We start from the raw sequence: 121,896 nt of genomic DNA, 5'->3' as shown, positions 1-121,896 counted from the left end.
ATTGTATTTTGTATGTTATATTACATGTAAAATCCATGTAAAATCCAATCTTCGTTGGGAGCTAATTTTTCAATTATCTCATCCGTTCTTGTCGTCATATGCCTATGAATATTCAAAAGATCCAAACCTTTAATCTAATTTCAGAAGTTGTACTTCTTGGTATGTTTTTGAGCCGAACCGTATTTTAATTTTTTAAATATACCCGGGCCGGGCCCGAAATTTTTTAAAAAAAAACACCCGGGCAGGTCCTGAAAATTTTTTTATCCGGGCCAGGTTGTATATTTTTAAACAGCCTATATTTTAAATCGTTATTTAGCTATAAAAATCAAAAAAAAAAATCCGGACCGGGCTTGAAAATTTTATTTTAAAAAATCCAGGGCGGGTCTGAAAATTTAAAAAAAAACCGAACCGGGGTGTGAAAAATTAAAAAAAAAATACGTGCGTGCCCTGCAAATGGTACTTCTGCAGGACTTTGTTATTCTTCTTAAAAAAGAAAATGTTCTCTCATTAGTTTACTAATGGGAAGAGTTGCTAATATATATAAACCCTTTTAATATTGGGAATATAATTTAAAATGTGTTTGAAATGCAAAGCTTCCGTAGAATTTTTGGGACTATATCAACCATAGTTAATTTTATAAACATAGTTATTCAGCTAATAAGGCATCATAAGATATTTTAACATTTTCATGATAAAAATCTAACAAATATTTACTTTCTATCACCTGAAAAAGGTTGGTAAGACTTTTGTGGAAGTAATATCTGCAGGTTGGTAAGTGCTGCATGATGAATTAAAAACTATTCATTTATTTGGGTTATAAATATATCTTAGAGAGGGGACATTTGTTTTATAATACTCTTCTACAGAACCTATATTGTTTTAACGATGAGCTTGCCTAGCTATAAGTCGAGGGAGATAAACACGTATAGCTCTGCTTTTGACTCAATAATAACATATAAAATATGAAATTCTTAATCAATATTAGCCTAATTTCTATGCTTTCCGCTATTCTCATCTTATTAATCTAGTTAATGTCATGTTTTTGAAAAGTATTACATATAGTTGTACAATTAAATATTACATTCTAATGAGGAAAAAAATTTGGAATAAGCATTGAATCCAATAATTTTCTTGCTTCTGAGGAAATATTTCTTTCAGGTCATTGTGATATTTTAGTAATAGCATATAATCGACTCTTCTAACTCCATAAATGTTACTGCTTGATGGCCAAGACTATCTCTTTTGACAAGCTTGCAATTTCTCTCCCTATTGGACAAGGAGTTTCAGAAATAATTATTATTTGACATGAAATTTGAAAATGGTAGATAAATATTACGCCACTAAAAATTTGAAAATAATAAGTAAATATCATGCCGGAAAACTTGAAATCGAAATTAGTCGATAAAATAACTTAGTAGATGAATGTGATAAATAAATGTAATTAAATATTTAATATGAGATAGGAATAAATATTAATAAATATAAATTAATATAAACAATAATATTTTAGAAAAATAAATCCGGCATCTGCATTTATTGGCATTGGGGGGGGATTGTCCCTTGTCCTCTCCCGCTGCTTACGCGCCTGCCAAGGTACAGATGTATAACCATTTAAGTCCAATATCAGATTAATAATTAGCGGAACCCTGGATGTTTGGTATTTGGGCCCTCATAGAACGGCTAATAAATTAATTAATCGTTGCATGCCTGCCTCGCACGCCAGCCTCGCACACCAGCCTCGCACGCCAGCCTCGCACGCCTGCCTCGCACGCCTGCCTTGCACGCCTGCCTCGCACGCCTGCCTCGCACGCCTGCCTCGCACGCCTGCCTCGCACGCCTGCCTCGCACGCCTGCCTCGCACGCCTGCCTCGCACGCCTGCCTCGCACGCCTGCCTCGCACGCCTGCCTCGCACGCCTGCCTCGCACGCCTGCCTCGCACGCCTGCCTCGCACGCCTGCCTCGCACGCCTGCCTCGCACGCCAGCCTCGCACACCAGCCTCGCACGCCAGCCTCGCACGCCTGCCTCGCACGCCTGCCTCGCACGCCTGCCTCGCACGCCTGCCTCGCACGCCTGCCTCGCACGCCTGCCTCGCACGCCTGCCTCGCACGCCTGCCTCGCACGCCTGCCTCGCACGCCTGCCTCGCACGCCTGCCTCGCACGCCTGCCTCGCACGCCTGCCTCGCACGCCTGCCTCGCACGCCTGCCTCGCACGCCTGCCTCGCACGCCTGCCTTACACGCCTGCCTTGTATGCCTGCCTCACATGCCTGCCTTTGCATGCCTGCCTTTGCATGCCTGCCTTTGCATGCCTGCCTTAACAATATATTCATTTGAGACTATATCTTCCTTTGAAATCACATATTTAGTATTTTATAATATTAATAATAAACAAATAAAAGCAATCAGCTAATTTCAAATGGACTTATTTATATTGAGTATCATTTTTATAATATAATTTTTTAATCCTATTAATAAATTCTATAATTTTGCATATCAATTGCTGACATGAGATCAAGAAATTTGCTCTGAACTTGCCAATCCTTCCATTTTGATGGTATAGAAAATTAATTGATCAGCTGTCATTGTCTGTAATGCTATATTAAGATCAAGTATGTGGAAGACACAATCTAAGGTAATACAAAAACGATTTTATTATTTTTATTTTAAACGCTAAGGATATTCGAAAATCAGATCGTAAACATATTCCAACCATTTTTGATACTAATGATGAAGATATATCTGACAAAGATTTGGAGGCTGAATTGGAAGCTCTGATTAATCCAACTATCAATATGAACAGGAAACAAAATATAAGTATTAAATATTATACATATTTAGTTCTTATATATAGGTATTGTTGATTCAAAACACATTATCAATGAAATTATGAATTTTAATTATGAACAGTATCAAGTTGAAGAGTCAAAATTATCAGATAATAGTGACATTGAAAAAGATTTAGAATTACTGGTATTTTTTTGTGAATAATTATAAATTTATTGTTGATTTATAATTTAAATAAATGTGGATATATAATTAGGAAATCAATTTTTTAAAAAAAATTATACTTGTTTAGAATGAATTAGATGAAATTATGGGTTCAAAAATTACCAAAGATCATATAGTAGCTGATGGTGTACAAATCAATGAGCCTTGTTCATCTCCATTAAAACGCCTTCATCAATCTGAATTAATGAAAATACATGATGAGTTGTTTGATAGTGACAAAGATTTAAATTCCAAAGCAGATAATAACATAAATATAACTGAAATTATGCAAATAGTTGAAGATAGAATTAAAAATTATTATGAAGTTTTGCAAACAGCAAATTACAACAAGGATTTGTCAAAATCTCGTAGAATTAAAAGGGGGTTATGCACATTAGACAAGATGAAAAATGATATTTTAAGAGTTCAAGCATCCCCTACAATTAGTTTGAGTTTTACCATTAGTACCATACCACCATTAATTTCTAAGTGTAAAAGTGCCAAAATTATTGAATCTGAAAATGATTTTAATTTTAAAGATCAATATTCTGTAATCAAAGAAGAGACCATTCAAAATGCCAATATTCCAAATTTTATCAATACACATCAGAATCAAACAAAACAAAATTATGAAAAAAATGATTTAATCCATAATTTACCTCTTTTTCAGTTAGAAAATAACAATCTTTTGAAAGATTCAAATGATAATGAAAATATTGGAAATAGATGTTTAAAACCCATGGATGGTAATACTTGTAAACAAAATGAAAGCTCTTCTCTTTCAAACCTACCTTCAAATAAAGCTAATGAAAAAAGTCTTGAAATAGGTAAATTGTTAAATGGTTGGTTATATATACAAATAATATGCTTATGAGATTAACACTTAAAGAGAGTTAAGTTGTAGTCATTAAATGGAATAGTATTGTAATTTATAATGATTATTATGGCAATTATATACCTTATTTAGTCACCTACCAAAGTTTATAATAATTTTTTGAGCTTATCCTATATATAAACAATATTTAATATTACAATTTTTTTAATCTAATTCTTTTTAAACTATTTGTTTTTAGAAAAATTCATAAGTTTATTAACATATCGTCAATCAGAATTCAAGGAACAAGCCATAATTGCCAAAGGAAATCAAGATTTAATAACAGCAAAAATATTTTTGGAAATTTATAAAGTAAATTTCTATCTAAATATAGAAAAAAACTAGAGATTCACTTATACAACTTTTTTAAGTTAGTGCCTAAACTGTTGTCACCAATTAGTGATCTGCATGAGTGAAGTGTTTTATTAAATAAGTAAAATAGGTAAAGTAAGTCAAAGTATATTTAATACAAAATATCACGTATATATATATCAGAGACCTGCAGAGGTACCATTTGCACGGCCCGGCCTGGCCCGGTTTTAAAATTTTTAAGCCCGGTCCGGCCCGGATATTTTTTAAAAAAATTTTTTACGGCCCGGCCCGGCCCAGATTAAAAAATTTAAGGCCCGGCCCTGCCCTGATATTTTTTTAAAAAATTTTTTACGGCCCGGCCCGGATTTTAAAATTTAAGGCCCGGATATAAGTATATTTCATATTTTATTCAGATATTTAATTACAAATTGATACTATAAAAAATTTGTGCAAATAATATTTTTGAATATAAAAGATTCTATTTGTGATTTTTAATTTTTATTTAAAAAATACATGTAAAAAGCTAATATTTTGAGAATATTATATTAAATTTATAAAAATTATAAAACTGTTATTTATAAAAATGGATATTTTGAGCATATACTATATTTTATATTGCATTTAAAATAAAACTAATATTCATAAAAATGGTAATAATATTTTGAGCATATACTATATTTTATATTGCATTTAAAAATAATAAAACTAATATATAATTTATAAAAATGGAAAATATTTTGACAATATAATATATTGTATTTAATTTACTATTTAATTTATAAAGTAAAAATAAATCGCTATTTAAAAAAATGCATGTATAATAAATAGTATTTTGAAAATATAATCAAATTGCACAAATTAATATAATTTATTTAATAATATAAATTTTTAACAAAAGAAGATAATTGTATTATATAATATATTGTAAAAAAAATAATAAAAAACTTTCATGACTCAAGGTAAAATATAATAAATGCAATAAATATTTGACAGTTTGCAAAGTAAAAAACCAGCATGATTGACGAAACCCTATACTCAAGAAAGATATTAAAAATTCACAAATTATCATGAAGAAAGAGAAGCATATCTACCTTTTCAGGTTGAAGATTACTTCTTCTTTCTTCAAGAATTCTTCCAGTAGTGGAAAAATTCCGCTCAGAGCTTGCACTTGAAGCAGGAATAGCCAATACCCGTTTTGCCAATTTTGCTACTTTTTAAATGTGATGTACCATGGTTATAATTATAAGATAATAAATTTGAACAATTTATGCATTGCACATAGCCAATATTTTTTTTATTATTATTATCTATTATTATTTTAAATTTAGACCAAATTTCAGATTTTAAAGTATTATTAGTATTTTTAAAAGAATAAATATTATTTTTAATTTTGTCAATTATATCTTTAGTGTTTTGTGCCATGATATTCCTTTTATTGATTGTTTTGGAAATATTCTAAAAATTTAGATATGAATTATAAGATTTATATTTAATATTAATTTTTACTTTAGCTTCTTGAATGCTTAAAATTGATTGATTGAGTATCACTAATTCTAATGATAATAAATATTAATTAATTATTTATATCTTACATTGATTATAAATATCTAATATCAATATTTATTAAATAATGTAGATTGAAATTATTATATTTATTTATTATAATAAATTTAAACTGAATATTATAGTTATAAGAAAAAGTATGTTATTAAAATTTTATATTATTTACAAAAAGATTCAATCTAATTTGAAATAGATTTTATAAACTAATATATGAAGCTAAAAAATATCAATGTACATTTTTATTTAAAGAGAATAATTCAAAAGAATTTTTTATTACTTAAATCTGTTTATGGGATATATCCACTTCTAAACTATTCTTCTAACACAACTGTTCTAAGTCTAACTTTTCTAACAAAATTTGATAATGATTAGTGGAGCATTGCAATTCTAGATAATAACATATATTAAGTAATTTAAAATATATTTATAATAATTATACATACTGTTCTAAGTCTAACTTCTAAGTTTTCTAACACAATTTGGGAGCACTGAAATTTTAGATATTAAAATATATTAAGTAATTTAAAATGGAGTTTTCCGGTATCTTTCAGGAAATTAATAATTAGATCGATCTGTGGGTGTTAGGTAGTGTTAACCATCACCCAATATTATATTAATCATAACTATAATATAATATAATCTTATAACCAATAACTCATAATGTAAAATTTTTTATAAAAAATATTAAGGCCCGGCCCGGCCCGGGTTTAAAAATCTTAGGCACGGCCCGGCCCGGCCCGGATATATTTAAAAAAATTTTTAGACCCGGCCCGGATAAAATTTTTTAGGTCCGGCCCGGCCCGGGTATATTTAAAAAATTTAAAATACGGCCGGGCCGGGCTTAGGGCCGGGCTTGCAGGTCTCTGATATATATAATGAATTCAATCCTTCAGGTTATGTAATTTACAAACGAAAAGTTAATATTATATTCAATTTAAATTAAATTTACAATTACATTTATATTACAGTTCTCCCCACTATAAATTGAATTCATTGTGATAACGTAGTGGGGGTTTCGAAACTCTTTTTTCAAGAGTTGTATTCTCATGTTCTGCCTTTTCCACTTCTTCGGTCAAGGTAACGGGCGACGATTTTTAGAGAAGATTTATTTGATTTATTAAATTTAAAGTAAAAGACTCAATGGAAGTAGTTCCTATTAAAATTAAAGACTCAATGGAAGTAGTTCCTATTAAATTCCATATTCCAGAATTCGTCAAAGAAAAAGTAAATATTCAGGACTACATATTTAACTTGGAGTTAATTTATAAAGTAAGAAATATTATAGATTTAAATACAAAAAAAGACCTGCTTTTAGCCTATATCGGAACAGACAATCTTATCAAAATTAAGAACTTTCACTTTCCAATAAATTTAGAGATGATAAATTATGATACTTTAATAAAAAGCTTAAATTTGGTGTTCAAGGATAGTTCGAGCATTTTCGTAAATAGGAAAATTTTTTTTACGTTAAAAAGATGCAGTGAGACGATTATTGACTTTTCAATTAGGGTTAAAACTGTCTGTTCTCTTTGTAATTTTAAACCGCCTTTTGATGAACTTTTAAGAGATATATTTATCCTAGGAGTAGGCTTACCTGAGTTGGACAAAAAACTTCAGTCAAAGTATATCGAAGGCAATATTACCTTTGAAGAGACCGTGCGTTTACGATCTCGCGCTCTCTTTGTTGGAAAATGAAACCCAGACTGAAGTTAATAAAATAATTAAAAATAAGCCAACAGGGTTCGAAAAATAATTATTTTAGAAATAATAATTATACAAACGTCAATAGATTCAAAAATAATAAACACTTTAGTAATAATTATATTCCAATATTAATTATAGACCTAGTATCAAACCTAATTCTATTCAAAAGAAAGTGATATGCTTTCGTTGCCGTAAGGCAAACCACATAGCGAAAGATTGTAGAACCCATGCCATACAAATGATTCTTCCACGGACACCTCGCCTGTCATTTTCAAATAAAGCAACCATCAATGCGAAGATAAATGGGTTTGGGAATTCGCTTTGATGAGAAGCCCACCACTCTAACAAATTATCCACCTTAAATATTTCATCTGTTTTTTTGTTTATATAATTATAATATTCATCATCGGGTATTGAGATATTACCAGAATTACCATCGCCCCATTTGTCATAAAACGACTCAGTTTGTTTAACAACAGTCGTAATTTGACTGGTCGATGGTATTTCATTTACTTCCTGAGCCTCTTGTGATTTAATATAATCTTTTATATAGTTTTCCGCCATCTTGCGATCTGTCCCTGACAACATACGTAATTGTTTGAATTTGGGACAGAGAAAAAGAGAAATAAAATGATACTTGTGTAAAACAAATTTTTCAATTAAAAAATGCTTTATATTAAGTAATATCAATTTTATTTCTCTTTTTTCGCTTTGAAAGGTATTACAAACTTCAAGAAGTTCATAATACCATATTACCACTTTAAAAAGAGTACAAGAGTCCGACTGTAACTCAACAATAGCTCTGTTAAAATTCTCAAGAATGTTGACTAGATCCTGAAGGATCGGAAAGTCTATAATATAATACTTTTCCGATCCCCCATGTTCTAGAAGAACTTTTTTAATTTCTTCATTTTGAGAATAAACAGAATTGAGCATATTGTACTTAGAGTTCCAGCGGACTTCTATATCTTGATAAAGGGCTTTTAAATGCTGGCATTTATTACTTTGTTTTAAATGCCCCACTAATATTTTAGTATTATCTATTGTTGATTTTATTAATGGGGCATTACTTTCCAAATATTTGGAGTTAAATGAATTTCTTAAAATTGTATTTAATAAATGACAAGAACAATTTAATCGTTCATTTAACTCCAATGCTTTTATAATATTTTTACCTTGGTCTGTAACAAAAATTATATTAATAAAATCGTTATTGTTAAAACTAAAATTATGAAAATTTTTTAATAGTTCATCCTTAACTACTTGGCTAGTCTTAGACACTTCTTTAAATTTAGCGGTAAATAGGTTTCTCTTCACTAACTTCCAGTCATCTGATATATAGTGCATGTTAACTGTTATAAACGAGTTCTTTTTATGGTCATCGCACCATATATCAGTGGAAGCAGCCATAAATCGATTCTTGATTACTGGGGCAATAGTATCAACCAAAATGCTTCTTATTTTATTACATTTTTCTTTAAGGTGGCGTGATAGAGTGGTGGGATGTGAAATTAATGAGTTGATATCTATTTTACCATATGTTGCCCCAACATCGACTAGAGCCTGGCTGAATTCAAGAAACCCATTCCCAGCTATCATTTCGAAAGGTCTAATATCTTTTGCGCAAAGTGTTAAGGAATGATCTATAAATTTTTGTTTTAAATATTTCATATTACATTTATAAGTGGGTTTTTCAGGTGTAAAAAAAATTGTTAATTTTCATAGATTTACCATCACATTTAGCAGCTAGCTATGGAGTTTGATACCGGCGCCGCGTGTAGTGTGATTGATGAGGTCACCTGGAATCATATTGGCAGACCACAACTATCACCGGCTTATAAATTAGTGGGATATAATCATATCCAAATCGAAGTACTAGGTAAATGTACTGTAGAAGTCAAAGTAAAAAATATTTCAAAATTTTTACTTATTTGGGTAGTTAAAGGGGAGAATTCCCTTATTTTTGGGATGCCTTTCATTAGAGAATTTGATATAAAACTACCGGAAGAAGTTCGTATTAATAAAATAAATATGAATGTTCCCTCTTTAAATACTATTGCTTCAAAATTCCCTCAAGTTTTTAAAAAAAAATTAGGTAAAATCAAACTGCAAAAGGCAGTCATCAGAATAGAACCGAACACGTTACCGATTGCATTACCAGCAAGAAGAGTTCCTTTTCCGTTGCATCGAACCATTGAAGCTGAGTTGGACAGACTTTTAGACAAAGGCGTTATCGAGAAGGTGGATCCAACAATAACTCCAATCACTTGGGCTACGCCAACGGTTAATATCTTAAAGAAATGAGGTGCCTTACGGATATGCGGAGATTTTCGTTTAACAATCAACAAATATCTAGCCATCGATAACGATTTACTACCAACTTTCGTCGACCTAACAAGTAAAATCGCGGGTGGTAAAATATTTTCAACAATAGATTTAAGAGATGCATTTTTACAATTCGGAGTTAGTCCAGAATGTAGGGACCTTTTAGTAATTTCGACACATGTCGGTTATTACCGATATCAAAGAATTCCATTTGGTTTGACTAGCGCTCCGATAATATTCCAACGCTTTATGAAAAACCTATTAAAGGGAATTCCTATGGTTAGTGTATTTTTAGACGACATAATTATTGCAGGTGAGAATAATTCCGATCACATAGTTAATTTGGAAGAAGTATTAAGAAGATTTGAGAAGGCTGGACTGACCACAACGACCGATAAAATTAAAATGGGAGAAAAGTCAGTCACTTATTTAGGTCATGTTATTGACAGTTTCGGAATTCACCCTACAGAAGATAAGATTAGCGCTATAAAAAATTTTAAAACACCTTCCAATGTTAAAGAACTACGTTCATTTATTGGAATAGTGAATTATCATGAGGCATTTATTAAAAATTTGCATTCTATTTGTGCGCCTTTACACCAACTAACGAGTAAAAATGTTGGTTGGTCTTGGTCAGCTAAAGAAAATGAAATATTTACTAAAGTTAAAAATATATTGTCAAAAGAAGATACAATAATTCCTTATTCAGCCGATATCCCTGTCGTGATTTCTTGTGACGCTTCCGAAGATGGTCTAGGAGCTGTTATTGCACACCAATTTCTTACTGGCCAGGAAAAACCGATTGCTTACGCATCGAGGACACTTTTGGCGGCTGAAAAGAATTATGCCACAATTGATCTGGAGGTTTCGGCGATCATGTTCGCTATTGAGAAGTTTCATCAATATATTTTTGGAAGACATTTTATCTTGGTTACTGATCATAAACCATTACAATATATTTTAGGTGATAAAAGAGATCTTAACAAAATAACAAATAACCGTTTAATACGGTGGGCCACGAAACTATTAAATTATGATTATGAGATAATATATAGACCAGGTAATCATAACAAATGTGCCGATGCTCTGTCCCGTTTGGGGGTAGAGAAAGCAAAAACCAATGATGTTACAAAAAAATTCGAAAAAGAAATCAGAGGATTAAAAATTAATTTAATAGAAGCTCTATCTTTCACTCGCAGTAAAGTCGTAAGTGAAACGAGCAATGATATAAACCTAAAAGAGATTATTAAATTAATAAAAAATCATTGGTATATTGATAATATAAATAATTATTCGGAGATTGTAAAAAAATATATTTTGATTAAAGATAATATTTCGTTCGAAGAAGGATTATTATTTTATAATGATAGAATTATTATTCCAGATATTTTAAAAAAGGAGGTTTTATATGTGATTCATCGAGGACATCCTGGGATAGTGGGGATGAAATCATTGTGTAGATATTACGTTTTTTGGACAAATCTCGATACTGATGTTGAAGACTTTGTTAAATGTTGTAAGAGTTGTCAAGAAGGAAGGCCGGGAGCTAAAGAAGTGCCATTATACAATTGGAACATTCCTACCCGACCTTGGGAACGATTACACATTGATTTGACAGGCCCCGTATCTGGAAAGTATTGGTTAATTTGCGTAGACGCTTTTACCAAATGGGTTGAAGTTGCAATTTTAACACGTATTAATTCGGCGAGTGTAATTATTTCGCTAGATTTGGGTTACCTCGCTACATTGTCTCAGATAACGGTACTCAGTTTACTGGATCTGAATTCAAAACGTTTCTGTTTAAAAACAATATAAAACATTTTAGATCGGCCCCTTATAGCCCCAAATCGAATGGTTTGGCTGAACGATATATACGGACGATAAAGACGCGTTTCTATGCTGGAAAGAGATGTGGGACTCTGGACCAGTTAAATTTAGCGAATGTTTTAATTACTCACCGTAATACTCCCAATGCAACTACTGGTAAATCCCCTGCCGAGGTGATGTTTGGAAGGTCGCTTAGGACGACATTAGATCAGTGGAAATTATCAACGAGAGAAAGGACGGAAAACGCTCTATGGAAACAAAAGTACTACAAAGATAGAAGTGTTGAACCTCGGGAGTTTGAAGAGCAGCAAAAAGTTTGGATAGCAAACGAAAGGACAGCAGGGTGGCATGAAGGAAAAGTGTTACAACGAAAAAGCGCAATATTGTACGATGTGGAATCAGAGGGGATCGTTAAAAACAAGCATGCAGATCAATTGAGGGATGCACATACACAAGAGAAGGAAATACCCGTTACGTTGACCGAAGAAGTGGAAAAGGCAGAACATGAGAATACAACTCTTGAAAAAAGAGTTTTGAAACTCCCACTACGTTATCACGATGAATTCAATTTATAGTGGGGAGAACTGTAATATAAATGTAATTGTAAATTGAATTTAAATTGAATATAATATTAACTTTTCGTTTGTAAATTACATAACCTGAAGGATTGAATTCATTATATATATATACGTGATATGCATCCCTCAATTGATCTGCATGCTTGTTTTTAACGATCCCCTCTGATTCCACATCATACAATATTGCGCTTTTTCGATGTAACACTTTTCCTTCATGCCACCCTGCTGTCCTTTCGTTTGCTATCCAAACGTTTTGCTGCCCTTCAAACTCCCGAGGTTCAACACTTCTATCTTTGTAGTACTTTTGTTTCCATAGAGCGTTTTCCGTCCTTTCTCTTGTTGATAATTTCCACTGATCTAATGTCGTCCTTAGCGACCTTCCAAACATCATCTCGACAGGGGATTTACCAGTAGTTCCATTGGGAGTATTACGGTGAGTAATTAAAACATTTGCTAAATTTAACTGGTCCGGAGTCCCACATCTCCTTCCAGCATAGAAACGCGTCTTTATCGTCCGTATATATCGTTCAGCCAAACCATTCGATTTGGGGCTATAAGGGGCCGATCTAAAATGTTTTATATAGTTTTTAAAAAGAAACGTTTTGAATTCAGATCCAGTAAACTGAGTACCGTTATCTGAGACAATGTAGTGAGGTAACCCAAATCTAGCGAAATAATTACGCAGATTATTTATTACACTCGCCGAATTAATATGTGTTAAAATTGCAACTTCAACCCATTTGGTAAAAGCGTCTACGCAAATTAACCAATATTTTCCAGATACGGGGTCTGTTAAATCAATGTGTAATCGTTCCCAAGGTCGGGTAGGAATGTTCCAATTGTATAATGGCAATTCTTTAGCTCCCGGCCTTCCTTCTTGACAACTCTTACAACATTTAACAAAGTCTTCATCCGTATCGAGATTTGTCCAAAACACGTAATATCTACACAATGATTTCATCCCCACTATCCCAGGATGTCCTCGATGAATCACATATAAAACCTCCTTTTTTAAATTATCTGGAATAATAATTCTATCATTATAAAATAATAATCCTTCTTCGAACGAAATATTATCTTTAATCGAAATATATTTTTTTACAATCTCCGAATAATTATTTATATTATCAATATACCAATGATTTTTTATTAATTTAATAATCTCTTTTAGGTTTATATCATTGCTCGTTTCACTTACGACTTTACTGCGTGTGAAAGATAAATCCTCTATTAAATTAATTTTTAATCCTCTGATTTCTTCTTCGAATTTTTTTGTAACTTCATTGGTTTTTGCTTTCTCTACCCCCAAACGGGACAGAGCATCGGCACATTTATTTTGATTATCTGGTCTATATATTATCTCATAATCATAATTTAATAGTTTCGTCGCCCACCGTATTAAACGGTTATTTGTTATTTTGTTAAGATCTCTTTTATCACCTAAAATATATTGTAATGGTTTATGATCAGTAACCAAGATAAAATGTCTTCCAAAAATATATTGATGAAACTTCTCGATAGCGAACATGATCGCCGAAGCCTCCCGATCAATTGTGGCATAATTCTTTTCAGCCGCCAAAAGTGTCCTCGATGCGTAAGCAATCGGTTTCTCCTGGCCAGTAAGAAATCGGTGTGCAATAACAGCTCCTAGACTATCTTCGGAAGCGTCACAAGAAATCACGACAGGGATATCGGCTGAATAAGGAATTATTGTATCTTCTTTTGACAATATATTTTTAACTTTAGTAAATATTTCATTTTCTTTAGCTGACCAAAACCAACCAACATTTTTACTCGTTAGTCGGTGTAAAGGCGCACAAATAGATAGCAAATTTTTAATAAATGCCTCATGATAATTCACTATTCCAAGAAATGAACGTAGTTCTTTAACATTGGAAGGTGTTTTAAAATTTTTTATAGCGCTAATCTTATCTTCTGTAGGGTGAATTCCGAAACTGTCAATAACATGACCTAAATAAGTGACTGACTTTTCTCCGATTTTAATTTTATCGGTCGTCGTGGTCAGTCCAGCCTTCTCAAATCTTCTTAATACTTCTTCCAAATTAACTATGTGATCGGAATTATTCTCACCTGCAATAATTATGTCGTCTAAAAATACACTAACCATAGGAATTCCCTTTAATAGGTTTTTCATAAAGCGTTGGAATATTATCGGAGCGCTAGCCAAACCAAATGGAATTCTTTGGTATCGGTAATAACCGACATGTGTCGAAATTACTAAAAGGTCCCTACATTCTGGACTAACTACGAATTGTAAAAATGCATCTCTTAAATCTATTGTTGAAAATATTTTACCACCCGCGATCTTATTTGTTAGGTCGACGAAAGTTGGTAGTAAATCGTTATCGATCGCTAGATATTTGTTGATTGTTAAACGAAAATCTCCGCATATCCGTACGGTACCGGATTTCTTTAAGATATTAACCGTTGGCGTAGCCCAAGTGATTGGAGTTATTGTTGGATCCACCTTCTCGATAACGCCTTCGTCTAAAAGCCTGTCCAACTCAGCTTCAATGGTTCGACGCAACGGAAAAGGAACTCTTCTTGCTGGTAATTCACGGTAACGTGTTCGGTTCTATTCTGATGACTGCCTTTTGCAGTTTGATTTCACCTAATTTTTTTTTAAAAACTTGAGGGAATTTTGAAGCAATCGTATTTAAAGAGGGAACATTCATATTTATTTTATTAATACGAACTTCTTCCGGTAGTTTTATATCAAATTCTCTAATGAAAGGCATCCCAAAAATAAGGGAATTCTCCCCTTTAACTACCCAAATAAGTAAAAATTTCGAAATATTTTTTACTTTGACTTCTACGGTGCATTTACCTAGTACTTCGATTTGGATATGATTATATCACACTAATTTATAAGCCGGTGATAGTTGTGGTCTGCCAATACGATTCCAGATGACCTCATCAATCACACTACACGCGGCGCCGGTATCAAACTCCATAGCTAGCTGCAACCCATTTATCTTCGCATCGATGGTTGCTTTATTTGAAAATGACAGGCAAGGTGTCCGTGGCAGAATCATTTGTATGGCATGGGTTCTACAATCTTTCGCTATGTGGTTTGCCTTACCGCAACAAAAGCATATCACTTTCTTTTGAATAGAGTTAGGTTTGATACTAGGTCTATAAATATTATTAGGAATATAATTGTTACTAAAGTGTTTATTATTATTGAATCTATTGACGTTTGTATAATTATTATTTCTAAAATAATTATTTTTCGAACCCTGTGTTGGCTTATTTTTAATTATTTTATTAACTTCAGTCTGGGTTTCATTTTCCAACGAAGACAGCGCGATCGCTAAACGCACGGTCTCTTCAAAAGTAATATTGCCTTCGATATACTTTGACCGAAGTTCTTTGTCCAACTCAGGTAAGCCTACTCCTAGATATATCTCTTAAAAGTTCATCAAAAGGCTGTTTAAAATTACAAAGAGAACAGACAGTTTTAACCCTAATTGAAAAGTCAATAATCGTCTCACTGCATCTTTTTAACGTAAAATTTTTTTTCCTATTTACGAAAATGCTCGAACTATCCTTGAACACCAAATTTAAGCTTTTTATTAAAGTATCATAATTTATCATCTCTAAATTTATTGGAAAGTGAAAGTTCTTAATTTTGATAAGATTGTCTGTTCCGATATAGGCTAAAAGCAGGTCTTTTTTTGTATTTAAATCTATAATATTTCTTACTTTATAAATTAACTCCAAGTTAAATAAGTAGTCCTGAATATTTACTTTTTCTTTGACGAATTCTGGAATATGGAATTTAATAGGAACTACTTCCATTGAGTCTTTAACTTTAATAGGAACTACTTCCATTGAATCTTCAACTTTAATAGGAGCTACTTCCATTGAGTCTTTTACTTTAAATTTAATAAATCAAATAAATCTTCTCTAAAAATATCGTCGTCAATGAAGTGTTTTATTAAATAAGTAAAATCTATGTAAAGTAAGTCAAAATATATTTAATACAAAATATCACGTATATATATATAATGAATTCAATCCTTCAGGTTATGTAATTTACAAACGAAAAGTTAATATTATATTCAATTTACAATTACATTTATATTACAATGAGCCTAATTTTTAAGCCTGGCCTGTTTTTTAATTTGTTTGTGGCCCAGCATGATTTCAAATGATTTTTTAAATCAACTAAATAATACTATGTTCAACCTGATTCTATCAGATTTTTCTAAATTTTTACTAGAGTTTGTATAAATATTTATTTATTATTTGGATGTTTTATTAATTTAATAAATGATAAGAAATAAGGTAATTAAATATAACATCAAAAATATGTATAAAATAACATGAAAATAAAATTTAAAAACCATTATTTTTTTAAAACATTTTTATATAAAAAATAATTAACATATATATTTAAAAAAAAAGAAATTAAATAGTCATCCTCATCTGCTAACGACCATGAATCCTCATATAATTTCAAATTGTAGCATAAAATTTTAAAGCTTATTTGTTTGTTTGATCAAAGGGGCCCTCAAGATTGTTATTTTAGGACTCTTTTGGTTGATTAGTTTGATTTGGATTTAGCATCCTTCCCAAATGAGCAGTTTTTTGATACCACAATGGATATATATATTGTCTGCTAGATGTGAATATTTTTTGGGATTCCCCTTTTTCCGCTTATATATATATATAACAAATCATAATTATTATAAGATGGGGTGAAAATGTATATACATGTTATGTACCAATACATGTGCCCCCATATTCCACGTATTATTAATAACAGAAGTATCTCCTGGTTCATGATGTAAATGATCATCAGCTTTGAATAATGAATTTTGGGCTATTTTATTAGTTCTTTCTTGCCTAACATATTTATATCTATTTATGAGACAATGGAGTGAAGGCCTAGCTTTAGAATCATCCATTACTGCACATCTTTAAAGTTGTAAAGCCTGAAAGCCAAAGCATAATTAAATCCCTTATTTGTCAAAAGATATATATATTTATTTAACATGCTTGGATAATATTCTAACCATTCGTGGCCTGATTTTCCAATGAAATGAATGAAGGTTAGTACACTGCTATTTGCCATTGCTCGAAAGTAGATAATCAATGGAGCTAAAATAACAGCATCATCCAATTCGTTTTTACACTAGAGAGTGGATGCGCCAAAGGATGTGTTAGCAAACAAACTTGAAAAGAATTATTTAACATGATGTTTGATTTAAAAACATAATTTTTATTTGTTTAAAAGAGAAAATAAAAGAAACTGATGAACGAGGTAATGGTGATCATAAGCCAAGTTGTCCGGAACAGGGATGCGAACCCTTTGACAAAAAAAGGGGTCCTGGTTTGGGTACAGTAATAAAATTTATAAAGGGTTCGGGCTCAGGGAACGTAAAAAATGACTTAAAATAAGACTTTTTTTTCATACTTTTAACAATATTTACACATTCATATTACAAATAAAAAATTTAAAAATGAAATAATTTATATGTTAAATGCTTTATTCAATCGCACAATCATAATATCTTTATCATCCTTGAGATTTCCACGTAAATTAGACATTATATATTTCAAAGATGAAAATCCACGTTCTACGCTTACCTAAAATAGATAGTTATCTTTATAATACATAAATTATTATACTTGTGTCGCCGGTACAGTCATGACGATTCTAGACAAGATATATAATTCTGGATATATTAAAGAATTTTCTTCCCAGAATTTTAAAATATTTGTCTTATATATTTTAACTTTTATTTTTTGATCCTCCTTTCTATCTGATGATAATTTTATTATTTTTTTCTATCTAAAAGTAAAATTTCAATTTTATCAATGTTGCTATCATTATCACTAAAACCAGTTATTGTCTTAGCCTCCAATAATTGTAAATAATGGAGTTTTGTGTATGCCATAAATCCTTAAGATGGTCTTTAGCCATTTGATTTTTTCAATACTCAATAAAACTTGATATCGAGAGTCTAAATAGAGGCGTATACAACACTATTTTGCAAATATTGTTGCTCTCGAATTTTCATGTTTTCTAATATTTATAAAAATCTGATAAACATAATTATTCTGATTGTAATCTTAATTTGTTATTTTTAAAGTAACTAATAAGCTAGTAAAGTCCTTTATTTGGCACCAAGCATCTTCCGACAAAATGACTTCACACGCTCCTATAATAAAATAATTATAGAAATATTTCAAACTTAATAACCGTTCTAGCATCATACAAATTGAGGACCAACGTATTGTGCATTCTAATATTGCCATTGACCTTTTCATTGATTTTAATATTCTTACAATTGTGGGAATTCTTAAAAATTTGCAACATCCCCTGCTTTATCAATGATAGTTTTAGTGATAGTCAATCATTAATAGCAAATCATAGAGATAATTGTCATAATCGTTATTTTTGAATTTTTTTGACGCAAATGGGTTAAAATATAGATTGTAATCCATTTTTACCATATGTTTATAAAATTCAAAATCTTAACATTAAATTAGATGTTGATTGTATCATATTACTAAATAATATTCATATGGTTTTTAAGTTCTTTTCATAAAAATCCTACCTTTACAGACTCAGCACTATTTTGCCACGAATATACAAAAATATTTGCTAACTGTGAATGCAGGGTCCACATTTTAATAGATGTCGAATTAAAGTTTATTAATTAAAGGAGTTGTGAATCCATATTTAAAGTTTAGAATTTAACATGAGTTACAACTATCTTTAATAATCACTTTACATATTTTTATCAAATTTTAAGCAGGATAAAAGGGGTAACGATTATGAGCATGAAAATTTCCATTTGTTTTTTTGTTTCGACAAATAGTACTAACACATTTTTCATAAAAATATAAGAAGCGAAAGATAGAAGATTTTTACAATTGGCACTTTTCTGAATTATTTCAATATAATTTTTTTTTTAATGATATCAAAAAAATATTGAAAAACTTTAAAGATAAAGATTATGACAATTGTCACTTTTCTATGGTAAATATTCATAAATTTTTTTTAACATGTTTACAATCTATAGTTTTACCCATTTGTATCAAAAAATTTACAAAAACTAAAAACAACGATTATGACAATTATCATTTATCTATGGTAAATCTTCACTGAAATTTTATTTTAACATGTTAGCATTTATATTTTTGCTCATTTGCGTAATTTAATTCTAACATGTTAACAATTTATATTTTAGCCCATTTGCATAAAAAAAAATTTAAAAAACTTTAAAATAACGTTTATGACAATTTCACTTTTTTATGGTACATCTTCATGAAATTTTAATTTAATATGTTTACAATCTATATTTTTACCCATTTGCATCAAAAAATTTCCAAAAACTTTAAAAACAACGATTATGACAATTGTCACTTATCTATTGTTTATCTTCATGAAATTTTAATTTAACATGTTTACAATCTATATTTTTACCCATTTACATCAAAAAATTTCAAAAAACTTTAAGAACAAACAATTATGACAATTGTTACTTATCTATTGGCACAACATCTTCATTCAAATTTTATTTTAACATGTTGGCAATTCATATTTTTACCCATTTACGTCAAAATAATTTTTAAAAATTATAATTATGACAATTGTCACATATTTAGGGTACATCTTCACAGAAGTTTTATTTAAACATTCAAACAATACTTATTTTTAACCATTTTGGTCAAAGAAATTCAGAAAACTTTAAAAGTAACGATTATGACAATTGTCACTTTTCTATGGTACATATTCATGAAATTTTAATTTAACATGTTTATAATCTATATTTTTACCTATTTGCAGCAAAAAAATACAAAAAACTGTAAAAATAACGATTATGACAATTGACTTATCTAGGATACATATTCACTGAAGTTTTATTTAAACATGTATTTTTATAAAAATAATAGTTAATATTGTGATAACATAAACATATAAGATATTATAATTATTATTTTAATAAAAGATATAAAAAACATTTACGCATTATTAATAAAATTATAGAAATTCCAAGAACAAGTATCATATCATATTAATCAGTTAGAATATCATATAATAGAACATTTAAGATATTAGTAATTTATGTAATACTAAATATAAAAATAAAATCATAAATTCAATATTAATTAATGAATAAAATTTAGATATAAATTGTAAGTAATTAGGGGGTATCAGTCATTGAGAATATGAAGCTGAGGTAATTGGATTTTATTATATTGAGGGCTAATCTTTGGCGTAGGTAGTAACCCTCGTTGGGATCTTCGGTCCTAGTAGAGATCCGTTTCCCCAGCTCTTTAAAGAAGGCAAGGGCTTGAGAGCCGAACGATGTTAGAGTCGTGGCGATTAGTGGTAGGAATGTGTAATTGGCCGGAAGCGATGGCGAATATTTAGCGAGTTTATTCGTCTCGGCGTCTACTAGAGCATCTCTATATTGGAAGGGGCAAGGGGATCGATGCATGAGAAATCCCAGGTTAGAAATTCCCCCCTCTTCCAAGGGATCATGGTAGAGCCATCGGGACGCTTACCATCAGAATTGTAGAGTCCAGTGGGTTCTAGGGTTGATGGGATACCGGCATATTTTAGGGCCCTGGCAATAGTATCATTGCATTTTGAATGTCTAATGAATCTGCCTCTACAGCGCTTGCAGTGTAAAGAGTCACGGTATTTGGAGTTGACCGGCGTTTGACAAAGGATGCAGTGATAGGGTATTACCATATCACAATTAAGTCTTAGACCGATGGCGTGACGTAGCTCATCATTGCTTAGGAGCTGGTCAAGGTTTCGCGATGGAAAAGCTTCGAGAAATTCATACCCGATGTCTGCGGAAATGGAGAAGAGTAGAGAATGGTCCTCGGGTTGGCTCCTCGATTTAAGGTATGCAACGGAGTTGCCAACTAGAGGCTTATCCCAGTCCTTCTGCAGTGTCGATGAGGGAGGATCGACTAATGAAAGAGATTTCCATAGATCAATTGCCTGGGGAAGTAAAGGGTCAGGATGTTTTGTGAGTGCGTGTATGATGGGCTCGCAGGACAGGCGAGAGGATATGAACGCACTAACAGAGAGTAGGGAAGGCGATCGTATGCCAATGCCGCCGGATTTGGTTGGCAAGGTAGCTTGTAGCCAAGATAGGTCTCCGAATTTGAGATTGAGTATATCCTCTGTAAGGTGTTTAATCTCTAGCTCGTGTGCAGCGAGGTTGACGTCGTATTGGAAGATACCTGACGATCGGAGTGTATATAGAATTTTTAAGATTAGGAGGTAGTTCTTTAATAGAAAGAACGCTTGGTGGGCTGGGAGGCGAGATAGTGTACCGCGCATAAGGGATATCTCTAGTAGAGTGTCGGCGAAGAACTTGACGAAGGACTCGTCTTTACCCACTGGAGATCCGAGATGTGTTAAGAAGTTCAATGGTGTATGATTGAACATAGGATCATAGTTAAGGTCGATGATTCCAAGAGGACAATATTCGCTCTTGTCTTGATTGATTCGCAGTCCCAAACTGCTCTCGCTGGATTTTATTATTTCGACCGCCTTCATAACTTCGCTGGGTGAGCCGCCTAGTATACCATCGTCGATATACCAGTTATGAAGGTTTAGTTTACATTGGTCATTTATGCTTTGTATTAGGCTATTAATGCCCAGACTGAATAAGAAGGAGCCTAGAGGGTCACCTTGTTGTATTCCACTACTAGAAGGAATCAATCTATCTCCAAATTGAAGATGCGATGGACTAGCATAACAATCGAAGATGAATTGCGAGTATTCTGGGTAAAGGGTAAGGATGGGATTAAGAAACGCTGTACGTTTTAGATTAAAAGCGTTTGAAAAATCTATCTTAATTAGGATATCGTCACTGGGGTCTGTTTGTAGATACATTCTGGTCATGTGTAAGGATACCTCGCATCCCCCTTTTACGTTGACTCCTAATTGATTAGGGCACAGGTGATTAGATACTGTGAACAATATTCTGCTCACTACTAGCTTTGCGGTTAATCGGCGCCAAGTGGTTCCAATAGCGATAGGGCGAATATCTTTATTAGGTTTGTGGAGGGCGATGAGTTTAGCTCCATAAAGGAGTGGAATAATGGCGGGTGGTAAGCCTCCAGCAAGCATACGGTTGATGAGTTGAGTAATTTTTTCCAAAACGTCGCATTGTTGTGTGATGTAAGGTGCGGTTAGATCCTGTAGGAATATTGGGCGAAACCCATCAACCCCCGGTGAAGAATCGCGTTTGAAGGAGAGAATAGCCTTTCTAACCTCGCTTGAGGTAAAAGTGGTTGCAATTAGAGGAGCTTCGGGGTAAGACGGTATTTCGTCCTTAAGATCGTGTGGGTGGTGTTTTAGGAGAAGAGCTTGATAAGTTGTTTGATCGTAGGGAGCTAACTTATTGTCAGATGTTGCCAGTCGTATGGCGGATTTAACATTCAGGTTATCCAGCTTTTTAGATATAAGCTTGGCCTTGGTGAGTAGGTCATTTTTGTGATTTTTATTTTTATCAGTGTCATCACCTTTAAAAGATGTGGAAAAGTGATTGATGGGTAAGGGGTAGATAGTAGCATCCTTGATTTGCTGTGTCAGAGATTTTTTACTGGCAGGATCAGGAACTTGCAAGGTAGTAAAGGCAAATGACAGGGTGTCTAGCCAGTGTTTTATGTAAGAATAATTATTTATCAAGGAAGTCAAGTTCTTTGAGAGGTGTTTGGCAACTTGAAGTCTTGCTCCCTTAGGTATACGTGAAATCACAAATGGTTTTGGTGTGACTATAAATATTTCTACATCTGTGGAGTCGGTTGGATTGAAAGTGAGAGCATTTTCGGCGGTTGAGGTGGGGGCTATTGGGCTAGTAGGCACATCAGTCAACGTGGGAATGGTAACTATAGGTTGTGCGAGGGCAAGGGCAGAAAAGGCATTTAGGGTTCGAGGGATAGCTGGTGATAAGATGGGAAACCCAGATTGAGGACATTTTATCTTCTGGTTTCGATGAGATGGCAATAGCCCCAATTTGGTTACTTTAACAAGTTTATTACATAAAGGGCAGTTAGATTTGGTAGAAGCTGGGCCCATTTATGTCAAAAAATTAAAAAAAACGATTATGACAATTGTCACTTTATATGGTACATCTTCATGAAATTCTAATTTAACATGTTTACAATCTTACCCTTTGCGTCAAAAAAATTCAAAAAACTTTAAAAATAAGGATTATGACAAGTGTCACTTATCGAGGGTACATCTTCACTGAGGTTTTATTTAAACATGTTCACAATACTTATTTTAGCCCATTTACTTCAAAAAAATGTCAAAAACTTTAAAAATAACTTATATGACAATTGTCGCTTTTATATGGTACATCATTAATTGAAATTCTAATTTAACATTTTAAAAATACATATTTTTGCCCATTAGCGTCAAAAAAATTTAATATGTTTAAAAATTATGATAATTGCCATTTTTCCAAGGAACATCTTCATTGAATATATAATTTAACATCTTTATAATATAAATGATATTTTTACTCTTTTGAGTCAAAAAATTTCAAAAATCTTAATAAATAACAAATATGACAATTGTCACATTAAAATATTATCCTTAAAAAGATCATATAAAATAACATATAAATATTTAAAAAAAATTATTTATAAAACCCACCTCTTTTAATATACTTATAAAATAGATAATTACAAAAATGATAAAAAAGCTATAAAAGATTTCACCTAAAAATTGTATATTTATAATAAATTTCACAAAAGAATTCCTCAAAAGAGAGATATTTATAAAGAAGATTTATTATTTTTATGAAAATATGTTCAAAAATCTTTTTGAACTTCAAGAAATATTTTTTACTTAAAACCTTGGGCTTGAAAATCACTAATAAATTGTAACAAAAATAATATTACAATAGTAGCATATCATTTTTTATTAAAAATCATCAAATAATAAATAATATGTTGTTTTCCTTTAAATAAATGCATTCACAATATATTTATTGTTTTGTGGTAATGCGCTCGCGATAATGACTTCGCGCAAACATACTCGCGGTAAAAAATTCGCTGTAAAGTGTTCGCGTAAAATGTTTCGCTAAAATGTATTCGCTCTAATAAATTCATGGTTAAGGTTTCGCGGAAATAAATTCGCGACAATGGCTTCGCGAAATTGTCTTCGCTATAAATGTTTTCGGAAAAAAATTCGCAGAATTGGTTTCGCGATTTTACCTTCCGAAAAAATGTTTCGCGATAAAAGTTTCGCTGAATTGACCTGATACGAAGTACCTCTGCAGGTCTATTTTAGACATAAAATATTTAAAAGCTTTTGGCTTTAATTTTTACAATTGAATAATAATTAAAATGCCATATCTCCTAAACATGTGCTCGGCCCAACTTGAAATTTTTATTAATTCTACAGTTATACATAAATTTGAGAGAGAGAAAAAATGTCGATTTGATCTTATGATCACTTCCGGTTTCATTTAAAATTTTTTGAACAATAATTCAACACTATGAAATTTTAAAGACCTACCATTAAACTGGTGTTTCTAGCTCAATTTTATCCCAAGATATGTAAAATTAAAGAAAGTGCATTTAACCCCAAAATGCCCCATTTTTCGACCTTTAGAAAGCTCATATCTCAGCCGCTGTTTGGAGTTGGAAGCTAAAAAAAATTTTTCTTAGTTATTATAATTAAATATATGTAAAAATTTTAGAAAAATCTGAGGAGGCCGGGTTGATTTTTCATGGAATTCATCATATTTAATAAAAATAACAAAATTCAAATTATCATTTTTAATTAATATATATAATTTTAGAATTTTTTTTAAAATACATGGCTAATAATGTAGGATATAAATTATTTTTTAAAATTTATATAAGGTTAATTATTATTTTTTAATATCGGCCACTGGTATCTGTTAAAATTTGCAGATACTGATTGATACTGTAAGTACTGGTATTTGTTAGTACTGTTAAACGGCTCGTTTTGAGCCGATTTTTTAAAATGACAAACACAATATTTTAGCCAGAAAAATATTGCCTAAGCCTAGAGATCTCTATAATATATGTCCTAGATCTTTTCTCCTTCTATGAACAAAATCTTTTAGCTTGCGTAATATTTTTATGGATGAAATATTGAGTTAGCCATTTTTAAAAATCGACTCAAAACGAGCCGTTTAACACACTAGTATTAGTATATCTGAAGAAAACTTTTTGTTCTATATTCAAGTCTATGAATCATTTAATTATTTTATAAAGAAAATTATAGTATTATCCATTATTTTTATTAATAAAGCATTTAATTAAAGTGCAGAGGTAAAAATTTTAGGCCTCCAATTTATTCCAATTTGAAACTAGCCCTTTTTAAAATTTTATAATTTAAAATAATTATGTTAGTATTTTGTAAATTGTTTCAAAGAGAAATTGAAAATATTAGAAGCAAATAATTTTTTAACGATCTATTATATAATTTTGCAACTTGTTAATAGTTTAATGTATTTTAAAAAATAAAGCCCCCAATCCAGGTCTTATAAGAAAAATTAGGCCAGGCTTTTCCGGAGTTTTTATTTTTTTAAAGGCAACCCCGATTTATACAGGGTGGCCAAATTGAAGTGATGACGCTCTTTTTCACTTAATCATATAACTTCTTCAGTTTTTAAGATTTTCGAAATTTTACAGCCTGATAAAATAACTCATTCTTAACAATTCTGTAAAGTTTTATAAATGTTTCTTAATAGGTTTAGAAAATATGCAACTTTATTTATAAATAAAAAAAACAAAATTTTTTGATATCAAACGATAAAAAAATATGGTTTTCCTAAAGATGATTTAATTTTAATTAAAATTTTCGACAAGAACGACATTATTATGCCAAATGATTATTTCAAAAATTCCTAAATAATAATTGGTATCTTTCACGACTCAATCGGCTCATTCGCCAAATTGACACAACAGGATCAGCAGACAAAAGGTATGGTAGTGGGAGACCACGAAATGCTCGAATTCGGACACTTATTAAACTTATTGGTCTCCCACTACTAAAACTTTTCTCTGCTGATCTCGTTGTATCTTGGAAATTCCTGAATTATCACTTGGCCATTATGTCGTTCTGTAAAATTTCAATTAAACTATATCATCTTTAGTAAAAACCATATTTTTTTTCATTTGGTAACGACAAAAATCGTTTGGTGTTTATTTTTGAATAAAGTTGCAGATTTTCTACAGAATTGTTAATGAGTTATTTTATCACTGTCAAATTTCGTAAAAAAAATCAAAACGGACGAGGTTATGATTAAGTGAAAGATGATGACACTTCAATCTAACCACCTTGTATAAACCATTTCATTTTTTGGTTTCTATGCTAATAGGCCTCTCATATAAATATTGAGTTGAGTGATTGAATTAGTACATTTTTAATTACTATTAATATTATTCATAATATTAAAAAAAATATAGAAATAACTGTTATTCATCATAAATTTCTAATAAGTCCTTCGACCATATTTTTTTATTATAAAATATATATATTAGAATTACCAAATTTTGATTGCCAAGTTTTTACAATTAATCCCACCGAACGTAGAAACTAAAAATATCACTGATTTAATCAAAGAATCAAAAAAAATTCCGACGCTAACAGAATACATTTCATCTCCACAATCTTATAAATCTCTTGGTGATTCTAAAAACGCTTCACCCGATGCCAATAATCTAAATAATAGCACAACATACCACCCGACAATAGATTATAACGAACATCAGATTTCCGAAATTAAAATGTTAAACGAAACATCGCAAAAAATGGTGGCCCCATTGATGGACAAGAAACTCATGACCGGTTGATAATTTGATTTATTTTTTATTAAGAATAAGATTTTTAGACATTTTATAAGTCCTATATTTTTAAAATGCTGCATATGCATGTACATAATTTGGAAAAAATTAGTCATTGTTATTAAAAAAATTGATTAGTTTATTTACAGGTTTTACCGTTATCTTCGAGGGAAACTCTCAAGTGCAACATTGCTTCCCTTGTAATTTTAAATAAAATTAATATTAGCTTTACTACAATCAAAAAAATTTTATGCAGGAAGCAAATTTAAAATTGCTCACTTTTTAAAAGAAATATTTTTCGTTATATTAAAAAATTAAACATTATCCCAATATAAAATTATTGCTAATATATTTAGTAAAAAAGAGATCAAGCAAATATATTGTATAATTTTACTTTTAAAAAATAAACGTTAGGGAAGCTAATAAAAAAATTTCTTATTTTTTAAAAACGATAATTAATTTAAAATGAATTGTGTTCTTAAAAATTTATTAAAAACATCTTTTAGCTCAAAATTTTTTGATATAAACTATAAAGAAATTGATTTTAAAAGAACCAATATCAACTTTACAAATTTTGAAAACCAAATCAAAATTTTAATCTATTTAACAACCGCAAGTTCAGAGGGGGTTTTAATATTTAAAATAAAATATTTATCGATTTTCCAATCTATCTCAATTAAATATTTATTAAAAAGTCTTAAATCTAACAATTTTAATTAGTACTCAAAAACAAAGACCAATTCTGCTCATTTATAAATCTTAATATTTTATATGGTTTGGTTAATAAAAGTAAGAATTCAATTGCTTCCCTAGTAGCAAACTTCACGCTTCGTCACTGCATTATATAAATGTTGATCAGATTTGTTGGAAAATATTTTCATATTTTTTAATTTATTTGATAATAAAATTATTTGACTTGAAAAAAGTTGTTAAAATAAATATATTCTTATCAATTTTTACAAGTTAAATAATTTTATTCACAAACAAATTAAAAAATATGGAAATGTTTTAAATTAAATCTGCACAACACTGTATATATAAAAAAATTAACAAAATCTGGTGGTAAAATTTTTTTACCTAAAATATAATAAAAATGACTACGAAAAATGATTTTCACAAAAAAAAACTAATAAACATTAAACAAAGAATATCTCTCGAAATATGCAAATCCAATTTTATCTCCATCCTCGGTTCTATATAGACGATATATTTAATACATCCCCCCCCCCCTTCCCTGTTTTTCATTATGGTTCATATAATTTTTAATGTATTTTTTAAAACTATATATTAATTTTTAAAATTTCTTTTTTATGTAAGTTAAATAAAAAAATTATACAATTATTTTATATTGAAAATATAAAAAATACAATTCTTAAACTTGGGTTCAGTAAATTCTGGAGTTCGAGTTTTCAGCCATGATGAAAAGTTAATTCTGAAAATAGGTGTTCAAAAGAATCACCTTTATAACTGTTTTTCTTCTTTTAAAAATCAATCATTTAGTCATTATTCAACACAGAACCAGCGTTGCCATATTCTTTTAAACAAATGAAGGAGAGTTTAACCATAATTCCAAAAATTATTTATTGCAGACAAAATATTATAAAAATCAGTGCATATAATAAATCTTATTCAGTTTTTTTAAAAGATTTTCTACTAATAATTAAATGGTTAATTTTTATTTTAAAATCAAGATTCTGACAATAAATTAGATATCCTTCGGTTTCTTCGTCCGAGTATAACACCGTTACTTTATTGTTTTTAAAGCACCGAAATGTAAAAAGATTAGATATATTTTCTTCCTTTATTTCATCAATTTATTCAATATAGATTTATTACCTAAACCCCAAAATTCAAATAAATAAATAATTGGAAAGATACTGATAAAGTTTTCTTAGCAACTTTAATGGAGATTATTTTTCAAAGTTTTTAAGATCGTTTTTCTTTCAGCCCTCCGTTTATTGTAATGAACACCCGGTCAAAAGATGCAGAAAATGGCGGAGATATATTATATAAACATGGTTTTAATGTTTTAAAATTGGTAAGATTTTTTTTCTCTATATTTTTTTAATAGTTCATCATCCGAGTGATCAGACATATTTTCATCTCAAAGAGCTTTTTTTTTCTTATTTTGGAACCAGTCTGGACACTAATTTCTCCATAGATGTCATCGATATCCTTTCTCAAAAAAGAAATTAAATATTGGTTCTTTTATTCATTTGGCCTTAGGGTAATAATTAAGATAACTCACATCATGGCATTATCCTCACTAACACTACTTTAATTTAATTGTAGAATAGACCAATAAAAATAATAGCTGGAAAAAAAATAATTTGAAATATCCGTTTGATTCATTTTAAAATCTCGGTTTTATATATTTTTTTTATATTTCTATAAATTTTTTAATATATTTATTTGACATGAACATAAATAATAATAAAACAAAAATGATTAGAATATAATAAAAATAACTATGAAGTAACGAGTAACGTAAAATTGAACCCTTTACATTAATACGTTACTTTTTCGAATAGTAATGCCACTACCTGTTTTTTTTTGGAAAAACGAAAAATGTTTTTACATAATTTGTGCTCTGATTATGTGAGTTTACATTCGAAAACAACGGAAAACCATGTCCATCTCATCAGTGGCGCCGCTATGGTCGAAAAATCTTGCCCCACACTTTTAAATGAATAAAAATATTTACTCTTAGCGCCTATATGATAAGAAAAAGCGAATATTGATATCACTTTATATTATTTCTAAATTTAATGATTTTCATATTACATTACCCATAATTTTTAAAAGAAATTCCCGATAAGACGAACAAATTGAAATCCGAATTGAAAGAGAGGTTGAAAATTTACGAAGACTCCTTAAATTCTTGCAAACAAACTGACGATAATCCTGGGAAACTTAGAAGGATGACGAGAATAATAAAGCAATACTCAGATGCGATTAATGCTGTACAAAATAAAAATTGGAATTATGCATTTCAAGAACTTCCTAATCCACCAAGTTTTTTTAAATTATTTAGTTTTTATTGGAATTATAATTTATTTTAATTTAAAAAAAGTAATATCCCTAATAAAATTTATAAATTTTCTAGATTTTGCTGAGATCTCTTTCACTGAATATATAAATGGCGATAAAATAGATCAAAAAGATAGCGGTATTAATTATTATTTATTAAGATAATATACGACTATAATTCGACATTAAATATTAAAACTAGTGCTGTAAAGTAACTTCAAAAAAGTTACGTCTTTAAACGGCTTTACCATTTTGAAGAAAAGAACGCCATTCGTTTCCCTCTTCTAGAAGCAGTGAGTAACGGTAACGCGTTTATTTTTTTTGAGTAACGGTAATGCAAAACGTTACTCGTTACTTTAAATTTTTTCTTAAAAAATATGGAAAAAACATATTTTATTGTATTATAAAATTACTAGCTAATAACCCTTCAAGAATGACGGGGTTGAGGGATTAATAAGTTAGTTTATGTAGGTACTAAATATACGTTATTGATATATTTTATAAAAATATTAAAATTTAGGAGAAAAAGAGGTAAATTTGTGAATCACACCTTATAAGATATTCTTAATTTCTGATTCATCTATCATCGAATAAGGAAAAGTATGATGACCCTTCTTTCTTGATGGGCAAAATGAAAAATATAATAACTAAGAGTACCAGAGGTTCCGTTAGTCAGAATGGCTGAGCCCGTCAAAAATGATGGGGAATAAGAATTTTCTCCTTACTTTTATGATAGCTGTTGTCTGTTATTTGAAAATAATACATTTTTATTTTTTATAACCCCCTTCCCCCTTCAGGCCAGGTCCAAACCACTAAAACTAAGTTTATGCTATGTTTTGAGTCAAAATATATTTAAAGTTTTTACTTGATACCCATATCAATATTATTTGTTAAAATATTACTGATCACCTATGCCTAATATTTAGGTACAAGGACATAATATGGAAAAATTTCCCCAAGCCCAACCAATGATCATAATAATTTTGGTAGTCGAGAACTGGAATAAAATATTAAAAAAATAATAATTAATTTAAAAATACAATCAAAATCAGATTTTCATGGGCCTTGGTTTTTTGATCAGACCGAGCTCAGCCCTGCAAAAAAATTTGTTTAAGGCCAATATCTGATCCATAGTTAATAATAAAAAATTTCCTAGCGTCCAAACTGATAATAATTTTGAAAAATTTTCCCCAAGCCCAGCCCAATATAATTTATAAAAATATTTTCTAAGCCCATCCCGACCCATAATAATTTTAAAAAATTTTCCTCAAGCCTGGCCAACCCTTAATAATTTTGAAATTTTTTTCCCAAGCCTGAAGATAGGTAAATCTCTAAAAAACATCTATTTTTTATTCTTTTTAATCCCGCTCAACCCTACTTCAGACCAAGGCCAACCCATTAAGACTAAGAGTGAATACTATTTTTGAGTAAAAATATATTTAAATTAGCTTTTACCAGAAACCCATATAAATATTCTGTGTTAAAATTGTGCCTATCTAATGTTAAAAAAATTCTTAAGCCAGGTTCATGCACATATTAATGCTGGGAAAAATTTCTCAAGCCCGCTAAAGACCATAATAATTTTGGTAGTTGAGAAGTGAAATAAAATATTTAAAAGTCATAATTTATTTAAAAATACAATCAGAATATGAAAGTTGAATGGGCTTGGTTTTTTAATCAGGCCTGGCGATTCTGCAAAAAAAAATTTTCAGACCAATATCTAGCCCATATTATAAATTAAAAAATTTTCAAGCATTTCTATTTTATAAAAATAACGGTTCAAGGTTCAGGTTCGGTTCTTAAAAAATAATTATATCGGTTCGGTTCGACTCTAAAAACTGGTTTGAACATTTTTGTATTCAAATCTACATTCGAATTATGTATAGGTAGGTATATTTTTTTATTTCATCATTAAAATAAAAAACTTATACATAAAGCCTTCATTTTTATTTGCAGATTATAAAATAATATTTAAATTATAAATAATACAAATAAATATCAATGATTAAATTTAATATGAACAATATTTAACTATATTTACTTAAAATTTTTTTATTAGGCTGCACAATTTATATATTTTAAAGATTCGTCTCACTCAAATTACATCAATAAAGAGACAGTATAAATTTAATTGTTGAAAAATATCTTTCCACACTAACTTGGGTAGCTTACACTACCAGTATTATATCAAACAATTTACATAATTCTGGGCATCGATTACTCTGATTTCTCCAATAGTTTAAAATATTCATAGTTTTATTTAACCTAGGTTCTTTGGAAAAATTAACTTTAATATTTATTTTTATGATTATATTTTGCCAAATACTTAAGGATTATTCTGCAACATTAGATTGAATATTTTAAGAATTAATTTTAATTTTACACGTCTTCTAATAAAGGATCAAGAATTTTTTTAAAACCGCTATCATCGATTAATTTGAATGGTCTGCCATTAAAAGTGACCAACTCAGTAAGCATTGATTATTATTTTTTCTATTTAGTTAAAATGATATTGTTTGTTCTATTAATGCCTCGTCTGTTGGCTTGATGCCATCTTAAATTTTTTGATATTATTAGGATTTTGTTGTGATATTTTGTTAATTTTATCGAATTCTAGATGGTGGTTTCTTTTTATGTGACACTCAAGATTTATATGACCTTTCATGTTTATTTGACAATCAATAATATTACACTTTAATGTGTCATTTATAATACTATATGTAAATAATTTGTATATTGGATTTAATTTTCTCTAAGTATTATAATTTATAAACTTAAAATATTTAAAAAATGCTGTAAAATCGCAATATACTAACGTTTATAAAAATTATGAATAATTTTTAAAACAATTCGAATATAATTGAAATTTTTGCAATATACTAGTAATAACTTACATATTATTTTATAGGCATAAAATCATGAGGCTCGAACCGGTTCAGAGGCATTTTAGCGGTTCGGTTCAGGTTCGGCTATAATTTTTTTAGCGGTTTAGGTTCGATAAAAAATACCCGTTTTTAGCGGTTTAACGGTTCAGGTTTGGTTTGGATCCCTGGCTAATAATGAGTCTATATTTAAAATTAAAAAATTTTCAAACATCTCTATTTTAAATTTTACCCAATATGATTTCTATCACAAATTTAAATTTTATTCTAAATAGAAAATTAAGTTTAAGACATTGTTATTAAATTACAATAGAAATAAATGGAATAAAAGGTTATATTTAAGACATTGTTATTAAATTACAATTAAAATAAATGGCAAAATTTTATGTGCATGGGACTTGGTTTTTTGATCAGGCAAGGCTGTATTACTAACCTCAATATTTTTGACGCACTTTGATAATTTGCATCAATAAGCTAATAATCAAAAACAGCATAAGGTCATGAGATACTTAAAATTGATTGAAAATTTGGAATTTTAAGCCTCAATCCAAGCATCCATAATATATTATATGAGATGATAATTTAAATTTTAAAAATAAATTTAAACAATCTTAATAAATTACGTTTTTAATAAATTTTTATTAATAGGTAAATTATTTCAACTAATATGAGCCTTTAAAAAATTTAAATATAGTATTTGATTATTTACATAAATGATTTCACCTAACACCATTTAAATTCAGCCTATAAAATTTTTGAGTTTAAGCTTCTATACTCAATTCAGATATACATTATTTTAAAGTTTTTTATTTCATATTATTGGTTTATTTAATTTTAATTTGAGTAGGTAAAATAAAATTAAACAAATTTTTAATTAATAACCCATTTTTTAAAATGAAAATAGAACCTTAAATATCCCCCCCCCCCTCCATATTTTATATCAATAAACTAATAAATATAAATAGAATTCAAAGAGAGCAATTTAATTTTAATATATTACAAATTTTTTTAAAGGAAAATAAAACCTAATACAAAAGAAAAATATATCTAAATTATTTTAGATTTCTCCTATTTATGACATTTTTCATCTTAGAACCTAATGAATTTAATATATTTAAAGAAGAAAGGTTTAATTTTTAAAAATATTAAACTAATAAATTTGATATTTTTATTATAATATTTGACATAAAATTACGGTGATTCAAAATATGTGTAATATAAGATATTAATAGAGGTTTAATATATTTTGGAATTAATGTGATTACGCAATCTATATATATGCTCCTTAGTGTACATTAAAGTTTTTTAATAAAGTTATTATTGATAAACTTTTTTTATTTTGAACTATTTCTATTTTTCATAATAACGATTTGGCACAAAATTAATCTATTACAAAATGTGTGTAATATAAAAGAATCCATATATAGATAATTATACTACCTGTTAATTTTTTTTGAAAATATAAATTCATATATAAGAAGAATTATAATAGAGAATTTAAGATAGAAGGGGACCGATGGGAAAGAACTTTTGCTTTTGGAACGTTAAATCTGTGGTTCGGATCATTTTGATGTGTAAAATAAAAAATTTTTAAAAAAATAATTTAACATTAGAGGTATATAGTTTCCATCGATTTATTTAACATTAAGATGATAGGAAAGTTGATGGAAAAAATAAAAATTAACATTAAGATGAAAGGAAAATTGATAGAAAAAAATAAAAATTAACATTAAGATATATGAAAATGTTCATTCCTTGATTACGGAGATTATATATATTAGATTTTGATTGATTTTATAAATAAATCTAAGCCAAGTTTTTAAGTCAAATCAACCACCAACCTTCATTTTTATTTAAATTTTCAGTCAAGATTGTTAATCTAATTAATATTGAATCAATATTGATATGTTTATTTATAATCTTATTCTCTATATTACGATTTATTTTATAAAGAATATTATGTCAATTATACATATTTCTTCAGTTGAAGATAATTTAACTTGCCCTGGCCCCAATATGAAACATTTTTTACCCCAATAAAAAAATTATACAAACTGTGTCCTAGTTCAAATATTTCCTCAATTAGAATAAATATGGGCAGTTTTGACACTGTGCAGCCAGTTTTAAAGAAAAAATAGCAAGATATCTGATAAATCGGTTATAACAAGATAGAACTCCTTTTATCGTGAAATTAATATCTTATTTAGGGAGAATAACCAATTTGACGAATATTTTGATAAATCGAATTGTAGAGATTTTCAGTAATGACAAGTAGTTCATATATATTTTATATGGTTAGTGTTAATTAAAAAAATATGATATATGATTTTATATGTTGTAGAACCTGTTTTTACAGCTCTTTCGATTTTAGAACACTAGGGATATCTAACTCTCATATAACTATTATAATATTTTAACTTAAAAAATTGCTTTGAATAATTTCAAGTTTTGTAAACCACTTATTAATGTAATCCTGCAAGACATAGATAGGTATACAGTTGAATATTGTTTACAATTTATATTTTGATTATATTTATTTTAAATTTGAACACATCTATAAAGATGAATATAAACTATCAGCAAAATTCACCCGTTAACACCCCCTACTTAAATTAGATAAGCACTGGATAAAATTATTGGTCAACGAAGTAGAACGCTTGAACATATTTCCAGTTTGAGAAAATATCTTGACAAAGATAAAGAAGACATTGATTCCTTTAAAAAATAACACCCATACCAGATTATTTTCAGATATAGATAAAATAAAATTTGATAAGGATTTGATTGAAGATTCTTCTTAAGATGATTTATTAACCTTTTTACCCTTCCATACACTGCGTCAGTTGAACATGTGTTTAGCACGGCGAAGGATGTTTTGACCACTCTCTTGTTTATCTGATAAAATTTTGAAAATCAATTGTTGTTAAAAATAAATAAAATTTTTGTATAATTTTATTTATATTATATATAGAAATAAAATTAGTATAAAAAGATATTATTTTTGTATAATTTAATTTACTATATATAGGAAATTTTTGTAATTAAAATTTAGTTAATTAAGTAACAAGTAACGTGTTACTTTTTGAATAGCCAGTAACATGCTTTCCCTTTTTTACAAGGTAACGTAACGGTAACCCGTTCCTTTTTTTGACGTAACGAGTAACGCCTTTAATTTTTTAAGTAAAGTTTACAGCACTAATTAAAACTAATATAATATTTTTTTGTTTAATATCCTGAAGTGTCAAATCAAAATAAACAATCGAATAACCAAATTATCTTGTCAACTTATTCCGCCACATCTCCTTCGCTACAGCCACAAAATTACCCTCTTCACATAACGCAAAAATTACAATCATTATCCACTCGTCAGGCATCATTTAAGCAAGCTGCCATAATATCCAAAAAACAGGGAAATATAACTCAAGCCAAAGAATATCTGAGACTAATGAAGGTAACTTTACATAATTATATAACTTATTTTCCCTTTGTATGTCTGTCTTGTTTATTTCCCATATGTCCCCTCCATAGATTAATATAGGAATTATTGTCGAGTTAAAGATCTGCAGTCTGGTAAATACCGAGATCTCTTTATTTTTCCATATTTTCATGTACATATAGAAGGCACCCCTTACCTTTTGTATTCTGATCATCATTTCCTCTTTACAACTGCTTTGTTATCTAACGTTACCTAAGTATTTAATTTTGTTCACAATTTTAACTACATTTCCTCCAAATGTAAGATTATCGAGCGGTGGAGCATTTGGGGAGGGGAGAATAAAAGAATAAAAGTTTTGTTGAATTTATTGCAAGTCCCCCTTTGACTTAGAATCTCTAGTAGGTATAACAAGTTTTTAGTTTCATCTATACTCTTGGTATTACAACTGTCATCAGCATATGATACCATTCTGTTGACAAAAGATATGGAATCATTAGATCCTAAATCCACTAGATCAGCTTCACCCAGTACTTCCTTTATGACTTTGTTTATTATAATGTTGAACAGGAGTGGCGATAGAGTACAGCCTTGTTTTACTCCTTTTTTAATTCTAAAGCAAGAGGATATTTTATCATTTATTTTGAAACACGCAACCAATTTAGAATATTGGTTTTTAGGATGAGAATAATGTTTGGTTTAATCCCACATTCTGACAATGTTTCCCATAAGTGCCTCATGGTTAATATTATCAAAGGCTCTGCTGGAATCTACAAAGGTGAAGTAGGCAGGTATTTTATATTTACAGCATTTTTGAATAGTTATTTTTAGAGCTAATATTGGCTCGAGCATATTTTTATTTGGCCTGTACGCGCAAATATATTTGGGGAAAATGTGTGGTGTAGGATGACATGATTCTGTTTTTTATGAAGACCATAAAGATTTTTGAGACACAGGAAGTTAGCGCAATAGCTTGGTAATCTGTGAATTTTAGTGGGTCTTTAATCTTTGGGAAGTTACATAGGAAGGATTTGTTCCATTCCTCTGGAGTGTTTCCACTTTGTTGAAGAGGATAAATAAGAAGGACGATATTGTCACGGGTGCTATTTTCAGGTATTGTGCTGAAATATTATCAAGCCCTGACTCATTGTTTTTGCGTAATTTCTTGATTACATTAGCAATTTCGCTTATGGAGAAACCAAATGGGGGTGGAGCAGGGTTTGTATTCAAGCTTGCTGGTGGGGTTGCTCTCCTTGAGTCAAAGACCATCATGTAATAAATAGTCAAGCCATAATGCAATTTGTTCATCTTGGTCGATAATTACTTTCCCGTTTCTTAAAACCAGAGACCTGCAAGCCCGGCCCGGCCGTATTTTAAATTTTTAAAATATACCCTGGTCGGGCCTGAAATTTTTTTTTAAATACCCGGGCCGAGCCGTAAAATTTTTTTAAAAAATTTATACAACATGAATTATTATACTCGTCAATTAGACATGGTTATAATGATTATATAAAGTTATGATTAATATAATGTTGGGTGAAAGTTAACACTATCTAACACTCATAGTATCTATTACATAATACAATTATAATTATAGTTTTCCTGCCAAAAGGATAATAGGTAATAAATACATTATATATGTTATATTTTTTATTATTTAAAATATCAGTTTTATTTTTTTTATAAATACAATTAATATAGTATATTCTCAAAATATAATTTACACACATTTTTTATAGTATCAATTTGTAATATACTAAATATCTGTTTAGAATATAAAAAAATAAAATATTGTTAAACGGCTCGTTTTGAGCCGATTTTTAAAAACGGCGAACACAGTATTTTATCCAGAAAAATAATGCGCAAGCCTGAAAATTTTAGACATATAGTATCAAAATTTCGAGGCTTGCGAAAATAGAGTTAGCCGTTATAAAAAACCGGCTCAAAGCGAGCCGTTTAACAACATTAGCTAATATGCTTGCTTATTAAATGATAATACTCGCCGAAAAATATGATAATATACCGAATAGGTAAATTTTTTGTATATAACAGGTCAAATATAATTTTAAAAAATTCCGAGCCGGGCCTAAAAATTTTTTTTAAATAAAATCCGGGCCGGGCTCAAAATATATATTTTTTTAAATATCCGGGCCGGGCCTAAAATTTTTAAACCCGGGCTGGGCCGTAAAAAATATATCCGGACCGGGCCGAAAATTTAAAAAAAAATCTGGGCCGGGCCATGCAAATGGTATCTCTGCAGGTCTCTGCTTAAAACAATAGAGGGTTGCTTACTTAAAACTATCAGGTTTACAAAATATTTTAATTTTTTATGGGCATCATAAATCCTATTCTCTTATGTCTTTATCGATATAGAAGGCTTTTTTCGCAATGAAAATCCGTCTATCACTTTGAAGTAATCTTTGAAGCCGTTCGTCATTCTTAGTAGATTAATTTTTTCTAAGGTTTCCCTTGGCATCCATTCTTTCCTTGAAGCAGATTTATATTCGGTAGTCTATCATATGATTCCGCAAGTTCTTTTTTGAATAGATTCCAACATTTTTCTACATTTCCGTGTGTGGCTTCTTTCAGAAAGTTAACCGTTTTCAGGTTCGTTGTTAGATCAAAAAGTATTTGATCCTCCTGCGTTTGCACTTTACTAAGTTAGCGCGTGAAATTTATTTTCAGAGGATTATTACTTAATCTTATCAAATTTGGTCTATTGTTATGATAACCCCTTATATTCTTTATGGTGATAATTGCTATGAGCATTTTATGATCTGACAGATTTATATTGGTTGATGCCTTGACATCCTCGAACCATCGGTGAATATTAGATATGAAGAAATCAATTTGAGATTTTTGAGCTCTTACAAAAGAGTAGGTATTTATTTCACTGTGATAAAAGAAGGTGTTTTCTATTTTGAAGTTTTTGTTATTGCAGAAATCAAGGAATTTCCTGCTATCTTCACAGTTTGGTTGTTATATAGTGACATTCCCAATGACATTACTGCTGATATAAACTGCTTCTTTACCAAACTTCATGTTAAGATCACCTAGAATTATTATGTTATATCTGCTTGGTAGTGTTTCAATAAAGCCTGATCTTTCACTTCTATTTAGTGGGGCATAAAAATTTGCGATTGTTGTTGGCCTAACGTTCGTATCTAGGTAAAGAAGACCACATTTTTCTGATATGGGCATGAATTTGATGGCATATTTGTGTATACGCTTGTTAATTAGGAAAGCTATTCCAGTCCAGTTGTTGGAAGTGGTGCCTGAACAAATATTTTTACAATAGTAAGTTTGCAGTATTATTTCCTGGACAATGTGTTTCCTGAATACCAATGATATCTATTTTCTCCCCCTTTGACATCCTTAAGAGAACTGCTAGTTTGTTTTTCATACCATTTATGATAAGGGACGCTATTTGTAACTTGCCTGTGAATTTATTCTTCATGACTCAATTCCGGTGTGTTCACTAGGATCCAATAATTTTAGGTAAGCCACGATATAAAATTGAGAAAGTCTTTCGCCAAAAATATGAATGAAATATTGCAAATATTAATAGCTTTAAATATAAAAAATATGAATGAATGATTGTAATTATTAAGCCTTTTTCATAAAAATTAATTAAATAAGAAAATTATTAATGTAATTATGAATTATAACTGCTAATTCCTAATTACATGTAAAAAATATAATTATTTATAAATTAAAAAACCTTTTTTTAAAGTAGAATTAATTAGTTATTACTTACAAAGTAATTACGTAATTAATTACATATATAATTAATTTCTGCCCAACCTTGCAATAAGGTATATTATGAAAAAGTGTCGCAAAAGACCTTCTATTACATGGGTTCGAAAAAATATTCAACAAATATATATGGTGAATTCCATATCAAATCAACCAAGGTTTCAACCCGACCCCCTTTTCTTAAATCTTGTATACCTATAACTAAGAAGAAAATGAAATTTTACCTTCCAACAAGTTTACCCGCTAAGATATGGCCGTTTAAAGCGCGGAAAAATGGTACATTTTTGACAAAATGCACCTCATTTATTTTCAAATATCTCGAGAAATAATTAAGTTAGAAAAATAATTTAAATTTTATTTTGTAGCTTAATAAAAGTTCTTTAAAATGACATAAAAATAAATATGATGGACATTTGATTAATATCGAAAAGTAAAACCGGAAATGGCCATAGAAAAAAAAATTTTTTATAGATAGATATCACACTGCTTTATATTTGTACAAAATCCTAGACTGGGATGAACATGGGTTTAGGAGTTATCACTCTTTAAAAATTGAACAAATTAAACATTAATATCATCAATAATTAACTGAAAAATCCATAGAAAAAAAGGTATTTTATTTCTGTAAATAGATATCACACTGCTTTATATTTGTATAAAATCCTAGACTTGGATGAACATAGGTTTAGGAGTTATCGCTCTTTTTATGGCTAAAATTAAACATATTTAACATTAATATCATCATATTTTAATTTAATGAATAGTTATGAAATAATGTTAATTTAAAAATTATGTCTTAATGACAGGCCCTTACTTTTTTTTATCTTTATCAAAATTTTTGAGAAGTGGCTGGAGTAATGAGCTTTGTTTAACACTTTAGTTAAATTTTGTCTCGAAGTTACTTGACAAAATAATTCTAAACATATTTATAATTTTATTTGCCTCAAATTGCATTACATATAATACAATCAAAAATTTATAATTAAAATATATCATATATTATAATCCAAGGAATTTAAATAAATTATGACTTTTGTTTTCGTCTAGGGGAATAAAAGCTTGGAACTTTGTGTTCCAGAAATTCTCTTTGCTCTCAAAAATCTGCTTTCAAGATGACTTTCTATCTTCATATTTCATTATTGCTCACAAATATATAATTTACCCTATAGATATTATTTCTTGCATAGTTAAATAAATCTATTGTTGTCAATATGTGATGTTCATATGGACTTTGCAAGCTTGCTCGAGCTGCTAACCGTTTAGTAACGGCCCCCAAAATGTCGCATGGACTTTTAACTTGTGCGGTTTCAAAAAATGTCACTCAGCCTTTATCCCAAAATCATTTTCATGATTGTAGAGATTAATGAAATCTTTTATTTTTATATTGGTTACTGCTCCAGAAAAATAATAAATTTTAGCCACTATTAAATCTTTCCTTCAAGAATACGATCAATTTTTAAAATAAATAAAATGCACATGCGTTGTGCTTTAAAAAATCTGATATAACCACTAAATTTACATGTTTTATTAGGTTGTTCTCACGGTAATAAATTATAAAAGAGTTGATAGTGGCTTGATTATTGGTCTGATTAAATCCTTGTGCATGGTTCTGCACTACAAATGCATAGTTTTCTGAAAAGTCTGCAATAACTAAGAATTCATCAACATTGAATTTTAAAAAATTTCATATTAATGATTATCGTGAAGCTATAAACAAATGAGTAATTAAATTGTTTAATTATTCAATTAAATAATCTACAAATTCGTCAGCGAATTTTGTCAGTGTTTCGAGGGTAGTTCGATCAACTGCTATCTATTGTTTGAATGTTTTATAATCTATAGAATTCTCGTCAAATAATTTATTAAGCCTTTCTTTTAATTTTGAATATATAGGGAAATTTATTGTTGAATTTCAATTTTGGTAGATTATTTTATGCTAAATAAAATATTTAAAATTATTTTAAGTAATTTTAATTTCGAGATATAATTTAACTAAAGTTTTAAACAGCTCATTATCCCAGCCACCTCTCAAATTTTTTTATAAATATAAAATAAAGTAAGGGCCTATCATTTATACTTAATTTTTAAATAAACATTATTTCATAACTATTCATTAAATTAAAATATGATGATATTAATGTTAAATTTGTTCAATTTTAGCCATATAAAGAGTGATAACTTCTAAACCCATGTTCATCCCAGTCTAGGATTTTGTACAAATATAAAGCAGTGTGATATCTATTTTCGGTTTTACACATCTGGTTTTCGATATCAATCAAATGTCCATCCTATTTATTTTTATGTCATTTTAAAGATTTTATTAAGCTACAAAATAAAATTTAAATTATTTTTCTAACATAATTATTTCTCGAGATATTTGAAAATAAATGAGGTGCAAATTGTCAAAAATGTACCATTTTTCCGCGCTTTAAACGGCCATATTTTAGCGGGTAAACAGTGTTGGAAGGTAAAATTTCATTTTTTTTAGTTATAGTATATACTACCAGTATACAAAATTTAAGAAAAATTGAAGAGGTCGGGTTGAAAATCGACTTTTTTTGTTGATTTGATATGGAATTCACCATATATATTAAAAACGCCAATTTTAACATAACCATAGTTATTTAAGCAAAAGGTAATAAAATTGAATCTCAAACTTTGTGAAGGTTTTTGACTCAACAATTTTTATCTAGTGGTCGTTTTTAGGTCTCACATCATTACAGAAAAACCGTTACAAAGAATGTATTTTACAGAGAAACTTTTGTAGAGAATCCACTTCTAGAGAAAACAATTCTAGAGAATGTCGTTTATAGAGAATGATTTTATATGAATGAGTTTACAGAGAATGATTTTATAGAGAATGTATTTTATAGAGAATTATTTTATAAAGAATTTTGTTTTAATAAGAATTTTATTTGAAGTATATGATTATTTTATAAAAAATGTTATATCTATATAATATATAACATTTTTGTATAAATTTGTGTAATTACTACTTAGGTTCTGCATAATCATAGGGGAAAAGAAATTAAAGTATTTGAAATAATATTAATATTAGAATTACCTTATATCGAACGTCAAGTAGGAAGATCGCCTGTCGTTCCCGTGAGCCTGATTGACTTGGTCATACCAAATGAGAGTGGTCATCATGATCACCGATCATCATATTTTTAACCATCAAAAATTTACAATTTTATCAACATGCGATAAATGGTATGCATATGGCACATTCAAGACATGTCTTTCTCTTTTCCAGCAATTATAAACCATCCACGGGATGAAACATAACACCATTATCCCCGCTATTTATGTTATGATGACATCACTCACCAACAAGATTACGTTAATACTTTCAATCAAATAAAAAAATTTAAAATTTTTTTAAAATCCTAAATTCATTGATCGACTATGAATTAGCAGCGTTATCTGCTTTCAAACAGTCGTTTCCACTGACTGCAATGCGCGGGTGCTTGTTTCATATATCGCCATCATATGGCGCACTGTTCAAAAAAATCCGCTAATTTGCAAAGCATACAAAACACTAACAAATTTTGCTATGTACATAAAAATGTTAATGTCACTGGCAATGTACCAGTAAAGGACGTAATTCATGGATTCGAAGAATTATTAGGGATATTCTCGCCCCCTTGATAGAATACTTTGAAGAGAAGAGACGTGGATTGGAAAAATGAGAGCGATAGAAAAGAGGTCGCCAATATTTAGCATTTCTATATGGAATTGCTACGAATCGACACAATCTCGTGAACCGAATACCAATAATTCAGTAGAGAGGACCCCCAATATAAGGGGGTCATTTTACTGGTAGTGAGTTTGATGTGGTATGTGATATAATACAAGAATTAGGCATTTTACAAGGTTATAATTCAAATATTTTAAGAGATGTCATAAATTTCAGAAGTAAAAGCTGCGGTAATAGCCAAAAAGCAATAACCTTCATAAAAATCAGATTTTGGCCTCAAGTTTTTGGAATGGGCTTTGACCACCTTGAACATTAAGAGAGTCTAACTAGTTATATTTCTTTTTCAGGAAGAAATTGGTCGGTTTGGGGGTAATATTCATACAAAGAAAAAAATTGATTAAATATCTCGGCAACCAAAAAATTGGTAAGCTTGAATTGATTGAAATATTAGGAAGGATAATATCGAATATAAATTAGAACAAGATTGCCATGGAGAGAGAAACATTAATGATAGAATTTTAAAATATAATTTAATATTATATAGATTCATTTTTTACTATTATATTTAAAATAAAGTTAATATTGTCTTAAAAAAAATTTATTTGAATTTGACCATATTTGACAGGCCAAATGCACAACCCTGAATTATATATTGGCAATGCCTCTATTAGAAGCAGGCATTGCTTTCCTTGCAATTTTTCTTAAAAGATTTTCAAATATAATACTAATCTCTCATTTTATGCCATCGAAAAGGCAGAAATGCCAGAAAAAAAAATAAATACGCAGGCCAAGCACATTTTCTATATCAATAGTCACTAACGCCTTCGGAGTCTCAATTTTATCAAATTCATGGGCAAAAAGAGGAGACTCGTTATAGGTGACCCCAACGAAGGATTCTAACTTCATCAGCAGATTTCTCTCGAATACCGATCCAATAAGAATTTCCATAGAGTGTTATGTTACTTTTTTAAAAATGTTATATAATTTTTATTTTCTTCTTTAATATAAGTTATAGTATATATTTTTTTAAATTATGCGATTATTTGAAATTAAAAAAAAAAAATTTATAACCGTTAAAAAAAAGATTATCAGTATTTATTATTTATATTATATTTGTGATCTGCATCGAGCCTAATTTCCCAAGCCCAGCCCTGCCCGATTTTTTTTAAAAAAATTTATCCAGCCCGGCATGATTTCGAACGAATTATTTTTTATTTGTCTCGAAAAACCCGACCCGAAATAAAAATAAAAATAATTTGTCCGCCAGGGCCGGCCCGAATTTATTAAAATAGAAAAATAATATTTTTTTTTATTGTAAAAAGCAAGAATTTAAAATTATATCAATTTATGACAAAATGTAATATATTTAAAAATTTAAGGCCGGCCCGGCCCAAATTTTTTTTTTTAAATTAAACCCGACCTGGCTCGAAATCTGTTCTGGCTGGGCCGTGATTAGCAGATCTTTATTATATTACGTTAAAAAAATTATTACTAAAAATAAAAATTTTACTATGTTAAAAAAACTATTTATACTAATAAAAAAAATTACCATATTTTAAAGAACACTATTTTTACTACGTTTTATAAGAATTTGTTTTGATAATAGATCGATTTATTTAATTTTTAATATATAACTATATTCCAATCATAAACTCTTCTTCTCCGTTTAATGGCGATTTTCAGGCTTACTCAGGTTGTCCAGTTTTCCCTCTGATTTTCTTTTCCATTTTTGACGGTCCTGAGCATCAATATTTGTAAGATTCATTTTTCTCATATCCGCCGCTATCACCTTTTTCCACGTCATATTGGGCCTTCTTCTAGGTCTTGATCCTCCTACTTCCATCAAGGTGCATCTCTTTACCCAGTTATCTCTCGTCTTACGTTCCACATGCCCAAACCATCAGTTTATTTCTTCGCAATAACACTGCAATTTTTTATAACCAATTTTGCTCGCATTTCCTTGCTAGGTTTTCTCTTTTTCAGGGATACCCCATACATCCATCTAATCATCATCATCTCTGTTCTTTCTAATTTGGCTGCGTGGATCGTTTTCATTGCCCATGTTTTGCCGCCATAAACTAAACAACTCCTCATTCTATAAAAACGTAATTGGGACTACAAGTTCCCAACACGAATAATTATATTTTTGAATAGTAATTTGATTTTTTTTGTTTTAAAAAAATTCCCTGGGTTCTGATATAAGGGCTATTATTTACCACCTATATTTTTTAAAAATTTAAGGTTCCGCTTGTCATAAGTCCAAGGGAAGAGATACCGATTGGTAAAAAAACATAATTTGTTAATTAAGAATAGTTTTTTTTTCTCGGCTATATCAACCTGATTAGAATTTAAATTTTTTTGGAAATGAAGAGACTTATGTTAAGTCGCAAACTAAGGATTTATACCTAAAGACCAAGGTACAGAGTTTAAATCATCTGGCATTATGACATTATCTTATGATAAATTAACAGCCTCCAGGATGTTTGGTATTCGGACCCTCGTAAGAGAACTGCTAATAACTGAATTAATCGCTGCATGCTTTGCATGTTTGCCTTAAATGTATATATAAAATTAAGATCATGTCTCCCTTTGGAATTAACCTATATTTTGCATTTTTTGCATGTATGTGGTTTAACGATGTTATGTCCAATTCTACAGCCTATGAAAACTCTTAATTGTTCACCTGACAAGAGGTTTCCTACTTATAATAGTAAATATACTCCAAAGGGGGGTTTTCTTTCTAATAAAAAATTTAACATTAACAATAACGAACTTCATTGTAAATTTTAATTAATTATTTATTAATGCATAAAAAAATTTACGAAATACATGGAATGCACTAATTAACTATCTCAATTAATTAAATTATTTTTTATTTGTATAGAAACTGATGATGAGTTTCTACATTTCAAGTATCGGAAATGTTTATTTATTAATTAATTTAATAAATTAATTTATGTTTACTATGAAGTTCTTAATTTATGAATAATAAATTTCATTGTAATATTTTTTAATCATATTAAAAACTTTTATAAATAAATTAAATTACTAGTAAAAAAATTTTATTTTTTAAACTTTTATTTAAGACACTTATATTAATTCAAATTCTTAACTTTTATATAATACTATAATATTAGTGTATCCAAATTGATTTTTTAAAACTCTTTTAATAAAATTGTTGTAATACACAGGGATTTGACCCTTTGATTCAAGCTTGCAAATCGGGCCTACCCATCGATTTGTCTGGATTACCTAAAACCCCTCAAATTTTGAGCACAGGCAAATTATCCATCCCTTCCTCCCCTCTCACTTTGCAATCTTCAAACACTTTTGCGAATATTAATACCGACGGTAGATCCATAAAGATTGACGAAAATAAAAAGGATTTGAGATCCTTAGAAAAAATTTTGAAAGAACAAATCGCATTGTGTGAACGAAATAGCAAATACTATATGCATTGTGGAGACGTTTCATCAGCCAAGAATTTTGATGCAATGGCTCGGACGAGTAAAAAAGATTTTGAGAAATTGTCCAAGTTAAAAGATATTGGAAATGAAGGAGTCAAATACCGGTTTGATGAGAAAATATTACCTTTAGTCAAGTTAATATATTAAAAAATATTCTTTATTTTTTTAAAATACATTATATCTATTGGGATATAAAATCTGTGGCAGCTTGTAATCTCAATTTTGAATCATTTATTGAAGGCAATTCTTAACTGGAAATGTATTTCAGTATGTAAAGTACCAGCCTTATTAATTTTTGGCATAAACCTTTACCTATTTTTTTAAAATTAACATATTAATATACTTTTCATTTAAGTAAGCTTTATTATCTAATCTATACTACCATAAGTTTGTAGGAATTTTACTTTATTGTAAATTTTATAAATCTGGCATATTAAATGGCTTACTCAAAAAATGTTCCGCTCTTAGTAGAAAATATTTTAGGCATTCATAATATTTGGTTAATTGGACATTTTTATATTATTAAAATACACAGAAGTAATACAGAATTAGGGGATAATGATTTGGAGCTTACAATAATTAAAGGATTCCATTATGATGCTAGTAATCTCATTATTTTATTAATAAATTATTCATTTTCATATTAATAATTAGTCTCTGTTGCCGATATAAAAAATTTTAATATCGAATAGTTTTATCTTATTTTTTAAATGATTATATTTTCTATATTTACTTGAAGCCACACTAATTATTAAAAATTAATTTTTTATTCTATAACTTTATTTTCACATTTTTAAACATCACGTAATCCAAAATCAGAATAATTTTTCCAAAAAAAATACAAATTAGATCATTTCAATTCTCTTAGTAAAAAAATGATTAATATAATAAATCGATATTCCTAAAGTAATTATAATTTCTTAAAATATAACTATTGATTAATTCCGAGAAAATACAAAAAAGTTATTAAAATATATAATAAATTCTTGGAAGAAAGATATCTTTATTGAGATATAAAATCGATAAATTGAAAAATTATATTCTTCAACAAAATAAATTATAAAAATCGATTTTTTTTCAACAAAAAACAAAGAAATAATTTCCGAAAATCAAATTATATTCTTTAACAAAATAAAATATAAAAATCGATTTTTTTTCAACAAAAAAAGAAATAAATTCCGAAAATTGATTATAATATTCTTCACAAAAAATAAATAAAATATTTTTCATCTCTCCTATTAAATATAGTCTCATATATTTCGAATTTGGTCCTTATGTCTTTTCCATCGACCTTTGGCTATGTCCACGTTGTATATGAATTTTCCATATCGAGCTACTATCGTTCCCTTAATCCATTTCGCCTTATCATTTTATGTTTTAGTTCATACTGGTTGTCCCATCGTAAGATTGACCTCTCTGTTCTGAGTGAGTACCATCTTGTCTGCTTGCTTGTGTCTCCTTAATCATTTCCAGATTGGTTCGAGCATTCCATCCAAACGTCATTTGTGCTAGTGTCTGTCCCTTTGTTGCATGCTGGTTTCTGTAGGCTAATAAAAATTCATTTAATATATCATACTTGTTTATAGCTGTATTTTTCTCCATGGCTGTTTTACCGTTCTTACTAGTGAAGGTCAACGGTCCGGTCCTATCGATCTTAGACCGGAATCGAACCGGACCGATCTTTTTTGAGAACCGTGGTCTGGACCGCTCTCTTTATTTTTTACGGTCTAGACCGGTCTTTTATTATTGTTTAAGTTTGCTTTACTATTCAATTAATATAATTTTTTTGTATATTTTATTTTATGATATTTTTCTAGAGGTGTTATTTTAGATTTTGTTAATTTTTATTTTACAATATGAAAACCATAAGTTTATCCAAGAAACATTTTACTTATAGTCCCAATAAAAAACATAGAGTATGTGTTAACTGCAGTACCAAATTTAATGTATCGTCAGCAACTAGTAACAAAATAATTGTTTATAATTTTTTAAGCAATAAATTAATCAAAATAAGCAGTAATATTATTAAAATATTGGTTATTATATAGTTCTATTTTTTCTTAACAAACTGTATAATTTATTGTAAAAATTACTTAACCTTATTCTTAATAAAATAATTAGGTACCTTAAGCAGACACCTGATAAAACATAAAATATATACTTATAATGATGAAAATGAAAATATCTCCAAAAACACAATCTACTCTTAATTTTAATATGCCCTCCACAAGCACAAAATCATTTTCTTCAATACCATTAGATAAATTTTATTGTTTATATAATACTCTTATATTTAATAAAATGATAAAACAAATCAAATTAGGTTAAAAAAAATATTATTAAATAAAAAGTCCCCTATTTAGGACCACGGTCTGGATCGATCTTTTTTAAGGACCGTGATCCGGTCCGGTCCAACGGTAAGACCGGAACGTGACCTTCACTAGTTCTTTCCACCTGTTCCTCTTCTCCGTTTAAGCCTGGGTGGATGGAGGGGTTAATATGTGTTTTATCAGTGTTCCTTACAATATTCTTTAAATTGATAGCTAGTAAATTGTCTTTCAAGAAAGAAAGAAAGACCGTTGTCCGGTACTATAAAAGACTATAATTTATGTAATAAAAATAAGTATTTATAGCAATATTTATTTTATTGCATTTTAATAATAAAATCATTTCTATACTATTATTCCCAAGTCTAGAGCGACGATCAGAAAGTATAAGTTTCGCCTAACTAAATATCAATACTAGAACTTGAGGGCAAAGCAGTATTTAATACACATATTTTTAATATAAGAAAAAATATCAAAAATTGAGTATTTTTAGATTTAAACAACGCGTTTAGAGGATTTTCTATTAGAGATCTGGGCCGGGCCGGGTTCGGGCCTACTTTAAAAAAAAAATTAGGGTTCGGGTTGGGCCTAATATTTTTTAAAAAAATTCGGGCCGGGTCGGGCCGGGCCTTAAAAAAATTTTTAATATTGGCACTAATATTTTTTGTAAAATAAAAATATTTAATTTTATTTGAAGAAGCTAGACGCCATATGATGGCATGTATCTTTTATTCTTGGTATAAATATATAATTAAACTTTTTTTTAAGAAACAAGGCGGCAACATTTTTTATTTGTAAAATATAAATATTTAATTTTATTTATTTAGAAAGTAGACGCCATATGTCATATATATTTTATTATGGGTAAAATAATTTAAATGTTTTTTTATAAAACTTAAATTTTAAATATAAAAATGAATTTAATTTTTTAAAAAAACAAATACAAAATGGAACATATATTTGTATGCCCCATTTAGGTAAAAGCAATATATGGGAAAATTTTGAAGACATATTTGATGATAAAAACAAAAAACTTGATTACGTCCAATGTAAAAAATGTAATAGTATATTACAATATAAAAGCACATCTGGAAATTCTCATTTAAGACGTCACAAGTGCGTTAAGAATGACGATTCCTCTATTCCTAAAATAACTAGGTATATTCAAAAGAAAATAGATCTAAATTCTTCCTTAACTATTAAAAAGAAACTATGTGATACCTTGATCTATTATTGCGCCAAGGACATGCGTGCCTTTGATTCGATAACTGGAGATGGCTTTATAAAAATGGCTCAAAATTTTATTCAAATTGGCTCCATTTACGGTAATATTGACTGTAGCGAAATTATTCCCCATCCAACTACTTTATCGAGAAATGCTATAGTTATGACGGATCAAATTAGAACAAATTTGGTTAATAAAATAAATGTTCAATTATTTGATAAAAAATGCTCTGCTACAACAGACATGTGGACAGATTCTTTTAAAAAGTTTTCCTATTTAACTGTTTCAATTCATTATATCGAAGGTGAAACCTCATATAAACATGTTTTATTTACGAATAAGTTTAAAGAAGCGAAAAAACCGCCGCGAACATACATAAGGAAATGCTACAAAATTTTGCTGCAATTGGAATAATTCCCGATCAAGTGAAAAATATAATATTTATATCTGATCAAGGAGCTAATATAATTAAAGCCCTAGAAAAATACACCAGATTAAATTGCAGCGCACATTTATTAAATACTGTTCATCGAAATACCTTTAAGGAACAATCTTTGAAAATTATCGCTCCTAATATATATCAAACCCTTATTTCTGCTAAAAAATTAACCATGTATTTTAAACAAACCGGCATGAATCAATATTTAAACAAAACATTACAACAAGATATCGAAACTAGATGGAATTCAAAATTAAATATGTTGAAATCTATTTATAACCAATATGATGACATCGTAAATTTTTATCATCCAAGGGAGATATTAATAAAATGGAAAACTTGGAGAAATCTATTTTGAAAAATTTGATTGATATTTTATATCCTTTTGATAAAGCTACTAAAGAACTAGAAGGAGATATTAATCCTACTTTACATAAAGTACTGCTATGCTTTAATAATATTCTTCACGAGGATTTAAATGATTCATTTTATCAAAACAATGAAATAAAAGAAATAAAAACCAATTTAAAAAATTTTTTATTATCTAAATTTAAAATCAATATTTTGCATAAAATAGCGACATTTTTATGCCCCAAATATAGAAAATTAAGAATGTTATCATCAATGGAAATATTAGAAGTAGAGAATTCAGTCAAAAATATAATTAATTCTGAAGAATATTGTCCTTCAATTGATATTATAGATTTGGATATTCAAGGCGTTTCTCAAATTGTGGAATCGCCTACAAGATCTAAAGGTACATTTAAAATTGTTCTATTTATATTATTTTTATATATCAGGCAATGAATATGAAAGATGGGAGGACAATGAGGAAGAATATGAAAAAAAAGAAACAGATGAGCTTGAAATTTATAAGAATTTAAATATAAAAGAGAATAATGAAAATATAGATCCAGAAAAAGATATATTAAAATGGTGGAATAAAAATGAAATTAGATTACCAAAGATGACAAAATTGGCTAGAAAAATTCTAGCAATTCCTGCAACGTCCACAACTTCAGAGAGAACTTTTTCAAAGACTGGAAGGTTATTAGACGAAAGAAGAAATAGACTGTCACCAGAAAATGTTGATGCTTTGATATTTTTAAATGATAATTATAAATATGAATCTAATATATAGTTGTGTAATTTAACATTATAATTATTGTTTGGTTTATAGGTATTTTTGATAGTATTTTAAATAAATAATTAAATACTAAATAAATTTTCTGTTTACTAAGATATTTTTTGCAAAAACAAAATCTTAAATATAAAAAATAAACTAAAAGCTAAAAAAAATATAATTATTACTTTAGGATGAATTAAAAAAAAATCGGGTTCGGGCCGGGCCGGCAAAAATATCGGGTTCGGGCCGGCAAAAGTTTCCAAAAAAAATTCGTGTTCGGGACGGGCCGGGAAAAATTTTTTAAAAAAAATTTCGGGCCGGGTCGGGCCTAAAAAATTAGGCCCGTGCAGATCACTAATTTGAACACATAACAGAAGGTAAAAACTTATTTATATTTATAAATTGATCTGATATTAATATTTTTAGAGCTAATTTAGGAATCACAGGTCATTGGCTAGACCCTAAGACTTTAAAAAAGAAGATCTGTAGCATTAGTCCTCAAAAGAATAATAGGACGCCAGACATACGATGTACTTGCAAATAAAATTTGTGATTTATCCCAATTTTAAACTAAACGGTATATCAATTCCGATGATGCTAAAGACGTGATAGGCTATGGTAAAGTTGAATAGTCTCATACCATACAAAGATCCTAGTTACAACCATAAAAACGACTTTCACTGATAATTTTTTTTGAAATAAAGGATACTAATATAATAGAAAATAGTGATCTGCACGGGCCTAATTTTTTAGGCCCGACCCGGCCCGAAATTTTTTTTAAAAAATTTTTCCCGGCCCGTCCCGAACACGAATTTTTTTTGGAAACTTTTGCCGGCCCGAACCCGATATTTTTGCCGGCCCGGCCCGAACCCGATTTTTTTTTAATTCATCCTAAAGTAATAATTATATTTTTTTTAGCTTTTAGTTTATTTTTTATATTTAAGATTTTGTTTTTGCAAAAAATATCTTAGTAAACAGAAAATTTATTTAGTATTTAATTATTTATTTAAAATACTATCAAAAATACCTATAAACCAAACAATAATTATAATGTTAAATTACACAACTATATATTAGATTCATATTTATAATTATCATTTAAAAATATCAAAGCATCAACATTTTCTGGTGACAGTCTATTTCTTCTTTCGTCTAATAACCTTCCAGTCTTTGAAAAAGTTCTCTCTGAAGTTGTGGACGTTGCAGGAATTGCTAGAATTTTTCTAGCCAATTTTGTCATCTTTGGTAATCTAATTTCATTTTTATTCCACCATTTTAATATATCTTTTTCTGGATCTATATTTTCATTATTCTCTTTTATATTTAAATTCTTATAAATTTCAAGCTCATCTGTTTCTTTTTTTTCATATTCTTCCTCATTGTCCTCCCATCTTTCATATTCATTGCCTGATATATAAAAATAATATAAATAGAACAATTTTAAATGTACCTTTAGATCTTGTAGGCGATTCCACAATTTGAGAAACGCCTTGAATATCCAAATCTATAATATCAATTGAAGGACAATATTCTTCAGAATTAATTATATTTTTGACTGAATTCTCTACTTCTAATATTTCCATTGATGATAACATTCTTAATTTTCTATATTTGGGGCATAAAAATGTCGCTATTTTATGCAAAATATTGATTTTAAATTTAGATAATAAAAAATTTTTTAAATTGGTTTTTATTTCTTTTATTTCATTGTTTTGATAAAATGAATCATTTAAATCCTCGTGAAGAATATTATTAAAGCATAGCAGTACTTTATGTAAAGTAGGATTAATATCTCCTTCTAGTTCTTTAGTAGCTTTATCAAAAGGATATAAAATATCAATCAAATTTTTCAAAATAGATTTCTCCAAGTTTTCCATTTTATTAATATCTCCCTTGGATGATAAAAATTTACGATGTCATCATATTGGTTATAAATAGATTTCAACATATTTAATTTTGAATTCCATCTAGTTTCGATATCTTGTTGTAATGTTTTGTCTAAATATTGATTCATGCCGGTTTGTTTAAAATACATGGTTAATTTTTTAACAGAAATAAGGGTTTGATATATATTAGGAGCGATAATTTTCAAAGATTGTTCCTTAAAGGTATTTCGATGAACAGTATTTAATAAATGTGCGCTGCAATTTAATCTGGTGTATTTTTCTAGGGCTTTAATTATATTAGCTCCTTGATCAGATATAAATATTATATTTTTCACTTGATCGGGAATTATTCCAATTGCAGCAAAATTTTGTAGCATTTCCTTATGTATGTTCGTGGCGGTTTTTTCGCTTCTTTAAACTTATTCGTAAATAAAACATGTTTATATGAGGTTTCACCTTCGATATAATGAATTGAAACAGTTAAATAGGAAAACTTTTTAAAAGAATCTGTCCACATGTCTGTTGTAGCAGAGCATTTTTTATCAAATAATTGAACATTTATTTTATTAACCAAATTTGTTCTAATTTGATCCGTCATAACTATAGCATTTCTCGATAAAGTAGTTGGATGGGGAATAATTTCGCTACAGTCAATATTACCGTAAATGGAGCCAATTTGAATAAAATTTTGAGCCATTTTTATAAAGCCATCTCCAGTTATCGAATCAAAGGCACGCATGTCCTTGGCGCAATAATAGATCAAGGTATCACATAGTTTCTTTTTAATAGTTAAGGAAGAATTTAGATCTATTTTCTTTTGAATATACCTAGTTATTTTAGGAATAGAGGAATCGTCATTCTTAACGCACTTGTGACGTCTTAAATGAGAATTTCCAGATGTGCTTTTATATTGTAATATACTATTACATTTTTTACATTGGACGTAATCAAGTTTTTTGTTTTTATCATCAAATATGTCTTCAAAATTTTCCCATATATTGCTTTTACCTAAATGGGGCATACAAATATATGTTCCATTTTGTATTTGTTTTTTTAAAAAAATTAAATTCATTTTTATATTTAAAATTTAAGTTTTATAAAAAAACATTTAAATTATTTTACCCATAATAAAATATATATGACATATGGCGTCTACTTTCTAAATAAATAAAATTAAATATTTATATTTTACAAATAAAAAATGTTGCCGCCTTGTTTCTTAAAAAAAAGTTTAATTATATATTTATACCAAGAATAAAAGATACATGTCATCATATGGTGTCTAGCTTCTTCAAATAAAATTAAATATTTTTATTTTACAAAAAATATTAGTGCCAATATTAAAAAATTTTTTAAGGCCCGGCCCGAATTTTTTTAAAAAATATTAGGCCCAACCCGAACCCTAATTTTTTTTTTAAAGTAGGCCCGAACCCGGCCCGAAGCCCGTACGGGCCGGGCCTACTTTTGCAGATCTCTAGTTCAAATATTTGCCGTGGTACATATATAGGATATATCTAACAACTCTTCTATTAGAGCATCTTTCATCACTTCAAAGTTATCTGCTATCTTAATCATTAGTGTCTTAAAATTGTTGTATCAGGGGATTTAAAACATCATGATAAATAATTAATTATCACCCAAGGACATTGGCTGAGCTGTATCAATTGACAATTACTTTATCAGTCAGTATCTGAGAAATATTGGCAAGTATTATTAATCAATTTAGCTAGAATTGAATTGGTCTTTTTGGATGTAGTCCCCTATGTTAAAATTTTTATCTCTTTAAAACTGTTGGCATGAACTTTCTTATAAAATAAATATGATTAGAATTTAAAAATGACAATTACCTTTAGTTTTTTATAGCTACTAGATTTATTTGAGGATATATTTTTTTTACATTTTTAACTAATAAATTTGTATCCTCCTTTTGTTTCTACATTAATTTGAAAATATTTTTCAAATTTTGAAATGGAAATGTATTATATTATTGTTATCAAGAACATTTTCTTCCAGGGTACCTTCCAATTCATTAATATTATAATTGTCTGACTAACTTATATCGATTTGGATATCCATTTGCAATAACATTTTAAATAATTTACACCAGATGATTTAGGTTTATGATACGAATTGAAAATATAAATTTCAATTTCAAAATTAAATAATAAATCATAAAAATTATAATTAATTATGATATTATATTAAAATTTTTATGTTTATAGTTATATTCATTATATTTTGAAAAGTAGTTGAGTAGCGCGCTATTTAATTACTTTCAAAAAAAGGAGCGCGCTAAAAAAATTAACAATTGGAAAAAAAGTAGCACGCCATTAGCTATCGCTACCAAAAAAGATAGTGAGCTTGGAAGTTGTTGCCTTTCTTTAATAAGTCATACCGCGATTGTTAAAAATTTTTTATAAATCGATGATAGAAATTCATAAGTCCTAATAGTGACTGCATTTCATTCTGACTCAGGAATTGGAGCACATTTTATCCCTTCTTGTTTCTCTTCTGAGGCATAAGACATTTGCTGGATATGACATGTCTTAGGTTTTTTACTTTTTTTTAAAGAAATTTGCTCTTTTCCGAAGAACCTGTAATTATTAGATCATTTATATAATATGCTACTCCTGTCATTTTCCCCGAATTAGGTCCATGGTCCTTTGGAATATCGCTGACGCCGGAATTATTTCGAATAGCATTCTTTTAAATTTTTTGTTAAATATTTTTTGTATTCTGAATAGAGTATATGCCCAGTGTCATCCATGGATTTGTCGTTATTTTATAGACTATACAAAGTCTGATATTCCATTGGGCTTAACTATTGGTTAGAGGACTGGCCCATTCCGAAAATTTTATGGTTCTATTATTCTTAACCCACAAAATATATATTATTAGTCCCTGCTATTATCGATTCTTACTAATTCTCTGAATTCATTTATCCAGTTCAACGATGATCCATCAGCTTTCACCACAATCACGGGTAGGTATTTTAGTTACTTTTATTTGTATTTTTACGTCCACACTGCCTATGATGGCAATATCGGTACCTTCATACGTCTTTAATTTTATATCCGAATAATGAATCATTTTATCGGAGTTTATTTTATTCCATATCTTTAATGAAATAATTGATACCAATGCTCCTTATCTTAGATCATGTTTATTTTTTTTCCTCTATGTTTAGATTAACTTTGAATTTTTATTTACAAGATTTGATATCCAATATATACGATATATTTTCCTCTTTGCCTCTTTGATCGCAAGATTTAATTAGATGTTTATCACTACCGCTTTGAAGCAAGTTTTTTCGTCTGACTGTAATATTGTTGTAATCTTCCCTTGTCTTATCGTAGAATATTGATACTTTTGTGGTAATAATTGTCGTCATATCAATTATTATGTCGGTAATATTTGTTATCATTATTATTATATTTGTACTGCGGGTTTATTATGTCTTCCATAATTCGAGTTGTCATATTTATTATATCTAGTAAATCTGTTATCTAATCTCGTTTGGTGGGGATAATTGTCACTATAGCCTTCCTGAACTTTGCTATTATTATTACTATTATGTTTTTTATTGTCTTATATAGTTTATTTCACTATTTTCTATTTTGTTTTAATCTCGTTCCTTTCTGGCTTGACAATAAAATATACCTTTTGCTTTTTCCTTTTCGTCTATCAAGTCTATGGTTCAAAGAATCAATATCCTCTATTCCCAAATCTTCTTCTAGTAATAACTTTGTTTTGATCTCATTGCCTTCTAATCCATTATTTATCTGCATTTTTAATTTTCCTCATATTTTTCTTTAAAATTACATTTTAGCGCTAACGCCTTTAGTGAATTTAAAAATTATCGGACGTTTAACGAATTGGAAACTTTCCAAAAGTGCTATTTTTTTTCTCGTTGGCTATTAAAGAATCTAAAATATCGTCATATTTTATTTTATTTATGGACTTATAGCGAATTTTAAAATAACTTTATTTAAGTCATACGTTGCTAATGCCTAAATGAGTGCTGCCCGTTTTTTTCATTATTCGATATATCGTTTAATATGAAGTATGCCTCCAATTTGATACAAAATATTGTAAATGAATCTGTTTTCCTTAATAGGAATCGATGTTGGCATTTTAGATAAAGAATTTAAATATTTTTTTTTTCAATTGTCAGTTTTCCCAGGTTTATTTCTTTGTCGCCAATGTTAAATATTGCTTTTTACACATAAATTCTATAACTTTATTTCCACATTTTTAAACATCACGTAATCCAAAATCAGAATAATTATTTCGTCTTTTAAAATAATTTTTGATCCTCTCAATTCTTAGTAAAAAAATATTAATATAATAAATCGATTTTCCTAAAGTAATTATAATTTCTTATAATATAACTATCGATTAATTCCGAGAAAATATAAAAAAGTCGCTATTAAAATATATAATAAATATCTTTATCGACATAAAATCGATAAATTGAAAAATAATATTCTTCAACAAAATAAAATATGAAAAATAATATTCTTCAACAAAATAAAATATAAAAATTGATATTCTTCCCAAAAAATAAATAAATGAAAAATTCAATATTTATCAGGATAATATTTTTGTTATTTATAGCCGCAAATAAAGAAATCGACACATACGTGAAATACGAATTTCCATTTCCTAATGTAAAATTATAATAATCATAGACTTTAATTTTAAATACCTTTGACACTTTTATTTGCAGACTAGTCCTCAAAGAGATAAAACTGATGTGATTTATGGCACGAATAATCCCGGTAATTTCAAGCATGTTATCATAATTGTCAAGATAATAAACAAAAGTTGTTTAGACATAAAATTTTAATCAAATTATTATTATAGATTATAATTTTTTTTTAAGTTATATATGTTAAATACTCTTTTTATTATTTTTTTTATCAGAATATAATCAAACCTTCAAATTAAATATCGATAGAAAATCTAGAGCTTTAGCAAGGGCTTTCAAAAGACAAAGTTTAAAATTAGAAGTATATATCAAGGGGTAAAAAAATTCATCAAATTTTTTATCCTAAATTCTAAACTAATTTTAAAAATAAATATTTGCATAATCATAAAGTGGATTAATGCGATTCATTAATGGAGATAGATTATTGGGCATAGTTAACGTGAAGTTGTTTCCTTTTGAAAACGAAACTTGTACGATTCACGAATGTGCTAGCTTGATGAACAATAGAAAAGAAGCGGGTGGCAAACTTGAAATTATGCTTAAAATTAGAGATCCCCTTCACAGAAAGGATATCGAAGAAACCAAGCATGATTGGCTCTACATATTATAAATATTTAAAAACTTTTTATAGATTATATACATAATGAAGAAGCGATGTATTATATAAATATTAATCACGGGAAAGATTCCGGATATATAATGATTTATTATATCGAGTCATTTTTATTCGACCAATCTTTAAATAATATACTTGCAATAGTTTGATTATACTATCTAGAGCCTGCAATAAATTATTATGTTATTTATGCTATAGATTGATTCTAATGCCTGCAATAAATTATTATGTTATTTATGCTATAGATTGATTCTAATTTATTATAATACTTTTTAAATATCGATCGTTAAAGAGAAGATTGAATATAATTAAAATTATTTTTTGTGACTTCAATTTTTGTGGTAGATAAATATTATTCTTTCTAGTATAAATTTTTTATTCTTTAAACTATAAAATAAGAACCAGAGTGATATGATGAAAACAATGATTTTATATATTATTGTCGCACCACCTCTAGTTGTATAATATACCAACTAGATGTGGTGATAATAGTTGTTTGTAATAATATCAAAATATACTCATATTAAAAATTTAAATCAAAACTGTTTTTTAAGAAGAAAAAAATAGCTTTCAAAACACATAAAAGAGAGAAGATTAGATATCTAATTTATTACATCCATTGTAAGATGATTAATAAGATGTTTAAATATAAATAATTTTGAATAAATAGATGGCGTTAAATATTTGAATGTAAATTGTTGCTAATATATTATTAAAAGCATGTATTAGTAAAATTTATTAAAATATTAACTTAATATATTATATAACTGTCATATACGTCTGTAAAGGTGGTATTTTACCTAATATTTTATAACCACATATAATAGAGGATTATAAACTATAAATCTACCTACTTTTTAAAAAGAAATGTCTTATACTTATCTGGACCTTAATAATATTTTTAGGAAGAGGCATGGTAATAAAATTAAAAAATAAATAATATAGTTGATTAGTAATTTTAAACTCGGCTAATTACAATATTTAATTTGTTAATTTTCAATTAATCAATGATTATATTTATTTAATTATATTTATATTATAATTTAAATAATAAAAGTCAATTAGGCTTCAACTGAATGCTAAATTAATATTTAGTGAGTGATATTGATATTTTATTTTTAATACAGAACTTGATTGCAAGCTAACATAGTGAAAATATAATGTATATGTATTAATCTAATCTAGTAATTAAAATAGTATTCATTTAATAAAAATTTAGTCTTATTAATTTTTAAATAATCAAATAGTCTTATTAATTTTTAAATAATAATATTAAATCGATATATTACTTAATAGACAGGGAGCAAAAAATTTATTTTTACTTCAAGGGGATATTAAGGAGCCATTAAAAAAAAATTTTTTGTTTCAGGGGCTATTCAAATTTTTTAGGGGGCTCGAGCCCTGTGCGCTCCCTCCTAGTGACGCCATTGAGTAATATCAAAGGAGAAAACCGTTTAAATGTAGCTCTATTAAATATTTATAATAAGATTATTCTAGATAAAAATTTGATTCTAGATGAATTAGCCAAATCTCATAGAAGAGTAGAGCCGTCTTTATAAATTTAAATCACAAAATTGCGATATTATTATAATATGTTCTAAGTAAAATTTTTATACGCAAAACTTAATTAAAATAAATTCTTAGTCATAATCTTTATATATTTTTTTATATTATACTATTTTTAATAAAAGTATTCCATTTGCAATAAGAATTATTTATATTTTGATAATACAGTCAAAACCGTTTAATTGCATATCGCTTAAGTGCAAACACTTTTAAATGCGAAAAAACCCCGCGATTTTGATAAAAATTACTATGACATAATGTTAAATTACATTTATAATTGCGAATTGGTTAATGGCAAAATATCGGTTAATTGCGAAATTTTTCAGGTCCCATTTATATGACAATAACGTTAATTTAATCGGATAAGTGAAAAAAAAAAAAAATTATCAAAAAATTTTTTTTACAAGAACTGCACCTTTAGCTTTTTTTAATACAAAAATGATAATTTTATTATATATTATAATCATGTTTAAATTATTTTTAGAGTAAAACATCATTCCATACATCGACAATTTATAGATTGGAAGCTAATAAACCAACTATATCCTCGCAATTTCTAAAGAATAAGCCGCCTGCAACTAAAAGAGTTCGAATGAGTTGTTACCCAAAGACAGAAGCAGCTTTATTAGTTTGGGCTTGCTCAAATGCGAAGTAAAAATTGCAGTTTAAATGGGCCAGTGATGTTAGAAAAAGTTATGTTTTTTAGCCAAACATTCAATGAAGATAATTATATATATAATATGATTATATATTATAGGCATTCCTACTAGCAGCTGGTTGCGGAGATTTAGGAAAAGACGAATATAAATTTTCATAATGTTTGCAATGAAAAAGGGAGTGCATATATTATTAATGCAAATAATGGAACAGAAATATACTTCCATCTCTGATTAAAGATTATCAGAGGTGTAATATTGGGACCAAGATTCACTAAAAAATCTAGAAAATATAGTAGATAAAGAATTATTTACACTAGAGTCTATCCAAAACTCTTATCACAAAATATTTTTATTAAATCTTACATTATTTTATATTTGTGATGCATGTATGTATAATAAAATAAGTTCAAATAATATATTATATTAATAAAGCATTAATAAACTTTCATTCTTAGATATAAGTTCATTTTAAAAAGATTAGATAATATAGAAGTTAATTAAAGTTCTGAAATGGCGAAGTAAATCTATAGATCTTATAATTTAATCTAAAAAAACAAGATATTTATGGATATACCTTTTTTGTATAGTCAAAGATTTCAAATAAAATATGTGAATTAAAATATGACACTTTTAATAAACTTAAATTTTCAAGCCTAACCTGTTTTTTATTTATTTTTTAATTACTTATCATTTAAAATTAAGTTATGTAAATTAAAATAAGCACCATCTCGTCAATTTATAAATTTGTAAAAATACTTAGTTTAAAGATTTTTATTTTTCTGGATTGCTCTATGATAAAAATTGTAAATATCATTATTGGTTATATTATTAAAAACTTTTTAAATAAAAATTGCAAATTAAAAAACCAGCAAAAAAATGTTTTGCTTTACTAAAATAAATGTAATTTTAAGTTTGGGACAGAACAATTAGAATTGAAATAAATGTGATATTGTTGAGTTTAAAAAAAATTAGGGCAGGCTGGTTTTTTCAATAAGATAAAATTCAAAATTTATTACAAACCTGTCTTTATTTTATTGGCATATATATATACGATTAATTTATATAAATTTGTTATATTTTTCTAATTCAATTTTTTATGAATTTGAATTGCTTGTAGAAGTGACATTTATAAGCATAGGTTTGCAAGAAAAATTATTACGCGGGCAATTAAAACATATGCCAATGACATATAATAATACCTAGACTGACGATTCATTCATTAAGATGCATTTTTAAGCGTCGTTAAAAGCAAATCAGCTGGACCCGCCATTTTGGTAACCTTTATAATAATTATTTTCATGTTAAAAACTAATATTAAATTGATAACTTACTTTCTTATTATCTCGATGAACAGGCAATTCTTTAATAAAGTTTGCATCAGATATAATATAAAATTAGGCTCTCGTTTAAAATTTTAATATTTATTACAGTAACCAAGATGGCGTCTCTAGCTGATTTGTATTGATGTACACTTTTAATGAATGAATCGTCAGTCTAGGTATTATTATATGTCATTGACATATGCTACTTATTAAATATATTTTAAAAAATGATTTTTTTATTCATTTTATAATTATTTAAATTTAAATATATAGTTTGTACATTAATTAAAAAAATGTATTTATTACAAAGTTTGATAGTTTATATGCTTAAAATATATATAGATGATAAATATTTGCATAAAAAACACAAACTGATTTTTAATAAATAAATTATTGATTTTTAATCGTATAATTGCGAAATATCGGATAATCAAAATTTTTAACTATTTTGGTCACAAGCTTTCGCAATTAAACGGTTTTGACTATAGTCATTTGTCAATTATATTTTTTTAACATCGTTATTTGCAACAAGAATAACTTATATTTTATAATAATTATATTTCTTTAATATCATTATTTGCAACAAGAATTACTTATATTTTATTGTAATTAATAATATTATTTTTTTAAAGTACAGTTGTCTATAATATATTTTAAATATAATAATCTGTATAAATTCTACATTTTGTAATTTTTTTATTGTATCATTAAAATAAATAAATAGTTAGATAAAGGGATGTTATTTATACTAAAGTATTTTAATAAGAAATTCTCTGTAAAATTTTGCTATATGCTATAAAATAGTTATTTTTAACATAGAATAAGGCATATTGAGGGATACATAAAATGGGTGGTTTGGGGGGCAATTTTTTTTTTTCACCATCAAATGGATTGGATGAATTTACAATTGAACACTAAACATGATAATATTTTCAGAATAATGCTTTCAGTTGTTTAATAATCATAAATTTGGCCAAAATTTTGTTTGCTGGTTACAATATTGGTTAGACATTAATACAGCACAAAATATTGGCAAATTGAAAATTAGTATTTCTAATGGTTCATCTAACTTAAACAATGATCTCATAATAATAACTATTAAAAAATTAATATGATATAGTATTTTTTAAGGGACCCGATCAAAGCCTGGAGAAAATGGAGTTTAAAATTTTTTTTAAACCTCATTCAATAATAAATCCTGGCTACGCCATTGTCAGAGTTCGCGCTATCTTTTTTGGTAGCTATTGCTAATAGCCTTAAAATTATTTAATTTTTTAGCGCGCTACTTTTTTTAAAAGTAGCTAAGTAGCGCGCTACTTCGCTACTTTTAAAAAATATAAGGAATGTAAGTAAACATGAAAATTTAAATATAATATCATAATTAATTATAATTTTTATAATTTATTATTTAATTTTGAAATTTAAATATATTTTCAATTTATATTTTCAATCTGTGTTAATAATCTAAAATGGCATCGCCCATGGATATCCAAATCCTTGAAAGTGATTCAGACATGGAAGATTCAATGGAAGAAAATGTACTTAATAGCTCTAATAACGATTTCCCATTCCCTAGATTTGAAAAATTTTTTAAAATAAATATTAAAACAAAATCTGGATTCAAATTCTTGTGCTTAAAATGTAAAAAAAATATATTATCAAATCAATCGAGTAGCTAAAACATGAAGAAACACCTAAAGGTAAATTGTTATTTTTACATTATAATATTATTTATTTTATTAGACTGTTCACGCCAATTGCTATAAGGTAATAGAGAAACATATAAAAAATTTTGGTATAAGAGAATCTTCATTCAAAAAGACAAATACTATCCAAATCAAATTAACTGATAATAAACATGCCAATATTTCACAAAAATTGGCTGATAAAGTAATTGTTGATTTTATTATTGACACAGTTCAGCCATTGTCCTTGGTTGATAATCCATCATTTACTATGATGATTAAAACTTTATCCCCTGGCACAACAGTTTTATGTCGCCAGACACTTATGAATAAAATAGCCGACAACTTCAAAGCGATGAAAGTTGCACTAATAGTAGAGTTATCAGATATATCTTATGTATGTACATCCGCAGATAGTTGGACACATAACAGAAGGTAAAAACTTATTTATATTTATAAATTGATCTGATTAAATATTTTTAGAGCTTCCTTGCCCTCAAGTGCTAGTGTCGAGAGATTATTTAACAAAGCTTATACTTTCTGATCGTCGCTCTAGACTTGGGGATGATATTATTGAAATGATATTATTATTAAAATGCAACAAATTAAAATAAATATTTATTTATACTGCTTATTTTTTTATAATTTAAACTAACTATATTTTTATATTTATAAATGTTGATTTTTATATATTATTTATTATACATTTACATTATAAGCAAAAAAAAATAAAAAAAATTTGTTTCATTTGTTTCTAAAAAATTTTTTATAAAAAGTAGCTTAAAAGTAGCTAAGCTACTTTTGAAAAAAAGTAGCTAATAGCGCGCTACTTTTTTTGACAAATAGCGAAAGGGGTAGCGCGCTACTTTTTTTTGACAAATAGCTATAGCGGTAGCGCGCTACTTTTAAAAATAGCGTTTAACAACTCTGGCCATTGTAACCTAATATTTCTGAAAAATACTTATTAATAAAAAATAAATTTAGATATTGTCAAAACTTAATTAAACGCTTCTTTGAATTTTATATTAATATTCTATTTATTCTTCCTCAAGGTTAGATGAGTACGAAAGCAGACGAAAAAATTACACTAATTTTCAGATTGTATACTTATTAAGCTAATAATGGATTCAAATCATTTATCCATCAGCCTGCTAAACGCTCGAGATTTAAAATGCGCAAACCTATCTGAATATTATTTATGACATAAGAATATAGTTGAATTTTTAATTAATTTATCATTAAATATGACGGCACATGCTCAAAAAGATAAAGATCAAACTGAAAGTCAGAAGGAGGAAGACACATATGGTCCTCAATTGATAAAAAAATTGGAAGTTTTAAGAATAATTATTTAAAGTAAATATTTAATAAAATTTATAGGCTTTTGGTATTTCTTCTGGGGATATAAAGAAATTAGAAGAGTCTGGGTTTTATACTATCGAATCGATTGCATTTGCTCCTAAAAAACAAATTTTAACAATCAAGGGTATAAGTGAAGCTAAAGCAGATAAAATATTAGTATTATTAATAAATTAATTAAGTTGCTATCAAATATTTAAGCTAGAAGCATCAAAATTAGTCCCTATGGGATTTACAACAGCCACTGAATTTCATCAAAAAAGATCTGAATTAATTCAAATTACCACTGGCTCAAAAGAATTAGACAAACTTTTACAAGGTACAAATTCTTAATTAACTGTAGATCTACTTTGTAATTAGGTGGTATTGAAACTGGTTCTATAACAGAAATATTTGGAGAATTTCGAACAGGTAAAACCCAATTATGCCATACATTATCTGTAACATGCCAGGTATATATTTAAATTATTCATTAGCTAATCATTTATTAAGTTACCAATTGATATGCAAGGAGGTGAAGGAAAGAGCTTATACATTGATACTGAAGGAACATTTAGGCCAGAGAGATTATTAGCTACAGCTGAAAAGTAAGGAGTGGTTTTATAGTTATTGAATATAAAATAAATAATTTTTTATCTTATATAATTCCCTACAGGCTTCAATTTATTTAAACTTTGATTCCATTCCAATAAATTTAAATAATATCAAAAAACCAGCTAAAAAATAATATGATATCATTTAAACATTAACCCACTTTTTTAATTAATACCAGAGATGTACTGATACCTTGATATTGGTATTAGCTAGTACCTTCAATTTAAACTGATACCAGCAATTATCAAAAATAATGGGTATGACTAAAATACATGCCCCCCTACGTGCACCCTATGAAAGATGCTTAATTTAAATTATATTATTTTAGAATCATATTTAGCTTTATAAGATAAGGCAAAAAATGTTTTTTTTTCATTTTTTAAAAAAATGATAATAGTAAAATTTTAAAAAAATTATTTTTTTACATGACTAAAATATGTGCCCCTACGCGCTCCCTATCAAAGAAGCTTAATTAATAAAAAATGAACGCAGAATCATATAGAGCTTATTAAAAGGTAAAAATGTTATTATATTTTAAAACTTATTATAACCTAGTGGGCATTTGAAAAAACAAAAAAAATTTTTTGACATAACTACACGCCCTTATGTGCCCCCTATCAAAGAAGCTAAATTTATAAAAAATTAAAGCATAATTGTATTAAGCTCATTAAAAGGAATCTAAAAATGTTAATATTAAGTTTATAAATTATTTATAACTTATTGAGATTTGGAAAAAACACTTAATTTCTAAAGGAGAAATTCTGTTTCCCAATTCTTGAAGGGCAAAAAATGAAATGGAAAATAAAATAATAGGTGCAACATAATTGTGTACGATTCATTTCTGGTTTATAATTGAAAGCTTCATTCATGATATTTTAGATCTATATAATTTAGTTAAATTATTTTACCTCTATTGCGATTAGTTTATTTGCCAAAATTGGTAAAATATTTATCCCTTTGACTTATAACATTTACATTCTGCCTTTAAAATTTTTGTATCTTGTTCCTATATACTCAGCCCAGACATAAAAGAAATATATTATCTGAAAGATCACAATTTTAATTTTTCAAAAAATTTAGAATTTAGAACGATTATTTCATTTATTATAATCAAAATTCTTGAGTTATGTAAGTTTTTAGATTTATATTTATTAGAATGTGGAAATAAATTTATTATGTAGAATAAACTTACAAAAAAATAAATTATTACTACAAGCTTCATAAAAATTGAAAGGCATTTTTATGCTGTAGATTATACAAATCAAAAAAATATTTGTGTAGAAATGGGTACTAGGAGAAATCTTATGATATTATTTAAATTTTTTTGGATTCTCTCTTTAATATATGAAATTTATTAAATTAGATATAAAAAAAGACATAAGGGGAAAAATTAGCAGCTCCTTTCTTTCGAAATTTATAGATCAATTTAAAATAAAAAAGGTTTTTTTATGATGGTATTTATCAATTTTAGGTATTGGCCACCCATATCATAAAAATTGAAAAGTGTCAATTAATCTTTGATTTACTTCTTATATTTTTTTTTGCTTTTCTTGGAAAAAATTTACAAAATACAGTCAATATTATTTAAAAAATCTATATTTTAAAAACCTTGGCTAAACTTTAAAATGATAAAATTTAAAAAACTGAGAGCTGTTATAAAAATGAAAATCAATTTGCTAAAAAAATTCATGCTGGGCTAGAAAATTAAAACTAGACCAGATCTACAATGGGTACCTCTTCAGGTCTTTGATTTTTATAGCTAAATGATAAAAATTATTTTAGCTCTACTATCAACTATAAAAATATTGACAATATAAAAGTTATTTTTTAGATCATGAATTCAATTAAAAACCACCTCATTTACAATGATTCCATTATTATAGTATATATTTTGGCATGAATATGAGTTTACTGGGAATGTCTAACTCTCTTAAATGATAAAGTTTTATTTGTAAAGTAATATCTATGATTGTATGCAATATATAGATTTGGTCAATGATTATCAATATCATTATATTATATAGGTCTATAATAAAAGTATTTATTTTTATAGCAATATATTTTTCCCTATCCTTATTTATTTGCACCCCCCCCCCCAAGAAAATTGGATGCAAACTGTTCCTACCCCCCCCCCCCCCCATTTTCCTTCCACTCATGTAGGCTCTGGTTCTACCATGATCTCTTGGAAGAGGGAATTCCTAACCTGGGATTTCTCATGCATTAATCCCCTTGCCCCCTACAATATATAGGGATGCTCTACTGGACGCCGAGGCGAATAAACTCGTTAAATATTCGCCATGCACGGGCCACCAAAGCCAATGCTACTATTTAGATAAAGAATTCACAAATTTTCGCTTACTTAAATTATTAATATTATACATTTATAATTATAATCTTTATTTAAATTATGATTTGTGGTCGTATTTATTATAAATTGGCTATTTTGTCGAAATAAAGGAAATAATTTTTATATCTGGATAAGATTTTTGAGAATGTTTTGCCAAAGTAGATGGCTAAGTTGGATTTCGATTTAATCAATAGTTCTAAAACGCAATAATGTTAATATAAAAAGTGACATAAGTGTCATGGCATCAGACCGCCAAATTTTGCAGTAACTAAAGCCAAAACAATGCACATTTCAAAGCTGTTTTGTTGTAATAAATTACTTATTTTGCTTATAAAACAAGACTCATTGGAAAGTAAAATCTTTTGATAATATGCGTTATCCACACTAATAGGCAGCTTTAGCTCTTTCATATATATCAATTATAAGAGTTAACAATTCCTGGACTAAAGTTAATTATTACCTCTCTGAGATCATGCTTGGCGCAGGATCAGCTAATCAGCATATCCCTACCCTATATTCTATCGAAAAGGACATTGCATCTTCTTTAGATGGTGCTGATATTATATCATGTTTTCAAATAAAAGAAATGAGTGTGTAATTTACTTGTAAATATTAATATCCTTGCGGTATATTTATGGCTTGTTTTATAATTACTCAAACTCGTATTTGTAAGGCAACTATTTATATCATAATTTTTAGATGATCCTATATTTATGCTTTTTGTATTTTTTGTTTAAACAAAATATCAAATTTTAGATATAAGCTTAAGCAAAAGTTTTTAAAGAGTTAGTCAAAAATATTTGCATATTAGGCTACAAAAATCTAAGCATGACACTGATAAAGAGGTAATGAATGTTATATTTGTGATATTAATACAGGCTGTTCCCGAAATTATGGATGAAGAACTATTATGAGAACTCTTATATACCAATGATTTAATGTTGATACCAAATGTCACGCTGAAAAAGATAAGATGTAGTAATGGGTTTTCAAAAAACATAGGATTATAATGCCCTTACCTATATATTATGTTGAGTGCAAACAATTGTACTGACTTGGCCATGATATAAGACCCTCTAATCAATAAAGTATTTTAAGATAATAGAAAGGCAATGTTAGGAATTTCTTAGCGTAAGCAAATAGAAACTGGAAAGCCTAAATGAAACTGACGAAGTGTATGTGCAATATGCAATTGAGGGAGATCTGTGCAGAACAATAAACAGGATGTAAGAGTTTTAGGTTCTTATAATGAACGAGTGGAAAGATAAATGGGTCATCAAATACGAATGACACTAGCGAACCGTATTACCCTCAGGGATGCTCAGGATAGGGAAAGGGTTATGAGCAGGCAATCCACCATCCTTATCAGAGATAAACTAATATAACCTTTTCAACCGAAACAAAGCCGTTACCACGGATACTAACACTATTGGCTAATACCAAATATAAATAATGTAGTATAATTATATTTATTGAAAGAAGCATATATTTCATCCGATACTGTGAGTATCGGTGTATCTCTGCTTGTTGCGTGTTAAGGGCTACTAAACTTTTGTAGTATTTTTTTTAATAAGTGTTAGAATTTGTATAAAACTATATAAATTGGTTGAATCGTCATTTCATTTTTGTTAGTTTACGTAGACAGGTAGTCTAATACTTTATTTAAAATTTTTTAAAGGTATGGATTATCTGGTCAGGATGTGCTTGATAACGTGGCATATGCAAGAGCATATAACTCTGACCATCAAACTCAACTGTTGATTCAGGCTTCTGCTATGATGTCCGAATCAAGGTTATAATTTATAAAATAAATTTTTCTTGTTAAAAATAAATATTTTTAGTATTCAATTTTTTATAAATCATCCTATAATATAATATTTCATAGATGGGTTATTTGATGCCTTATATTAATTTCAAACTTGAGAATCAACATATTATTTAGACTTAATTTTTTTTAAATACACATATGATTATTTAAAAAATAAATATAAAAAACAGTCATTAATCGATAAAAATTTTATTATCACAAAGGTATGCGTTATTGATAATCGATAGTTCAACATCATTATACCGAACGGATTATTCTGGAAGAGGAGAATTATCCGCTAGACAGATGCACTTAGCTCGATTCCTCAGAATTTTATTAAGATTAGCTGACGAAGTCTATTTAATAAATTTTAAATAATTAGAATAACAAAAAATGAAGTTGATAATATTTATTTCGCAACATGGCGCATATAAAATTTTTAAATGATCAGGTTAGGGTTAAAAGGGTAGCCAGATATGGAGTATAGTTAATATAATTTTTTAAAAATGGTTTAATAAATTTGGTTATTTCGTAATTTATACCAAATTTAGTTGATTATAATGAATCTTTAATGTTTTGGTGAGTAATCCCGAACCTAACGTTTTTAATTATTTTATATTATTATAATTTAAAAAAATAAATGCCACCTTGCGGATTAAATTATGATATACATTTTCTTAATCTATATATTTTGCATATTATTAAATTAAAAAAAATTAAACGATCTATTAATAGACTAAATGAAACATAATAATTAATTATTACTAATTATATATCCAGTAATTTAATATTAAAGACCTGTTTATGATTCTTTTATAACATTTTAGTTTTGATAATTCTACAAATAATGCTTCTAACAATATAGGGCTATAAAGAAGTATTAAATTATTCAAAAGATGAGCAAAAATATTTATAAATATTCTTCATAAATTCCTCTTTTACTTTGGGCTGTGTTTTTTGGGATAGGTTCTAAATCGCTATAACAAAAATTGTAAGAAAATTGAGAATTTCGCTTATATATCCTAGAAAATTTTTAAAGCAATATTAAAAATAATATTAATATATACTAGGGAAGTTCCTAGAATAGGGAACTACTTTTGGGAATATTGATGATTTCCCATATTTTTAGCGATTTTTTAAGAAATTCAATTTAAATACAAGTGTTTAGTTTCCTTCCCTTCATCTATTAATATTAATTTCAAATTTTTTAAAAATTTTCTCTGAGTGAATCCCAATTTTATTTTTATATTTAGCGATTTAGAACAGTAACTTATTTTTTGTAAAATTTCATTGGCCCTCGATGATTTCTTTTCAATATTTTGGTATATGGATCTAGAATTCACTTCGATATCCAAGATATTAATATTTATGAACATTGAATTTGACAAATTATTTGCTCTTAAACTCGCTCTTAGGGGAAGACCCGTTTCAAACTAGGTGTATAATTGGATAAAGTATACATGCGGTTAGGGAATTTTCAATTTTTTTTATTATATCTTCATCGATATATTGTCAAACCCCAGGAATCGTTTTATATTTAATTAATTTGAATCTTTGCCATATTATTTTTATTTGCTTCTCTTTAAATCGCGCATAGGTTCTTAGTCCAATAATTTTATTTTTTAACAAAAAAAATAATTTTATTAAAATTTATTAAAGTTATTTTACTCTCGTTTTCAAAACTATTCATTTCAGGACTGAATGGTTCATTCTAGAGAAATTATAAATTGGTCTATTTTTAATCTTAATAGTTTCTAATTTTTTTTATTGGTATATTTTAAACAAAAATTTAATTTTTAAATCAAGCAACAACTGTAAATTTTCACCTAGATAATATTTAAATATTATTGTCAATATGTTCTTAATGATTTGATTTTTTAAAAATATCATTCAAATAAAAAATAGTTCATTGGCAAAAAGGATACCGAAAACTTGATAAAAAAAATATTGAAATTTATTATTTCTTTAAAAGTGGATTGATTAATCAGCAATTAGCAACTTTCCTATTTGAAAATTACAAATTCCTGTTTAAATATTTAAAAGATTTCAATAAAATTAGACTATTTATTGCCTGTAGTTAAATCAGCTCAATCCCTTCATGCCAGATGAGTCGCCTATTAAGATGAACTGTGCTGCCAAGCTCGTCTCCTATTTTTAGGCGGAAACGCGGCGTGTAAAATGATATAAAAAAAATATAAATTGTGTTAATATATGATAGATACATAATGCAATGTACCAACAGATCGAATTAATATGAAAACCTAAAATTAAATTGCCCTACCAGCATTGCATATTAATTATGCTAGAGAATATCCGTGGTGTCAACAAGAGTCCTATAAATAATCTTCTCCGTTTTATGGCGATTTCTAGGTTTACTCAGGTAGGCCAGTTTTCCCTCTTATTTATCTTTTCTATTTTTGACGGTCCTAAGCATCAATATTTGTAAGATTCATGCTTCTCATCTCCGCCGCTATCACATTTGTCCACGTCATCTTGGGCCTTCCTCTAGGTCTTGAACCTCCTACTTCCATCAAGGTGCATCTCTCTACCCAGTCATCTTTTGTCATACGTTCCACATGCCCAAACTATGTTAGTCTATTTCGTCGTATTACCACTCATATCATTTCTATACCCAATTTTGCTCGCAATTCCTTGCTAGTTTTTCTCTCTTAGAGATACCCCACTCCATTTAATCATCTTCATCTCTGTTCTTTCAAATTTGGCTTCGTGAGTCGCTTTCATTGCCCATGTTTCTCCGCCGTAAACTAAACAACTCCTCACACAGCTTGTAAACTTTCCCCTTTAACTTCAGAGAGACTTTTTTTATAAGTAAGAATAGACGACATCTCTCTGAACTTCTTCCATGCTTGTCTGACCCTTGCAACAACGGCAGAATCTACACCACCATCTGTGTTTAGCATATCACCCAAATAACAAAACTTATACACTAATAGTGATTTGCATCGGGCCTGATTTTTCAAGCCTCGGTTCGATCCCGAAGATTATTTTTATTTATCCACAAAAACCCTGTTCGAAATTAAAAGGAAATATTTGCGACCCAGTCCTTGTTTATTTATTTAAGTACATAAAAATGTAATATATTTTTCAGAGTTGTTAAAAGATACTTTTTAAATGGATCTAGATACAGATACATAGCCTAAAAATTTATCTAGATACAGATACAGCTTCTAAAAAGTTATCTAGATACAGATACAGCTTCTAAAAAGTTATCTACATACAGATACAATTTAAAATTTATCGAGATACAGATACATTTTTATTATACTCTTAGATAAGGTTTGAATAAACCTAAATTAGGATTCTATTGTGAAAATTCATGAAATGATCTAAAAATTTTATTGAATCGATATCACATTTATCCAAATATAACTAAAATAATGATTTTTAGATATTAATATAATATATGATTAATATAAATAATTATTATATATCATTAATAAAATAATATAATATATGGTTAAATAATTATAAATAATTATTAGATTTCAGTAATAAAATATTTTCAAAATTTTGGTTTAAGACACCCTCGTTTATTTGTAAAGACATTTTTAGCTATACTAAAAAGAAGGGATTGTGGTGTTATATTTAATGAATAACATTTTTATATCAGGATATTGTTTAAAAATACTAAAATCTCGGCATTCATTTTTGAAAAAACTATTTAAAATTTATTGATCACCAGAATTTAAATCATTAACAATCATATCTCCTGCTGTGGGATACTGAAAAAAATCGGATATTAAATTATTGGTTTTTTTCACAGGTTAATTTGCACTCATTTGAAGACTTTGATAATTCCTCAACTAATCTTTGTATTAATTGTTTTTTTTTATTAAAATTTTCATCCATTTGCAACCATGTCCAATCAGTTTAAAAAAAGGATGAAGCATAGTTGCCAAAATATTTTCATCTTCAAAAATTGTCCCAATAAACCTAGAATTATTAAATACTGATTAATTTATTATTAATTTACCTATCTTCAATTCCTTTAAGTAAGGCATTTAAGAGTGGTAAACAAAATTTCAGGTTCATTTGTTTAAAATTTTTCAATTTAATAATGAGCTGGGAAATATGTTTACCGGCGATAGCACTCCAACAATCTGCTGTTGTGCATATTAACGATGGTTCTATTAGACTTTTAATGATTTTTTTCTTTTCATTCTCCCATTTTTGGGAAATTCTAGCAACCACTGTCTGTCTGCAAATTATATTTTTTTGTGGAGCTAATGTTTTGATCATTTTTATAAATGATGAATTTACAACAATTGAAAATGGCTGAATACTATTTATAATAAAATCAGATATTAAATCATTTAAAATGGATTGGGTTAAAGTCTGAGGTCTCTTGAAAAAAAAATCAATGGACGATGAGCCTAGTCCAATATTTTCTTTAATAAATTTTTTCTCCTTCCCCCTTTTTATTTGGATATAGAGTGTTTGATGTTTTCTCTTAAAATTTAAAATTTAAATTGTAAACATTTATTTAGTATCTATCTATACCCTTAAATGTTTTATAATGTTGCATGAGGTAATGCTAACTGAAATTTTCATATTTTTTGGACTTGGCATACATTTTACTAACAGAGATTTGTTTTCTATTTTTGAGATATTATTTTAAAATATGGTCTATAAATTGGCCATGGAATGTCGTCATTTTTGTCATCAATATTAATCTTAAAAATTAATATAATAGAATAAAATAAAATACCAATTCCATTGCAATTAAAAATGGCAAATTCCTTGAGATGGATTGTAATATCAGAATTTGCTTGTTATTGATAACTCGGACATAATATTTAATTAATATTCTTTTTTATATATAAGTTTTAATATTTTACATATATATATATATATAATTTTTTAATATATATATTAATATTAATTTATATGCTCATATGAAATAAAATAAATTTTACACTCAAATATTTTTATTTATAATATAAAAAAGCGTTAAATAAAAGTATATCAAAATGTATTCTAAAAAAGTATCTAAAAACAGATACAGATACCTCTAAAATAATATCTAGATACAGATACTTTAATCAAAAATTTATCTAGATACAGATACCACATTTTTATATCTAGATACTTTAACAACTCTGATATTTTTAATTGTAAAAATTATATTCTACAAATGAAAAGTATTGGCGTCTTGTTTTCCTGCAAAAATTAAAATATTTATGTTTATTTCACTAAGTTGATATTATATTTTAAAAAAATAAAATATTAAACCCGACCCACCCTGGCCCAAATATATCAAGAAATTGAAATCGTGATTTATTTATATTTAAATCTTGATTTAAAATAAGCAATATAAAGTAAGAGAATATTTGTTCGTTTAATAATTAAGGCTATTTTGTAGGGTATTAAAATAATTTTTTAAAAAAAAATATTGATTGAGTTCAATTATATCTAAAATGAGAATCGAATTCATTAAATTTTTTATGTTTTATTAAAATATTTTTTTTTTAAATTATTATATTTGATGTAATGTAATTTCATATAATTTATAATGTAATATAAAAATATCAACAATGGCAAAATATTTATTATAATAAATGATGTATAATATAACAGGGAAGGGAGAGTTTTGCCTTTCTTTCTTTCTTTCTTTCTTTCTTTCTTTCTTTCTTTCTTTCTTTCTTCTCTTTCTTTCTTTCTTTCTTCGAGGGACTCGTTTTTAACCTCCGTCCTTATTGAAATTTTCTTACCCATTTGATTTAAAAATTTTAGAGATTGGTGGGGTTCCCCAAAACAGAAGAAAGTGGGATAAAAATAAAAGAATTTAAGTGGCACCTATATTTGTTGCATTTTTTAATTTATATTAGCTAATTTAATAAATAATGAATCATGACAAATTTTTATATCAGAATTAATATCATATCAATTTTGATAAAGTATAATTTGAGATTTCATCAATTCAAAGTTCTGTTTTTATTTATAGATAACATTATAAATAAAGTGAACCTACTTAAATGATGGTTTTCACATATAATTTTTTTAAAAAAATGATTATATGATAAAAAAAACATCTTTATTTATTTTCAAAAAATATAAAAGTTTGGAGTAGCAGTAGTAATAACAAATCAAGTGGTAGCCCAAGTTGACGGAGCTTCACTTTTTTGCGCGGATCCCAAAAAACCTGTAGGTGGCAATATAATGGCGCATGCTTCCACTACTAGGTATGATATAATATTGCTATATTTTTAAATCTTGTTTTATATTACAAAAAAACATTAAGACTTCTTTTACAGAAAATATATTTGCCCATATAATGTCTAGACAGAAAATTATTTATTACCTTTACTTTCGTAAATATGAGCAAAATATGTAAGCTTAGGTAATATTTTTTAGTAAAATCTTTAGTTAACCGTTTTTTTTTAAATGGACGCGAGCCGTTTAATAGCACTACGCGTCAGTAGTTTCATTAAAACTATCTTGGAATATATCTTTTAGGGCATAAGTTTTTAATATATAAAAGTATGAGTGACCCCATCGAAATTTTTTTATCACTCCCTATTTTATATTATATACAAGAGACTCTAGTTCACGACTAGTTTAAGAATATTCAAGTCAGTTTTGGGTCGTTTTTTTTGTCACAAAACTTGGTTTCAGTTTCAGACAAGTCGACTAGATTTAGTTTACTAACTTTTAGTTTTTGGGTAAAATTATGATAATACGCATAGAATAATTTATTATTCGTAGAATCGAAAACTATACATCAGAGATGCACCGATACCAGTATGGTATCATACCAATTTTTTTAAAATGAAATATTTTTTTTTTAAATAATAGTGAAAAAAATATATTAAAAGATTTTTCATTCTCCATTTCCATAAAAATATTTTTTGATTATTAATTTACGCCATAAAAATGTCTTTCAAATGAAATTTATATTATTAATTTATTTTATTGTGTGTTTATTCTTTATAATAAAGCTAACTACGTAATAAATTATTAAGAGGAAAAATAATTAACGCTTTCTTTCTTATCTGTTTAGATAAAAAAATTTTCTTATTAATTCATGGGCTTAATGTAAGATTATTTTAAATTATAATGGTTAGTGATTATTTTGGATATCGGTTAAAATTTTAAGCATTGGTCAATATATCATGAAGTGGGCATTGGTATCATTTCATCATTATACGTATTCATACGAATAAAAATATTCTTCCATTCTTTGAATATTCGATTCAAAAATTTTTAAGTAATGAATAGTTGTGAATTGTGATATGTTGCTAAAGGTTTGAAATTTATCAATTAGAAGTCTGCCCAGTCTAAAGAATTTTTGCACTAACCCGTTATAGTTTTTTTTAATTTCCAAGGTTGACGAAAAACGTTAAATTTTTTTATATGAATTTTCCGGCTATCACATTTTATATCTAATTTTTCGCCAATGTCAATTAAGGCGCTTATATGTCTCTTCTTTTTACAAAATCTTTTTTTTATAATGAATTTACTATATTATTTATAGATAGTAAGACAGCTCATAAAATACAAAGAAAAATAAGCGTGTTTTTTAAATCAAGATGTAAGTTTGAAATTCGAAAAAATATATTAAAATTTTAATGCCTCGTGATGGCCTATTAAAATTTTACGAAAAATCAGAGACCTGATATTTTATGTAAAAATTAGCTGCCCCGGCCCAAATAATTTGTAAGGACAAATTGCCCGGCCCGTTTTAATTTTTTGAATTTTCTTTATCCCATGGCTAAAATATTTTAAACAATCATGCACATTTAGTTAGCTAAAATTGCAGGAACTAACCTTCCACTGACAAGTTCAGACCAGGCTGGACGAAAATAGACAGAATCGGATCTAATTTTATTTTAAATTAGGGCTAAATGGACAATTTAACAGACAATGGAAAAAATGTCCTCTAAATTCATAAAAATATTTTACTTTGTCCAATTCCCATTGCTTGTAAAACTACCATGCTCTTAGTGTTTATAGTAAGATAATGGTGCTTAAATTTTTTAAAAAAAACTTTATTTGATAATATATTTTATTGTAATTTTTGGAAAAAATCAACAAATTTTTTAAATTTAAATATTTTATACGAAGTTTTGAATTATTCGATCGATTAACGAGAAGGATTTGATTTGTCAAATATTATTTTTTAAATTATTTATAAAATTTGAATCAAATATAATTATTAATTCGTTATTCGGTCTATTTTTGGGGTAGGTCTATTTTATTTATTATCTTCTTATAAAAATTATATTTTTTGAATAATTAATATCAATAAAATATAAAGACTGTTATATGCTTAAAATTATTATCATTCTCATTTTAAAACAGAAAAATGTGTCCGAAAACTGTCAATCTTATTTTCTCATCATTTATTTTTAAATTATAGTTAGCTTTGATTTTACTTTATATCTTTTTTATGTAGGGAAAAAATTTGTTTAAAGTTAAGTCAAAATGTTTTTTTCTTATAAAAACGTTTCAAAAATTAATTTATAATAAGAAAATTTCATAAATGAGCATAGATGAGGGCCCCAAAAAATATTCTAGTAGAATCAATATTTATAAATTGATTAAAAAATATTAAAACAAACAAATTTTATTTTCTATCTGTCATTAATTTTTATTATTATTCGATTTGTTATCACTACTATTCGAATAATAAAAATATGGTCTACATACGCTTCGCCTATGCCATATCGCAAAAGTGCCAAAGGACCAGACTCAAATACTCAAATTATATGATAAACTAACGAATGTAATGGTATATTGGAAAATTTAATTGTAAATTAGCAAAATACCGTTTCTAATAAAAGTTCCCTAAGGCGCCAAAGGAAATAATTTAATCTCAAATTATATATTAAATGAATAAATATTGTTTAAATGTCATATTTTAGCAATTTTAAATGGCTATAGGCAAAGCTTATAACCTAAAAACTTTCAGATATTAGTATTTTCATGTCAGATTATTTATAACATAAATATCTAAATTATACACTACAAACAATAATTACTTAAAAATATTATTTGGGGCAGTTATTTTGCCCTGTTGGGGGGGGGGGTGTGCGATATGAATATGATGCAAGATTATGCTTGAAATTAAATTTGCTAATTTTAATTTAGTTTCCTATTTTCGCTTATGTTGGTTCCCATTTTTGCTAAAAAATATAAATATTTAATGGGTAATATTATCATTGGCTTGGTGGAAGTGTGCCTGCGTTTAGGAGATATATAATATCTCTTATTCATTTTTTTAAAGTAGCAAATGAGTATTACCCGCAACTCGAATTAGATATTATAATATCAAAATTAGCCCAGCTACTATTGAAAGCTACTCAAAATTTAAATAAAATTAAAAGATTATAAATTTTAATTATTTAAAATCGAATTAATCTATATTAACCTTCCTTTACACATTATATCTTGTAAAATTTCATATCAAAATTAAAATATATCAATTTTAACTTGACTAAAGAAATTACATTAAATAAAAAAACAATATGCGATTTTATATCGTATTAATTATCCCATATACGCACAATTATCTTATTTTTATATCCTAATAGTCAACATTGCAGATATGCTACGATTCAGTTTCTTATTAGGCTGCATTCAAAGTGGAGACGGATCCGTTCCGTCAAAAGTCAATCTCATTAAAAATGATATATATGTTCATAGTGCTTCCGTTCCGATACCTTCCGTCTTAAAAAGGATCCGGCAAATTTTAAAGTCAAAACATTTTGACTTTTTGATCCGGCAAATTTTATAGAGCTTTATAACGTTACTTATAATTTTTTAAAAATGAAAATCAATATATATCATTTTTAATGAGATTGACTTTTGACGGAACGGATGTAAAAAACGGATCCGTCTTTTGAATGCAGCCTTAGATTGATTTATTCGAGCGAATTCTTTAGTCAGACTATAAATAATATTTGAAAAAATTCATTTTCATCCGCAGACCAAAGTTTGACCATTAATAGAATTAATTTTTACTGTAGTATAAAAATGATATTAATTTTATTTGAGAATGTTTTAATAAAAATTATAAACAAATATAATCTAGATGATATCATTTTTTGAAGTATTTATAATTTATTTAATACAATACAATTGTATAGCTTTTTTTAGTGGCATGGTCCTTTTTAAACTCAGAATCGTTTCAAATAAATAGTTGGCATTAAAAATGATAACTATTTGTTTGAAAAAAGGACTAGTAAAAAAAAAAGCTACAGTCGAAGACTGTAAAAAGGAGAGTATGGAGGCGGAGCCCCAATTTTTTTTTACAAAATCTGTTAAATCTAATCATTTTTGGCATCCTGATTGTGAAATATTCCATTCAGTAAGAAATTTTTCGCACAGATCAATCCATTCATTTTTGGCAACCCTGATTGTGAGATATTTCAGTCGTTAATTCGGTAGAACACTAATTAAACTAAATATTTTCGCCCAGAATTCTTTTATATGCATTATACAGTTAGACAAAAATTTAATCATTAATAATCTCCCCTCTTATACATTTTGGAATATAGGTCTCCATATTTCTAGAATAATAGCATCCTCTATGAAACGAATTAGTTCTTCCTCGTTATTGGGATTTTGATTTCTGACAAAATCCTTACAATAAGATATGGAGTGTAAGGTGATAAATAATTTATTGTATACTCTCTTCTTTATATCGCTTCCTTAATTGTATGGTTAAAATGAAATGGAACATTATCCTTCAATCATATTCATCATGCTCCTTCTTCAAAATGATTTTATATTTCATTTACAAAGTTGGTAAGTATATAACGTTGCAGGGGCCATCATCTGAATATTCCTGCAATTGTGAGATCAGCAATGATAGTATAATTCATTGTCTTTATCACTTGAACATTTTTAATAGCCTTTTTATTTATTTGTGAATATTCATATAACCGCCTCATTGATATTGAAAACCCGCTCTCATCGATAAATATAAATTTTTCTTTCATATATGCTACATCTACAAACCAATTCGCGTATTCTTTGCGAATCTCGATAGATTATTTTCTCTAATTGAACGTTGTGATACTCTTTTAAAGCTATAAATCCTGAGATTAACCTTAATACCTTATTTTTTTGATATTTTTACATCATATCTCTCTATAATCATTTCACATAACCCTTTTAAGGATAAAGTGCAATCCAAAATTATACAATTTAATATATATTCTTCTTGTTCTTGATCTAATTTCTTGCATGCACATGAATATTTTATTCCATAGATGGGAGTATTTAATATTTGTCACTGCTTTTTTAACGCAACAATTATTAGAGCTTTTGTTTCACTGTTAATGTTTTTACCCTTGTTTATACCATATCTGCATAATTTTGTTTTTTAAAACAAAATTTCTTTTTAAATATATACTCAACAAATGGAAAATGACAAAAAAAGATTATAACATTTACCTCATTTTACGTTTAATTATTCATAAATCAAAGAATATAGTATTAAAATAATTACAAAAAATTATTTACTTGCTCAAAAATATTGAATGCTTTTTGCATAAATATTAAAATTTTAAAAATAAGAATTTAAAAATGATTATAAATATTAATTTACATATCTCTTGGTATTACAGTTCAAACTTATTTAATTTTAAAAAGGTTCATTATAACCAAACAATTAATTTAATTCTATTGTAATTAAATAATTTGATATGTAAAAAATTCTAATAAAAAAATTGTCTGCCATTGAGAAATAAAAATTAAGTGAAAATTAAAAATAATTACGAAAAAGCATTATCAAAAATGAGAAGAAAAAAAATTGAGAAAAGATCAGAAAAATAAAGATTAAAAATGACTTAAAGAGATTGAAAAGGTTGTTATGTAGGATGAAAAAAGAGGAAAGAATTAAAAATTGGAGTAGAAGAAGTGAAGAAAAATAACAGGAAAAATTTATAAATTATTTTTATATAGACAAAAGTGAATTATCAAAAATAAGAGGAAAAATAAATTGAGAAAAGATATAGTAAGAAAAATAAAGTAAAGAAATCGCAAAAAGTTAGAAATAAAATATGAAGGAATGATAAAAATAAATAGAAATTTAAGAAAAAATGACAAGAATTTTTTTTAAAAAAATAACAATTTTCCTTTCCTTTTGGGAATTTTCCTTTTTTAATTGACACTTTTACTTTTTTGATTGAACCTTTTTCTTTTTTGTTTGACACTTTTCCTTTTTTGATCAGACTTTTTTTTATGTCTTTGGAACTTTTCCTTTTTTGATCGGGCCTTTTTGAGTGAACCTTTTCCTTTTATGATTGACCTTTTTCCTTTTTTGAATGGGAAACCGTTTAAGCGAATGCAATAAAAAAATATGAGAAACAAAAAATAGAAAACCAATTTTTTTTAAAAATATATGGATATTTTATTTATTCATATTATTCTTATAATCACAAGGCTCTATTTAAGAAAAGGAAGAGGCGATACTCGTATTTGCAAAATATATGATTCTCCTTGTTTGCCAGAATCTGAAGCCATGTTTGCAATTCTCCCCGATGGTATTGGTGACGTTAAAGATTGAATTTTTTAAAATTATATTCTATTGACCATTTTTATATACCAATTCCATGTTTTATTAATAAATAATAATATATTTCATATTTGATAGATGTTTTTTTAGAAAGATATCAATCAATATTTTATTATCACGTAAAGTGCAAATTGAAAATTCTTATAGGATTTTTTAAACAGCATTATAGAATGGGAAAATTTTTATTAGTGGCAATGTTGAATAAAAATAAATTTAATTAAATCGAATGAGGAATGGTAAATTAACTTCAAAACCATATTTTACAACTTTACTTTATATCTAAATATTTTTTAACATTAACATGATTGGTTGGATATTGATGTGCTTTATAAAAATGAGCGTGCTAATAAATACTTTGTATGCAAAAAAATATTATATTTGAAGGATGTTTACCTGTTTTTATTTGTTACTTAGTAAAAACTTTTTAATTCTTGAAAAGGAAAGGGACACTGTTAGTTAACAATGTTAGCAAATACAAATTTTAGTATAATATTGTTATCATCATTACCTATATTTTATTTGTCTCTCCTAAATTTTATTTTGCCATATTTTAAATTATTTTCGATCAGATAGTCGATTGGATATATTATATAGAAGTCTGCAATTCCCGGCCTATCCCTTTTTTATTTTGATGTTCAACTACATATATTTCGAATTAGGCTTTGTTTTTAAAATACAGACCAGGCAGGGCAACCTTAGTAAAAAGTCTCCTGCAATTTTTACTCCTTCTGCAATTTTAAAATTTCATCAGTGAATTTTGGAAAATCAGAGCCTTTTTACCGAATAGAGGCAGCACAATGCCAACCTAATACCGGTTGGCTGTATTTCTTTTTGTCATATTTTACACAATTCATGTAAAAAAGCCGTGAATATATTATCCTTTGACGTTGAAATTATTGTATGGAGTGTATTTTTTAGTTTATCTACTAAGCAGGTAATCGAATTAAAAGATTAGGTTGACTGGTATGATCTGGAATGATATGAATTGTTATACCATATCCCCATTAGATTGCTAACTCGAAGACCAGCCATTGATATTTTAAAATCATCCTTTAAAAAAATATTTTTTAAATACAAATTATAAAATCCTATTTTAAAAGGGATTATTTTTGGGGGTGGAAGGGGCATATTTAGGCTTGATTTCACATTTAGGGAGTAAGCTACATGCTGTTAATATGCAACTGAAATTTAAAAATTCATTGTTAATAAGGATTAACAAAAAATGGTACAACTCTGTTCATCTTTACAGCTTAAAATAGAGAATAAATTTGTTTCATTGTAAATATAACCAATTGGTAGCTTTTTAAACGAAGCCGATATATTTTTTAAATTATTTTATAATTAAAATATGATTTTATTAATTTGATTTATAAATGCATTGATATTATGCACTGTTGTTAAAAGCTACTTTTAAAATTAGCGCACTATTGCTACCGCTATTTTACAAAAAAGGTAGCGCGTTATTAGCTACTTTAGAATTTTTTTAAAAAAATTTTTTACTTATCTCTATTTCCACAAATAAAAATATGACTAAAATTTCAAATATATATAATTTATTTATTTTTTATTGCATCTCAATAATTATAACATTACCATTGTCATGCCCAAAACTAGAACAACGATCAGAAAGTATAAGCTAAATTCGTTCAACACCAGCACGCAATGCAGTATTAAATTAAATATTCATATTTTATATAAGAAAAATCATCAAAAATACTCATTTGAGTATTTTTAGATTTTAACTTTCAATAGTATTACTAAATTTGAAAAAAAAATCATCTATAAGTAGGTAGCATTTTTGATCTGGCTAGGGTCAACCTAAAATTATAATAGTAATAGTTAGAATAAAAATTATGTAGGGGAGAAGTGGATGGCTATATTTGCCAAATGGCCAAGCCACCACCTTTAACTTTTTATCTATTGAACCAATTCCTCTCAAATTGGTTGAAATGTGAGGATTTGAAATGATGATTTTTTAGCATGTTGATAAATATAAATAGATGAGTAGTTAATTTTAAGCATGTTTATCATCCAGATAATAATTTATAAAATATAATTATTAAATAGATGAGCCTGATGATAAAATGAAATGTTAATATTGATTATATTGTAATTTTTAAATTATAATATAATCCTTGAATAATATATTATGGCCAGTTGAAACATATCATGGTTGGACTGGACTAGAAAATTAACTTTCACATAAACTTATCTAGCTCAAAAACTATTATAGATTATTTGATTCAAATTTTATTTTAAAGATTAAAGATTGGGCTACACCTTCTAAATCGCTGTAATGAAAAGGCACTAAAAATTGGGAATCTCGTTTATATCTCAGAAAAAGTTAATTTGAAATAAATATTAATAGATGTTAGGGAAGTTAACAATTGTATTTAAATTTAATTTTTAAAAAATCGGTAAAATGGAGGAAATATTATGATTGATCCCAGAATTGGGAATATTGATATTTTCCTCATTTTTAGCGATTTTTAAAAACTAAATTTAAATACAAGTGTATACTTCCTTAGCATCTATTAATATTTATTTCAAAACCTTAAAAATTTTCTAGAGCGAAATTCCAATTTTTTCGATTTAATTATACCAAATTTGTTTGATATATTACTTTTACATGTTTCCTCGTTGACTGCTAGTCTCATTTGTTGATAAAACCTTCCGGTACATCTTACAATGAAGTTTATACCCTGTGCTAATTTTTTTTATCGAGATAAAATTATTTTGCGAATATAAAAGGAAATTCCATATTTTCATCATTTTTCAGGAGGAAAATTACTTTGTCGATATGATTTGTAGCAAAATTATCTTCAATATCAATCTCTATCATCGATATTTTAAAAACTAGGTTTATAATGAAGATTTCAAAATTAAATAAAATAAATAAATTATGATTTTAGAATTAATTATAAAGATATTATAATAATTTCTATGCATATTTATTATATTAAATTGAACGCTATTTTTTTTTAAAGTAGCGCGCACTGATATTATGACGTTAGAACAAAACCCACCTATTATTATAAATATATTAAAGAACTGAAAGATATTTATATCTTGATTGAGGAGATTGTTATACACTCTATTCTTTATAATTCTTTGGAATACTTAATGGTCAAAGCAGAAAAGAAATGGATTCAATTTTTTCGTAATAACGATAAATGTGCATGCTTGAAAATAATATACCAACATGCATTTTCCTCATTCGAATTCCAGAGCCCATTTTTAGCCTGATGAGGATGGCATGGAGAAAGGTTAGAAATAGGATTGCTCTGACAACAGTCGAGGCCAAAATTATGGTTAAACAAAATTATAATATGTCCTGCAATCAATTTTATAAATTTCTTAATAACGACAGAGATTTAAATCGCAAATGAAATATGTTGCAGCTGGCGTTTTTATATTATATTTTATAAATACGTCAAACATGTTTTTATATTGATTCGACGATAAATTTACAATTTTGTTTATATAATAATTATTAATTAATTTTAACTGAATTTAAAGAAATTACAATTCCCGAATTATTACAATGGTTACCTTCTAATCAGGACTGTGAATTTAAATAGTAAGTGCAGATAAATTTTTTACATTGAGGCTATATTGTCATCCTACAAAATTCTGGGACAAGTTGCCAAATCGGAGGAGGACCAAATCTAGGGCATTTTAGTTTCCACCATTTATTCTCCTTTGGATATAATAAAAACATAAATTTGGACTAACAAAATAGGTAGGAGAAACCGGGGTATAGCGATTGATGGGTTTAAAATGTTAACGCGAATAACTTATTACCCCTTACGCATAAAGACTCTAAATTTGGTGTGAAATGTATTTTTTACATGTTTATCTTTTGAAAAACTTTCCCGTTTTCACATATTTGCCAAAAAACCGTTTTTCCTCCAATATTATAACACCCTTTAGTTTTTTTTTGCTTATAGCAAAATATATTAAGGCTCGAATTTAAAAATTTGGATACATGTCCTTTAAAGCCATAGCTATAAAATAAAATTTATCCGAAGTTTATAGTTTAACTAGAAGTCACGCAATAACAACTTGTAAAATATATATCACATTGGGGTAAAGTTGTTAAGAGTAAAGCGATTAAAATGCTGTAAAAAGTTAATTTTTAAATATTAACGTTTACACCATATAAAAAGAGATTTTTGAGCAAAAATAAACATTAGTAAATAGTTTCGGTGTTATTTGGAATAAAATTTTAAGAATAGTCGCAAAGACGAAGAATAATTGAAATCTGCAATATGCCTAAAATGGGCAAAATCAAAATGTGATGTTTTTGATATAATTTTTTACATTCCGGTATTGTACTGATTTGCTTATATTTAAAAGTGATGAATAGATGTCAAAATTGGAATATTATTATTAAACCAATATAGTTATGTTCAATTTTTTTTAACCAACCCTAGGTATGGTGTAAAATGACAAACCTCACATAATTAATCAAAGTTCCTAAAGAGCTACACTTTTTTAATTTTATAAATGAGGGTGATTACATAAAAATATATAATTTGTTCTGTTTTGTTAATGTTTCAATGGTAAAAATGCTTAATACCAATCATTTTACCCAGGTCTACCTATTAAGGATTTTAGAAATAAATAATTAATTCTTTTTAATAAATATTTTTAAAATAATTATTTTTTTTTGGAATAACATTTTTTTTGTAAAAAAAATAAAAATTATTTAATGATATGGTTTGTTTTTAATAGGAGGCATAAGGTTATAAAGATGCTAGTTTCTAAGGGTAATTTGTATAAAATAATCAATATGAAAGTTAATGAATTGGATTGACCAACAATGGAATTATGGCTATTTGCTTTTTCATATTATATGTATATCCTTAATTGTTTTTCAGCTATTAATAAAATTAAGAAGAAATCATTTTTAAATCATATGAATAAGGTAAAAGAAATCGAACTTTTGATCAAATTTCAGTTTTATTAGATAAGATTTAAATTTTTCTAAAATAAAAAGGATGGTCTAAATTTAATTTTAAACAAGGACTGAAATCGTGAACCCAGTATGGGTAAGAAAGTCCAATGGGAATAATTTAATTAAAGGGCTATTGTGAATATAAACCATTTTAAAAATTTCATGTGTATCAGGATATAAAAAATAATTTAATTAAGTTAAATTAGTGTATCTAATAGATAATACTCGAATAGTGTTGTTAATTGGTTGGTTGTGTAAAACCCAGACCCGGGGTTTGGGTCTAAAAAATCGACCAAACCAGCTCTGAGCACGAACCCCGAGCATAGACCCGGGGTTCAGACCCGAGTGTTGTTGTGTTATGACGATTTAATAAACATGTTGATAATTAAAATATTTTTTATTGTTATAACACTTAGAAGGCGAGGCGGAGGTCTTGGGGGGTCAGGAATATTTTTAACACAAAATATCGATATGATGGGTATCAAATAAAATCTAATTTAAATATCTTTAGATTAAAAGTATTCATTTTTTGTCATGATGGGTATGACTTGGTCTATGAGGTGGATGGATGGGGGGGGGGGGTGTAAAAAATAATATTTTTGGATATGGGTATCAAATTAAAGGTAATTAAAATATTTTTTTATTGTAATAATAATAATAACTCATAGAGGGCCGGTCTAGGTCTTGGAGGGTCAGGAATATTTTTATCAACACAAAATATCGATATGGGTATCAAATAATATCTAATTTAAATATCTTTAAATTAAAAGTATATATTTTTTGTATTGATGGGTATGATTGGTCTGGGGGGTGGATGGAGGGGGGAGGGTGTAAAAAATAATATTTTTTGATATGGGTATTAAATTAAAGGTAATTAAAATATTTTTTTATTAGTCCCTCATTTAGGTAATTATTTTATTTAGTCATTAATGGTTAATAACTATTAAAATATTTTAAAAATATTAAATGTACTTGTTCAAGATACATATATAAAATTAGAAGAAAAAAATAAATATACGTGTTTAAAAAATAACGATGAAATTAAACAAATCCGGCAAGAAAGTTCGTACTTAATTCTGAACTATGATGGGGCATAACGATACTATTAAATCTAGATATACTGACACATTTAAAGAAGGTTTCATGACTGGTCTGTTGTTTTGAATCCCCTTTTTTTAATACCGGAAATTATTTTAAAACTCAAAAAATAGAAGATGTATTATATTTAACCCTTCACTACAAAGGTGGGATGAATAATGCCCCACGGCTTTTTTAATCATGGTAATTAAAAATCCTGAAGATAATTTGACCTGGTTTTTATAGTAGTTTAATATTTTGTTATAGAACATATCTACCAAATTTTTAGATAATTGATTTGATATTTTTTAAAATATTTGCAATTTGTTGAGCTTGGGGTAGTATAGGTCCCACCTTTGTACTTATGAAAAAAATTTTTCCAAATTTTTTTTTATTAATTAATATTATTGTATATTACAAACTAATATATAAAATATAAAAAAAATTTATTTTTAAATTTTTCATTGTTATATTGTGACCCTATTTATTTTCTTGTGGAGCTAAATACTATAAAACGAGCATATGGATAATTTAATATCATCAAGTTCTGGAAGTATTTTTCTATTTAATATTTGATAATAACATTTTATATAGGTGAAGTAGATTCTGAGTCAAGTGATGATTATTTATATGACAGCAATCACAACTCAGAAACAGAGTAAGATGATATAGATAGTGATGAGTGTGAAGATAATTAGAAATATTGTAAAATATGCTATCTTTTAATAAGTTATATAAAAAAATTAAGGTAAAGATGGCAAAATCAAGTGGAATAAAGAATGCCTGCTTCAAAAAAGAACTAGATCCCATAATATAATTTATTGTTTGCCAGGGGTTAAATCACATGCAAAATCCCCCTTTGAAAGCTTTAAACTATTCATCTCAGCAATTATTACAGATTTAATTTTAAAATACACAAATCAAAAGATTGAGGCTCTTCAAAAAGATGACTCTATTTATGATACTAAAATGGATGGAATTTAATGCTCTGGTTGGTTTACTAATGATAGCTGGTGTTTATAAATCAAAATATAAGAGATTTATGGAATAAGGATATATTTGGTGTAAATATATTTAGATACACTATGAATATTAATAGATTTCAATTTCTATTGAAAGTTCTAAGATTTGATGATATGAATACAAGCGATTCTAGGAAAGCAAATGATAAAGCAACACATATTAGAGATAATAAAAAGATCTAAATTTATAAAATTATTATTGGGGATGTTCTCAATATTACTGATGAAAAACTTACTTCATCAAATAAAAAAGGGATGCTATGATTGCCCAAGGGTAAAGGACAAAAAAACTTTTATTTGTTTAAATTTATTACTAAATATCGCTCGGCTAACCACATAATAAATCTTACTAAATATCGCTCGGTTGAAAAATGTCGGTCGGCTAACCACACAATAAATCATTTATTACTAAATATCGCTCAGCTGATAAATATAGCTCGGCTATAAATAATCCTTTATTTATATGTTATATTTACGATCACATTCTAAGTGAGCTTTCATTTTCTTAATATTAATTGAGAATTATTAATTTTTATAAATAAAATAAGTATTTGGACAAAAAATTTTCTATTAGATATTTTATCTTCAATACTTTTATAAAATTAAATTTAATCATATTCATTTTTTTTAAATAAAAGTATTAAAAATAATATTCTATCCGCTGGATGGCGTCAATATTATTAATTTTTTACCAAAAATATAAAAATAATGAATGGGTTTAATATATTTTTTTTAATGAGATAAATTCTAAACACTATAATAAAATATTAAAATTTAATTGAAATTTTATAATATTTTCAAAATTCCATAATAAATTTTAAACAACCTAGTTCATTTACGCCATTTTTAAATTTTTTTTAAATTTATTCTCAAAGATTCCTATTTTAGTGTTTGTAAATTTTAAACAATTAAATTCATTTACGCCATTTATTTTTTAACTTATTCTCAAATAATATAAAAAAAAGATAAGTAAAAAGATCGAATCGGTTCTTCTAATCCGAAATTTTTGGAAAACGCTAAATATCTGTGCAATATCCGAAACGCTAAATATCTGTGCAATATCCGATATTTAATATTGGCACAGACCTATTAATGATTTATGTTTTCCCCATAATTTCGTTAAATGAGTTCTGGCAACCTGTTCCTAATTAATGGTTAATAAGATTTTATATCTGGGTTCGAGTATTATTTAAATAAGTATCCTCTTTAAATCTCATATGCCCTAATATTTCATTGGAAATATCATGGTCATGAAATCTTTTATTAATGAATATTGTATTTTTTTGAAATTAAACTAAAATTATTTTTTAAAAAAGTTTGGAACCTGAACCTAAATTTTAAAATAGGTTTTTTCCGCGAAATATCGAGTTGTTTTTAAATAAAAAAAAAAAAAATTAATTTCAGGAAATAAGGCTAATTCTCGGAATGAGATAAATAATTTTCAAAAAACTTAAAATAAAATATATCAATTGAAATAACAGTGACAGATGCGTCAAACAAGTTTATTTCAAAATAAAATCATTTATGACATATCACCAATTTTTTTTGAATTCAGATTCAATGGAGGATGCTTTATTAAGGTTAATATTCATTTACTCTTCAAATTTTCTTTCACTATGTTTATAAATTTTATTATGGTTTCTAATTTTCATTCAAATAATATAGTTTGTTAAAGGGCTTTGAACCCTCCTAAAAAAAGTGTTTGAGTTTAGGTTGCAAAAAATCTCTAAAGGTTCGGATTCAGTTAGGTTCCCAGAAAAATAAAGACTTGTAAAATTTAGTTAAAATAACAGATACATAATTTTATTTTAAATTAATCTTATTATATTTAGTTTTAAAATTCACCATAAAAATATTTATCATTCGGAGTTTTGGTGATCATCATTTAAAAAAAATAGAACTATATATTGGGCGATAATTTAATAAAATTGGACATTATTTACTCTATATCTTATAAATATAAATCTTTATCTACTATTTATGCATAAATAAGAAAAATTTTAGAATTTTAAAAAATCTGAGCATAATATTATTTATTTCGTCAATATATATATAATTATATTATCTTAAATTTATATTTAATCCTCTCTTCACCGATGCCGAACTAATTATATTTTATGTAAATAATCACTTATATTTAACAGTATTATTATATATACGTAAAATTATGATTTATAATTATGCAACAATAAAAAGAATTTCTCGTTATTAATTACTCTGATCAATGGAAATGGTAAAATTTATAAAGACTACTAATTAATTTACTAAAATATAGAAAAGAATACAATAAAAAAAACACCGTTAGACATTTTAGTGCATCTTGGTAGAATAAGTTAAAAATAGACCAGTCCATAATTTTTGTTTTCTAAATTTGAATGATAAAAAATATTAAAAACATCATCTAGAGGATAGAAAAAATTTTTTACTATCATGAATGTAAAAAAATGAGTAAATTTTATTTTATAAATGTATTGAAGCTATAATATCTGAAACAGAATCTGATTGTACTTACTATTTCACTTTTGATAGGGAAGAATAGTACAGTGGAAGAAGGTTGTGTACATGACGTGGATTGGGTCATGTTACTAAGTGGGTGTGTTGATTTAGGAGGCCAACGTGGTAGTATTTAGAATTTATCTCATTAAGAAAAAATTAAACACATTTGATAAAAATTAATAATAATGACGCCATCTAGCGGATAGAATATTATTTTTTTACTTTTATAAATGATTATGATTAAATTTAATTTTATAAAAGTATTGAAGCTAAAATATCTAATAGAAAATTTTTTATACCTGTCCAACACTTACTTTATTTATAAAAATTAGTAATTCTCAATTAATATTAAGAAAATGAAAGCTCACTTAGAATGTGATCGTAAATATAATATATAAAGGATTATTTCTCAGCCGAGCGATATTTAGTAATAATTTATTATGTCATTAGTCGAGAGACATTTCTCAGCCGAGCGATATTTTGATTTATTATGCGGTTAGCCGAGCGATATTTAGTAATAAAATGATTTATAGTGTGGTAGGCCGAGCGATAAATAGACCCCGAGATTTACATGATATTTGATGATTAATATTTTTTTTATATTTTATATTTTTTTATAAAATTTATGTAATTATAATTATTCAACATTGAATAAAATTTGCATTTTTAAAATTTTTTTTGAATTTTTATAGCAACTTTAGGAAAATTTACAAAACTTTTTTTTAGAAGTAACTATTAATCTAAGATTTTTTATTTATTATCTCAATAATCTTAATATATATTCAAAATTTTAGATCTTAAACTTTAATATGTTCTGAGATATAGCTAATCAAAATTTGGGGTAAAATACACCCCACCTTTGTAGTTAAGGGAGTTTTTTCCACCTTTGTAGTGAAGTGTTAAATTTATAAATTTTAAAAAAAGAAGAAAAAAAATTCTATCATAATAGAATTTTTTTTCTTTAGTAATATGATATAAAGAAAAAATTTTAAATATAAAAAAAATAAACAAAAATGCATACATGTTTAATATAAATTATATTTAATCTTATGTATGGTAATCTTAATTATTAAATATAAAAATAAATAAAATTTTAATTTTGTATAGTAAATAACTAAAATATAATAATTAATAAACATACAACTTCAAAAATATTAAAAAAACGCATCATGAGACTTGGCCATTTCATCACTTATTATTTATACATGCATGAATGAAGTTTAATTTTTATTTTTTGTTTATATTTAATTATTATTTTTTTCCGGTCATGGGTTACTTTATTATTTGAATATTTACTGATATTTATATTTTACCCGAAAACATTTTGATCAAAAGAAAGTCCCCAAATTTAAAAAAATATTTATATTAATTTAGAATGTATAAGATAAGTATAAGATTTAATTTAAGATTAGAAAATGAGATTCATTTTTTTTACTTTACATTCATCCCAGCCCCAGGTGTAATTCTTAGGTGGGTCTAAACCCCGGGTCGGCCTGAGCACATAAAAGGGTCGTAAATTTTACGACCAAGCAAATTAACAACACTATACCCGAATGCGTGAAGAGATTGGACAGCTGGCCATAAAGTGTGTACAGTGATTATAGGATTTTAAAAATAAATCATGTAAAGGTCTATAGACTATTTATAATAATAAATTATTTTAAATATAATGAAACAACCTTGCCTTACATTCTAATTCATAACATAAAAAGTCCACATAAATCACATCTAAAAAAATCATCCACTATTGTCATATTATTATTTAAAATTATTTATTTTAAAAAAAATATTTTGTTTAATATTTATCATATTTATAAATAGTCGTCTGATATATATCACTTGTAGATCTCGTGATTTCTTTGTCCCAAAAAAAGATAAAAGGGACGAGATTTTATAATTGATATAACTATGTTTTTTGTAGTGTTGACCAATAAAATTTGGAGTTGAGAATCTATTATTTTTAGTTCAGAGTTCTGTTGGTAAATTGTGTGAGTTGTTTTTTATAGTATATAATTTTCCAATGGTGCCGTGACCGAAACTTATGGGGAATGTTATAGTGTTTCATTAATAAATCATTTTTAAATAGGTGAATGTGACCTAAGCATATGGAGAAAATTATAGTATGGTTTGGAAGTGTTGATAAAAATGTGATGCTAATTCTAGAAAAATAAAATTTGGTTTTATAATTGTTGAAATTTTTGAGTGGTTAATGCATATTATATTGGAAATAAAGTGTACAAATGCTGTGTTGAATTAAATCGGAGTGAACGAAATAAATTATATAGAGAGCGCAAAACGCTATAGTAAAATATAATTGTGGGAAAAATTCATATTATAGAGAAATATATAAATGTGAGGGTGAAAATATATAAGTGGAGAAATCGAAAGAAAGAAATTTAAATTTTTATGAGTGTTTGGTTTCAACAGAGAGGAACAGTTCTTCTTGAGACCAATATATGAAGGAATAAAAATTTTGCATTATAAAATACATCTACTACGAGGGATGTAATGTGAGTGAAGTTATTGGTTTTGAGTATAGAAATGAGAGTTTTTTAGCGGGGTGAATATAAAATAATTAAAATCATCATGCAAGACAAATATTTATAGATAGATTTCAATGAATAGGCAGTGGTGAATAAAGAGAACAGCATACTAGTGCGCTAAGGTGAATTAATTTATGTAGGAGTCAAAATAATAAATTAACGAGAGCGAAAATTGAAAATAAACATGTGCGAAAACTAATGTAGCGCGAAAGTGTAGATAATAATATTGCGAAATAAAATAGCGTTGAATATAAATAATAAAGAGAAAATGACAAGTGCTAGAAAATATATTTTTATATGAAGCTATGGTTCGAAGTTAAAAAAAATTTTCAAAATAACAAAGCGTTCGGGTTCACAGGGAGGGATAGCAATTTTTAAAAAAATAAAAGTTGGGAAATAAAGATAAAGGCGATGTGTCAAAAAAAGGAGTGAGGTGAGTAGTAATGGGTTGAAATAACAAATCGGAGGCAAAGGAGAAATAAAACAAATGAGTTGGCTATAAGGGGAAAAATATATTCCCGAGATTAAGATTGACGATAAATATTATGTGAGGAGAATCTTTCTTTATAAAAGGGGGGTGGGGGGTCTTAAAAAGGGTGATGATTTGCAAAGAATATATTTAGGGTAATTTTTTTTTTAAAAGGAGAAAGATATTCAATAATTTTTTTACCTTTAATTTTGGAATAAAAACGTGAAGGAATAAAAGAGAATTGAAATGGTGATAAAAGAAATCATTTTTGGTGAGAGAAAAAAAAAATTAATTTGGAACAAAAACAATGAGGTTAAATCTTTTCTTGGTAAAAAAGGTGGAATAGAAGAGAAAAAGATGATGTTTTAATTTTTAATGTGGATAAATTTTTTTAAAATTAGTTGACGAATATCTAAAAAATATAGATTTTCGAAATGAAAAAAAAATTAATTAGAAATTGATTTATGAGAGTATTAATGTATCTTAAAATTTTGGGGTATAAAAAGAGGGATATGGCATATATTGACTATTGTGTTGATTATAATAAAAGAAGTGGAATTATTTATTTTTTCGATTTAAATGAGCTAACAAATGTGTATGTTGTGAGCGGAGGAATAGGGAGAAATTTTAGGGAAGTAATCGGGGGGACTCATTGGGGAGTATTCGGGGGGACTCATTAAGAAGTAATTGGTGGGACTCATCGGGGAGAAATCGGGGAAGAGTTGGGCTGAAATATGTTGAGTTGAATTTTAAAAAGAGAGATACAAATGAGGTGTTTGAAATTTGCGTAAAAATGTTTATAGTTTTAATATAGAAATTTTGAATGTAGAGTGCTTGAATATTTCTTAATATATCGGAATTGGTGGACAATAAAGCGGTGAGGTAAAAAGAGAAGAGAGTGATGAGATGAAGAAGGACGATTAAATGCTATGAATTATTTGTATTACCAAAAAAAAGGAGTAGAGGAGGTGTTTTTTTAAAAAAAAATGGATATTATCAATTTGTGAAAAAAAAAATTATGGGTATGGAAACTCGATGAATACTATGCAGACAAGTTATTAACGTTGGGTACAGATAACTAATATTCATTCAAACTCGATACTACTGAGACAAATCGTTAAAGTTGGATCCAGATAACAATATTCGTTCAATCGATGAAGATTACGGAGGCAAATCATTAAAGTTGGTTCAAGATAAATATTCGATCATAAACGATGCAGTCAGCGAAATTATTGGGATTTTGAAAAGGAAACCACTATACTATCAAAGATATGGGAAGGAAGATAAATTTGGTTCTTGTGGAATATTATGGAATTCTACATTATTCAGGATAAGGAATCGAATGGGGTAAGTTAAAGAAAAAAATATATATTCTCGAATTTTGAATCATATTTGATGGTTTGATAATAAAATAGTGTTTGGAATTAATGATAATTAGTAATAGAATTCAAAGTTTATAAAGCTGTATATATGACACGATTGAGAGAAACCATGATGAATGTATGTATATTCTAAAGTCACAACGGAACGAACAATATGGGTGTCGAATGAGATCATTAGGGCATGTCATATTTATCATATTTTTAAAATTATTTATTTTTTTAAAAATTATTTTGTTTAAATCTGATTATATATCACATGCAGATCTCATGATTTCTTTGTCCCAAAAAAGTATAAAAGGGACAAGATTTTATAATTGTAATAACTTTTCATGTTTTTTTTGAAGTGTGGCTTATGAAATTTGGAGAGTTTTAGAGTTTTGTATGAGTTATAAAATAGAGTTGACTACTGGTAGTTTTTTATATTATATAATTTTCACATTTATGAAGAATCTTCACCCATTATAAGTTTTGGCTCATGTTTCTAATATATCATCTGATTTTTCTCATACTCAAACCACAAATTTAAAAAAAATAGCATATTTAACAACAAAAGATATAACATCTACTACAATTACATCAACAATATGATCAGAAACTCCAGATTCTTTTTTACCTTTACATGATAATTCAATTTCACCTAATATTCCATTCCAATATCATTTATTTCAAATGATAATACCATTCCTATTCTATCCTTAACTTTAAAGGAAACTTCATCTTTATCTACATACAAAATCTTCATTTTTATCTCCATTACAAATACCTACATCTATGAATTCTAATTGAATATCTGGTTTTTCATGCATGGAAGAAGAAAATTTAAAGAAAAAGATCTCAATTAAGTCAAATTTATTTCATTTAAATTCAAATGAAACAATTCCACAAAATGTTTTTTTTACAGAAACATCCAATCCAACCCGTGAACCTGCAGATGGACAGCAGCTACAATTTGTTTGCAGTACATTTATTATGGAAAAATTACAGAAAAACTTTTTGCAGTCTAATTTCTTCAGGTAACGGACTTTTTGATTTATTAAGCTCCTGTTTCTCTAAACAAGGGCTATTAAATAACATAATTGGAGAATCTTTTAATGGTGCAGCTAACATGAGAAGTGAATATGTTGGCTTGCAAGTTCAAATTAAGCAAGAAGTGCTAGACAGTATATATATTTGGTGCTATAGCCACATTCTTAACTTATGTGTTTACACATGTGATGATCTCAAAGCGAAAAATCCATTTGGATTACTGAATAGGCTTGCGACATTTTTTAATGAATCTTATAAAAGAATGGAAGATTAAAGGAATTGAATAACCAGCTTATTGGTTCAAAAAAATTAAAAAGGCTTCAAAATTGGGGAAATAATATGGTGGGCGAGAAAGCATTTTTTGGATGTTTAATGAAAAAGATGCGCTAATATGTACTAAAATTAGTGTTTTACATTATATATAATAAAAAATCTTTTGATGCAAAAACGATTTCAAAAGCTGGGCTTTATTAGAAAAGTTATGCAAATTTAAAACCCTCCTAACGGCACAAATTTTTTTATCAACAAATTTTCTTTAAATTCTATTAATTTCCTCTCAATACATATGAAAGCTACAAATATGGCATCTATCAACAAAGATTTGGCCGATTTGATGATACCTAATGACATATGCATGGGAACTGAAATATCGTAGCGTAGAGTTAGTTGTAAAAGAAGATGTGTTTTGAGGACTGCTCAGATATCAACTCCAAACGACTCCCATTAAATTTACAAAATTGAAGTGTTTCGCGATATCATTGATCAGATAATAACTAGTTTTACAAAAAGATTTTCGAAAAATCAACATTTAATAACTGATGCTCAATATTTCCATCCTAGAAGTTTTGATGAAAATAATAGGGAAGATAATTATAGAGGCTTTGAAAAAAATCTCTTCATTAGCAAAAGTAGATAAGAACTAATTTCGTTCTCTAGAATATATAGCTTTACTTACACATCAGAAAGGAAAAAATTTCAAGATTCTATGAAAGAAAGTTTGGAGATTTTTTAACCAAATGCAATTATATGAGACGTTAATCTGCATGTACCAATATATATAATGTAGTATATGAATATCTAATCACTTTATCTTTTTCTAGTGACAAAGCGTCCATAGAAACAATGGAATGGAAGCATTGCTGACCTTGAAATTTTTTTTACAAAATTTTTAAATAAACTTAATATAATCTTTGTACTATGCTAAATAATCTAAACTGACTTCGTTAAAAAGATTCATATAATTTTTATAACGTTAAAAAGATTAATATTATTTTTACTATATTAAGAAATACTATTATTTTTACTACGTTAAAAAAGTTACTATTATTTTTACTACGTTAAAAAATTTACTATTATTTTTATATTGCTCATTTTTTTTAATAAATAAAGAGAAAATCATGGCATGGTATTGTGTAATTTTACCATTAAAAAATAAGCATTGGGGAAGCAAATAAAAAAATGCTTATTTTTAATAAATAAAAGAGAAAGAAATTTTTTTATATAATATTTTTTTCCTTACTTTTTTAAAATAAAAAATTTTTCGTTTTTAAAATCTTTAATTAATGTTTAATAATTGTAATTGTATTATTGAAAATTTATTAACATTATCATTTAGCTCAAGAAATTTTGATGCCAAAAAATTGATTATTGAAAAAGGAAGACCAATACCAATTTTACAAAACTTAAAAAAAAGAAATCATGCATCCGTAATTTTTCTATTGATAAATATGAAAAATATGAATGGCTCACTAGATGTGAATTTTCTAATTTTCTATATTGTTGGTCATTCCCAAAGGAAAGATATGATTGGAGTGATAATCGGATATGAATAATTTTTCAAAGGCAGTTAAACGGCAAAGAATCAAACGCTCATTTGAGTCGATGATTCAATTAAAAACATTTAGCCAAAATCGTATTGAAAATATGATAGATTCGATGCGCAAAATATCAATCGAGCAGAATAATTCTAAAGTCAAATAAAATAGAGAAATATTGAAAATATTGATCAACTCTATGTTAACTTGGAATTCAGGAGCTCGTATTCCGTGGTGATAATGAATCTTCTAATTCAGTAAATAGAGGAAATTATATTGAATTAATTTATTTGCTCGCGGAAGAAAATTAACTAATGAAACATCATTTAGAAATAGTGCAGTTTTTATTGGACTACAAGCAATATTCAAAATGTTGATTAATTCTATTTCCTTATTTTCAATTTTTCGACTTACACACGCTGGAAACCGAATTAAAGGTGTGTTTCTGGATGTTGAAATTAGAGAGAAAAAGAATGTTAATGAAATACTTGAATTATATGCACCGATTTGATAAAAAGTTTTAAAGAGTTTTTTAAATTATGCAAATTTATCTTAACCTTGGCTTCAACAATAGCAAGTGCAGAGCGGAGTTTTTCATCTTTAAAAAGAATCAAATCTTATTGCAGAAACAGGATGAGCCAAAATCGATTTCGAATCTATCTTTGATTTCGATTGAAAAAAAATTATTAAAAAATTTAAAATATACGATAACTTTTATAATGCAGTACTTGATCATTTTACTCAAAAACAAAGACGAATACCAATTATTTATAAATCTTAATGTTTTTTGAGTTTGACTAAAATAAAAGTAAAAATTTTTTTTGATTGTTTCCCTAGTAGTAAACTTGACGCTTCGTCACTGTCTTTTTCACAAGTAAATTGTGAACGAATCTTTAGCAAAATTAAAAATAGACTGCGAGCTAATATTTGGCAGGATTATTTAGAAGCCTTTTTAATGATGTCGGTAGAAAGGAAATTATTAGAAGAAATAAAATTAAGTGAGATTGTTGAATATCTGCACAAATATTCACCATTAATGAGAAAATTGTTAAGCTAACCTTGGTGGAAATTTAACCTTAAGCACAATTTCAGCAAATTTTTTTCTTTCCAAATGTTCAAAAACGATTTTAAAGTAAACGTTTAATAATTTCTTATAGTATTCATTTTATATATATATAACAATTTAATTATCCATTCTAATTCTGCTTCTTTTTCTGTTTTGGGAATTTACGATTTTTATATGGTGGACCAAAATGCAAGTATATTTAAAACCGAATCAGATATAAATTTTAATACAATAACCAATATTCATATTTTTCGATATTATTTTATTTTAGCAATAAAAAAAGAAAAATTATTTTCATTTTGTCTCACTCCTATGCTCCAATTTTTTAAGATCAAACCTTTAGTGGCAGATGCGAGATTTAGTCAAATGCTATCGATTTTTAGCCGTGGGCAACTATTATAGGATCAAGTTCACTATCAGCAGACCATTGCATTATCAACAGTTAACATATTTTACTTATTTTTTTAAAAATATATTACATTTTCATATTATTATATTTAGGTTATTGTAAAAATATACCAAGCTTTTATTTAATTCTAATAAATATTTTATTTTTTAATTATATAAATATTTTGCTAACTTATTTTTATTTTTTTCTAAGCCTTCCATATAAATAAAAAATAAAAACATATATAAAACAATTAAGATTTAGAATGTATAACAAGAAATAATAAGAATTGATATAAAATTAATCCTAATATATAAAAAATGTGGGAAGATTATTTTAAATCATTATTAAATGAATGAAATAATATATATATCAATCACAAAAGTTCATAAATTAACGAAGAATAATCAGAGTTGTTAATCGCTACTTTTAAAAGTAGCGCGCTACCGCTATCGCTATTTGTCAAAAAAACACTATTAGCTACTATTTTTAAAAAGTAGCTTTAGCTACTATTTTTAAAAAGTAGCTTTAGCTACTTTTAGGCTATTTTTTATAAAAAAAATTTAAAAACAATTTTTTTTTATTTTGCATATAATGTAATTGAATAGTAAATAATATATAAAAATCAACATTTATAAATATTAAAACATAGTTAATTTTGATTATAAAATAATTTATGTAATAAATTTTAAATATTTATGGTAATTTGTTGAATTTTAATAATAAAATCATTTCAATATTATCATCCCCAAGTCTAGAGCGACGATCAGAAAGTATCAGTTTTGCCTTACTAAATAATCTCTCTGTGTCTCACCTTCAGCATTATCCTCACCAAATATTCTATATTCATATTAAATAGATTAAATTATTCATCCCGTTTTTAATAGAAATGTGTAGTGATATTTATCAAAAATGGAGTGGTAAAATCATTAGGTTGCTATTCTAAATTTTAAACCTCAGGAATTATGATGTAACTAAGTAAAAATATTTTATCAAATGAATACATTGAATTCCCTGTACTGTATATAAATTGATGGATATTAATCAATAAGAAATAAATATGGTAAAAATCTAATCATCCATGAAATATTCAATAACCATATCATATTAAATGTTAAGCTCAATGACACTGTGCAATAAAAACTAATGAAATAATCTATCTCTGTTGTAAATTTTATTAGTTAAATTCACTAATTTTTATATAATTTGATATAAATTATGATATAATATTACTAAAATATGTATGTATTTAGTTAATAAAAATTCTATATATAATGTGAAATATTAAACAACTTTTAAATAAATACTGAAAAATTTAATTAATAACCTAACTATTACTTGATTTAATTTTATTACTCTAAATATTTTAAAAATTAATTTATAATACTGAAGGCCTTCAGCTAATTGGACCCATTATCGGTCACTATCTTGCAAACTTTATTATGAATCCTAAAAGACTTATGGACGTCAATAATTTTATTTGCAAGTACATCGTAAGTCTGGCATCCTATTATCCTTTTGAGGGCTAATGCTACTGATCTTCTTTTTAAAGTCCTAGGGTCTAACCAATGGCCTGTGATTCCCAAATAAGCTCTAAAAATATTTAATCAGATCAATTTATAAATATAAATAAGTGTTTACTTTCTGTTATGTGTCCAACTATCTGCTGTGGTACATATATGAGATATCTCTGATAATTCTACTATTAAAGCATCTTTCATCACTTTAAACTTATCTGCTATTTTATTCACAAGTTTCTGGCGACATAAAATAGTTGTACCAGGTGATAAAGTTTTAATCATCATAGTAAATGGTGAATTATCAACCAAGGACATTGGCTGAACTGTATCAATTATAAAATCCACAATAACTATATCAGTTAATTTCTGAGAATTATTAGCATTTGTATTATTTATTAATTTTGTCTGAATGGAATTAAGTCTTTTTGGATGTAGATTCACCTATGTCAAATTTATTTAAATGTTGTTCAACTTTCTTAAAACTATTAGCATGAAGTCTTATAAAATAAATATTATTATTTTATGTAAAAATGATAATTTACCTTTAGGTGTTTCTTCTTCTTGAGGTTATAGCTACTGGCAGCGTCTACATGAGCGGGAGGGGTAGGAACAGTATGCATCCTATTTTTTGAGGGGATAGGGGGTAATCTGCTTTATTGGGGGTAGGATAAATTTTTTGGGGGTTATCTATTAAAAGTTGAGATATAGGACAAAATTTATTGCTGTAAAAATTAATACTTTTATTATACTATTATTATAATACAATTCATCGACCAAATCTATATATTGCAAACAATCATACACATTGTTTTCCAAATAAACTATCCTTTTAAATGTAATTTAAAAGGTTTCGATATTTCAGCAAGCTCATAATGCCATAATAATTAATAAATTGTAAATAATGGAGGTTTTAATTGAATTTATTATCTAAAAAATAAATTCTTTATATTCACAAAATATCGATAGTTGGTAGTAGAGATAGATTAATTTAAGTTATCCTTTATAAATTCTTTGAAAAGAGTATCAATAAATAAATAGGTGAAAATAATGATAATAAGGGGGGGGGGGATTTTTTAGGGGGGTAGGCAAAGGTTTTTGAGGAAGGGAGTTGCATCCAGGGAAAATCCTGTCATGTAGACACTGGCTACTGGATTGATTTGAGGAAATATTTTTTCTACATTTTAAACATATAAATTTGAAGCCAGTTTTTGTTTTAATATCTATCTTGAAAAATTTTTGAAATCTAGGGAATGGAAAAGTATTGCTATAAATATTATTTTCTTCCCTGGTATCTTCCATTTCATTAATATCATTGTCTGACTCTGAATCACTTTCAACGATTTGGATATCCATATGCGATGCCATTTTAAATTATTAACAGGTGATTTAGGTTTATAATACAAATTGAAAATATTAATTACAAATTGAAAATATATTTCAATTTCAAAATTAAATAATAAATCATAAAAATTATAATTGATTATGGTATTATATTTAAATTCGTGCTTATACTTACATTCATTATATTTTTTAAAAGTAGCGCGCTAAAAAATTAAATAATTTTAAAAAAAGTAGCCGCTATTAGCTATAGCTACCAAAAAAGATAGCGCGCTAAGTAGCGCGCTACTTTAACAACTCTGAGAATAATGCATGCAGCTCAAAGAAAGAGTAATTCTTTTAAATGGATTATACATAAATATTAAAAAGATAAGAATTATTTTAAATTTTAATTTAGTGTAGGTGTTATATTGTGGAAATAATTTAAATAAAATCACTCGAGGTGATAATGAAATATTTTATGTAAAAGTTAAAATCGATTTAAATGTAAAAGTAAAAATCAATTTAAAGGTAAAAAGTTAAAAATGATTTGAAATGGATGTATAACGATAAAATGTAAATAGATTATATTTGAAAGACATAACTGTAGGATATTGATATATTATAATTTTTTGTATATATTGTTATGTTTTTTTGTTATATTACAGTTTTGAATTTTATATGTTATAATAAAAAAGATAAATTAAATATTTGTGTTTTAAATGTTTCAGCTTTAAATCGTATTAATTAATGTTTAAAAATGTGTCAACTTTAAATTATAAAATCTCATCCTTATCACGTATCCGAGAAATCGTAAGTTCTTATATGGTGGCAACGTGACGTTTACAATTCTTATAATAGTCTCAGTTTATAGTTACAATATGACAGAGCGATTCGATACATCATGATTATAAGATGTCCATCACGCTTTAATATCAGGCAACATTGCAATACTTCGACGCACAAATCCATTCCGTTTATACACGAGACATTCTTTTTTAATGCTCAATGCTATCAACGAGACTGAATCATTTGACCAACGCTACCAGATAAATTTATTAGCTTGTATTATTCAATTTTATAGACGTATATAAATATATTTTTTTTTCCGTGTGATATATGATATAAATAAGATGTGAAATAAACGATCATTATAAATAATATACATTATGAAACCGTTAGTGTTGACGTACCGGCGTTTACAGGGAACGTTGAGTTTTTTTTTAAAAGATTCGATTCCGTATTAAAAGATAGCCAATGGACGGAAGCGGAAAAAGCGAGTATTTTCACAAACAGATTACCAGAAGACGAGTACTTAAATCTAGAGGCAATCTGTACATCGTCCGAGTTCTCTAATCTTACAAATTTAATCGAGAAGTTTAAACTTCTACACCCTGAAAAATCTATGGACAGTTACAAGGTTGATTTTGCGGCGGCGGTGCAAAATCCAGGTGAAAAATTTCAGGCCTGGGTAACTTGAGTATGTGGTTTAAATACTAAATGTAAGTATAAAGACTTTGAGAGAGCAATAGAAAAAATAAGGCTTTCATCGATAAGTAAGAAAATCAGGCAGAGAATTTCTAAAATGGAAAATGTAAATATAGATATGATACTAAAGGTAGCAGCAGATATAGAAGAGAAAGAAGCGTGTGACGATATTTTAAATAAAATTGAAAATATAAAAATTGAAGCAGGAACCACGGTGAGCGATAGATGAGGTCGAAGTCAAGAGGATAAGTTCGGATAATCAACTGGTGAAATACGATGGTAACAATAGATTGGCATGTACTTCAAATGATAATGGGTTTAGACGGCAGTGGACACCTAGATGCGATAATTGGCAGAGGTTTCAAGGAAACAATTATGATTCACGTTATCGTAACAATTTCAATCCGCGGTATCAAAATAACTTTAATCATAGATATCAATATAATGACAGAGCGCTAAGATCGAGATTCAATAATGATAATTATAACGATAGGCGTAATTATGATATATACAATGATAGAAATATTAATGATTCAAGATACATACCAAGATATAATCAGAATTACGATCAAAGTTATAATCGTAACTACAATCAGAATTGCAACCAAAACTACAATCAATCGTATAATAATAACAGATACCGAAATAATGACAATAATCAACGGCGATACTCAAATAAAGTAAATACGGTCAATATAGAAGAAATAAAGGAAATAAAGGATGTAAATTGTGATAAAATTGAAAAAGAAGAATATAGTCTTTTTAATTTGGATATAAATAATCTTGATGATGATAATAACAAAGCATATGACGCATATAAAATCACGATTCACCTTAATGATGTGCCAATTGAATTACAGATAGACACGGGATCAAGATTCTCAATACTACCAATAAGTGTTGCAAGAAAAATTGGTATTAAAACATTAAAGAAATCGGAAACAAAACTTATGGGCTACGATGGGAGAATTATAAAGGTGTTGGGCACCGTTGACATCAAGGCAAAATATGGAAACAAGACAGAGACCTTGAACATACACGTAGTGCAGAGCAATAAAATACCGCTGTTAGGTAGGACATGGTTAAAAGCGTTTGGCAACATATTAGATCAATTTGTAAACCATGTCGAAGAAAATATGATGATGCAATACAAAAGATGATAAACGAATGTAAAACCAAAGTTGACAAAAAGCCTATAAATCGCAGTTATGTTAAACTTTATCTTAAACAGGACGCTATACCAAAAATAATACCGCCAAAACGAGTGCCATATAAACGACATGATTTGTTAACAAAGGAGTTGCAGAAGTCGATCGATGACAAGATAATCGAGCCAGTGGACGACGTACGCTGGGCGAGTCCGCTCACACCTGTTTATAAGAGCGATGGTACATTGAGGCTTTGCGTAGACTTCAAGAGCACAATCAATCCTGCACTGGTAGACTTCAAATACCCAATTCCAAGAATCAATGACCTTATATCAAAGCTGTCAAAAGGTAAGAAGTTTACAAAAATAGATTTTAAGAATGCTTTCCTTCAAATACCAATTCACAAAGAATCAAGAAATCTTCTCACCATATCCACGCATAGAGGCTACTTTAGATTCACCATACTTCCTTTCGGTTTAAAGACATCATCAGCTATTTTTCAACAGACTATGGACAAAATTTTTGGTGATTTAAAAGAGGTTATTTTCTACATTGATGACTTATTAATTACTGGTGATGATGACGAAAAACAAATGAAAAACATAAAATTGGTTTTTGACAGAATCTCAAAATACGGACTAATACCTAATTTTACGAAGAGTATATTTTTCAAGAAAGAAATACGATTTCTAGGACACGACATCGATGATAAGGGGATTCATCCGAATGGGGAAAAGATAAAGGCCATTACGGACATGCCAGTACCAACAACCAAAGAAGAACTTGCAACGTTTTTGGACATGGCTAGTTATTACCGAAAATTTTTATGTAATTTTGCGGATTTAGCGGATCCATTATACAAGATCGTAAATAAAAAAAAATTTTTGTGGAATGACGTACATCAAAGATGTTATGAGGATTTGAAGAATCTAATTAGTACACCACCATCGTTAAATTATTACAATCCAGATTTGCCGATAGGTATCGCGACGGATGCTTCGAAAAAAGGTTTAGGTGCTTTATTATTTCATATAGAAGGAAATGGCAAGGAGATGCCTATAGCATACGCATCGAGAACTTTATTGAAAGCAGAAATTAACTATACAAATATCGAGAGAGAGGCTTTAGCAATAGTATATGCAGTGAAGAAGTTTCAGGAGTTCCTCATAGGCTCCAAATTCGTCATTATAACTAGTGTTGTTAAACGGCTAAGCCGAGTCGACTTAGCTACGACTCGAGCCTAGTTTCTAGTCGATAAAACGGCTCAGACTCGAGTCAACTAAATTAGCCGCATTAGTCGACTCATTTAGTCGGCTCACTTAGTCGGCTCGCTTAGTCGGCTCACTTAGTCGGCTCACTTAGTCGGCTCGCTTAGTCGGCTCGCTTAGTCGGCTCGCTTAGTCGGCTCACTTAGTCGGCTCGCTTAGTCGGCTCACTTAGTCGGCTCGCTTAGTCGGCTCACTTAGTCGGCTCACTTAGTCGGCTCGCTTAGTCGGCTCACTTAGTGGACTCAGAGGTTAGCTTGAGTTTAATTTAAATTTAGAGTCAAAATTTATTTTTATGTTATTAGATATTTTAAATAATAATGTAGAATTTTATTTATTTATTTTTAGTGAAATAATTTATTTTATTTATATTTAATGTTAATATTTTATTATTAGCAAACAAAAAAATTTTTTAAATTTTATTTCAAATATGTTTTGATCTTATAATAAAAATGGATTTATTTATTTGATTTTTTTTAAATAAAAAAAAATTCATATTTTCGAGCTAAAAATTTTAAGCAAAAAATAATTTTTGAACAAAAATATTGAAACATATTTTGTTGATTTTTTTAATAAATTTTTAACTTTTTTAAGAAATACTTTTGTTAATTTTATCATAAATAAATAATCTTTTAGGTCAAATCTTCTATAGTATTTTTATATTATTTTTATAAATATATCTATATTTTAAGTTTATTTTATTATATTTTTCTAAATAATTTTTTTATTAATATATCTATATTTTAAGAATATATACTGGTTTTTCTTTTTCTAAATAATTTTTTTTATAAATATATCTATATTTTAAGTATATTAAAAGAGGTGGTTTTTCTAAATTATTTTTTTATTAATATTTATGTCAAACTTTTTTTAATGCGACAATTGTCATATGCGTTATTTTTTAAGATTTTTGAAATTTTTGGACACAAAAGGGTTATAATATAATTTATATTGTAAAGATATTATATTATAAATTCAATGAAGATGTTCCCTGGAAAAATGATAATTATCATAATAGGTAGGTATTTTTGAACATATAAGATTTTTTTGTGACGCTAATGGGTAAAAATATGTTTCTTTAACAAGTAAAATTTAATGTAGATGTACCCTAGATAAAAGACAATTGTCATAATAGTTATTTTTAAAGTTTTTCGAATTTTTTTGACGTAAATTGGCTAAAATAAGCTTTGCTAACATGTTTAAATAAAATTTTAGTGAAGATGTAAGATAGATAAGTGACAATTGTCATAATCGTTGTTTTTAAAGTTTTTCGAATTTTTTTGACGTAAATGGGCTAAAATAAGCATTGCTAACATGATTAAATAAAATTTTAGTGGAGATGTACCATAGATAAGTGACAATTGTCATAATCGTTGTTTTTAAAGTTTTTCGAATTTTTTTGACGTAAATGGACTAAAATAAGCATTGTTAACATGATTAAATAAAATTTTAGTGGAGATGTACCATAGATAAGTGACAATTGTCATAATCGTAAAGTTTTTAGAATTTTTTTGACGTAAATGGGCTAAAATAAGCATTGCTAACATGTTTAAATAAAATTTTAGTGGAGATGTACCATAGATAAGTGACAATTGTCATAATCGTTGTTTTTAAAGTTTTTCGAATTTTTTTGACGTAAATGGGCTAAAATAAGCATTGCTAACATGTTTAAATAAAATTTTAGTGAAGATGTACGATAGATAAGTGACAATTGTCATAATCGTTGTTTTTAAAGTTTTTCGAATTTTTTTGACGTAAATGGGCTAAAATAAGCTTAGCTAACATGTTTAAATAAAATTTTAGTGAAGATGTACGATAGATAAGTGACAATTGTCATAATCGTTGTTTTTAAAGCTTTTCGAATTTTTTTGACGTAAATGGGCTAAAATAAGCATTGCTAACATGATTAAATAAAATTTTAGTGGAGATGTACCATAGATAAGTGACAATTGTCATAATAGTTATTTTTAAAGTTTTTTGACGTAAATAGGCTAAAATAAGTATTGCTAACATGTCTAAATATAATTTCAGTGAAGATGTACCCTAGAAAAGTAACAATTGTCATAATAATTATTTTTAAAGTTTTTTTAATTTTTTTGACTTAAATAGGCTAAAATAAGTATTGCTAACATATCTAAATAAACCTTCAGTGAAGATGTACCCTAGATAAGTGACAATTGTCATAATCATTATTTTATAATTTTATTGATGCAAATCGATAAAAATATAGATTTTAATCATGTTAATTTAAGCTCGCGTGTTGTTATTATGGCATTTATATATCAAATTGTTTAATTAATTAAAAAGTAAATGTTTAGCATGAATTTATTCATATAAATAAAACTTATATTCTATATATTCGTTTGTTTAAATCAATTTATTTTATATTAACCTATTAAACAATTAATTTAAGAATGTATATAAATTACAATGATTATGACAATTGTCACTTATCTATGGTACATCTCCACTAAAATTTTATTTAAACATGTTAGCAATGCTTATTTTAGCCCATTTACGTCAAAAAAATTCTAAAAACTTTAAAAACAACGATTATAACAATTGTCACTTATCTAGGGTACATCTCCACTAAAATATTATTTAAACATGTTAGCAATGCTTATTTTAGCCCATTTACGTCAAAAAAATTCGAAAAACTTTAAAAACAACGATTATGACAATTGTCACTTATCTAGGGTACATCTTCACTTAAATTTTATTTAAACATGTTAGCAATGCTTATTTTAGCCCATTTACGTCAAAAAAATTCTAAAAACTTTAAAAACAACGATTATGACAATTGTCACTTATCTAGGGTACATCTCCACTAAAATATTATTTAAACATGTTAGCAATGCTTATTTTAGCCCATTTACGTCAAAAAAATTCGAAAAACTTTAAAAACAACGATTATGACAATTGTCACTTATCTAGGGTACATCTTCACTTAAATTTTATTTAAACATGTTAGCAATGCTTATTTTATCCCATTTACGTCAAAAAAATTTGAAAAACTTTAAAAACAACGATTATGACAATTGTCATCTAGGGTACATCTTCACTAAAGTTTTATTTAGACATGTTAGCAATGTTTATTTTAGCCTATTTACGTCAAAAAAATTTAAAAAACTTTAAAAACAATGATTATGACAATTGTCATTTATCTAGGGTACATCTACATTAAATTTTACCTGTTAAAGAAACATATTTTTGCCCATTAGCGTCACAAAAAAATCTTATATGTTCAAAAATATACCTACCTATTATGATAATTATCATTTTTCCAGGGAACATCTTCATTGAATTTATAATATAATATCTTTACAATATAAATTATATTATAACCCTTTTGTGTCCAAAAATTTCAAAAATCTTAAAAAATAACGCATATGACAATTGTCGCATTAAAAAAAAGTTTGACATAAATATTAATAAAAAATTAATTTAGAAAAACCACCTCTTTTAATATACTTAAAATATAGATATATTTTAAAAAAAAATTATTTAGAAAAAGAAAAACCACCTCTTTTAATATTCTTAAAATATAAATATATTTATTAAAAAAATATTTAGAAAAAGCCACCTCTAATAATAAACTTAAAATATAGATATATTTATAAAAATAATATAAAAAAACTATAGAAGATTTGACCTAAAAGATTATTTATTTATGATATAATTAAAAAAAGAATAAAATTTTATGATAAAACAAAAGAATAAAATTTTTTCAAAAAATCAGCAAAATATGTTTCAAAAATATTTTTTGCTTAAAATTTTTAGCTCAAAAATATTAATTTTTTTTTATTTAAAAAAAAATCAAATAAATAAATCCATTTTTTTATAATCAAATCAAAACATATTATTTGCATTAAATAAAATATAAATAAAATAAATTATTTTACTAAAAATAAATAAATAAAATTCTACATTATTATTTAAAATTTCTCAATAACATAAAAATAATTTTTTAAAATAAACTCAAGCTACCCTCTGAGCCCACTAAGTGAGCCGACTAAGTGAGCCGACTAAGTGAGCCGACTAAGCGAGCCGACTAAGCGAGCCGACTAAGTGAGCCGACTAAGCGAGCCGACTAGAGCCGACTCATGCGGCTCCTTGATCGGCTTGAGTCGGAGCCGTTTTTTACGACTACGACTCGAGTCTCAAGTCGTAAGAACTCGACTTTTTAACAACACTAATTATAACCGACCACAAGCCACTCGTTTACATATTTACAAAAGGATTAAAAGATAACACGTCAATATCGATGAGATTGCAAAAGTGGAATTTGGCTATGGGAGCTTACGATTTCACGATAGTTCACAGAGCTGGTAATCGCAATACAATACCAGACTGTTTCTCAAGATTACCACAAAGAAATACTGAAGGGGGTATACAAAATATAGAAAATAATGATACTCCAAATGCGACGACAAATATGATACCAAGCAAATTAATGTTTTCAAGAAGTATAAGGACAAAATGGGATTTGGTTAAACCTATGGAGGAAAAAGATAACGTATTAAATCGCAAAATAACAGTAACGAGAAATATCAACGTAGGAGATAAAATTTGGTATAAAACGTTCAAAGAAAACATGTGGGATAAAGGAGTAGTGATACATAAAGATGGAAATTTATCATACAAAATAGATACTGGACATAATATAATAAGAAGACATTTGGATCAAATAAAAATAAGATCGACAAGTAATGATTATACGACATGTGAACGAGTTTTTAGAGGGGGAAGAGGTCAGGAGCAACATCAAAATCAAAATCAAAATCAAAATAAAGAACAAGATCAAGTGCAAGTTCAAAGCCAGATACGAGATCGAAATCAAAAACGTATTCAAGAGCCAAGTCGACAATACAATTTGAGACCGAAGAAATTAATTGATTATAAATAAACTATATAAAATAAAATATAATTTGAAAAGGTACATGGACTTGGAATAAATAAAGATCTTAGGGATTACCTCAATATACGATACGAATGATGGGTACGATGAAGGGGGAAACTAAAAGAGAAGGAAATGTTATATTGTGGAAATAATTTAAATAAAATCATTATATTTTATGTAAAAGTTAAAATCGATTTAAATGTAAAAGTAAAAATCAATTTAAAGGTAAAAAGTTAAAAATGATTTGAAATGGATGTATAACGATAAAATGTAAATAGATTATATTTGAAAGACATAACTGTAGGATATTGATATATTATAATTTTTTTGTATATATTGTTATGTTTTTTTGTTATATTACAGTTTTGAATTTTATATGTTATAATAAAAAAGATAAATTAAATATTTGTGTTTTAAATGTTTCAGCTTTAAATCGTATTAATTAATGTTTAAAAATGTGTCAACTTTAAATTATAAAATCTCATCCTTATCACGTATCCGAAAAATCGTAAGTTCTTATAGTAGGTTTCAAATATAATCATATCGGGTAACAGCTGGCCGCAGGCCCGCAAAGGAAGAGTTGGGGGGCTAAGCCCCCCAACTATGGGGCCTCTTTTAGAAATCTCCCAAAGGACCTTTAATCTCCTAGTCCGCTCCTGAATCAAGTTAGTTAATGGATTACATTTTATAATTAATGTAAATAATAACATAAATTGATTTAAGTATATTTTTAACATAACATTATCAAGAAATAAATATCTAGTCTTGGGAACAATATATTTTTAGGACCCTTTTGGACAATAATAATATAATAAGGCATATTATAATAAAATTTTGTTTAGCACTGGCGTTTATTTATATATATTTTATTAATACGTCATTCATGTTTTTTATATTGATTCGACGATTAATTTACAATTTTCTTTATGATAATCATTAGTTAATTTTTACTGATTTAAAGAGAAAATAATTTTTAAAATTTTATTAAATGTTATTTATACTATTTGTAAAGTTATTTATTATTTACATTGGAAAATAATATAATATATAAGATAAATTTACTAAATGAGGTTGAAATCCTCAAATATTCCCTCCACCCTGGAACCATCCGGCCTCAGCCCCCACAATCAAACCAGACCAAATGGTATGACGCTAGTCCCTTGGAACCAAGGTCTACCTCTCGTCTGGGATTATACTTGCGTGGATCGTTTTGCCAGATCTTTTTCTTCCAACTCTATCACGAAAGCCGAAAACTCAAAAACAAACAAATATAGCAACCTTAATAATGTTTTGTTTGTTCCGGTAGTCTCAGATACCTGTGGTTCATTTGGACCCCAAGCCCTAAAATTATTCAAAACAATAGGGCAAAGGTTACGCTTAATCACAGGTGAAACAAAAGAAGGTTTCTACCTTCGCCATAGAATATCAATTGAAATCTGCCGTTCACTGCATATCCATACATGGGTCTATAAGCCCCGTTGATCATACTTAGACCTGTGCGCCGCCGGCAATTTTATTCACGCCGGAACAGCCGCCGATTGAGATCAGCGGCATGAGCCGGCTAGCCGCCGATTTTTCTTATGGCGGCGGCGCGGCGTGTATAATATTTAGAATGTTGTTTAATTATATTTATATATTAAATTATTATTATTTAAATTTGAATATTAACATTAATAAACATGAATTGTATTCTATTGCTTTATATAATAGAATAGTGTATATAATTTACATTCATTCATACACCATATTCATTTAGGCTATATTAATTATTTTTATGGATTTGCGCGTTTTAAACCACTCTATATACAATTATGAAATAACAACTCTCTTTACTAATCAAAAATCAAGTTATGTGTGGAAGTACTTTGGAAATCTTATTTTGAAGAATGAGAATAAGAAAAGCACGATAATGCCTGATTATATTTATTGTGAACCTTGTTTAAAATTGGGGAAAAAAGATGAGGAAGATTCGGATAAAAATAATCCATTTTCACAGTAATTTATAATTTTAGACTTATATATATATATATATAATTTATATTTTAGTTGTGATATCAAATGTTATAGCAAAAATATAAGTACGAGTAACCTTTCTCGTCACTTACTTAATGTGCATAAAATATCAGAAAAAACTAATAATAATAAATCCATTCAAACTCTAAAAATTTGTAAAGCCAACGCCAACGCCAACATGTAGCAAGAATATAAAAGATAAAAAATGGCTCTTAGGTTAGTATTAATGTTTATTAATATTCATTTTAAATTTTTAACTGGTTTGTTAAATTAATTTTATTAAGCTCTATTTGTTCAAAACAACTAAATTTTTTAGTTTGTTTTGTCAGCTCTTATTTTGAGAACTTTTTAATGTACAAACTTAATGTATAATTTATTAAAATAATTATCTAAAACTTTAAAACAACTAAATTTTTAGTTTGTTTATTGTCAGCTCTATTTTGAGATCCAATGCATAAACTTATGTATAATTTAAATTAATAAAATAATTATGTAAAACTTTAAAACAACTAAATTTTTAGTTTGTTTATTGTCAGCTCTATTTTGAGAACTTTTTAATGTACAAACTTAATATATAATTTATTAAAATAATTATGTAAAACTTTTAAACAACTAATTTTTTAGTTTGTTAATTGTCAGCTCTATTTTGAGATCCTTTTAATGCATAAACTTAATGTATAATTTAAATTTATTAAAATAATTATGTAAAACTTTAAAACAACTAAATTTTTAGTTTGTTTATTGTCACTAAAAATATATTTTATTAAATTATGTAAAACTTTATTTTGAAAGTTCAAATCTAAATCAAATTTTTTATTTGTTTCTCTTTTTTAAATATCTTTTTTCTAATAGGGCGAAATTATGTTTTGATGTGCTGCTTAGATTTATTGCCATTTGATTCTATAAGCAATAATGGGATGACAGATTTTCTAAAGATTTAAAATTTAAATAAAATGATTATTAAAAAATAAATTGCCTAAAAAAATAGAAATATAAGATAATTTATTCCTCATCAGAATTGCCTAATAGGACAACTATTAGTCGGGGAGCACTTGATGATGTTTATTGTTCTATAAAGGCACATGTTTTAAACCTGATTGATGCTGGTCCAAAATTCTGTTCCATTACTTTTGATTTATGGACCGATCATTTCAAGCGGCGAAATTATATTACATTTAGTCTTCATCATTTAGATGAAAATTTTGATTTAAAATATTTTACCCTGGCAACCCGAAATGTGACTCAAAAGCATACTGGGGAAACCATATTATCGGAGATTGATGGTATCGAAGAGGAGTTTCATTAAAAAGCCAAAATAATACAAATGGTAACTGATGCAAGGGCAAATGTCAAAAGAAGCGTCAGATTGGGGGATTATGAGCATCATTTATGCTTAGGCCATGGACTACATAATTTGGTTACAGTTGATGGCATAAAAAAAGTTGCCAGAATTGATAATCTCCTTAAAAAAATTAGAGAAATTATTTCAGCCCTCAGATATCGAGTAGCTGATTTGGAATGTGAAATTGAAGATGAGCATCGTAAATGTCTCCAGTCAATTTATGAGACAGGTCATATCTTGGATATTGATGATTCTGATTTATACCTTGATGACCATTTTGATAACGAAGCGGATAATAGAAATGTCATTACACCAACCAATCTATATAATACAAAAACGTTAAAATTAAATTGCCCTACCCGCTGGCACAGCATATTAATCATGCCAGAAAGTGTTCGTAGTTTGAACAAAAATCCTATTAATAATGTTTTGAATAAAGGAAAACAATGTTTAAAACTTTTTAATAATGAATGGGATATGATTGACGAGCTTTATGCCGTATTAATTCCATTCCGAGAGTCGGTGGAATTTCTTTTTTCCCAAAAGGGATCGACTATAAATCTAGGGTTATAATTTCGCAATGAAATAGAAACCCACATACAGATCTGATTCCTCAGATATTATTTGTTTAAAAGAAAATATGCAAAAAAAGTTTGACCTAGTTTTCCCATTACTGAACTTCAAGTTATTTTATATTTTTATTAATAAAATTATATTTTGAACATAGATATTAGCGACTCTCCTTGATCCCAGATTTCAAAATCTGAAAATTGTGTCAGAATATTTAAATTCAAATTCTACTACATCATTGCAATTTTTAACAAGACATTTAAAACTTTTAGAAAATGATAAAAATGCACAAAGTGAAATCCAAGTTGAAGATAATGGGGAGACTTCCAGTTCTTATATCGCCAAAATAGCTCGTAAACATTCCATTCCAGGCAGTGATTATAACAATATAAGTAATTTAGAACAAGAATGCCATATTTTGCTAAGCCAAAATAATATCACAGAAGAGGATGCATTAACCTTTTGGAAGAAAAAGCAACTGGAACTTCCTAGGTTTGCTAATTTAGCTAGGAAGGTTCTTTGTATACCTGCAACCAGTACACCCAGCGAAAGAATTTTTTCCATTGCTGGATTAATACTCAATGCAAAAAGGACTTCTTTATGTCCCACCAATCTTGATAAAATTCTATTTATTCATGATAATTATAATTTAGCTAAATCTGAATTCTGATTTATTATATTTCTTACTTAATATTTTGTTTGCATTCCAAATATATATTTGTTATAATGAAAATCAATAGAATATTACTAATATGTGTTGTTTATGTGACTCTGATCTGAGTGAAAATGCAATTCCTTAGTCTATTTCTGAGAATGAGAAAATACATGAATTTAAATTGAAGTGAGACAGGAAATAATTTAAGAAATAAACTATGTTAACGTGTTAGAAAAGAGCGCCAAATTATAAAAAAAATGTAATATATTGATTTATAAATTAAATTTATTTAAAAATTTTTTTTAAATAAATATCGCGCCGCCGCCACCGACAATTTAGTAGGCGGCGGCGCAATTGGCGCGCCGCCGAACGCCGATAAAAAATTTAAAAAAAACCGCCGCCGTCAATTGAGACATCGGCGCACAGGTCTTATCATACCTAATTAAATGTTTAATTATTATTTTATTTAATATAGTTTTTATAATTTTATTTTACAAATAGTTTACATGTTATTTTAAATATATATAATTTTTAAAAAATAAAAGAAATGCATAAGAATGTAAAAAAAAGAATAAAATATTAACGATTTTAAAAAATATGTGTTAGATTTTAAATATGATAAAGTAATTTTGAGAGTAAAAGGGGTAGTCAAATATACCATAGTCTCAAACCCGGGTGAAGGTCAGCACTTCCAATACCGAAGGCTCAAAACAAAATTGCAATTTTAAAATTTTGACCTGGGAACTCCGATCATTTGTTGTTTATTTCCCATAAATGGGCAATGTTTATCACAGATTGAAGCTCGTTAAATATCTTTAAACTCTTTTCTTGGTTTAAAACTAATATTACATTTTTAGCTATTTTTCCTTTTAAATAATTCGATATTTTGCAAACATTGAAATTGCAAATAAATTAAATTTTCAATTATGGCTCCTTTTTCGTTGTAAAAAATATCGGATAGGTTTTTTTAAAAATATTGAATCGATACCCTGATCCGATATTTAATATGGGTGAATTTCTAATTTAAATTAGTAGCCAAGTAATGTAAATAAGCTTTTCAAAAAAGTAGTGCGCTACTAACAACACTGCAGGTAAAATGCTATTTTTCAGGGATGTGAACCCTTCGACAAAAAAAAGGGTCTAGGTCCGGGTTCAGGAAATTTTTTTAAAAGGACCCATGTCCAGGGTTCGGGTTCAGGGAACATAAAAATAATGACTCAAAATAAGATTTTTTTCATTCCTTTATTATTATAATTCAATATATAAATATTCATAATTTACAAATGAAAAATTTACAAATGTAATGATTTATATTTTAAATGTTTTATTCAATAGCACAATCATAACATAATATCTTCTAAAATATCAACCTTGAGATTTCCGCGTAAATTATACAATATATATTTCAAAGATGAAAATTCACGTTCTACCACCTAAAATAGATAGTTATCTTTATAAAATTATTGTACTTGTGTCGCAGGGGCAGACACGAAGATTCTAGATAAGATATATAATTCTGGATAAGAATTTTCTTTCCAGAATTTTAAAATATTTGTAGCCTTATTTATTCTCTCAAATTCTGAGAACTTCTCTATTAAAGATGCAATAGGCTTTGATCCTCCTTTCCAGTGGCGTAGCTAGGAATTTTCCTTAGAGGGGGTCCATACATATAAAATCCTGGGGGCCTCGCCTCTAGACCCCCTTTAACGGGCCTTTGGCCCTTTTGCCCGGCCTTCAGCCGGGTTTATCTTAAAAATCATAACCACATCTTCGACAATATATATAAATATTTTTAAATGCATGCATAATGTTATTATAATTTAGGGGATTATTCTCAATGACTTTATAATAATATTACCCAGAATAAATTCAATAGTAATATAATATCCTTTCACAAACATCAAAACCAGAAAAATATAAATATTAATGGTATTTATTTGATACAAAGTCACTTTTAAGTCTTTTGAACGTATAATCTAAAAAAAAATTGCTCTGGAAGGGGTCCAAACCCGAAAACCACCCTCGTAGCTACGCCACTGCTCCTTTCTACCTGATAATAATTTGATTTTTTTTTCTCTATCTAAATGTAAAATTTCAAGATCATCAATGTTGCTATTATTATCACTAAAACCAGTAGGTATCGTCGCCTCTAATATAATGTAAATAATGGAGTTTTGCGTATACCATAAATCCTTAAGATGGTCTTTAGCCATTTGTTTTTGCTCAATACTCAATAAAACTTGATATCGAGGGTCTAAATATATAGAAACGTATACAACACTATATTGCAAATATTGTTGTCTCGAATTTTTATGTTTTCTAATATTTCGTATAAAAAAACTGTAAATTTAACTAAATCTAATCTGCATCTAAACCATAAGCCATAAAAATCAAATAAATATAATTGTTGTGATTGTAATCTTAATATTGTTATATTTAAAGGAACTAATACACTAGTAAGGTCCTTTATTTGACACCAATCATCTTCCAACAAATGACTTCGCTTCATACAAATTGAAGAGCAACTGTTGTGCATTATCATTTAAATTAAAATATTATTACTTGCACTACAAAATAATTTACTTTCAAAATAATCAACATATTTTTATAACATAGCTTATTAATAAATTTACATAATAAAATATTATTAACTGCACTAGAAAATAATTTAGGACATCAATCTCTAAATAAAATGGAAATCTAGGAAGAAAATTGAAAGAAAAACGCGAAGATTAAAATAAATGATTCCAAAAAAGTTAAAAAAATTTTTATACCTAAAACCCTTGGACCCTCCACTTTTAAAAAGGGCCCGGGTCCGGGTACAGCCAAAATATGAGGGTTCAGGATCCGGGTTCACATCCCTGCTATTTTTAAGTAAATATTTAAAAATTTATAGTATGTAATATTTTAAGGTTATAATATATAAAGTTTAACTGTTTGTCTCTAATTATAATTAATTTAATCTGTAACACATATAAATTCCATAATCAAGGTCAAGCTCCAATGCATTATGTAATTAAATTAACTATTTTTATATTCATAAAAATATAAATTTTATATATTAAAACGAATAAGTTAGCTTAGGGGTATGAATATGAACTTAAATAAAGTTTAAGTAGAAAATAATACGTATTATCATAATTTAAATGATTGTAAAATAAGATAGTTTTTCATCTCAAATACAAATGAAGTTTTCTTTAATGTTTTGTTATTGTAATTAGTCCATGTATTTAGTAGAATTAGAATTTTCTTATAAATTAAAAAAAGTAAATAGATCTTACCAAACCGACTTTGATATTATACATAGTTCTACAAGTATAATCAAACCGTTAGGAACTAAGGAAGAGAATTGAGCCCCTATATTTAAAGCTTCGGACCATGATTCCTCCAGATGTGTATCAAGGAAAAACTTGCACAACATAGAAAATTTATATTTGTAATCTAGATTAGAGGTCTGCATGGGCGGGGTTTTAGACCATAAGCCCGCTCACCTAATGTTTAAAATAAATTTTAACCCGCACGCCCATAGTTTTCAAAAAATATACCCGCCGCCCATTAGTCTAAAATTCCTTACCCGCCCACCCATTATTTATAAAAAAAATTTTAACCCAAGCCTGCTATTATAAAATTTAATTAAGGCTATTCTTTCAATTTTTTAAGCATCTAATAAAAAAAAATTTCAGCATTACACCTCTAAAAAAAGTTTTCGGAAATTACTATATCAAGCATAAAAAAATATTTAATTTAAATTATGGATAATTTACTTGATCAAATAAAATATTTATGAAAATAATATAAATATAAAATTAATATTATATAATTAATAATGCAAAAATAATAATGAATCGATTCAAACACGTTCTTCTTCGTTCTAAAAACCTTCCAGTAATGCTAAATCCTCGTTCAGAAGCACTAGTTGCAGAAATTGCCAATATTTTTCTAGCTA

The 121,896-nt window shown here is 27.5% G+C and overlaps 3 protein-coding genes across 6 annotated transcripts; all 3 read left to right on the top strand.

The window, feature by feature from the left end:
• Nucleotides 1–1,703: 1,703 nt before the first annotated feature.
• LOC135928674 (microtubule-actin cross-linking factor 1, isoforms 6/7-like) lies at nucleotides 1,704–2,333 on the top strand. The gene has a single exon (XM_065465130.1). It carries the CDS (start codon nucleotides 1,704–1,706, stop codon nucleotides 2,331–2,333), a length of 630 nt encoding a protein of 209 aa, XP_065321202.1.
• Nucleotides 2,334–2,558: 225 nt separating this feature from the next.
• On the top strand, nucleotides 2,559–59,769 carry LOC135928975 (coiled-coil and C2 domain-containing protein 1-like). 4 transcript variants are annotated; one of them, XM_065465443.1, is made up of 16 exons: nucleotides 2,559–2,631; nucleotides 2,675–2,813; nucleotides 2,851–2,969; nucleotides 3,076–3,814; nucleotides 4,061–4,173; nucleotides 26,706–27,012; nucleotides 29,814–30,023; nucleotides 30,115–30,177; nucleotides 36,160–36,371; nucleotides 47,001–47,410; nucleotides 47,812–47,879; nucleotides 58,897–58,949; nucleotides 59,009–59,060; nucleotides 59,206–59,305; nucleotides 59,381–59,575; nucleotides 59,622–59,769. In XM_065465443.1, the coding sequence occupies exons 1-16, from the start codon at nucleotides 2,611–2,613 to the stop codon at nucleotides 59,632–59,634; spliced, it is 2,814 nt and encodes a 937-aa protein (XP_065321515.1). In that variant the 5' UTR covers nucleotides 2,559–2,610; the 3' UTR covers nucleotides 59,635–59,769. The 4 variants fall into 4 exon arrangements, with proteins under 4 accessions (XP_065321515.1, XP_065321516.1, XP_065321514.1 ...); XM_065465444.1 differs by having other exon boundaries at nucleotides 47,001–47,380; nucleotides 59,381–59,765; XM_065465442.1 differs by having other exon boundaries at nucleotides 59,381–59,765.
• Nucleotides 59,770–65,957: 6,188 nt separating this feature from the next.
• LOC135928976 (DNA repair protein RAD51 homolog A-like) lies at nucleotides 65,958–83,674 on the top strand. Its single transcript, XM_065465446.1, has 9 exons — nucleotides 65,958–66,172; nucleotides 66,219–66,356; nucleotides 66,399–66,516; nucleotides 66,558–66,649; nucleotides 66,690–66,784; nucleotides 70,817–70,930; nucleotides 71,170–71,299; nucleotides 77,027–77,148; nucleotides 83,357–83,674. The coding sequence occupies exons 1-9, from the start codon at nucleotides 66,083–66,085 to the stop codon at nucleotides 83,478–83,480; spliced, it is 1,023 nt and encodes a 340-aa protein (XP_065321518.1). The 5' UTR covers nucleotides 65,958–66,082; the 3' UTR covers nucleotides 83,481–83,674.
• Nucleotides 83,675–121,896: the final 38,222 nt, after the last annotated feature.

This window comes from Gordionus sp. m RMFG-2023, chromosome 4, assembly GCF_954871325.1.
Source record: "Gordionus sp. m RMFG-2023 chromosome 4, tfGorSpeb1-WG-v2, whole genome shotgun sequence".
Lineage (NCBI taxonomy): Eukaryota > Metazoa > Nematomorpha > Gordioida > Chordodea > Parachordodidae > Gordionus > Gordionus sp. m RMFG-2023.
The sequence above is the reverse complement of the archived record's forward strand: the minus strand, read 5'-3'. Positions and strand labels throughout refer to the sequence as shown.

Excerpts from the sequence above, each read along its gene's own strand:
- LOC135928674 (XM_065465130.1), top strand. The coding sequence starts at position 1,704 with ATGCCTGCCTCGCACGCCAGCCTCGCACACCAGCCTCGCACGCCAGCC.
- LOC135928975 (XM_065465442.1), top strand. The coding sequence starts at position 2,611 with ATGTGGAAGACACAATCTAAG. Across the intron at positions 2,632-2,674 it reads TGTGGAAGACACAATCTAAG|GATATTCGAAAATCAGATCG; the intron begins GTAATACAAAAA and ends TTAAACGCTAAG. Across the intron at positions 59,061-59,205 it reads TTATGGCACGAATAATCCCG|AATATAATCAAACCTTCAAA; the intron begins GTAATTTCAAGC and ends TTTTTTTATCAG.
- LOC135928976 (XM_065465446.1), top strand. The coding sequence starts at position 66,083 with ATGACGGCACATGCTCAAAAAGATAAAGATCAAACTGAAAGTCAGAAG. Across the intron at positions 66,357-66,398 it reads CTAAAGCAGATAAAATATTA|CTAGAAGCATCAAAATTAGT; the intron begins GTATTATTAATA and ends CAAATATTTAAG. Across the intron at positions 70,931-71,169 it reads GCTATGATGTCCGAATCAAG|GTATGCGTTATTGATAATCG; the intron begins GTTATAATTTAT and ends ATTATCACAAAG.